The sequence below is a fragment of the Caloenas nicobarica genome, chromosome 15 (assembly GCF_036013445.1).
Source record: "Caloenas nicobarica isolate bCalNic1 chromosome 15, bCalNic1.hap1, whole genome shotgun sequence".
Classification (NCBI taxonomy): Eukaryota; Metazoa; Chordata; class Aves; order Columbiformes; family Columbidae; genus Caloenas; species Caloenas nicobarica.
The window spans coordinates 4,527,106-4,652,150 of record NC_088259.1 but is presented as its reverse complement, the minus strand read 5'-3'; the positions used below and the strand labels follow the sequence as shown (position 1 = coordinate 4,652,150).

Below are 125,045 nucleotides of genomic sequence, written 5' to 3'. Positions count from 1 at the left end.
CCAAAAGCAATGGCCTCAGTTCAAGAAGGACAGGGAACTGCTGGAGAGAGTCCAGCGCAGGGCCACAAAGATGATTAAGGGAGTGGAGCATCTCCCTTACGAGGAAATGCTGAGGGAGCTGGGTCTCTTTAGCTTGGAGAAGAGGAGACTGAGGGGTGACCTCATCAATGTTTATAAATATATAAAGGGTGGGTGTCACGAGGATGGAGCCAGGCTCTTCTCGGTGACAACCAACAGTAAGACAAGGGGTAATGGGTTCAAGCTGGAACACAAGAGGTTCCACTTAAATTTGAGAAGAAACTTCTTCTCAGTGAGGGTGACGGAACACTGGAACAGGCTGCCCAGGGAGGTTGTGGATTCTCCTTCTCTGGAGACATTCAAAACCCGCCTGGACGCCTTCCTGTGTAACCTCACCTAGGGGTTCCTGCTCTGGCAGGGGGATTGGACTAGATGATCTTTCGAGGTCCCTTCCAATCCCTAACATTCTGTGATTCTGTGATTCTGTGAAAACATCTTCATGTTAACTGGTTGTCATTTTCTGTTGTACTGGAGCTGCATCATGTTGCTTTCGTGAGAGCTGGAATTCGCCCTTTGTAGATGGGGGAAGATGGAGGAACTGCAAGCCTGGCTTTGGAAATTAAAGACCCCAAACTGAACCGATATTGGAAACATCTTCATATTTTCTATTTCTTCACTGTCCTCATCTCCCACGTCCCTTTGCTGTGCTGCACCGACAGGACCTGGAAAAGGGGGTGGCTGGGGACACCTCCATGCAGCCCAGCCCATTGGCAGCCCCATTGTAAACGTCCCCTCGTTGTTCCCAGTGAGGCTGTTGAGGGAACTCGGGTGTTGGGGACGTCCCTGGCCATGTGCCGCGGGAGAGAGGGACTCCCGAGTCCTCAGCACTCTCTGGGACGCCCTGCGGCATAATGCAAGCTGATCTTTTTCTCCCACTTTAGCTGTGTATTTACACTCACTTTGTCTCGGTTCACTGGGAGATAGGGTTGCTCTCTGCTCTCATTTCGGACGATCCAAGGCTGGGGGCTGTTCTGTGCCTCTTCAGTCGAGTACATCTGGTAAATCTCAGATTTCAGAAGAGTTTCGTGTACTTGCAGGACATTCATTTCCCAGCAATAGGGCTCAAAATGGCCATGTGACAAATCAAGAGGGTTATTTCTGCAGGAACATGTCTGTATTTGGAACAGATAAAATTTGTTTATCTATAAATAAATCCAAACCAAACCAGGTCCTTCCTAGAATACTTTCTTGTTTAAATATACAAAGGAACTGTCAATCCTAACTAGCTCTTCCCTTACAATAAGTGTGATAAAATGAAACAATCCTAACACGTTTGCCAGTAAGGTACCATCAACACAACGGTGTAAGCAGAAAAACATTTTATTGTCATCACAAGGCACTTATTTGTGTACTTGCTGCGGCAATATAATTACTTCAGCATTTTCACAGCACATTTATGATGCAACTGTGAGGCTCCAACAAAAGCAGAACAACAGCTGAATACCAGCACCTGCATCTTTATTTGGACTTAATTTTTCACTAATGCAGCTTTGGGAGCAGAATGAGTAAATCTGTGTATGATACTTGGATCCTGCAATGACAAAACTGGGAAATTGTGAATTATTTCATTGACTCCAGTGTGCTGCCCATGGATACTCATTTTTTTCTGTCTGCTCTACCATCAGGGATTAGCTTGGACATGCTCTCATGTCAGGGAATGAGAGAGGGAAGGGGCTGATCTCTAACCAGCAGTGGGAACGTCCCTGGCATGAGATCAGAATGGCTGTGGTTTTACTTCACCAAACCTTGAAGACCTACAAGAAAGATGGAGAGGGACTTTTTACAAGGGCATGTAGTGACAGGACAAGGGTTGACGGCTTTAAACTGAAAGACGGGAGATTTAGATTAGGTGTTAGGAAGAAATTCTTCCCCATGGGGGTGGTGAGGCCCTGGCACAGGCTGCCCAGGAAAGCTGGGGATGCCCCATCCCTGGGAGTGTTCAAGGTCAGGCTGGATGGGGTTTTGAACTACCTGATCTGGTGGAAGATGTCCCTGCCCATGACAGGGGGTTGGAACTGGATGATCTTTAAGGTCCCTTCCAACCCAAACCATTCTATGACCTCCCAGGATGGAGACCTCCCCATTCCTCGGTGACCTGTCCCAGGGCTGTCAGATGTGTTGCTGGACTGTCTGGGAGGAACAGCAGATCCTTTCCTCACTTGGCCACTGACTTGCCGATGGCTTTGGGCAAATGACTTTATCCTTTGCCTCGGTTTCCCATCTGCCCTGAGAGCTGCTGTTATCCAGCAGCAAAGGCAGCACCGAGTGTGGAACTGCACCAAGTGCCAAGTCTTCACCCTGGAGCCTGTGCAGCAGGGTCCCTGACCCACCCAACCTGCAGGGAGGCTGCAGGTGGATTAAGACTGTATATCTATACATACATACACATATATCAACCTAGAGCACAAGAAGGGTGCCTGGCTCACACACACATGCTGTGCTCACCATGTGCTTCCCTTGTCCTCACCCACGCCTGTGCCCTGGGCAGCCCAGGACAGCCCCAGGCAGGGACATCCCGTGGTGGCGGTGAGACACATCGAGAGGAGGGTGCAAAGGCAGCCCCCACCCTGGGACATGCCTGCCCGAGGTGAAAATGTTACTCCAGCCAGCACTTGGCAATGCCTGGTGATCCACTCGGTCACCCTCCACAGACAGATCATCACCGGCCAAGCCAAGAGATGACCGGCTCTTTACCCTATTACCAGCTCCAGGAGTTGTCTGGGTCACTGCAAGCGTCTTAGCTCTGCTTTGAGACATCTATCTCTGAAATGAAACTCTGTGATTATAGCTCTAATGCACCCACCTTGTCTCTTTCACAGATTCTGGAGTCCTACTCTTTCCTCTCTGCCATCCCTTTGATCGGCAATTGTGGATTCACACCTTAATTAGTACAGATCCAGGCTGTCAATTTGGAAGTGGAGTGGTAGATCCAGTCTTGTCTCGCTGGAAAGCTGCCCTGTGCTGGGATCCAGTTGGACCCTGCCATGGGGCAAGGGCTGTTCACCCACATCCCGGTCAAGGGATGGAAGCGGGGAACAAAGTCTAAGAGTTTTAGTGACAACGCGGAAGGACAGAGTTCACTCAGACAGAAGCATTTCCCTTCTCAGTCCTCGGTCCTGGCAGAGTCCTGATTCCCCTTACCTCTCTATTTGCTCTGAGAGGCTGAGGAAGTGCATAAAAAGCTTGAATTTCTAAGCAAAACACTGCAAAAAGTGGTCCGTTTCATTGCAAGTAAGCTGGAAAAAGGTACTGCCCTGTCCTCGGGAGCTCCCAGGACGAATGCACTCTGCTCTGACTGGGAAAACTTTTTATAGAGAGCTCTGGCTTGCCTGTTCTTTCTCTTTTCCAAATTCAGTCTGGAGAATGAGATCTTTTCAAAGGAATCCAGTAGCCTGGGAAGGATTTAAACATACAAATAGCCCATAATCTCTGCTACAGCCTAAGAGAGACGCAATGCGGCTCAGAGAAGGTTAAACAATAAAAAAATATGGCAGACATGGTAAGTATTTGGCATGTTCCATGCAACAAAAGATGAACAACAGCAACTGGGACATTATCTTTATTTGCTAAAAATAGAGTCCCCCAAAGTTTAAAGAAAAGTACTTTATACTTGTAAACCTCTGCTCTGGCTGTTAAAGAGCCTTTGGAGATGGGCTTTGTGGCTTCGGGATGTCGCGTCCCCTTTCAAAGGCTGCACAGGGCTCAGACAATTGAAACTCAATACAACATCAGCCACAACGGGGCGGAATAAATACTTCTGTCATGTGCCTGCTCCTCTCACTCCTGAGGGACGGAGGTGTGAATGGGAGCGTTGTGGCAGGTCTGTCCCCACGCAGCCACGTCCCACACCGGGGATGTCCCCGGCACAGCCCAGGTACCCCGGCCACACTAGGCAGAGGCGGCCGGGCTCCGAGGGCACCGGCAGAGCCACCATGAAACAAGCAGATCATCAGCCCACGATGCTGCCGAGTTGTGCAGGGGCATTTGATACACTGCAGCTGACGGGCCGGTTGCAGAGCTGGGCTGCCCGTCTGCACCTCAAAGCATCGCTCATCTATTGGATTCGGGTGCACGGGGCAAAAATCATCCCCCAAATCTCCCTTGCTTCAAAACCAACATAGCCAAATCTGAGGTTTTGGCCAACGCTGTTGTATCTCACCATATTTCTGCATTAATGCAGAAACTTGGTTTTGCAATAGCACGGTACCAAAGCCATTAACTTGACTGCACAAACAGAGGGGATGATGTGATGTTTGGCACCAGCCAAATGCAGAGAGAACAATGGGGTTATTTTTGTGGAAGGGAGTTCAGAGGGCTCCCCAGGGAGCCAAAAGTCCCACTGGCCCATCATGCACAAGAAAAACAAGACGGAGCTCTTGCACCCTGGTTTCTCTGTCGTATAAATACCAGCTTCAGCCAGGGCATGAAAGAAATCTATTGTCTCTAAGGCTGCATTTTGATGCGAAATGCTCTGGTAAGGCCAGCGATCTTAAACCCCCCACACGTGTGCCTATTGTTTGAAGTGCAGAACAATTGAAGGGTGCTCTCATGGGCTAAAGATAGAAAGGCAGCTGGTGCTGTCCTTTTCCCTGTAACTGAGAATAAAACAATGCCCAAGTATTGTCTGCATTGCTGGGGCGATGACATTGGACTCTCTGCCAAGAGAGCATCTACAAGATCAATGAAACCCAGGTTATTTATAAACGGGTAGTGTCATTTCTTCCCCAAAGTAAATTCACTTCCTTCGCTTTTCCACCAGGCCTTTCTGTGCCGTGAAGTGGCCGTGGAGTGAGGTATAAATAGCAGCGAGCCAGGCTGCGGGACCAGCTGCTGGAAAACGAAGCTGCCGTGCTGAACCTGCCTTTGGCTGCACCTTCGCTGCCCCGAGCTGTGCCCGAGCTCCTGTAGCACCGGGCTGGGACCAGCCATGGATGCTGATGCTCTTCTGCCCGGCAGCCACCACGCTGGCTGGTCATGGACCCAGCGGCTGCTCCCCTGGGCCCAGATTCCCTCCAGCACCAGGACTTGCTTCCTGGAGGAGCTTTTAAGGAAGTTTATTCCCTCATATGTGTGTGTGTGTCCAGCTCAGCTGCGGCACTGGGGTGCTCAAGGTAACCCTTGGGACCAAACGCCACAGGGCAGAATCTTGCCTGGGGACAGGGGGCATCTTGTAAGGGAAAGTTACTGTTTGCAAGGTTTACAGGTCGTATCCGGACTAGAGACTGGAAACCTGGAATCAGATATTCGCTGCAGTTTGGAGAAAGAAAAGCCTATCTTGTCTCATGGCCCACAGTGAGGTGAGAAGGTGTCCTGTTGTTATGTGAGGACATGCAGGAATAGTGCTCCCTCCTAGGTGACAGCCAGTCTTGAGAAAGGTCCAAGCCTACCAGATTCCATGAAGAATTCCCACATCTGCTGACACTCCATCCTGAACAATTGTCACTTGTCATGAGATAGACTGAGCTCGATCTACTGCAAGGCTTGATGACCAAGTGCAGTGGGGAGGACAAGCCGAGCAGTGTCTGAGCCTGCCGTGAGCAGAGTGCTGGGTCGATGGGCCAGGGCAGCAGAGCCATGGCCTTCATCAGGCCAAGGAAACAACTGCTAAAGCCAAGCAGCCCTGTGTGGCCACTTCCATCAGCTTATGTCCTCAACACCACCCTGGTCTGGTTTCCCATGGAGGGAAGGAGAAGGTGCAGGAGGAATGGAGAGAGCAGAGGGCTGTGATGGGATCATCCCAGGAACCGATGCTCTGCGAGGGGCTGGTTGTGCGGGCTTGATGTACGTGCAGGACTCTACCTAACTTTGTGCTCCAGATCTCAAAGCAGATCAAAACTGATGCAAAACCAGAGCAGCTGAGGCACCGCAGGGACAGATCCTGCACACGGACCGGCAGAACTGCGACCCAGCTCTAGTTCTGACCAGGCTCTGTGCCTCCCTCGCAGCCTCCAAGCAGCTCCTGGTCGTGATTTCCAAATGTCGCTGTGTGCCAGAGTCTATCCCAGCAGGCCGGCTGCAATTAAGGTGCTGTTAAGTATTCAAATGAACAGGGCAAGATTCTCTTTTCCCTCGTTGTTTTGAAGTGCATTGCCCAAACCTCAAATATCTTTACAGAAGGGTCACGCATTCCTGTAAGTTTTTGCAGTGTTCAGTACAACCTTCATTCCTAAACAGAAGCTTTATGGTGGCAATCCCCAGAAGAAAATCTCTTGAAACTGAAAGCTGGTAAATTCAAAGTGAACAAACAAAACCTCTCCAATTTTCCCAGTCTCCAGGCAATCTCACTGTCTCCATGCCATGTGTGAACTTCCTAGCACCTTGCTTGCTAACTCCAGACACCAATTTCTCACGTCACGTCTTTTCCAGATGCCTTCTCAATCCTGATACTCAGTTTGGCGCCTCTCTGCATGCAGTGTAAGCGCAATGCCTGAAAGCTCAGCCACCTGTGTGCCCACACTGCCCAAGCCTCGAGCCATGGTGAGGTGTGGACCACTGCACTGAGGAGCTCATGGCAGCAGCAGCTTCATGCATGTTCTTGAAGAGTTATTGAGGCAACACTTCATCCCCCACCAAAAGACAGCCAGCTCAGGACAGGGGGACCAGCACTGTACCTAGGGTGGGTTCATAGAATCACAGAATCATTTTGGTTGGAAGAAACCCTCAAGATCATCAAGTCCAACTGTTAACCCAACCCTGGCACTAACACATGTCTCTAAGAACTTGATCTATACGTCTGCCCAACCCCTCCAGGGATGGTGACTCCGCCACTGCCCTGGGCAGCCTGTTCCAATGCCTGACAAACAGTTCAGGCAGCAGGGCACTCATGCTGGGAAGTGCCCAGGGAGCTGTGAGATGGGGGATCCAGTGCCAACCCCATCCCAAGCCCCATGGGAGCATCTGCCCTTTGGGGTTGCTGCCGCACCCATCACATGCTGATGCTGGGTGCATGGGAAGCTGTGCTGTGGTAGTGGCCGCTGTCTCTCTCGCTCTGCTGGGACAGGGCTATGGAGATTTAGGGGTTTGCTTTGGAGGGAGCCTTGCATGGCCAGGCTGAGCCAGAGGGACACTGTTGGGCTGGCGGCGCTGGCCTGTCACCTCCGCCTCTCTCACTGTGAGTAGACATTCTCACTGGATGGAAATATGCCTGAAATAGCCCCTCTGCAGATTGTCTTTATCTAATCAGCCGCCTTCGCACTCCCCTCCAGTGCATTTCAGGGAGCTGATAGCGGTGATATGTTAAGTGTGGAAACCTCTAGCGAACTGCCTGACACGTAGAGTAATTCTCCTTCCTGCTGCTTATCAGAGCCTGCTAATGGGAAACATTCCTCCTGGGGGTCAGGGAGCAGCTGGGGGATTTGTCTGGAGAGGCACTGGCACCCTCCTGGCTCTCCAGGGCTGGGTAGGAGATGCTCTGACCACAAAATGCTCTTGGAAGGGGCAGCTCCAGAGGCCGGTGCCGGTGGTGTCCTGTCCCATGGGGAGAGGCTTGTGCAGCCCTTGGGGACATGGCTGAGGAGCTCCATCCTCTGCCATCATCTCATGGGAGGCCAACATCAAGCACAGAGCTATGGGGGAATAATGGGGGTGCCCCAATGTCAAGGGGGATGCTCCCACCGCTGAGGATGGTCATGCAGGGCTGGTGGGACACTCAGGCAGGCTATTTGGGCAACAGCAACCTAAGGCAAACTGCTCTCTGCTCCAGCTAAAGCCGTGGGCTCCTTGTTGTGCATGGGGATTTTTAGGGAAGGTCCACAGGAGCCCTCTGCAGCCACTGCCCCACTGAAGATGCCCTGTCACACCTGCCCGAGCAGGGCACAGCTCAGGCCTTGACAGCAATATGAGGATGAGCTTCCTACCACCCTGAAAACCACATCACAAATGCCAGAGATGAAAACGTCCAAACCCAGCGGAACTGCAGTTCAGCAGCTGCTGGAGCGACCATTCCACATTTCCCCTTCTACAGATCTGCTTGGCCTTTGATGGATCCTGCTGGAACCTCTTCAAAGAGGGAGAGAAACTAGGGCGAACAGAAGGAACTGCAGGAGGAATCTCCGAAAATAAAATCGCTTTAAAGATAAGGCAGGGGAGGGGGTGAGCAGAGCGTGGGGAGGGCACGTGCCCTGAGAAGAATGTGTGAGGCTGGGCCAGCTGGTAGGTCTGGGCCAAGAGCTCATCCCACTGCTGGGGTGCTCATGGCAAAGGTACTTGGCACCAGACCCACCAAAGGCCCTGGGTCCCTCCAGGGTGTGGGTGGAAACCTGACTCCAAGCTCAAGACAGAGAGGCAGAAGACCACCAGGGTAACCTCAGAGGGACCTGTGGTCCACCAGCACCCATGGCTCTTCAGGACACTGAAACTCTGCCATCTCAGCAAGGTTGAGCACCTCTGTCACACTGTGGTCAGGAGGGGTCTCAGCACTGGTGTCTCCCTGAGGGTCTTCCCAGGGGAGCTGCAGTAGACACATCTGCAGAGTCCAGCGCCGCACCAGCTGCTGCCAAATCCTGATGAGAACCTGAGCTTCTTACCAGCAGCCTGGTGAGAGAGTACCCATGTGGGACATGGAGGTGGGGGCTTGCACTGTTTTATCCTGATGTGCTCAAATTCTCCCTGTTCATGCTACAGACTCCCCTCCATGGGAGCATTTTAATTCACAGGGGAGACTGGCACCATGCAAAGCCTTTACATTGCACCGTGCAGTCAATGATGGCAACATCAACCTATCCCTGAGCTGAGCCATCCTCTCTGGGGACAGATCTGGAGTCCTCCTCTATGCCATGAGTCTTCCAGAGTTCACTCCAGAGCAGGGTGGGAAGGCAGAGGGACCCCCTGTCAGGGGGATGTGGGGGAGATGGCACTGGGAACCCAGATTCATGAGTGCAGTAGCAAACTGTGCCTGTGTGCTGGATGGAAGGACTGACTACCACTAGAAAGCAGAAACCCCCTCCAGCACCTGGCTTAGGTTCAGGGCAAGTCCTGTGGCTGCAAAAATCTCTCTGCAACCTGGGCTGTGTGCCCAGGCTGAAGCCACATTCCCAAAGCAGCTCCCAGTGATGCTATTCTGGCTGTGGTGGAGGCCATGCCACATACAGACTGGGCACAACACTGTGCAGCTAATCCTTAATCACCCCATGCCTCAGTTTTCCCTTCTCTCGGGAGGATACAACAACCCCAAGTCTCTTTGGAGCGTGAAGGATGCTGAATGGGGAATGGCAAAACCCTGCAGCCATGGGCCTTGGTTCTCCAGCATCACCTCGGTGGGGTTATTTCTAATTTCTGTGTCCCTAGGACATGACCACACAACTGGGGAGCCAAGAGGCACCAAGAGACCTCCGTTGGCTGACGACGAGGAATACAGCTATTCACACTGCTGAGGGGGACCAGAAGCTACCTGTGCCTGTACATGCATGTGGGTCTCAAGTCAGCCAGCCCTAGTTAGGCTGATTTCCAGCTCTGGAGGTGGCTGCAACTCATTTCACAAGTGTCCCTGCTCCCATGGGTGCATGGAGTGGCTTTGTGTCGGTGAAGGAGCAGAGCAGTGCTGCAGAGAGAACTGTCCATGTTCCCTAGGGGACTGAATGGCTGTAGCCCACCCCATCAGGGCATGAATGTCCTGGCTGCGATCCTGGGCTGCTCTGCAGGGCCCTTTGCCCAAGGGATGGTACGTGATGGTCCTGCCCTGGCCTGGTGCGGGCAGGAGGTGATGAGGTGCAAAAAAACCATCCAGCCCTGCTTTGCTTTTTCAATGCACCAAAGCAAAGGCAAAGAAAGGAGATGGGCAGGTATGAGGGTTCTTTCATGGAGGCAGCAACATGGCCAGCACAGGGGCAGAAACCTCACTTCACTTCAGATGTCAGCAACTAAAATGGCTTTTCCTTGAGCCGGGCACAGAAATCCCCATGGCACAGGTATGGGTCTGGCTGTGTCCCCCAGGTCCTGTTCCCATGTCACGCAGCCCGTGGTCGTGCCGTCAGGACAGTGGGGTGCTCTGGGCTGCGATCACATTGTACATGGTGCCTTTGAGTGCTGCCCTGGTGAAATGGTGTGGAGGAAACCCAGAAGCTTCTCTGCAGCGAGATCTCTCATCTCTTCTAGCCATGAACCAAGCTCCCAAGCCAAGGCAAGCGAGCTCTGGGAGCAGGACCTGGGGTTTTACTGCTGGGCAGAGCTCGCCAAGGACAGAGTCCACCCACATCAGCCAGGCAGAGCAGGGGGCTCGAGCCCACCTGCTGCTACGGCTCTGGGGAGCATCAGACCCCTCTGACAAAACCATTGAGTTTCACTTGCTTATAACCAGAAAATAAAATTCTGGTGTTTGTGAGGTCTGGTGTTAAATAGGCAGCAGCTGGTGTGCCTCGGGAAACGAGCCGAGCCCTTTGAGAAGAAAGGAGAGAGCAGCAGAGGCCAAGCCCCAGGCTCCTTCCCTGGTCCCCGCTCTCGGGCAGTGTGGCCGGGGAGAGGCTGAACCGGAGCAGAGCGAGGGGCTGGGATGCTCCAGCTGGGAAAGCCGGTGGCTGCACACACCCCGGCAGGCAGCGGCTCTCCTGGCGGGGTGCAGGGAAGGAGCAGGAGGACAGATTGCTCAGGTGCAGGAGGAAATGGCGAAGTTCTTGTTCCTCTGCTCCTGGCCGGTGCAGGCAGCACGGGCAGGCTGGGAGAGCTGCACTGCCTGCCCTGCCTCTCACTCTGCCTTTGTACTCGCCTGACAATACAGGAATAAAAATAACCAGGCTGCATTTGCAGAGAGATAAAAGCGAAGTTTGCCTTTTGTGTCTCTCCAGGCAGTGGGACAGCAGCACCAATGGAGCTGTGTGGACATGACACATGGGAATTTCTGACATATCTTTTCCCACTCTGACCTTGACAGACACAATAAAAAGGGGCTTTGCTGCACGCACACAGCCACTCAGTCCTATCGCCAAGGTTAGTAAGAAAGAGCATGTCTGCGTGCACGCTTGTCCTCTGCTACTAACCCGCTTCAGCTCGGCAGGGTGGATGTTCCTGGAGGACAGGGACTGACTGGTGGCACAGGGGAGGGTGGGACAGACCTGGATTGAGAGCATTTTTGCTACGGTCTGCGCTTTGCCAAGCTGCTGGTTACCAGCCGTGGCTACATTCGCGATAGCTGCGGCGTTTCGGAGCTCTGCTGTGGGATACCGCTTTAGATGGATATTAGAAAGCACTTTCATAAAAGTGCTTTTCCAAGCAGCTGTCACAGCGGTCTCCTAGAAGGGGTCTTCCCAGGGATAAAACCTCCAGTCTTGCTTTTTATCTTCCTGCAATATTGCTCTGCAACATAAACCCAGGTTTTTGTGGAGGTTTTGTGCAGGGACCAGGGCTCCAACAGGTCTGTAGGGCTGGGATAGTTTTTAGCTGAGTTTATCAAGAGAGGGGGTGTCATCGATGATCTGCGATGATGCCTAAAATCCGAATGTGGATTTTGACACCAAAGTGATGCTGGGTCATCCAGCTGACACTTGCAGTGCGGAGCTGATAGCAGCAGAAGGGCAAATGTTTAGTAATTGTCATGTTATTACGGTTATTATTAGCTGGTATTGTTGTCATTGTCTTCTGTCACTCTCTAAAAGTAAAAGCCTGTTTGGTGGCCCTGTTTATCTTGGTTAGCAGCCCAGCAGCGAGTGCTTTCCCCATGCACTGACTCCTTGTCCCTTCCTTCCTTCCAGCGTTCAGGTGTCTTTCACTTTTCCTTTGCTGTTGCCAAGTCTTTGTCTAGCCGGGCAAGATGTCTATGCTGGACATGAGCCAGTTTGGGGAGGCTGCTGAGTACCTCCGGAAAAGCTACACGGAGCAGCTGAAGCTTCAGACAATCCCGTTTGATGGTAAGAACCCAGGGCAGCTCTCGGCACAGCCCCAGGGCAGCTTTAGCCATGGCTCTCTTTGCAGAGCGTCCCCATCCCTTTCCCAGTGCTGGTACCCGTGGTACTGCAGGTGCTACAGAATTGTCCCCATCACCCTGGAGGACAGGAAGATCTCAGAAGGTGGAAAAGTAGTTTTTTGACTGTCTCTTTGTCTGCTGAGATGTGGGTGGAAGTGGCTGCTCCTCTCTTCCGTCCCCCAGGGGCAGAAGGGCTGGGGGACTGGTGGCAAAGCCTTCTCCAGTTCTGTTTCATTTTGGAGGTGTCTGCTCTGTGCCAGCCACCCTGCTGTACCATGGCTCACCATGCCAGGGGCTCCAGGGCCCAACTTGCTCCTCTCGGCTTGGCAAAAAAGGACAGTTTTTCTTTCTCTCACCATTCCCTTTTCACAATGATCTGAGTGCAAGCACACATGAAACAGCAGACTTCTATCAGATTAAAGTTGACCTTGGCAAATTAAACAGCTGACAAACATGAAAAAGGCAAAGAAATCCCTGCTCCTATGACTGGAGTATAGGAAGGAATAATCATTGTCATTCCACGTTATTGGACTGCATTTATATGGCCTTCAGTTGAAAATTTCAAATGGTTTCCTACATTTCCTCTCCTTTCCTTTCCTTTCCTTTCCTTTCCTTTCCTTTCCTTTCCTTTCCTTTCCTTTCCTTTCCTTTCCTTTCCTTTCCTTTCCTTTCCTTTCCTTTCCTTTCCTTTCCTTTCCTTTCCTTTCCTTTCTTTTCCTCCTTCAGGAAAGAAGCGAGCTTGGATCCCAGATGAGAAAGAAGCTTATATCGAAGTGGAAATCAAAGAAAGCTCTGGTGGCAAAGTCACTGTGGAAACCAAAAATAAGGAGGTAAGCAAAATACCTTTCATTTTCCAAGGGCTAGCAAGTGTGTGCGGGTGGGGGATATGCGTGATAAGATCACGTCTGAAACTATCCAAGCTCTTGCTGATAACCCTTCCATGCTGAGTGACCAGCCGTGCCCTGAGGGGACACACACGGCAGGGTGTCAGGACACGTAGGCCAATTACTTGTCAAGAGCGGCAACGGTTCAGTGTCCCCTGCATCGAGGGTTTGCTTTCAAGCACAATTTGCTGTGGGAGACAGACGGAAGGGGACAGGGGGACAGTCGGGCTGGAAGATCTGCCCAAAGGCAGCACCGGCTCCAGCACAGCCCTGTGCAATGCTGAACCGCTGCCCAGCTCATCTCGAAGGTCAAAACAAGAGGTAAGGGGCCAGTCGGCCAATTCTTGCTCCTTTTAGCTGAGATGTGCAGCAGAATAAGTGCTGGGCAAAGGGGTAGGAGCAGCTATGTCTGGTGGTGAGGCTCCAGCTCTCCAGCAGCAGGAGGGAGGCAAAGCAACCATCAGCTGATATTTGTGCAGATAATATCCAGTAGAAATAGCCACAAATTAGCTTAATTAACATTCATTTCTCAGGTATGGGCATTGCGTGGCCCCACAACATCATTACACTAGTATAAAACTGGGAAAAAGAACAAGGACCTGACCAGGCAGTAGGTGGTAGACTTTGTAATTGCTGTTTCTCAGATAGTCGTCACGACACTGAGAAGTGCTCATGTCTGCTGAATTTAAAAGAAATATACATAATCGTCTTTGAAAAGTGTGAAAGTTTTGAAAATATTTTTGTCTGAAATTGGAAAAAAAAAGAAAAAAAAAATTTTTGCTACACCAAAAGAAAGTGTGTTGGGGAGGGGATGTCCATTTGAAAAGTTTATTCTGGTGTTTAAAATGCTGTGGTTGAAGATTTTCAGCTTCTGCAGACAAGGCATTTTCCAAACCTTTTTTGCTGTTTCCTCTTGAAACTGTTTTTTGTAGCAATTTGGCATGGATTTACAAAATTTTAGACTATATCTCTTTTCCCTGGATCAGTATTTCCAGCAGGAACAGTTTCAAGAGGCATAACCCCACCCTTATCCTTCTATCTACCCTCCTGCTTTCAACACCTCACACTTTCTAGCACCACGCGCTTCACATTCGCCTGTAAAAAAAAAAACCTCTCAGAAAGGTCTCATTTAATCTTTACTAATGAGACCCTTTGCTAAACCAAACTTCTTCCATTCAGGCCAGATATGTAATGCAATAGTTCCCCAGTGCTTGGTTTCTTGGGATTAAGTAAATCCAGTTCTAAGTGCTGGGGTACAGGCTTCAGCTGTTTACCTGAATAACCAGGGATGTCTCCGAGCTGAAATCCGTGCTGCTGCGGGGTTTTAGGCTGTGAAGAAGAGCACAGGACAGGGGTGTTAAGCATGTTGTGGGGTGACATGTTGGTGTCCCTCAGCTTGGACCCCCTCTGCTGGGCTCAGCCACTGCCCATGTCCCTGGGGAGGGGACGGGCTTGGGCTTGCTTTTCCCAGGTGGGTTTTGTGGCTGGGGTGCTGGTGGGGCTCCCCTGGCCCCATCACCCCAAAATGGAAGGCAGCCCTGTCAGGAGGACAGCAGGCACTGTCCCCAGCATGGGGCTGCCAGTATGTTCACCCATCCAGTGGGTTTTGGGGGAGAGGGTGTTCAGCGGGGGCTGGGGTCCATCTGATGTGTCCCCCATCCTCTGGCAGACACGGGTGGTGAAGGAAGATGAGTTGCAGCAAATGAACCCGCCCAAGTTTGACATGATTGAGGACATGGCCATGCTGACACACCTCAACGAGGCTTCCGTGCTTTACAACCTGAAGCGCCGCTACTCCCACTGGATGATCTACGTAAGCCAGTGGCACCAGGGGTCACTCCCTGGGGTGGGGTGTTGAAGGGACATCAGGGCTCCTCCATCCCTCACCCACCCCCTTTCCCCCCTCTAGACCTACTCAGGGCTCTTCTGCGTCACCATCAACCCCTATAAGTGGCTGCCCGTCTACACCGCGCCCGTGGTGGCCGCCTACAAGGGCAAGCGGCGCTCAGAGGCACCCCCGCACATCTACTCCATCGCCGACAACGCTTACAACGACATGCTGCGCAGTAAGGCCTCACCCCGGGGACCCCCATCTTGGGGGGTCCGGGCTCCCGGGACAGGGGTGAGGTGGGTGCCGCCAGCCTAACGCCTGCTCTTTCTCTTCCAGACCGCGAAAACCAGTCCATGCTCATCACGTAAGTGCCCTCCATGCCGTTGCCCTGCCCAGCAGTCGATGTCCCCTCACACTGCCCTCCTGGGCAGCCCTGGGCCAGCACCCCGTGCCCCAGGAGCCCCCCCGGCCATGTCCCCCCTGCCCCAGCAGCTGTCACCCCCGTCCCTTCCCGCCCAGCCTGCCGCCGCACCAGGTGACAAAGCCCCCGGTGGGCTCCCCCACACCCCGACAGCTGCAGGAGCTGCCGTGGGGCGCCCCGGCCACCGGTGTCCGAGGAGGAGCGAGGGGGAAGGAGAGATGGAGGCCAAGGCCAGAGGCAGATGGCCGTGGTGGCCGGAGGGGCGGCGCAGGGGAGGGGGGTGACGTGGGAGGGTGTAGGCCAGGTTGATTTCAAGTGACATATAGATAAGGGCTATATAAAGGACTCTAAAGGACCCTGCGCCGCTGCCAGGAGCCACGGACATTTTTAGCCTCGGCCATATCCTAATTAGGAAAGGCAGGGGCTGCTGAGAGATGCTTGGCGCGTGTCCGAGCCCCGCTCCCCGGCCCCCCCCGGCTCTTTGTGATCTGGGATTACAATGGCAGATCAGCTAACTCCAGGGATGAGCTCAGTGGGGGCCACCGGCCACCCACGCCCCGCGCCGGGCACGCTGGCTCCCGTGCCTGCTCGGGCAGGACTCGCCCCGGCGCGGTGCCGCTGCCAGCTCCAAGCACCCCAACAACGCGGGCTGAGCTGGAACTGCCTGGGCGGCAGCAGGAGAGGCCGGTTCCCGGCTGAGCCTGAACAGCTGAAGCCCTGGGGCAGGGCTGTACGGCCTTGGTGCGCGCCGGCACCTCCCGCCATATCTGCGTTGGGCAGCTGAGCCCCCGCGGCACCTGCAAGGAGGCAGAGCCTGGGCTTGTGATGATGGAGCTGGGTTTTGCTCCAAAGAGAAGCCCCAAAGACGAGCACGTACACCCCCAGGCTGGAGTGGATTGAGAGTGCCAGCATCCCCGTCCCTCCGATACTTTGCTTCTCCCTGCAGCACGATGAGCGGGGTGGCAGGTCGGCAGGGTCTCTGGTTGAAGTTGTGCCTGTTCTTTGCCTCATGTCCTTGATCTGTGTATTTCTGTTACTCTAAGCGGAGAATCTGGTGCTGGTAAGACTGTAAACACCAAGCGGGTCATTCAGTACTTTGCCATTGTCGCAGCCTTGGGCGACACACCGGGCAAGAAATTAGTAAGACCCTCTTTTGAAACAAGTTCTTGCTGTTTTCTTCCTTTCTTTTTTTTTTTCCTCTTTTTTCCCTCCTCCCCCTTTCTTCTTGTTACTCTTTTTTTTTCTTCCCTCAACTTTTTGCATTTGGAAGCGTGTTTTGGTCTCACCCACCCAGGGCTTGGCTTTTCCCTGACTTTTGAACAAGCAAGGCTTGAAATTATTCTGCTCAAGGGGAAATGAAATTTTTTTAATGTGGCTGCTCAATCTGCGCAGCCTGCAAGAGGTGCTTTAGATGCCCTCTATCTTCTCTCCCTCCTTCAACACCCCACAGATCTTCTTAAGAAGCATTAAAAGAATGGAATAAACCTGCCATTTCCCACCTTGCCTCTTTTAAGCCTTGCTTTTCGTCCTTTTCTCCTTTTTTTCTCCTCTTGTTCATTTTGACCCTTTTCTACCTTGTGCTTTTCTTGCTCTTGTTTTGATTCTTGCATTTCTTCGGTGCTGGTTATTTTTGAGCTGCCCTTGCAATTGCTTATTTCTTCTTGACATGTTGAGGCTCCAGCCTGCTTTTCCCTTGTAGAAGCAAACTGGCTGCTTTAGGTACCAGACAAGCAATACTTCAGCATTATTTTCTTTACTCTTCTTTGGGTTTGGATTTAACTGTTCTTGCTTTTTGACGCATTTCTTTATTTTCTTGAGCTAATCTATTTAACAACTTTTTGGCATCTCTTATAAAGTTTAATCCTCCCATTTTTTTCTTGGACGTTTTTTGGCACTAAATGGTCATGCCCTGCTTTTCTGACCATGATTCTTGTGGTTCTTGCCTGGCTTTTCTGAATTTCTAAAGACAATTTTCTTTCCTTTCTCTAGGCAGCTCTTGCCACTAAAACTGGGGTAAGTGTTGTAGATTCCTGATCTTTAACACTGAGGCCAGGGTTCTGCTGCAGCACACAGTTGCGGCGGGGTGATGGGGAATGTGGTGTGGGGCATCTGCCTTGGGTCTGGGAGCTGCATTTAGTTCCCCACTTAGCTTTGTATCTCCCGCCTTCCCATAGTTTGAAGATTCAGTATTTCACTTCTTAGTGACTTTTTACCTTTCCGACTCCAGCCTCTCCTTCAAGGAATCATTACTTTTCAGATGCTCACAGAATGGTTGGGGTTGGAAGGGACCTCTGGAGATCATCTAGTCCAACCCAACCATCTAGTCCAACCCGGGTCCAACCCAGTCCAACCCATTTCAAACCAGTGCAGTGTTTGCCTGGGGGTGGCGTGGGGTCCTCCAAAGGGACGGCGAAGCTCCCACTCTCTGAGCTGGTAAAGTCCCCCAAGGCTTGATGCCCAGGTGAGGGTGGTGGTGCTGGGGGGCAGGGGAAGAGCCTCTTTGCCCCGGGCAGTGCTTTGCTCTGGCTGCAGACCAGGGCCCTGATCATGCCTGGACATGCCACCTTCTGCAAAGACCTGAGCTGGCTCGACCCACCACATTGCAGGCAGCTGATGTCCTTCTCTGGGGCACATTTCGGAGGTGCTCACTAAGCTCCAAGGAAACAACTGAGTGCTTTCTAAATCCAGCAAAGGTTCAGTCCCTGGCACTTCCAGCACCCCAAGGGCTCAGCCTTTTCAGCAGCTCAGTCGTGTGTCCTTGGCCCTCGGTTTCTCTGTCTGAGCACTGAGGGACAGCCTTAGCTGATGCACACTCTTGGGTGGGGGGTAATCATTAACGTGAGTCTCGGACCTCTTGGGCAAACTTACTAAAATTGAGATAGCTGGGGGGCTGACTCTGTGGGTCCCAGGGCAGCCCATGAGACAGCCCCTGTTGAATCTCACAGGCCAGGCAATTTTAGTTCAGGCTGAATTTGAAGTTAACAGATCGAAGGATATCCAAGTGACAAAACACAGGCTGTTAGTAAAGCTGTGATTCACAGCTGCTCCCTGTGTCTTTTGCTCTTCACATGCCTGGAGCTGCAGAGGTGGGGAGCAGTCGTGGGCCCGACGTTCAAAAGACAGCGTGGCTTTTGTTGGGCAGAGCCCAGAGCTGGTGTTTCCCACCTAAGGAAAGCCCTACAGGCTGTGATGTGTCAGAGCACAGGCAAAAGCTCTCATGAAAAATCCTGCAGGTGTCCGTGCCACCAAACTCTGCTGCTGTTGTCAAACCCCACTGTCCTCCGTGTAGCTTGGCACAAGTCTCTTGCTTCTCTCCTTGAATTCTCAATGTGCTTTGCGTGCATTAGCTGGAGGCTGCCTCTTTCTCTTTGAACTGCGCGTATGAGACACGAATGGAAAAACAAGGTCGGGGGAAGATTAATTTTGGGCCTTGCTGAGGAGAGCTCTAGTGAGTTCAGCAGATAATGCCAGCTGGGACCTGTGATGTGTTCCCATCACATTGTGACCCTGCTGTACATGTTAGTGTAAGAGTCATAGATAAGCCTGTTCTCTGGACCTCTTCTTCTGCGATGTGCTGTGATTTGAACTGTCCAAGGCTTTGGTTTGGTGAAAGAGGAAGCTCCTGGCAGAGTCAAAGAGTTTGAAAAGTTTCGGACTGTTGTGGTAACAGTACGTGCTTGGTCTTGGTTTGCATATTGTAGCAGCCTAAGAAAGGAGCTAAAGACTGCTGTGTGCAGAGGGGACAGTAGCCCGCATCTTCAGAGGGGCCAGTTTAGGCAAGGAGAAGCCCAGAGAGCATTGGTGCAAAATCCAGCTCTGCTGACCCCTAAGCCAAGCTGCATCCCCTCATGAGACAAGATGTCTCAGGAGCAGCAGGCTCTTAAAGACAGCCAAGGTGTGTAGCAGGCAGATGGTGCAAGGAGCCCCAGTCTCTGTTTCTATGTGTTGCTGGTAACAGATCCCCTCTGGCTGGGTGGGAGCTGACACATCTTCTGGTTTTGTTTTCCAGGGCACCCTCGAAGATCAAATCATCGAGGCTAACCCAGCTATGGAAGCTTTTGGCAATGCCAAAACCATAAGAAATGACAACTCCTCACGTTTTGTAAGTGCCTTAGCAAGACAGAGAGATGATGGGCCACGTTTATGTAAGATGAACACGTTGCTTGTGGTATTGTGGTTTTGTACGGTGTGAGCCAAAGGCACGTAGCAGGAGCTAGCTCTGCATCGTGGCGGGATCAGACTGCTGAGGCCGAGCTTCTCCTTGTTACATCAGTGCAGTAAATGGTGTGCTGGCCAGAACAAATGGCTCTGCTGTCACAGCCTGTGGCTGGAGAGAAGTCCCTTACAGGACCAAAGTGGAGAGGGCCAGTAATCACAGCCTGGAGTGCTGGAGCTGGGACAGATAAGTGTGCCCCTTCCAGGAAGCAGCATCTTTTTTTGCTAAGCCCAGCTCTGCTATGGGAGGCAGAGCTGATCAGCCACAGGTGGCTTTAATGCCTGTTCTTGTGCCTTGGAAGGAAAGGAGATGCTCCTGGGTGAGACTGCTCAGCACACAGCAGAGCAGGAGGCTGTGGCAGGCTGCCCTGCAGAAGTGCTGAGCTTTAAGAACAGGCCTAAGGACAGGGATTTATCTGCTGTGAGTGAAATTTCCACCTACCTAGTGTGTAAAGCCTTATGCCGTCTGACCCCTCTGCACATTACAAACCAGAGAACTTCACTCACCTACCTCTCACAGACCCCAGTAACTTGCCTGGCATCAGCAGAAGCCTAAGAAGTGGGAAATTACCAGTGTCTTATAGTTACATGAGGTTTCTAGGAGCTGTTCGGAAGTGTACCTATGTTGCCAAGCCCAGCACTTACCTCCTGTGCATGTTTTCAGGGCAAGTTCATCCGGATCCATTTTGGCCCCTCAGGGAAGCTGGCTTCTGCAGACATCGACATCTGTGAGTAAACATGTGCCAGCTGCAGCGGGGAGGGATTTCATCTCACTATTTGTGCCGATGCTGGGTCAGCTCCAGGAAAGAAGAAGCCGTTCTCTAACTCCTCTGCCCTGTTTGCTTCTAGATCTTCTGGAAAAATCAAGAGTGATTTTCCAGCAACCCAAAGAGCGAAGCTATCACATCTACTACCAGATCCTCTCTGGGAAGAAACCAGAGCTGCAAGGTAAGGCAGCCAAAGCTGCAGCTTAGCCTTTATAACATGGTGATCTCAAAATAGCCACAAAGAGCTCTATTGTCAGCCATGGGGTCCCCAGGCAATGAGCAAAACCAGCTCACCATGTAGGTACTGCCCTTGAATGCTCTGCTAGCTGTGCAAGATCATAGGATTGGTGGATAATTCGGGGTGGAAGGGATTTCAAGAGGTCATCTAGTCTAGCCTCCTTTATCCTCACTGATGAGAAGCCAGACTAAAGCCCTTTCTGCAACTGTCTACGAGCAGAGAAATGGTCGCTCAGGGTCTGCGTGCAGGGTAGGAGCACACTTTGCAAAGCCTCCTTATATAGTGTGCTCATTGTGTGGTGAGAACAGCACTGACCTCAATGTGTGCAGGCTGGATATTTACTCATTTTGGGGTAAGGGGAAGAGTTTTGCAGCCCACTCTGAGCTCCTTCAGCCATTCTAATGACATGACTTGTTTCAGATGAGCTTGAAAACAGCTGCCCAGATCACTTGCAGCAGCAGCCCTGGTGTAGGCATATCCTAGATGTGTTCCCCAGGACAGTCCCACCTGACTCGAATTTGGCCCAGGGCAGTCCTGTGCTCTGAGCAGCACTTCCTCTCAGGTGCCAGGGCACATGGAGTGCACAGGAAAAGTTTCCACGCTGCAGAAGGATGGCTGGCACCATCCCCTGGGGTGGTCCGCCTCTCAGCTGCAGGCTCTCGAGCTTGTTGCTGGCTTGGGAACAATACCTTATTAGGCAGGTCTGGAGAGCTGTGCAGAGCAGTAATCTTATCTGGTGGTCACAAGGACATGGATGGCCACTTCTAAATCAGTCTGCAGCCAAGCTGTATCCCAAGATAGCAAGCAGGAGGCACATCACAGAAGTTATGGACCCATGTGTGGACCTGCCTGGGTGTGAAGAGACTGTTCCTCCCACCAGTTGGTGCCCTCTAGTTGAGGCTGGTGAAGCCTTACCTCTTCGTCTGTGTCCAGGGTTGTCCCTCTGCCCCAGCCTTGTCTCTGTCAGACTGGCCTCACCCTCTGCATGTCTTCCCCCAACAGATATGCTGCTGCTCTCTCTCAACCCCTACGACTACCACTTCTGCTCCCAGGGTGTGACAACTGTGGACAACCTGGATGATGGCGAGGAACTCATGGCGACAGATGTACATGTCCTTCCTTCACACTGCACAGCCTGAGGCAGGGGCCTGGGGGAGGGCACAACCTCCTTCTGGGCAGACATGGGGACGTATCCTGGCTTTTCTGTGTCCACCTCTAAGCTAGCTGTAAGATGCTTTATTGGCAGTCGCTCTATATATGCTGTGAGCCTGCAAGAAAGAGCAGAGTGACTCTGATCTCCATCAACAGCCTCCTTCAGGCAGAGAGAAGGGAGAGTAATTCCCTGCATTAGGAAGGGCCTGTGGCATGTGAGCACTTCTCATGGCTCACATGAGAAGATGAGACCTCAGCCTGGAAAAGCTCCTGCTTGTGGATGCTAAGCTAGTCCTTTTGCTTTCAGATAGATCTTGTGGGAGCTGGACTCGCATTCAAAATCCCACGGACAGGATTCTTTGTCTAGATGTCCACCCAGAGCCCCAGGGAAGAGAGAGCACCTTAGGAGATGGTGGGAAAACCAGCCCTCGCCTCAGAGTGGTGACTTTGTTCTATCTATACTGCTTTGTCTCTCCTCAGCACGCCATGGACATCTTGGGCTTCAGCAATGATGAGAAATACGGCTCCTATAAAATAGTGGGCGCTATCATGCACTTCGGCAACATGAAGTTCAAGCAAAAGCAGCGGGAAGAGCAGGCAGAGGCTGACGGCACTGAAAGTGAGTTTGGCTCTGTGCTGCCAGAGCTGCCCAGCCTGGCCTGGGCAGGCACATTCCTCCAAAGGCAGGTTGTGATAACTTCCCTGGGGGGATCAGGACCGCAAGGACCTGCTCAAGTCACACCGTCCTGAAGAGCAGTTAGGGTAGGATCCAGTCACTGTCTAATACTTTCCCTTGTTCGTTGCTTAGGAAAATCCAATGCAAATCATACATCTAAGAGAACAGTCAGGCTGCAGAACAGTCAGGCCTGAAAATTCAGAAATGCCAGAGCTCAAATATTTTCTGTTGCTTTTGCACTGCTGCATTGTGCCTGGCTCCCAGGGATCATGGAGCAAACTTCAACGAGAGGGTGACTTTCCAGCTTGTAGAAAGAGGAGAAGGGGGAGCCCTATCGCTTAAATGGAAGGCTTAAGCAGTAATTATACATCCACTGAGGCAGGGATCCAGCAGAAATTACTACCTGGATCAGACCTTGTCATGTTAACATTCATGAAGGAAGAGTTCCCCTTGCGTGAGGAATCTCAGCACAGGGTTCAGCTGATACCTGGTAATGAAAGAAGATTTTAATGTAGCAGATCTCTCCCTACAAAGGTGACTTTCTGGCTACAATCTGCTATTAGAAGTCTATGAAAGATAAGCAAGAAAGTCGCCTCTCTTCTGGTCAGTTCAAATTCACTCCATGGGAATCCAGATTTCCACTGCTTCCATGCTTAGAGATCCCCACATCAAGAATACTCAAAAACTTGATAGGTGTTTTCTCCAAATAGTGACTTCTCAGGCAGGAGGTCCAGACCTAAAAAGCATAAAATATCCAAGATGGGAAATCACACTAGACTCTGGAGGAGACTCTGGAGCAGGTGGAAAAACTAGTATAGTTAGCATTGGTCAGTGGAAGAGCTAATAATTTGTTTTATTTTCTATTTTTCCTTCCTGAGTCCTCATGCCTCTGCACTGTTTTACAGGTGCTGACAAAGCTGCCTACCTCATGGGAATCAGCTCAGCTGATCTCATCAAGGGGTTGCTCCATCCTCGTGTGAAAGTGGGCAATGAGTACGTGACCAAAGGTCAGAACGTGGAACAGGTGAGTGGGACATGGACTCCCTGCTCACACGGTATGTGACTCCTCTGCACGCAGGTCTGCTGCGCGATGTTCTCTGCACAGGGCAACTGGTACTTCAGTTAACTCTCTTGGGTTTAGGAGGAGATCCCAGAGCAGCATGAGAAGACGTATCTGCAGTTACTTGCTCTTAGCAGCTGGGAAAGTTGGTGGCAGAGCTGACAGATAACTTTGGATATTAACCAAGGCTGGATGTTCAATTCCATATCTTTGAAATGTGGGTTAGGTAGCAGCCAGAAGTGGTCCAGTTTCTATGGATCTGTTTCAGAGACAGTCACACTCCCATGAAGAGCTCAGCTCTGGAAAGTAGAAAACTCATCTAAGTACTCATCTAAAAGTCATCTAAACTGATCTTGTGAGAGACTCAAATGCACCAAAAATTTGTCTTGTCAGATTCTAGCCACATCACAGTTAGGAACTCAAAGCTGGTCTGAACAGTGCAAGCCAGTGCTCAAGCAAAATTCAACAGGACCTCAGGAGCTGATGTCTTACCTAAAGTGAACTGTAGGTTCCTGCCATGCACAAGGCCTCTGAAAATATCACTTTAGACCGAATCTGTATCCTAAAACCTTAGAGGCTGAAACCAGACCAGGGATATAAAAACACACTTGAGAGCATGTGAAGACTAATCCTGCAGCATGTACTGTAACCACGAACTCCCTGAATCTGTCTGTCCTTTGTGGGCCAAGAGGATCTCTGTTCTTCAGCCTCCAGCAGGGAGAAGTGTAAGTGCTCATGACCCACTCTCTGCTTTGCTTTGGCAGGTTGTCTATGCTGTAGGAGCCCTGGCTAAAGCCACCTACGATCGCATGTTCAAGTGGCTGGTGACTCGGATCAACAAGACCCTAGACACCAAGCTGGCCAGACAGTTCTTCATCGGAGTACTGGACATTGCAGGCTTCGAGATCTTTGACGTGAGTTCTATGTGCCCCTTGCAATGGGTTTGGGGTAATGTTGTAGCTAAACAGCTCAGTCCCCTAGTGTCTTCTCTATCTTCTCCAAAAAACTGCTGGCCTTGATTGAAAAAGAGCTCTTGTATGAATTAATTTATCTGGAGCAAACAGGCAGCTCACAAGGGCTGTTCTAACATTGCTGTGGACACACCTCCAATGATTCCTGGCTACCTGTTCTGGTAGCAATCCAGCTGAGCCTGGCAAAGATCACTCTTCACACCCAGACAAAGCAGAAGGGTGAGTCCCTTCATGTCTGGAGCTCCTCCTTCTGATGCGGGTTTGTTTTGTTCTTGCAGTTCAACAGCTTTGAGCAGCTGTGCATCAACTTCACCAACGAGAAGCTGCAACAGTTCTTCAACCACCACATGTTTGTCCTGGAGCAAGAAGAATACAAGAAGGAAGGCATCGAATGGGTCTTCATTGACTTTGGCCTGGACCTGCAGGCTTGCATCGACCTGATTGAGAAGGTAAAGCATAAGTCAGGGCACAGGAATGGTACTTTTGCAAAGACTGGAACAGTGAGGGTGCTCTGCTACCAGAAATGAAATTGTTCCCTCCCCAGTCAGTGGCAAGTGCCCAACTTTGTTTTCCCCACACTTCCAGCTCAGACCCTCCAGCCCACTGAGTCCTTTTTGACACAAATTTTGGCTTTATGAAACCACAAATATTCTGTTCCTACCTACCAGTGAGCCACAAAACCCATTGCAGCCTTTTCCTGCAGAGAATGGTGATCTCTGCCCCTTTTTTTCCTATCCATTTGCTTGTCCCTTAGTGCCTCTTACTTGAGTACTCGCCGATTCAGAGCAGCTTATATAAAAGATTTCCACCATGGCATGGAGGAAACTTACTTTTTTTTTTTTTTTTTTTTTTTTTTGGAAAGGAGCAAATTTGTTAGAATACTGGAGAGGATCCCCCCCTTCCCAACAATCTGTTGGACCTGGGCAAGCCCCCATGTCTTGCAGGCCTGGCTGGTCCCACTCGGACTGGCTGGAGCTCAGATGCAGCCTGGAACACACCAGTGATAGCTTGTGCCATGGCCAGTGTCTGGCACCATTTGTCTGAATGAAGACAAGATCTCCCAAGTCAAGCCTGGCCTCACCTTGCTCAGTGACGCAGGGAATCCCGCTCTTCTGGGGTGGGACATGGCAACACATGGCTCAAACCTCTTTATACCACTTTCTCCCTGCAGCCACTGGGAATCCTGTCCATCCTCGAAGAGGAGTGCATGTTCCCAAAAGCCTCCGACATGTCATTCAAAGCCAAGCTCTATGACAACCACATTGGGAAGTCGCCCAACTTCCAGAAGCCCCGTCCGGATAAAAAGCGGAAATACGAGGCCCATTTTGAGCTGGTGCACTATGCGGGTGTGGTACGTCCCTTGTCAGCTCTTCCACAGCATTCGCACCTTCCCTCTTGTAGAACTGTCCTTACCTTCACCTCTCTCCTTTGGTGACAGGTGCCCTACAACATCATTGGGTGGCTGGACAAGAACAAGGACCCCTTAAATGAGACAGTGGTGGCTGTCTTCCAAAAATCCCAAAACAAGCTCCTGGCCTCCCTCTATGAGAACTATGTGAGTTCTACTTCAGGTGAGGAACAAGCTCACCCCTTTTTTGACCTCGATCTCTCCCTCCCTTTGCAGCAAAGCCTCTTCACCCCCATGCCCAACTATTGGTGCAGCATTCCTGCACCTAGCAGCCCAGGCAAAAAGAAGACCCACTCTGACCCCTAAAAACCTCTCTGACCTGGGTAGGTGGGTGCTTTGGACATGCAGTGCTGGCCTGGGGGATTTAGGTGGGTGCTTAGGACCAGATTGAGCTTGTGCAGTGCTGTAGAGCTGTCCTGGTGGCCCTGCGACTTGGGATATGTGAAGGGGTCTCCTGTTACCAAGAGCTGAGGAGCAACACCCAGAGCTGGGTGCCACGGGAGATGTTTTTGGTGGTCTGTGGCTTTGCTCTGCAGCAGGGCACTGCCACCTCTGCTTTACACAGAGCAGGGGCTGTGGGCATTTCAGAGGTGTTTGGGGGTGCTCCTGAGTCCTTCAAGCCAAGCAGATGCTTCACTGACGTAATTAATCAATATTTCAACCCAACAGAAGAGCCTCACAAGCCAGGGACCAAGGAGAAACGTAAAAAGGCAGCTTCTTTCCAAACAGTGTCACAGCTGCACAAGGTAAGAGCCAGCCCCTCACCCAAGGCCATGGGGGAAGCATGCTCAGAGTGTGCCAGTGCCAGTCCCGCTTGCCTGCCAAGACTCTGGGGTATCTGTCAGTGTCCCAGCCCTGTCCCCATGCTGCTAGGGAAGGACAGGAGGCTCCAGGCTGGGAGAGCAATGGGTCCCTTTGAGCTGGGGCTTGTGCTGCTTCTGCCCACGTGACGCTTGTGCTGCTCGGCAGCTCCTTCACCTTTGAGAGAGCGGCAGTTAAGACTTGTAGTGATGTTTAGATAATGTATTACATGAACATCACTTTAAGTCTGTGCTACTTCTCTCCTCATTCTTGTCGACGGGAAGGACAGCCTTTGGGCAGAAGAAAATGGAGGATAATCTTGTGGGTCTCTGAGCCGGCAGCTCTTTGCTGGCCTGTCCAGGGAGGTGACCTGAGCTATTTAACAGCTCAGCATAACACACTCCCCCATTCCCATGCTCACCACAGGAGTTATTTGTCCACCCCAGAGCTTAATAAGCAACTGGAAAACAGCAGAGAGGGGTGTGTGAGCCCAAAGCTGTGTCCTGCCATGGCAGCCTTGTGGTGACAGGGTGCTCAAAGAGGGCAGCGCTTGTGTTGGAAACCCCGTTCAGGGCAATGCGTGACTTTATTACTCCTGGACAAGTCACAGGCCTTGAGGAAAGGTGTCTACAGTGAGAAGCTGCCCCATGACGACATGGAGCTGGTTCGGGACAGGCTGAGCCTGTATGAGCAGGGCACGGCAGACTGGAAAGATAGAGGGCGCAGATGCCTTTCCCATAAGAAAGAGCACGGCCATGTCTTGGCTTGGGCCATGTCTTAGCTTGAGCCCTGCCTTGGAGGGAAAAGGAGGCCAAGGCTGGATCAGCAGGGCCCTCTGTCATGGCTGAAGGGCATGGGCAGCACTGTGGAGGTGCAGGGAAAACCTGATGAGATGAGAACTGCAGCCGATGTGGATGCCAGCACTGGATTTGCAGGGTGCTGAGCACAGAGCACGGCATCAGCAGAGCTGGATACCAGGAATACACTCAGTCCTGTGTTCCTGGTTCTCCCCTGCAGCAAAACTTTGCCTACAAATACTTGGGAAGCAACTGGCTCCTCTCCGGCATAGCAAAACCTGCAGGTGCCAATTTGGCATGTCTGCCAGCTCAGTCCCCTCTGCCACCGCTCCCACCCTGGCAGAAGGCACTTGGTCCTGCGACAGGGCTGGGGATGTCCCATTGGCAGGACAGCACAGAGAGCAGCCACGCGGGAGGAGATTACCCCTCCCTTATGAAGAGTGGTAAGGGGCTCTCAGTGTCTGCTCTCTTTGTGCTTGTGGGGAAAAGGGGCTGGAGAGATTTGTTGTAGGGGAGCAGAGCTGTCACTTCATGCCTCATCCCCTACGTCTGCCCCACAGGAGAATCTCAACAAGCTGATGACCAACCTGCGCTCCACTCAGCCCCACTTTGTCCGCTGCATCATCCCCAATGAGACAAAGACCCCAGGTATGCATGGACTGAGACAGCACCATGGAAGTCCCCTTGGGTGACATCCATACGTGGAAGATGGCAGGGACTCTTGCACCCACCTTCTGCCCAACCCTTTTCTTTCAGCATTTCTGTGGTCACCGAGACCATCTCGGTGTGGAAATGCCTGTGACCCATGCCAGTCTCCTCTACTGGGGAGAATGAGTTTTGCCAGGCTCCCAGTCTGGCTGTGCATTGATGGTTGGGCTGCCTTGAGCTTGTGTGTAGCAGCAGGCAGGGATGAGTCTTTCAGGCTGACTCCCACCGTCCGAAGCCCAGGCTGCAGCATTGCTGCTCAGCATAGGCCTGCAGGACAGGTTAACACCTGTGTTCAAAATCGCGGGCTGTTTCCAGAGTTCAGGCCCATGCTACAGCTCCATTTCTCCTGTCCTCTTGGGCTGAATGCATGTTCCACCCTTGTTTTCACCTGCAGGAGCCATGGATTCTTTCCTGGTGCTGCACCAGCTGCGGTGTAACGGTGTCCTTGAAGGTATCCGCATCTGCCGTAAGGGATTCCCCAACAGGATCCTCTATGCAGACTTCAAGCAGCGGTAACTCCCTCTTCTTCCTCGCCCAGCAACCCGCGTATGTTCCGAGGGGAGGCAGACTTGCCCTGGCTCTGACCCACTCCCCAGCTTGTGCAGGACTGGACTAAACCACTACAACATACCCAGTGCACGTGCAGTTTGGGAAAGCTCTGCTGCTGGCTCTGTGGTGATAGACATGGATAGTTTGGTGCCAGACAGGATGAGACAGCAGGGCTGGTGATGTCTGAGGTGCTGAATGCAGAGCTGGTGCAGGCGGGTGGTGGCAAGGCTCAGGTCCTCTAATCCTGGATCAGATTTCTCTATGCCCTTGGGATCATTCACATTCTCCAGCCTGGCCCCATCCACCCTGCTCAGCCTGGGCCTGACCAGGTGTGGTGAGGCCAGTGGCCTCCACCTGCACAGTCTTCCTTCTGTTCAGGGACTAAGATCTGGTGGGGTTGCCTGGTGTCTGCCCTGCAGGAGAGCCCATGCTGCACCAGCCTGTGCTGCAGCAACATGTGTCCAGGGGAAGCTGGCATGACTGGGGTACAGGGATGATGATGGAGCCATCAACTCTGTGCTGGGGTTCTCTTGCATGTCCCCTCTCTGCTTTGTCCCTGCAGCTACCGTATCCTGAATCCAGCAGCCATTCCTGATGACAAGTTTGTGGACAGCAGAAAGGCCACAGAGAAGCTGCTGAGCTCCCTGGAGCTGGACCACTCACAGTACAAGTTTGGTCATACCAAGGTGAGACCAGGCAGCTGGTCCTTGGGAGGGAGACGTTGCCCCTCCTGTCTCTCTGCAATCCCAGTTTGCTCCCCCTGCCCAACTTGCTCTCTGCCTGACCACAGCCCTGCTCAAGCCCTGCACAGGAGTGAGAAGGGCAGAGGAAGAAGCAGGTTCAGAAGAAACAGGTCTGAGCAGAAGGTCACTGCTGCTTGACCTCCTACCACCCAACACAGCACCTAGTCCCTGCTGGTGGATATGAAGGGATGTGCACAGGGCAAGGAGACTTGGTGCCCAGCTGTGCCTGTGCCTTGTGTGGGTTCACCTCCAAGCAGAGCAGAGTGTGGGTGCGTGCCTGTGCAGGGCACCTAAACTTCTATCACAAAGCCCTTGCTGCTCTGTCCATCCCTGCTCTGGGCCATGTGTAGCCCAGGTCCATGACAGGTTGTGTTACCCCTTAGCTCTCTGTCCTTTCTGCAGTTGACTCCGTTCTCACTGCCTTGCCCACAGGTGTTTTTCAAGGCTGGTTTGCTGGGTTTGCTGGAAGAGATGCGAGATGAGCGTCTAGCCAAGATCTTGACCATGCTGCAGGCCAGAATCCGCGGGCACCTCATGCGCATTGAGTACCAGAAGATCATCAGCAGGAGGTAGGGTTGTGGGGGGAAGCAGAACTTTGTGAGCATATCTCCTTGTTCCTTCTGCACATTTTGGGCGGTTTGACCTGTGGGGTTTGGCTATGGCTGGCAGTGTTTGGGTAACGCCCTGTTCTGGGTGAAGGCAGACCTGTAAGAAGTCTAAGATGTGCCTGGCAGGGAGGGTCAGTGTATCTAGGTGGGGGGATCCTTTGGTTTCCACTGAAAGATTCATAGGGCTGCAGAGTGAGGAAGCCTGATGGCCAGGCCACACCGCTCATCCCACCAGGGCCACTACAGTGAGCAGATGAAGTGCCATTTGTTCAACATACTGCCACTTGTCCAACTGGTGGAGAACAGAGCCATGTCCAGGCCTGCAAAAGCCGGGTCTGTGCTGCAGTGAGGATGTGACATGAGGAATCTACACCTATGATGATGCTGTGCTTGTATCCCTCCAGGGAAGCCCTCTATACCATCCAGTGGAACATCCGGGCCTTCAATGCTGTCAAGAACTGGTCCTGGATGAAGCTGTTCTTCAAGATCAAGCCTTTACTCAAGTCTGCTCAGACTGAGAAGGAAATGGCCAACCTGAAGGAGGAGTTCCAGAAGCTGAAGGAGGCTCTGGAGAAGTCTGAGGCTAAGAGGAAGGAGCTGGAAGAGAAACAGGTCTCCATGATCCAGGAGAAGAATGACCTGGCTCTCCAGCTGCAGGCAGTGAGTGCCTCACACTCTCTCTGCAAGTGTAAACATAGTGCAGGGTCCATGGGTAGAAGAAGGAGCAGAGCACGCTAGATCCCTCCTTCAGCCTCTTGCTGTTCTGAGACCCCCTCATTGCCACGATCTGTTTGAAATGTGATGTTAGACTTGGTGCAAACCTGAAGCAGCACCACAGACTTGCCATCTCAGGACTGCTGCGAATATTCATGGTCTCCTGGCTCTGGAAAGGGTGATCTCCTCACAAGGAGGTGGGTGGGATGGCAATGTTTGCTCACCAAACCATGGCTAATCTGCGCCAGGAAGTGTCAGTCCGGTGTTTCTTTCTTCTGGAAAGACTTAATTGCTGTTAGGTCTTTGGTCCTGGTTAGTGTTAGTGGTTGTCCCATGGACCTTCAAAATGGGCAGTGACTGGATCTGTCTTTTTTTTTTGTACACCTGAGCATCTTGGGCTTGCTCTATTCCTTCCACAAGGAGAACTTCAGCTCTGGGCCAGGTTAGCGTGGTGAGAGCCTGCCAGTGTGTTCTTGGGGCAGTAGATGAGCACTGTCTCTCCTGTGCCTGTCCCAGGAACAAGATAACCTGGCAGATGCAGAGGAACGCTGTGACCTGCTGATCAAGTCCAAGATCCAGCTGGAGGCCAAGGTGAAGGAGCTGACAGAGCGTCTGGAGGATGAGGAGGAGATGAACTCAGACCTCACCGCCAAGAAGCGCAAGCTGGAGGATGAGTGTGCAGAGTTGAAGAAGGACATTGATGATCTAGAGATCACACTGGCCAAGGTGGAGAAGGAGAAGCATGCCACAGAGAACAAGGTAACACACCCTCCCTGCAGAGTACAGCATCATTGCCCAGAGGCCTTGGTGCTTTTGGGGGCACCAAAGAGAAATGTCAGGGACAAGGCTGCTGGTGTGTGGGAGCTGGGGCAGGGCAGTGCAAAAAGGTGTGAGAGAGGTCAAAACCTTCCAGGCTCCTGCCTCATTGCACAGGAGTGCTATGGGCAACCAATTCTGTGCAATGGCAAGTGATTTGGGACAATGGCAAACCACCTGGTGGAACCAGCCTGGCCAAGACGAGAGGGGCTGGCTGCTGCTGTGGTGCCAAGCTGCTGTTGCCCATGGACTCCCACCTTTCATGAGTCAGGCTGATGTGTTAGCTTTGCTTCCCCTGTTTCTGAGAAGATGCACTTAATTTTTGACCCCACTGATCTAGGTTAAAAACCTGATTGAAGAGATGGCTGCTTTGGATGAGATCATTGCCAAGCTGACAAAAGAGAAGAAAGCACTGCAAGAAGCCCACCAGCAGGCCCTGGATGATCTGCAGGCTGAGGAAGATAAGGTCAACACACTGACCAAAGCCAAGGTCAAACTGGAGCAGCAAGTGGATGATGTGAGTCATGGGCCGGCAACAGCGAAGTGAGAGAGGTTTGAGTCACACCTCCAGGAGAGTGCAAAGGCTGTCCCTTAGTGGGATCGGGAGGGTGGAATTGTTATCTGGTCCCCATTTAATACGGCCAGTTGACTAATAAGCCCATTGACAAACTGCCCTGACCCAAGGGGTGGTGCAGAGAACCCCATGGAGAGCGGTCCTGGCCTGAGGGAATGGTACTGGATCTTGGGGCTGGCTGAAACTCCCACAGCAATGGACATGGGGAAGGTTGGGGCTGCAGAAGGTTCTTTCCCTCCCTAACCTGTCTCACTTCATTCACCAGCTGGAAAGTTCTCTTGAACAAGAAAAGAAAATCCGCATGGACCTGGAAAGAGCAAAGAGGAAGCTCGAAGGAGACCTGAAGCTGACACAAGAGTCTGTGATGGATCTGGAGAATGACAAACAACAGCTGGAGGAAAAACTCAAAAAGTGAGTGTGTGATATGTGCTTGGGCTGTGTGCTCGCTCTGCCAGGACAGTGCCCACCTCTACATCAAGGTGACATGTGGCCTCTGCAGGGGCTGTTGGGATGTGGCTTTGAGCCCTGCTGGTGTGATCATTTCAGACAAAAGGAGGGCTTCGTTTCCCTGGGCACTGTGTAGAGATGCTGAGGAGTTTGTCAACTGCACAGACTAATAGATCAGGGCATGATAGACCTTCTTCTGTACATGGGGTTGGAGAGGAGAGACTTGCCTGACAGGATCCTAATGCAGATCTGGGACCTCAGCTGTAAGTAGAGACTTCAGCACTCGTGTCCCATTCTTGTTGGGGAACTGGAGAACAACACCTGGGGACCTCATGGAAAGCCTCAGAGACAGGTTCTCTGCCAGTGTGGCCACTCCAGCCCTCCCTCAGAGCAGTCCATGTGCTGCTTCTTATCCCTACAGCCCCTGTCCTCTGTGGATGGGTTTTTTAGTCCTCTAGACCTGGATGTTACAGTGCAGGGAACAATCTTCCTCTACCTTTAGGTGCCAGGGGGACTTGGCAGGACAATGTTTGTCTGACCATGGGCTCTGCGTTCTTTCTGTACAGGAAAGATTTTGAAATGAGTCAACTCAATTCAAGGATTGAAGATGGGCAAGTGACTGAGGCCCAGCTGCAGAAGAAGATCAAGGAGCTCCAGGTATGGCAGGAAGGAGGAGTCCTAAATTTCCATGAGATGTAATGTGCTGAGGGGTCTGCATAGGCCAGTCCATCTCTAAGCACAGAGGCATCTCTTTGGCAGAAGTGTGATGAAAAAACCTGGCATTGTTAGCAGGAGCAAAGCCCTCTGCCAAAATATGGTAGACTGAAAATTAAAGAATGAGTTATTGAGGTGAACGCTAGTACCAGAACGCGGAACAGCTTCTAGGATGTAGTTCTCTGGCCAGACTAAAACCTTAAATCCAGTGTCCAAACTCTGAGGATCCAAATCTAGTATGTTGGGCTGCTTCCTATCAGAGACACGAAGATTCAGGCTTGTTTGCATGGAGGTTCCCAGTGAAAAGAAGCTGATAATAATCAGCCTGGATCCTGACGGCAGGGCACAGAGCAGAGCAGGAGCTCTGCAAAACAGGCTACCAAGGAGCACCAGCCAGGCCTGTCCCAGAGAATCCCAAAACAGCCCAAGCATTTCCTCCAGAGCAGTGGCTTAATGCTCTCCAGTATCAGAGGAGACACTTTGCTCCATTGTGGGGAGAAAAGCTGCTGGAGCTTCACCAGGCTACCGCCTCATTCTGTCTCTGCCAGGCCCGCATCGAGGAGCTGGAGGAGGAGCTGGAGGCTGAGCGTGCCGCCAGAGCCAAGGTGGAGAAGCAGCGGGCAGAGGTGTCGCGGGAGCTGGAGGAGCTGAGCGAGCGGCTGGAGGAGGCTGGTGGGGCGACGGCCACGCAGCTGGAGATGAACAAGAAGCGGGAAGCAGAGTTCCTGAAGCTGCGGCGGGACCTGGAGGAGGCAACTCTGCAGCACGAGTCCACGGCGGCCGCCCTGCGCAAGAAGCACGCGGACAGCGTGGCGGAGCTCAGCGAGCAGATCGACAACTTGCAGCGCGTCAAGCAGAAGCTAGAGAAGGAGAAAAGCGAGATGAAGATGGAGGTGGACGACCTGTCGTCCAACATTGAATACCTCACCAAGAACAAGGTGCACACTGGCTCTGTATGGGGCAGGTTCATCTCTTTGGTGAACATGGGTAGAACTGGTCACAGTGTGTTCAGTGCAGCCACGTACATGACATGGGATGTTATCTTGGGTAGCTCTTTGCCATGGCCAAGTCCCTCTTTTTCACCAGGTATAGCTTGTCCCTGTGTTACTACGGCAACGCTTACAGGGTGCTTTGCTTGTCCTAGTCAAGTCTGGAGGATCTGGGAGGACAGGATGAGAGGAAATGCCCTCAAGCTGCATCAAGGGAGGTTTAGATCGGATATTAGGAAAAAATTATTCATGGAAAGGGTTGTCAGGCATTGGAACAGGCTGCTCAGGGCAGCGGTGGAGTCACCATCCCTGGAAGGGTTTAAAAGACATGTAGACGAGGTTCTTAGGGACATGATTTAGTGCTAGAGTTAGGTTATGGTTGGCCTCAATGATCTTAAGGGTCTCTTCCAACCAAAATGATTCTACGACATTTCCTGGGAAACTGGCTGCCGAGAGCTTCTGTGAGCTCAGCAGAGACACGAGAGCTCTGGCAGGCTCCTGCTCTCCACCTTGAGCACACGTGGGATGAGCCCAGCAGGGCAGCGAGGTCCCAGAGTGGTGCAGCAGCTGAGCCCCTCCCGGGAGAGCGGTGCTCTTGGGGAAGAGCTGGGTCTGATGTGGGCTTTGCCTGGTGTGTGCAGGCCACTGCCGAGAAGCTGTGCCGCACCTATGAGGACCAGCTGAGCGAGGCCAAGTCCAAAGTGGACGAGCTGCAGCGACAACTGACTGACGTGAGCACGCAGCGGGGCCGGCTGCAGACCGAGAACGGTAGGTGGGGGCAGCAACCAGGGGACGTGTGGCTTTTCTGGGGTTGGTCTTGCACTGGGCCATCTGAGCTGGAGAGCCCTGGTTCATCTGGACAGACTGTTCTGCTCCTCCCATGGACAAAAAAATAGCAGGAGCTGCATCTGGAGTGGAGCAGAGCGGGATGTCTGTGTTGGACCTCCACTCAGGACTTGCAGACATGCCATATAGCTTGGCAAGGCAGAGGAACTCTGTGGTGACACTGGTGGTGCTTGGGGACATGCTGTGATTTTGGGTATCAAGAGGGTTTTCCTGGCTGGTGTACTTTGCCTTTAGCTGCCTGTACCTCTGCTCATGGGCCCCAGCCTGCCTGGGTGGGGATACAGCTGGGACTGCTGGAGGTCTTCATGCAGCTCTGGGGGAGGGCAGGCTAACACGAATTGCAGCCCTTCGGCCCCAAAATAGCTGGTTTGCCTTTTTGAACCCAGGGGAGCTGAGTCGGCTGCTGGAGGAAAAAGAGTCCTTCATCAACCAGCTGAGCCGTGGCAAGACCTCATTTACACAAAACATCGAGGAACTCAAGAGGCAGCTGGAGGAAGAGACCAAGGTGAGACCAAGCAGTGGAACAGGCTGCCCAGGGCAGTGGTGGAGTTGCCATCCCTGGAGCGGTTTAAAAGACATGGGGACGAGGTTCTTAGGGACATGGGTTAGTGCCAGTGTTGCGTTAGGTTTAGATTCGCTGATCTTAAGGGTCTCTTCCAACCAAGATGATTCTATGAGGCTGCTGGGGTATGGCTGATCTGAGGGGCTCAGAGGGACACAGATCTCAGGGGATGGGACACGTGTCCCACTGTGACAGTGACCTGGCTTCTTGGACTGGGGAGGTGGGATGTAGCTGCACACGGGAGCCCCAGGGGCAGGTCTTAGCCTGGAAAAAACAAAAGTTCCCTCCTGCTGCCCCCAGTCCATGTGCCATGGCCGGTGTCCCAGAGCCTGGGATCAGCAGCTCTTCTCATGAACTCTTGGTTCCTCAGAGCAAGAACGCCCTGGCCCATGCCCTGCAAGCCTCCCGCCATGACTGCGACCTGCTGCGCGAGCAGTACGAGGAGGAGGTGGAGGCCAAGAGCGAGCTCCAGAGGAACTTGTCCAAGGCCAATGCAGAAGTAGCCCAGTGGAGAACCAAGTATGAGACGGATGCCATCCAGAGGACGGAGGAGCTGGAGGAAGCCAAGTGAGTCTCAAGCAGGAGTCAGTTCCTCACAGGTGGCAGGTTTCTGCTCAGGAATGGGGCTTTCTCAGACCCCAGGGTGACACTGCACCCTACTGCCTGAACTTGAGGCTGTTTTGGGCAGGCTGTGGCCTCCTCTCCTTAGAGCAGCGGGGTGGGATGACACGTGGGATGAGAGCACTCACCTCTTGCTGTCCTCGGCAGGAAGAAACTGGCCATCCGGCTGCAGGAGGCAGAGGAGGCAGTGGAGGCTGCCCACGCCAAGTGCTCCTCGCTGGAAAAGACCAAGCACCGGCTGCAGACAGAGATTGAGGACCTTTCAGTGGACCTGGAACGTGCCAACTCAGCCTGCGCTGCCTTGGACAAGAAGCAGCGCAACTTTGACAGGATCCTGGCGGAGTGGAAGCAGAAGTATGAAGAGACTCAGGCAGAGCTGGAAGCATCGCAGAAGGAGTCACGTAGCTTGAGCACGGAGCTCTTCAAACTCAAGAACGCCTACGAAGAGTCCCTGGACAACCTGGAGACCCTCAAGAGGGAGAACAAGAACCTGCAGGGTAGGTCTGGGCTCAGGCTCTCCTCACAGACTCTGTTGGCTCCCCAGGGCAGCCCATGACTCCCCTATTCTCAGCTATGAGGTGGCACAGGGGAGGCAGGCCTGTAGGCAGGGAGCAGACAAGACCTTTCTGCTCATCCAAGCCTGGCCCAGTTTCTCCTGGGAGGGATGCAACAGCCCAGCCGGGAAGCCAGCATGTGTCCTGCCCTCTTGATGCGGGCAGATGGGCAGTGTTACCTGGCTCTTGTTTCCACGTGGTACATGTTTTGCTGCCGTGAGTGCCATGGTCGGGGCATGTTGCTGGCTTGGGGGTGTTGCTCTTGGACAAGCAGGTCTCCACGGGTCCTTACACCTCTCCCATACCGCCTCCTTCATCCAGGGCACAGGGGAACCCACCAGGCCCCAAGCAATGAGGGTGGTGCCTGTTACGCAAGCACAACCTCGGCTGCTTTCCAAGGGGCTGTGGGGACATGGGCCAAGCTTGGGTAAAGGGATGAGGAAGTCATCTGCACGGAGCTGGCTAGGCAAAGGCTGTCCTGACCAAATGCCCTTCTGTCCCTGCCAGAGGAAATTGCTGATCTGACCGACCAGATCAGTATGAGTGGAAAAACTATCCATGAGCTGGAGAAGCTGAAGAAAGCCCTGGAGAGTGAGAAGAGTGATATCCAGGCAGCTCTGGAGGAGGCTGAGGTGAGTCTGTGTTTCCCCACTGGTGCTCGCACATGCCTGCTGCCCTCAAGAGCCCCTATCCCACCAGCAGCACTGGTCAGGAGCAGTGACGCTCCCTGTGCTGGCAGGGTGACAGTCCTGAGCCAGGCTGCAACCCCTGGGCCATGCTTGGGGCGGGTGTGAAGCCCCAGCCGGGCTCTGGGGTGGCTCCACCTGCCCCTAGCGCCAGGCTAGGGGCAAGGCCAGGCTGGGGTGGGTGTCTGGGGAGATTTCCCCCCTCCCAGGTCCACCTTCCCATGGCTGCTGCTTTCTCTAGGGAGCGCTGGAGCACGAGGAGAGCAAGACGCTGCGCATCCAGCTGGAGCTGAACCAGATCAAGGCTGACGTGGACAGGAAGCTGGCGGAGAAGGACGAGGAGTTTGAGAACCTGAGGTGTGTGCTGGGAAGGGACAGGCTTGGCCACCGCTGTGGGGACAGAGCTGGCACCTTGGGTCTGACAACACTGCTCTGGACTGGCTGTCCCTGGGTGGATGGCGCTGATGCATCGTCCCTCCCACAGGCGCAACCACCAGCGCGCCATGGACTCCATGCAAGCAACGCTGGATGCAGAGGCCCGGGCCAAGAATGAGGCCGTCCGGCTGAGGAAGAAGATGGAGGGAGACCTGAATGAGATGGAGATCCAGCTCAGCCACGCCAACCGCCAGGCCGCTGAGTTCCAGAAACTAGGCCGCCAGCTCCAGGCTCAGATCAAGGTTGGGCAGCCACGGGGTGGGACTGTCCCTGCTGCCAGCCCCAGCTCCCTCCTGTCCCTGCTGACCCCGTGCTGCCCGGCAGGACCTGCAAATAGAGTTGGACGACACGCAACGCCACAATGATGACCTGAAGGAGCAGGCAGCCGCCCTGGAGCGCCGCAACAACCTGCTGATGGCGGAGGTGGAGGAGCTGCGGGCAGCGCTGGAGCAGGCGGAGAGGAGCAGGAAGCTGGCGGAGCAGGAGCTGCTGGAGGCCACCGAGAGGGTCAACCTGCTCCACTCCCAGGTGAGGGACCAGCAGATCCCAGGTCTCTGCTGGCACTGCAGTGCCAGGAGCCTGTCTGGCCACAGTGAACGGCCAGTCCCTTTGACACTGCCCTGTGTCTGCAGAACACGGGCCTGATCAACCAAAAGAAGAAACTGGAGACCGACATCTCACAGCTAAGCAGTGAGGTGGAGGACGCAGTGCAGGAGTGCCGCAATGCTGAGGAGAAGGCGAAGAAGGCTATCACGGATGTAAGAGCGTGGTGGGGATGGTGCTGTATGGTTTGGCAAGGGGCTGGTGGATGGGAGAAGAGGGTAGGGTCTTGGATCTTCTGGCAGGGCTGCCTGGCCTTGCGGTGATGCCTCTCTGCTCTTGGCCTTGCAGGCTGCCATGATGGCCGAGGAGCTGAAGAAGGAGCAGGACACGAGTGCACACCTGGAACGGATGAAGAAGAACATGGAGCAGACCATCAAGGACCTGCAGATGCGCCTGGATGAAGCCGAACAGATTGCGCTCAAGGGGGGCAAGAAGCAGATCCAGAAGCTGGAGGCCAGGGTGAGAAGGCAGGGGCAGACCCCTGGTTGTGCCCCCCAGCAGTGGGCTTCTGGCACTGCCCCAGCCCTCTGGAGCCAGGCTGGGCCACAGTGGGACCCTGGGCAGTGAGGGACAGTCCCCAAGGACTTGCACACCTGGGCCAGCTCCCAGCCTTTGCTTGGGGTGGTTTAGCCCTGGCTGTGGCTGCTCTGAGCCTGCTGCTCTGAGCCGCTCTGCCTCCACAGGTACGGGAGCTGGAGGGAGAGCTGGATATGGAGCAGAAGAAGACGGCGGAAGCCCAGAAGGGCATTCGCAAGTATGAGCGGAGGATCAAGGAGCTGAGCTACCAGGTACAGTGGTGCTGGGCACAGGTCCAACCCTGCAGGACTTGACCCAAATCTCTGTATGCTCAGATCCTTGTGTTACCCAACACCCCACTCAAGCCCCCTGGCTTCTTCTGGGCTCTATGCTGGGACTGATAGGAGCAGGACAAGCTTCTTTCTGTCCCAACATCCCCCACCACTCTGTCTGTGTCCTGCCCCCTTGCTGGCACCTCCTCAGCAAGGGACTGAGGGACCAGGGGACATGTGGCTGGGTCAGCACTCTCTGCATGAAGGGCCCTGGCACCCGTGGGACTCTGGGATAAAGGGATTGGTGCAGCTGGAGTTGGGAAGGGTTTGCTGGGGTCCTGCTAACAGGGCCGGGGCATTTGCAGGCTGAGGAGGACAGGAAGAACCTGACACGGATGCAGGACCTGATTGACAAGCTGCAGAGCAAGGTCAAGAGCTACAAGCGGCAGTTCGAGGAGGCGGTAAGTGCCCGTCCCCACTGTGCTCTCCTGGGGCAGGGGACTCCGGGGCTGCCACGGGTGGCTGCGAGGTGGATGTGAGGACGTCCTAGCTGTCCCCTCACCCTGTCCATGGCTCCCCAGGAGCAGCAGGCCAACTCCAACCTGGTGAAGTACCGCAAGGTGCAGCACGAGCTGGACGACGCCGAGGAACGTGCCGACATCGCTGAGACGCAGGTCAACAAGCTGCGCGCCCGCTCCAGGGAGGTCATCGTCTCCAAGGTAAGGCCACCGCCGCAGGGAGGAGACAGCAGTCAGGAGCTCCTGTCACCCCTGGAGCCCCTGGCTGCATCCTGCCCAGTGCTGTTGTTCCCTCCTGCCACTGCTGCTGGGAAGTGAGGGGTGGCAGAGCTCTTGGCCTCCAGGACCATGATCTCACTGAAGCCACTTTGGTTTTTTTGCCAGCATGAGTAGCAGGAGCCCGGCTGCCAGCCCTGCCCTGTCCCCAGCCGTAGTGTGGTGGCACATGGCTGCAACAGTCACTGCCAGCTCTGCACTGTGTGAATAAATGTAGATCTGCCAGGACTTGCTCTGTTGTGTCTGTCAAGGGGTACCCAGGGCCTGGGGGCGGCGGGGGGGGCAAGCTGGGGGCCTTGGGGACATCACTCACAGCCTCCCCTCTCCCTGCTCCAGTGCCCCAGCTTGCTCCAGGCTTTAGGCAGGATTTGGGCAAAGGGCTCTTTCCTCATGCCTTCCCCCAAAATGCTTCATTCTCCTCTGAGCTGAGGCAGGGCAGGGATGGATCAGAGCTCCCCAAGGCTGCTGCTCCTGCGGAAAACATCACAAACCACAACTGTGGTACCGGAGGGCAGAGGGAGAGTTGCTACAGCTTTGGAAAAGGGACTGCAAAGAAAGACATCTCCACTAATTTCTTTAAAATAGACTTCTTTAATAGTTTCCATTTAATATGTTTATTTGCAGTTAGTAAATTGGCATTAACCTGGGCAGCACAAACCTCAGCAATCCATGGGGACAGCGCAGACTTCCAGAAGTATCTGTTAGTGACAGGGGTCCCACCTCCCCTCCCCTGTCCCAGCACCCAGCCCCCTGCACCTTCCCCTGAAGCCCGCACTACGCAGGACACGTCCTCCCCATGCTCTCCAGAAATAAGACAAAACAAGGATGAAGGACAGAGCTGTCTGGTCCCTCTCAAGATTCTTGAGGCATCTGCTATGTGACCCCCTGCCCGCTGCAGCCAAAGCCTTTCCCCAGGAGCCCAGCGTGCTCCCTCCTTGGAGGAGCTGCCGTGGGTTTCATCCCTGTGCCACCCACCTCAGCGAGGACTCAAAAGTCACTGCGCTGCCCCGCAGGGAAGGTGGGAGCCAGGAGGCAGAAGGCAGGTTGGTGTGAGAGCAGCTGGGCCCACGGCCGAGGAGGGAGGTTTGGCCCCTAACTGTACATTACATAAATACAGAGATGGAAATGAGACTCTGCAGGTTTATAGCAGCAATCATTGGATGCACCAATTAACTAGACTATGGAAAAGGCATCCCTTAACTTAAAAGCCTTTTAATTTGAAGCATTTATTTTAAGTGTACATCTATTACAGTTGAGAAGAAGCAAAGATACACCAAAACCACAAATACCCAAGAACAAAAAAGTACAGATGAGAAAGAAATCAGCTCAGGGGAGGGAAGGGGCAGGGGGGTGACCTGATGAAGAACACAGAGTTGCAGCTGCTGTGGTGAGGAGCTCCCTGACACAAGGAGTGTGACCTGGGTGATATTCCTGGAGCAGGGCAGAGTCTGCCCAGGGGATTCAGCCCCCCAAGGAGGGAACAAGCATCCCCAGGAGCTCCTGCAAGGCTCCAGGTTTCTGCACAAGCTCAGCAGCTCCGACCACCTCACAAGCACAAGCGAGTACAGACTGCAAGTCCAGAGCAGGACACCCGAGTGTGAGAGAAGCGAGAGGAGAAGGGTGACATTCCGAGAGCACGACCTGCACCCGTAGCTGGAAGCCTCATCCAGGCCCTGGCACAGGGATCCTCAGACGGGTTTTGTTCTGCTGGCAAAGATGAGAGACAAAACTCTACAGCTCTGGGACATCCTCGTCACCAAGCCCTCTCCAGAGTCTGGACAGAGCTGAAGTCAAGTCATCTCATGAAATAAGTTAAGAAATTTTTAAAAAAATTCAGATGCATGTCTCAAAGAGAACTGTGTTCTTTTAGCTGGAGCTACAAGATGTGTGTTTTTTCACTCAAATGCAGTGGCTCAGGCCTTCAGACTATTTCATTCCTGGGAATCTGACTGTCTTAGAGCAACAGAATTAACAGAGCAGACAGGACATGTGCAGGTTTTGGCAATCAGGACTGCTAAAACCTGATTCTCCTTTCCCAACACATCCTGCAAAGTTACTTTTAACCAGGAGTGTTTATTCCCAGCATTTAACACATTCTGATTAAAACAGGCCAAGGAAAAACCTGACATCTCCAGTAAATATTGCACTTCAAGATTAACGTGTGTGTTGATATTAAGGACTGAAAGCAGAGACTGACATAAGACTTCCAGGCAAAGCAGGTTAGCAGCAAGAGCAATGGTCCTGAAAAGGATTTTAAAACCAAACTAGTTACCCAAGAAGGGACAAGCCGCAGGTTTAAAAAATTAGTACATTTTAATGCTAGTGCTCCGTGAAAAAGCCAACCCCTGTTGCAATTCCACCACTGCTGAAATGTCTCTGTTCTCCGCAGCGTTGTAAAACGCCTTCAGGTGGGAAGGACCTGCAGGAGAGACAGGAGGAGCAGAGGTTCTCTCCTAACGCACGAAGATTTAGTACCAAACGATCCAAAAGTAGATGGTAAAGAGGTGACTGGAGCTGGGGCTCTCAGGAATTAAAAGCACACACACGCACACACACACTCACACTCTAACCAACCCGAACCCCCCGATTCCAAACCCCGATGGAAGAGTGAAGGGAGTCCCCAGGGTGGCTCTGCCCACAGCTGGTGTGTCGGGGTCCCAGGCAGGCTGGCTCCCTGGACCTCACATTTGGAGGGCAATTTCTGTGCTTTTTGACTTGCTAATTCTGGTAGCCATGAGACAGCCACAACTAAATTGGCACATACAGAGTGTCCTCATCTGTCAACAAAAAAAAAAAAAAAAATCTCTGACCAGCCACATTGGACTGGGACAGAGGAAAAAATAATAATGAAGAGGCTGGTTTTTGCAGGTGAATATTTTTATCCCAGAAGAACTGGAAGATACATCCCTGAATGTGTTGCCCAGAGAGCTTTCAAAGTCTCATCCATCAGAGATCGGAGATGAGGACCGGGTGGGGGCTGGGGTTTTGACAATGCTCCACGGTTCCAAGCCGCACACGCACACACACACTACACAGCGTATCCCTGAAAATCCACGGGCTGCGAGGTACCCTCCAAGCGCTGTCCATCAGAAGCCAGAGTGAAGAATTACTCCTCAGAAAAGTCTCTGTCAATGTCCATATACGCCTCGTCAATGTAGCTAACTATGGCACAGGGGGACGTCCGGTCGGGACTGAGCAGTATAGATACAGTCTCTTTCCAGTAGGTAAAACTAATACATGAGCTCTGTGGGAAGAGATGAAGAGGCTGGTTAACGTGGTCCACAGGCACCAACATGCAGCAGAAGACACATCCCGAAGCATTGAGCAGAGAGAACGGAAAATCACCTCCTATTCAGCTCACTTCCCCAGCCACAGTTCAGCACCCGATTCACCATGCAGCCCACCCTCCCTGGGCGAGGAGCGGACGAGGTGGACTCTGAACCAAGGACACCTTCTACAACCAGACACAGGCAGGGCCTCCCAGCACCCGTCACAACCCCAGCCCTGCTAGAGCAGCACAAAGTGACAGCGCCCAGCAAGCCTGTGTGGGCAGGCAGAGCCGCACTGAGCCGTACACACACACGAGCGCAAACTTTTCCTTTGCTGTCACAGAAACAACACACTCTCCCTGCTCCCATCCCTCCTGCATCATCCCCTTAAGGCCAAGAGGCCCCTCCGGCAGCCCTACACCACGTGTATTACAGAATCACAGACTGGCTGGGGTTGATCCCCCAGTCCAACCCCTGTAGATCCCCCAGTCCAACCCCTACTCACGCAGGGTCACCAGAGCAGATCACACAGGTCGGTCCAGGCGGGTTTGAATGTCTCCAGAGAAGGAGACTCCACACCTGCTCTGGGCAGCCTGGTCCAGGCTCTGGCACCTCACAGCAAAGAAGTTTCTCCTCATGTTCAGATGGAACCTCCTGTGTTCCAGTCTGTGCCCATTGCCCCTCACCCTGTCACTGGGCACCACTGAACAGAGTCTGGTCCATCCTCTTGACACCCACTCTGGAGATATTTATAAACATAAGTAAGGTCCCCTCTCAGCTTCTCTTCTCCAGGCTGAACAGCCCCAGCTCTCTCAGTCTTTCCTCATAAGAAAGATGATCTAGATCCCTCATGATCTTTGTAGTTCTCTGCTGAACTCCCTCCAGTAATTCCTTGTCCTTCTAAAGTGGGGAGCCCAGAACTGGACACAGTACTCCAGTACTACCAGTATTACCCAAAGCCTTTACACACTGGACAACTATTTCCACCCCACCAGCGGCCCAAGACACAACAAGTACAGCAGCATGTGTGCACAGGGAAAGGCCGGTTAAGATGCTACAGCTCATCTGGGAGCTGGATTCTGTCCTCCCTCAGCATCCCCGTGCTGCCCATCTCCCCAGCCCTGCCGCTCAGACCCACTCAGCATTGCCACGTCTCACTTCTTGTGAGTCCTGTCTGCACGGAAACCCAGCACCCAGCCTGTGGTAGCCTGACTGCTCGGGGAAGGGACCTGACTGCATAAGATGGTGTGAGAAACACCACAGAAAGTTACACTGGGGGAAGAACTTGCTCCCTTCTTCCCTTCACAACGTCTCGCTCCCCACTTTCACTACATGACTAGTAAACAGATATACTGCTGCGAGTGATTCTTGCCATGGGAAGAGGTTCACGTACATTTTCTAAGCAGGTGCTGTCTTTATCCTTGTTGAGGTAATGCTGTTGCCAGAATCGCAGGAGACTGTGGAAGTTGTTCAGGATGAAGCCTGGGTATTTTTCTGTATATTCCATCTGTTGCAAAGTGCGCAGATAAAAAGGTAGCTTTTCTTTCCTTCGAGCCAGCATTAGGATAACTAAACTTGTGTTCAAACAACTGACATTTTCCTAAAAGTAAAAGTGACACAGTAGGTCAAACGAAGGAAAATAAAAGCTGAGACACCAATTGTGCACATGCCCTTACAAAACATGCTCACGATAAGTACGCAGAGGTGCTCTTAAATATATTACGAAAGAAGGGACATGGGTCTCCTCAAGAGAAGCCGGGTTCCTCCCTGCTCCCAGCCCATCGCTATGCAGCACCAGCAAGTTATCTGCAAAGTTACTGTCAGCTCTTTACCTGTGTAAGTGTCTGTACGTGAATAATATTAATGAGACGGAAAAGAAAGGACATCCTCATAGACATCTGGGACATATACGATAACAGGCGGCACTCTGACAGGACTTCCGCGACTGCAGCAAAAGGAAAAAGACAATCATCAGGTGCTTAAAGTTCAGACACATTGGTCCAAGTAATCTGGCAGCAAGGTGGCATTTTCAAAATTTTCAAGGCTCAGACTTAAAATAAGCATTATTATTACCAAACACACACACCCACCATTTCTTGTTCTTTACCTTTAGCATCAGACTGATTCTCAAATCGGTCCAGGGACAGCGTAATGCAGCGAACAAGCATGTTTGAGTCAACCAATGAACTGTTGATCTGATTTAAAAATATCTGAAACTAAAGAGAAATACTTCTTAGCGTTGCATTCAAAAACAAGCGAAAAAGTTCATCCTGCATGAACACTCATACATGAGGTCTGGCAGAACAGCACTTCACACCCTTTTCAGAATCTGCATGGCCAAGAGATGTACTAAACCAATGACTCTGTTGGCACAAGGGGAACAGGTCAGCGAGCCCAAGCAGGAATTGCTACGCGCAGCGTTTGGCAAGTAGGGCAACAGTGAGTGTTCTCCAGATTTTCAACGCTGAAAGAGTTCACTTCCTGAAGGTTATTGGAGGAATTGCCTTGAATTCTGAGCACAAGCACCTAAACCATGCGCTTCAGCAACATAAAGAACCATAGACACGGACAATTTCCCCTTCCCTTCAGAATACTGCCAAAATACTCAGGATCTTTACCTTTTTGTTACCTCTAATGAGAATAAGAGGTGATCCACACTCCTGGGTCTGCTGCAGCCAGTCCATGCCAACACTGACACTACAGGCTGACCAAAGGTCCCTATAGCAAGTACTTTAAAAACCAAAGCGGTGCCAAGGTCCTGGCACCACTAAAATCTATTTTGAAGCTGTGCCCCTTCAATAAGACCAAGATTTCATACACTGTCTGTTTTGAAAGAGGGAGATGAGACAATGTGGCCGCTGGCCTCTGTAGTCCCTCCAGCTACACTTACTTTGAACAGCAGACAGTGCTCAGGAGGAATACAGCAAGGGATTCATACAGAATGAGAATTTTAAAAAGTTATAGATCAATAAATAGGAAGCACACAAAGTATAAAGACAGATCCTCTAGAATGCGAGTTTATTTTCCAGAAAACAACCTGAAATTAAATATATCTGTCTTATAAATAGATCTCTGCTTCTGTTCTCCAAGGTCTGGCAGACCTAACAGCAACCAGGGAAAAATTACAGTAACATAAGCAAGAATGTAACGGCATTCAAAACCTACCCAACAGCTGATGTTATATGCACAAAGTGCACAAGAGCATGAAACCACTTCACATAGAGAGCTGCCCGTTCTCAATCTACATATGCAACTAAGTTTTATAGGTAACTACATCAGCCATGACTTCTTAAAATGTCTGTAAGTTCAAATAACATCAAAGATAGGTCTTTTTGCTGTATCAAATATTAATGAATAATTTAAGTCATCTCTGTGAAGAACTGCCCCCTCCTGAGCTCCAGTAAAAGATTTTTTGGAGCCTGGCTCAATGTCCACAACTATCAGCTTAACCCAAAACCCAGCGACTTCACAGGAAATGTTCTGCCATTCTGAGCCATGACCTCAGACCTGCCTCATCATGTCACAGGGCAATGTTTTCTGCACAGCTCAGCATTTGCTGACGCAAACAGCTGGGAACACATCTGGAAACACAAGCGTATGCAGAAGCACATGCGCTCGGGAAGAGACTTCGGCAGCTCACTCCTGCACCAAGCTCAACGGTCACACCAAAATCAGCAAGTGAACCTGAGTTTCTTAGTGCTACCTTTGGTTCTAAGAGCATGTAATTTGACCCACTGGGGACAGCTTTTACAAATATTTACCTTCTCATCTGTGTTGATGTACTTGTTGAACCTCTTGAATGCATCAATATTGAATTTCATCAGTTCTCCCAGAAGGTCAAAGTAACTCTGAAGCACATCTCGTGATTTGCACTCACTGTCAACAATGCAGTAGAGAATATGCTGGCACGGAAAGAAAGCATGTTATTGCCACAGTTTAGCCCCAGGCAGGGCAGCAGTACAGTATAGACTGAGTATAGTATAGGGCTGAGCTCTTCTCTTTAGTGACCAACAACAGAACCCAGGGGATGGCAGGAAGATGTGCCAGGGGAGGGTCAGTTGGACATGAGGAAAAGGTTCTTCACCCAGAGGTGCTGGACACTGGAACAGGCTCCCCAGGGAGATGTCACGGCCCCAACCTGACAGCGTTCAAGAAGAGACTGGACAACGTCCTCAGACACACGGTGTGACCTGTGGGATTGTCCTGTGCAGGGACAGGAGCTGGACTCCATGATCCTGGTGGGTCCCTTCCAACTCAGGACATTCTATGATTCTGCCAAATGAGCCTCCCAGGGATGCAGGCTACACAACTGGCCATCCCACACCTGGGTGCCACAAGCAGAATTCACAGATACTTTTCAAAAATTGCTCTATTCCCAGTGAATACTTAACCCTACATTTTTATCCTCGTTTGAACGACAGATAAATCCTTCTTGATTGCTATGGAGATATGTTACAGAGGAAGCATGACATATACTTCATTACCTCCAGGAGTCCTCTCTTTAGCAGGAACATCTGGTCTGCATAGGAGGTGGTGCCTCGCAGAAAACTTTCAACTGCCCTTGCTTGCCAAAACCTGGGAAATAGAAGAAATGAAGTTTTAATTTTGGAGCAAGTGGAGTATTTTACCACAACTACAACAGAAATCAAATTTCCTAAACAGTTTCACTCCAGTCTGAAGCTGGATTCAGACCTGTTAATCCTGCAGAAAATCACAGACCATGGTGGGTACAAGGTCCAGCGCCAGCTTTGGCATCATCCCTCACCTGGGCCAAGTGCAAACAAAATCAGATCTTTTCATAGCTTATGATTTCACAGCTTCTGATTTTCAAGCATTTTCAACTGTTGTGGGCTGTATGAAAACAAACTGGCTTCCCAGTCAACTCAAACCAGCATGTTAAAGCACAAAGTGAACCCACCTGAAGGAGGATTCAGCTGGTTCTTTCTTCATGACCTGAAGCAGTCTGGTCAGCAAACCTCTTTTCCCATCACAGACAAGACTCCTAGAGCATGTGAAGAAATTACAGCATGAGTGGAAGGGCTGGCAAGCACAGACCTTGTAGAACACTGAATCCAGTCTCTTCTCCAGAGCTTTTAATAATCACAACCCCAGTATTAGATACACAGTACAAATATTCATTAACTTTCATTACTAGTTCTACCAGTGGAAGAGTTCTCCTCACTGTCTTGGGTAAAAGCCTACAATACCTGCAACACGACTTCCAAATAAATCCTAAAGAAAAATTAATCATTTTCTCCCAAAATGTTAATGATTTCAGAATACCAATTCACAGCTTGTAGGAATTAAGACATTAGAAAAAAAGAAAGTAAAACACCTTCTTTGCTCAACAAATGTAAAGGAAGCTCTAAGTTCTGTTTAGGAAGCAGAGTATGAAAACCTAGATGTTACATAGCATAGTCTTCTTCTGTATGCATAAGTATAGAGGCTGTAGTACTGCAATACTATTTGTATTAAATAGCATCTTCAGTAGAGCATCTACCTACAGTAAGCTCGTGCAGAAGCAATGCCTTGATCTCACGTACCAAGAAAAGCAACATGGAAACAAAATTCTAAGGGTGAAAAAACCCACGAAGTTTAGACCAGACGCTGAGCACTGCTGCCTGTCTGGCTGTACAAACCATTCTGCAGAGGTAGAACATGATGCTTCGAGTGGCTCACTTCTACTCAAAAATCGCCCCAACGCAGCGGATGGACCCAGGTTAATGGTTCCGTGCTGTATCAGCACCTTTGCTGGGCAGTCGGCTGACAAAACCCACGTGGGAAATGGTTTTCTTGCAGGATTATTGTTGGACTCGATGATCCTGAGGGTCTCTTCCAACTGAAAAGGTTCTATGATAGTCTGTTCTTACTAACACTCAAGAGAGATGAGAAATTTTGCAGGTTGGAAAAAGCTGTTTACATGCTTGATCTGCTTCCTTTCAGCATACTAACGGTGAATTTTTTCCCCTAAATACCTACTTCTTTTCAAACAGAAGCAGAAAGGTACCCATGCTTAGAAAGAAAGGATCCCAGTAATACAGACACCATTTCTTCCCAGTTAAGCACAGTATTATGATGATAATTATAATCTAGAAATCCTCTTAGAGAACTCCCTTTTGAAGTGAGGTAAATCTGCTCTGTGCAGACCAGGTTCCTGGTGATACTCTGGGAGTATTCTGACAAACAATTCTACAATGTTTTACCTTGTGAGGTTTGTACATCAGAATCGTGTATTGAAGAGCTTATTAAATCCAAATAGGCAGTCTAACAGATATTCAAACATAACACTAGTGATTCTGTAAGTGGTTTAACATGTTAATCTGATTTAGCTTATTCTAGTTATTAGCTGCTCTTGAAATAAAGACTGAGAAGACACACTTAGATCTGTTTATACAGACTGGAAACGGACATTATGTTTGCACAGACTATTTCTGAATCTCAAAACTGAGATTTATTAGTAGCAGCAGCTCACACATTAGAGGGATCCCAGTTTACTTTCCAGGTCTGTAGTGAGAACAGCCAGACTAACAGCCAGACCCAGCAGATCATAAGGAAGCCTGGGCCATGAACATAAACCTCCCATTTTAGGTGACTTTCGTTCTTAAGGCCTCTTACTCTGAGCACAAGCACTTTAAGATTTGCTAATGACAACGAATATCATACAAACCTAGACGCTCCCTGCTGAAACACATCACTGAAATTAAAGCAAGTGCGGTGGACAGAAGGACTTCAAACAGAACAGGTGACGACAAACCTCCAGTGTAAGTGCTTGTGAAACGCCAGGAGCTGCCGAGCTAAATCCCCACCCCTACTCACCTGTCTGTGTTGACAACTGCATCAACTTCAGGGATGTTGGCTTTATGGGAGATCGCGCTCAGCTCGTTAAGCTCTTGGCTGTTTAAAAGGAGATACTTGTTCCTAAAGCAAGACAGTTGGGGAGTAGGGGAGAAAAATACGATGAAATCAAGAGGCAGACAAACGTGAAGAGCAAAGCCGCTCGCCCACGAGTGCTGTTCACACTCCACTCCAAGCAGGGTCAGGTACCTGCTCTGTCATAAACCTCCTCCAAAATTTCACCAAATGAAAGTTTCAACACCAACTGGCTTTGAGATGCTGGTTCTTTGCTGATCTGCTCAGGACGTTATGGTTTGTTTTGCAAATGTTTGCTTCCAGATAGCACTTTTTTTTTTTTTTTAAATCTCAGCAACATTTTGCTGCATTTCAGCAGACAAATAGCAAACTTTTTTACAGCTTCCCACAGTTTTTCTCTGCCTTACAGTGACCATGCTCTTTATCAGGAATAAATCTCAGTTAGAAAGCAGGAATTACAAAAAAAAAAAAGTACTCAATCATCCTGGTATTTTATTACCCTGAGCAAACTGTTTACTCTGGAAATTTTTAAAAACTTCATGAAATGTAGAAAACAAAACAGGAATGGATATAAACCCAAGGAATTTGCACGAAATGCTTTATCAAATACTGAACTTTTCCTAACAAAAATGAATTATCTGTAAAGTAAATTAAATGTAGAACAAGTCTGATGAAGTAGAAATGTAACCCAGAGGCTCCCTTTGGCAGATCCCCTGTCACTGCCAGTGAGCGCCCTCAGAGTGCCTGCCTCAAAGTGCTCAGAATCAGACAGTAAAGCTGTATTTATCTACAACTATCTGAAAGGAGAGTGGAGCATGGAGGGTGTTGGTCTCTTCTGTCAAGTAACAGGTGATAGGACGAGAGGAAACGAGGAAACGGCCTCAAGTTGTGCCAGGGGAGGTTGAGGTTGGATCTGGGGAACAATTTCTTCTCCAAAGGGCTGTCGGGCATTGGAACAGGCTGCCCAGGGCAGTGCTGGAGTCACCATCCCTGGAGGGGTTGGACAGATGGAGATGAGGTTCTCAGGGACATGGGGCAGTGCCAGGGGTGGGTTATGGTTGGACTTGATGATCTTGAGGGTCTTTTTCAACCAAAATGATTCTATTATTCTATTTTAAGGAAACCTAAGAGAGCACAGGATGCAGTGGTGAGTGTTGGGGTGTACAAAGAGAAGCTATTCATCAAAAAATATTGACTACACAGAAGTTAAATTATTATCAATGCAATGGGGATGCCTTATTGCTTCAACCACTGTCTGCCGGATCAGTGCCCAGTGAGGCTGTCACGTGAAGCTGCTTTTGACCTGGATCAACAGCAGGTTTCTCTAATGAACACGCAGCCTCTCTCTCCATGCAAAAAACAGTTCTACAAGTTTGATTTACACAGTTTTACTGAAGTTTACATTAGTACACAAGTAGTTGTCCTCATCTTGTCCTCAGTTAACTCGGCTTATCTGTGATTTCATAGAAAGTTAATGTAATTATTTGTTTAAAAGCCCAAAGGAGATTACACACATTCCACTTGCTCAAATGCTCCAGCAGAAATCTGTTTTCTGTTTAAACAAGCCTGAGATCTTTGTAGTAGCCACTTAAGTAGGAACATTGTCTAAAGAGATTTTATTGGAAAATGTGGAGTGATTCCTGGGCAAACAATGTCTTGCATGGAGGATTTACAACAGGTCAGCCTTCCCCTTATGTTTACAGTATGTCCAGCAGCTCCCTGCTCTTATTAAAGCCAATACTCCCCAATCCAAAAGGCTGATACTTCAGTGTGTGTCTCTCTCAGTACTAGATAAAATCTACACAAAAATATCACCCTGGCAATACGTGCAATATGCCTCAGATGCAGACGTTCGTAAGGTGGTGTGCCATTCCTTACAGGACTGAACCAGAGCAACAGGACTCTGATAGAATGCACGACAAGACTCTGCAAGTCAGAACAGAGCAACAAGCACCTCTGTCCCAGCAGTAAGGAATTAAAAAATCCCCCAAACAAATAACAACAAAACAAACCCCAAACAAAAAAACCCAACAAAACACAAAAAAACCCCCAAACAAAAAATCAAACAAACCACCACCAAAAAGCAAACTGCATCATCCTTCAACTACTCCAGCAGACTCGACCTTCATAAGAATGACTTTTGAAGGCAAATTAAGCTTTCTTCCTAATTCCAGCCTAGCTCCCTGATGGCTAGCTGACAGATTATTGTTCCTCTAACATTTTCCCCTCCAGTTTAATCAGGTCTTCTCCGTTGCTGGTATTTAGAACGCAATCATATCTTCCCAGCCTTTTTGCGAAGGCAAAAGAGTATTGATTAACTTTCAGAGGCAGGCTGTCTTCCACTCTGATCTTCCACCAGCCTTTGTTTCATGCTTGTTACTCTCCAAATTAAACTTGAACATGTCCTCACACGCTCTTGTGAGCGCACGCTGCCAACTCTCACAGAAAAGACAGATAAACAGCATCATGAACGCTGCCTTTTTATTTCTTCAGCCAGAGAGTGTTAACTCATCACATAAATGTTGCTGTTTGTTTCAACATGAAGCAAAATGGGCTAATTTTAATAACCAAGATACTAAGCCATGCCCATCCTCAGCCTTTTCCCAGCAGGAGCTGGAAGGCATGCGAACACCTGAATCGAGTTTAAGGACCGTACGAGGTTGTGTTCACATGGAGTCTGCATTGTGCTTAGGGCAGACGCTCTAAGCGCAACCAGGCAAACAAAACCACCAAGCCACAAGACAAGCTACCACAGCTTTTCATACTCACTCGTGGTGATCACTAAAGCTCTGAAGAAGCCTCAAGAACTGTATCTTTAAAGTAATGTCCTAAAAAGAGAGAAGAAAGGTCAAAAAAATTTGCTTTAGTATTTTTGGGTATCTTTTGTTACCAGGTTGACGTGACACAGCGGAATTGAAAACCTCTCCAAATCAAACCCATTTGGACAGCACAGCAAGTGACTTGCAGGAATGGAGAAGGCTGGACTTTGCAGACTTCCCAAACTAGAAGTGGAGGCTGCCTCCAAGCCTACGCATTAGCAGTTAATAATTTCTTCTCATTGCAAAGGCAAAAAAGCTCATCACTGTATTGAATTTAGAACATCTAGGTTCGAAAAAACAAAACAAAACCAACCAAAAAAACCACACAAAAACCAAAACCACCACAAACCCCGCCAAGAACCGCAACCCCTCAAAAAAACTGACTGCAATCCATTTTTGGTTCTGTGCCTCTCCTTGTTATTAGACCCACTAGCTATAATTTCCTGAAGTTTTGGTCATCTTCTGCCTCTGGCCTTCAGGGACCACAGAATGTACTCCTGTCCCAGTTTCTGAACTAGGAGAGAGGCTAAAATTGCCATCTGCTAAATTGCTAGCATGAGCCAAACACAAAAACAATAATTTGCAAAAAAATGAATGCTACGACACCTGAATTCATTTATTATACAAGCACCCAGTTACTCAATACAGCTCCTCAGAATTATACAATAAGATAAAAATTCAATACAGAATTGAAAAGGTTACTCACTGGGCTGCAATCACAATTTTGATTGTGTCCATGCAGAACAAGGGCTGACGCCGAATGTTTTCTCCAGATCAGTTTGTCAAACAAGTTATTGAGGCCAGGGATCAGTTTGAACTCCGCTATCATTTTATGAACCTGGAAAAAAAAAAATACATACTCATCCACTGCAGCCTTAAATACAGATATAATGTAGCCTGGTAAAAGATGGGCACAATTGTGTCAATCTCTGACAACAGGGAGTGAATTCTTTTATCAAACAGCACGTGTTTGTGTTAACATGCACAGTAACCATGGTGTATCATTAGAGTACTTTCCATTTGGTAGACATGGATAGAAAAGAGACATTTTGGGAGAAAGCTGCTAGACAGTGCTTCAATTAACCACTGTGCCCCTGGAAGCAGCTTTGGACATCAGGAGAGCACTTACAGCACATCGAAAATCCATCTATAGCAAATTTCTACATATTACAAAACTAAGCCGAGAACATTCTGCTGCCAGTCACTCACTGAGCACCCTTTGCCTTTCTGAAGCTGAGCTAGTCCTCTGAAAACACAAACTAACAATATTGCTTTTGTTCAAGTGACGTGGGCAGGAGTTTTGAGCAAAGCAGAGCCCAGCAGTAACACAACCATGCTGCAGTTCAAGGGCTGCTCCTTCAGGTTCAGAAGAAGTTGAACTTCTTTAGAGAATGCTCAGAAGAGAGGAAAACACCAAATTACCCAGGTTTATTTATCAATCTGCCTGCCAAGCTAGGACATGGTACATCACGATATGTTTGAAACGGGCTATAGAGTTACTCATGTAAAAAAGCTGATAATTTTGGTATCAACAGCTGTTAAATACCTTCAGCTCAAGTTTTGACACTTCTGATGTAAGCAATTTGGAAGATGAAGAACAGGAGAAATACAAAGTGGGACTCACATCAGCTCTAGGCATATGACAAGCACTGTCCCTGGAGACAAAGTGCAAATTAAACCCATGCATGACTGGGAAGTCCAACATGCTGTAAAAATTAAGTGCCCAAACCAGTAATGGACACGTTCCTTAAAATCAAGTCACCTAAACGATAACCTAGGTCACCCCCAAGATACAGAATCGTAACTAGCAGTATTTCAAACAGATCACTCCATTTTGTTCTATTTCCTCAAATACCTGAATGAATCAAAAAGATTTGAAGCCAAGGCTATTTTAGAGGTTTTAATTCTTATTCATGTTCGCGGTGTAGCTGATGGCCTTGTGCTTTGCTCTTGGCTGTAGCCACCAACCTTCCCCTACTACCCAGACAGACTGTAAAGCTTGGACTCCTCCGGTGCTCCCTTACTTTAAAATGCTCTCACAACTTTGATCTAGTCACAAGCCTCCAACTAAAACAGCTCTGAGGAAGCCGTCCGAACAAAGCACTGCCTGTAGTCCCCATCCCTCAGTGGCCAGCACGGCACAAACACAACAGGATGAACCCAAGTGTGTGAGCTGCCTGCAAGAGCCTCAGCCCCTCGCTAAAGGAGGAGTAAATCTACGCTCAGCATTTTAACTCGTGAATCTGCTCCTTTCCACACCAAGCATAATGTGTTTATTCCAAATGATTCATCCCTGATTTCAAGTGTCTTCAGTTTACTTTTAGTTTGCTTAACTCTAAGTTCTCACCTGACAGCTGCATGACAAAGCCACTGAGTCACAGTCACTGTATGCAATGCACGCGCTCCCTCCCAGACCCCAAACTCATTACAACTACTCAGCTTGTGGCTGCCAAGACCATCCCTGCTCTATGTTCATCCTTCAAACTCCTTTTATTTTTTCCTGTTGCTGCCCAGCTTCACATAAATTGCTCTACTGCTTTCTCAGTACTAAAACTGTTATGATTTTTTATCGCATGCAGTTTGACTCCCTACAGCAGGAGCAAGTAAGTCAGCTGATTGCCTTTCACCACGATACGGATGTGCAAGACAGCCTAGAAAAATCTATAAGGAGCGTAATTTAGGGTGTGACCATAATGAGAAGGTAGCAGATACAGGTCTGCAGTGAAACACCGTTTATCCCCAACGTGGCAGCAGGTAAGAGCCAAGTTCTCAATTTATGCAAGTTAGTCAGCAGTCAAGTTTAAACCAAGGATTTACAGTAAACACTCAGCAACAGGTTGAATTTGTTAGGAAGCTGCATCATGCTTCAAATGCCAGACCATTATGTTGATGATCGCAGTGGACTGAAGGAGGTTTGTGATGCCCTTTAGAAATTCTATGTAAAATTACTCCAATATAAAACCAGTAAGACCTTTGGCTGCTCAGACTGGAAGACCAATATCACAGATCCTGTGCTTTTATTCCTCCCCAGAAAAAGAGATGCCATCAAGCAGCTGAAAGGCTTGTCAGTGAGAGCGCTATTGCAGACACTGCTGTTCCCTGCATGTTGGAGTTTCCAGGTAGAACAGCTCAGCTCCAGTTCTTAATCTGATGGCTTCTCAGAAGGGGAATGGATTCACATATGTCACACAAGTCTTCGAAAGGTTTATGTAGATTAAGGAATGAAGGATTTATCACGTGTTTCAAAGGCAGTGGATTTTACAAAAAGGGTGGCATATAGACAAAGTAGGAATGAAATAAATCTTTCAAGAATTCAATTCCAGTCCTGAATCAGCCCTGGAGAACAAGTGAACTGCCTGCCAGCTTTATCCTTAGACAGTTTCCCCATTTGTGTGGACGAAGCAGTGGCAGAGGCAGAATAAAAAGCTGTTTTCCCAGGAAATTTTTTAAAAAGTCTGCTTTAAAGCTAGCTGATTCAGCAACGTACTTTCTACCTTGTCACATTTGGCAGCGTGGCACTAGAACTGACCCAGGGACGTAAGGAAACCAGCACCCTCAGCTCCCCAAACAGGCAGCAGCAAAATGAGCGCAAGCTGCAAGGAGTGTCTGTGGTATCTATAAAACTGCATTCCTGTGGTGAAATCAGGCAGGGATGAATTATCCGACTTGATACAATGGAAAATGAAGTCCTGCTAACAGATCCATATTCTGGTAGTTCCAGTTATGTCTTGAGCTTCTTTTTTTTTTTTATTTATGCTCAAAAGAAACAGTACTTCTAAAAGGAATGACAACAGGATTATGAGTTTCTTATGGTAGTAATTGTGGTTTCTGCAAGAACTGCTAGTTTCCTCTGGCAATACACAATCTATTTCTTTTTAATGCTAAGGATCCATTTGTAGGTTCAGAGAACAGGTTAGTTATGTTCAAGACCATACTACAAAGACACTTCTATTTTAAACTCAGATTAAGAGACTTAAGAGCCTGCCTGTAGTATTTGTGACTCCTATGCAGTGTGAGGTTACTAGCAAAGAACAAAATACTCAAGAGAAATGTGCTCAAGCAACAGCCCCCCACCACAGTTACTCTTGCCTAATACAAAAGCCCTTCAACAACTCAAAACAATTTGATCCTCCCAGTCTCTAGGGCATCCAAATGCCCCTGCTATTCCAAGCCGCTCTGCTGAACTGAGCGGAATGCTAGTGTTGGAAACCTCTCAAAACTACACCAACGGATTGCCTTTCTTTTCCTAATAAGCTGTTCAAATCAAACTACAGCCAAACTGCAGTGACTGGTTCTTCATAAGCTTATGTGAGGCAGGGAAAATATTATTTTTCATTTTGAAAGCAAGAAATGCAAAAAGGAACAGAGAAGTGGCATTTCTAGGCAGTGCCTAGTGCAGACAGCACCAAAGTGTATCCTTCCAGCTGAGAGTTTAACACCTTGCTCAGCTGAGAAAGGGAACCTACCGCAAAAAAATCACCCACTCACAAATCACAGCAGAGAATTTCAAAAGTGAAAGCAGCTGAAGAAGGGGAAGGCATGAAGTGGCTCCATCCCAGTGCCCCAGGAGAGGGAAGAATTCCTGGTTGCAGCTCCTGCTGCATCCAGGTACATCCACACGCTTCCTCACCAGAGAGACAGGACCCATCACCCAGGACGCATCCTCCTGCACCAGAGCAGCAGCTCTGCAGGGACCAACCAGCCCCGGTCAGCACAACTTGTACCAAACCCTGAGCAGTGGCTCACTCCGGTTTTCCATGATGAAACGCTGCCTGCTTGTTTGGGCATCGCTGCAAGGATGGGATTTTCCCGCCTTTGTGCCTCGAGCTTTGCCCTTCATGGTTTTGTGTGCAAGACCTAATCGATGAGCATTTAAGTCTAAAGACGCATCCACTTGTGCATGTGTGAGCGTTGCCAAGTGCTCACCTGATTCCTTTGTCTCCCCATGAGCAGCACGCAGAGAACATACAACACCTCCAGCTTATACATAATCTCGTGCATGATCTTCATGGACTGTGGAAGCTGTGTTCGCGTTGAGGTGTTCGCCAATCCACTTTCATCCGAAGACTCTGAACAAGATGGCAAAGATGTGAGTGAGACCGAGGCAGCTTCAACAGGAAAGGATTTGTTACAGTTATTTATTTTTTACACCAAAACACTGCAGATATAAGACCAGCACGTCTGCTTGAATCTTCTTCTCAACTAAAACCACTGACATGCAACAAATAACCAATTTAAATTAAACGCTAAGGAAGAAGAAAAAAATATAGCTGGAACTTTTAAAAAATTAATTTTATCTTCTAAATTATTTATTTTCATAATAGGGTAAATGGTGTCATCTACCTAAAACAAGTAGGATCAGCTATATAAATTAACAGACTAAGGCACCAGAAAGGACATGGCAGAAAAGGTAATAAAAGTAGAGGTGAGATTATCAGAAGCATTTACTATTAAACTACTTTAATTTCATACCTCAGTACCAATATACATAGGTTATGGTTAAATAATTTTCATAGCCCTATCTAGAATGACATTGTTAAGGCCAAAAATAGGATAGAACATGCCTTGAATGCAAGTGGAAAAAACATGACAGAAATCACGAGTGACACAGAGAAAGTAAGCAAGGACACAGCAAAACTTGCAGGTTGCAGTTCCAAAGGAGCTGGGTCTCTGCACAATACATAACTAAGCAACTAACTGCCCAGCCACAGCTTAATGTGAATGCTTTTTGAACGCCTGTGAAGAAACAGGAACCAGGCAAACACACAAAAGAAGGAAACCATCAAAGGCTGAAAAGCATCGACACCACCTCTGAGTCAGAAGTCCCTAAGCCGAAAGCCTCTGGAGACCGAGGCCATATTCTAGGAAATACATTTGGGTTTGCTTGGTAACTGGTGGTGTGGGTCAAGAGCTGGGGCTGGGCACGTTTCACCTCAGCAAAATTGCCTTTTGAGTTTTGTTCCACAATACCAAGCACTCTCCAGTTTCCACCAAGTTCTTGTGCATAAAGGTATGGGAGAGATGCTGTTGAAGCATTAATATATTTCTTTTTTTCTGTATTTTCAGAAGTTTTAATGGTTAATAGCTACAAAACTAATGAAGCTGGATAGGGAAGAAAGTTTTCCAAAGAAGCATAGAAGCAAAGATTTAGATACCAAAATTCTGGGATAATTCTACTTCAATACCAAGTACACTTTGAATTCTACGACATACACTGCATTTTTGTAACATCGAAAGGTGAAGAAATAAACCAGGTGCTTGCTTCAAAGCACTTTCATAAGGCTATATTAACACTTCTATATGCTCATCAGGAAAATTTTTTTTTCCCCACGAACTTATTTAAATTTGCTGGATCTACCATTCCTGTTCAAAGAAGGGAATGTTTGCTTGGTGTGAACTATTTGGACCTAAAGCCATCAGCTTCAGTTTTAGAGCAAGATGCCAGTAAAGTCACTTAAGTCAGTTGTGTGTATTTTTGTCACTCCAGGGGAGATTAGTGCTAAGGATGTACAGTGCAACCATCGTTACCTAGGTGAGCAAAGGGCACAGTTTGCCTTGAGACATTTACTTTTGCTAATACGAGAACTTTTGCTACATGAGAACAAAACGGGAGTCAGACCTGAATGCTGACATGTTGGTCTTTTGTGCAAGAAATGGGGAATCAACACCAGTTAAAAGGAAAAACAACAAGGTTAAGATGTGCATCAGCTAACGGTGGCTAGAGGAATGCAAACCAGACACCTGTACTGCTCTGTTCTGCCTCTTCGTTCGCCACTCTCATCAGCGCATCCAGGACCAGCGCGTTGTCCAGCCAAGTGTACCATTCCTCCAGCTCCTGGAGGAAGCTGGAAGTACCTGTTGTTTCAGACACCTTCCGTGTGGCCAGTTTGCACAATCGCTCAATGAAGCCTGGAATATTCAAAAGTGTAGCTAAAAAAGAAAAATGATTTTATTACAATTTAAGATCACCACAGTCATCGAATCCTCTATACCACAAGGTAACAAAGCATCTACGTTAGTAATGGAGTACAACGAAACAAATTCCATCTAGTTAAAAAGATCCAAGGATGGACGAAGTTGGTACACTCTCCTACTAAGGACTGGAAGAGAGTGCACATATCCTAGGCATAATTCAATCAGTGTTCAGTGGGTTTGTGTTGGACTTACACTGGAAAAATATTAGTTCTATCCTACCCTATTTATTTCTGGACAATTCAATTTTCCTGGCACCGCTGTTTTCTAGTTCACAGGAAGTCAATATCAAGGAACCGATCTGGCTGAAAATTAAGCTGGCAGAAATAAGGCAGCTACGCTTGGAAGGGGGCAGCTCCACCTCCCCCTTCCTCTCTGCAATGCCACCTCCTTCATTTTACCTCCTCCGGTGTTTGTGTCAGAGCAAACTGAACGAGCTCACTTCAGTAGCCAGGCGGAAAGCTGTTGGCTTTTTAAGTACTAGTTACCTGAATTAGTTCACTATGGAGCAAAACTGATGGGGAACACGTGACAGCAGCCCCAAGTTAGAGGGTTTTAATTGTTCAAGGACAGAAGTTGCTGGTCTGCAAAATGCTTGGGGAGGTGCTAGGAGCTGCATTTTATCATAAAAGTTTCACAGAATAACTTAATTATAGGATCTATTCATTATAGATAAATGGCTAAGTCTCCGTTACGCACTTGCAGATAAAGTAGAAACGGAAAAAGAATTTGGCTGTGAACAGTATGTGACAAAGTTGTGAGATTCTGCTCTCTGGTACCACCTCTGAAATAAGCTCCATGATGAAGTTTTTGCAATGGAATATGTTTTCCAGTCTTAGACACAGTCTCTAATTCTGCAAACAAAACATGATTACTTAAACATTTGCTTGGCTAAGATCAGTTCTGTGGGATCCAAGCTTATTAAGTTCAACTAATTCAAATTAAACTTTGTACTCACACCTACAAATATTTGTCCATTGCTCTTTACAAGCAAGCTCTGGCGATCATAGGGCAGAAGACAATACTGCTCCCTTTAAAGTTTCCAAGCTTCTGCCTGCTGGATTATGCTATCCATCTCTCACCGGATGCTGTAGAGGTGGTTACAAATGGAGCTAATTGTTCATGGCTAAGATAAAATGTTAGAAGACGGGAGATCCAGCTCCAAGCCCCTTTTTTGCACTTCCCAACATTGTTTGGCATGGGCTTAAGCAAACATCTACTTCAAAAGCCCAAAAGCTTTTCACCATACTAAGAGCTGAAGACAGCAGATCTTACATTTGAGGGTACTCTAAATCTCTCAAATTCACGCTCACCCTTCTAGGCAAGACTTCTGCATTTGAGAAGTACTCAGCAAAATAAGGGAACCTGCACTGTGCTCAAAGTTAAAATTGAGATTGGACCCACAGATTTCCAAGGCTGGTGTGGTTAAGTGTGGGTGACCTGATTAATATTAAACACACTTTCATGTTGATAAAGACAGACAATGTCAGATAAAATCAGAGAAGGAACTGCTCCAACAGCAACCACGTTGACTGCAGTTTTAGTTCAGGAATCCATATTTTAAAGAGGTCACAGAATTACTGAGACTTGCTAAAGGGAAGGTCATAGAAATGACTGAAGGATAAGAAAACAAACCAAATTATTTTAAGCCACTCAGTTCATCAGAGAGGGCTGAAAGGACAGAAATTAGCTCACCTAATTACCAACACCAAATGAAAGCTACAAAGTTTCATTAACAGAAAAGATTGTTTCCAGTAAACTGCTGGAGGGAAGTGAATACAGAAAAATGCTTTATAAGAGACAGAATGCTTACAGTATCCTCCAGAAACACGTGCTAGGGATGTGACATTGAGAAGAGGGAAACTGTACACACTGCTGAGATTCTTCCGCATTTGCTCACATTGTAACAATTACCTTGATTAATTTCAGCTCGAGAAGGACCCAAGTTTTTTTTCTGCTGGGCATTTTTGGCAAGAAGCGTGTGCTTGTCATCGCTTCCCAGGTCGACTTCAGAAATTGTAACAGCCAGGATCCTGCAGAAGGTCGCAAGCTGCTGCTGATCAAAACTGGACACAAGGCTTGCAAGATTGGGAATATCATCCAGCTGGATCATTTCCTGGAGGAGGCAACATCGAGTAAATCACACATGATGTTCAATAAGGGACCACAGACACAGCCTGAAGGCTTTGGCTACAGCTCTTCCCTGGTGAGATCTGAGTGTTATTTCAATATTAGAAGAAGAGAATCAAACAGGCAGTGAAAAGCAAAGAGCCTGAACAAAATCTGTGATTTATAAGTGGTGTCACTTATATTTATCAACTGCAGAAGTGTAGATATCCATCCTTTAAAGATTAAGTATTTAAGTCAAATTTTGGGCACTTTAAAAAACCACAACACAACAACAAAAACTTATTTGACAGACAAATTGCATTTAGGTATTACAAAGCTTAAGTTCAGTTTTCCATTTCTCTCTGTATTCTCACAGACAAGAAATGAAGAAAAAAACCCACATGTCAGTCTTTTTCATCAGAAGATACTAAAAATGTTGAAAACAGTTTCTAGAAAAAGAAAAAAACCCCACAACAACAAACCACAACAAAAAACACACAAACACAAAACCAAAACCATTTCTGTTCAGACAAATTAAGCTGGTTTTCTATCTCAGGAAGTACATCATCCTCAACTTTACCCCAAAAAAACAACCCACCAATAACAGAATTCTGACCCTCGCCACAAAATGTACATAGACACATTTTATTTAGGGTTTTCCCAAGGTTACACATCTAATATTTTATTTGCATCACAGCAGGGCACTAAGCTGTAATGATGCTGGCAAGCAAGTTAAAAAAAAAAGAATTTGTGCAGAAGACACAAGTGCACTGTTCCCCCAGCCCACAACTTCTCAGAGGTGACAAACCCCAAGGTAAGAGACAACCACAGGAAGCCTTCTAAAATATTTGAAGTGTAATCAGAAGAATTTATGAAGTTCATTTTCTTTATCTGAAACACTGGTTGTACTTTAATGACAGGTAGGTAGTCACCCCATCATCCTCTGCAATCCATGCAAAAGCATTACGAGTACGATAACATGCGTAATTTGGCTTCTGTATGAAATGTGACTGAAGTTAATGAGCACTGTAAACAGTCAGGTTTCAAATAAGTTACAAGAAGTGAGCATGCTAGCTTAGGTGATTATCTTCAGGAACTCTTCAAAGAAACAGCTGCCTTCCCTCTTACTGGCCTTCAAAACTGTACAAATGAAATTAAGAAATGAGTAACTAACCTTTTTGACTCCCAGGATATCTTCAATGAGCGTTGCAGTTTGTAGGAATGTCTTTTTGTTTGTCATCAGGGTAAACAGGAACAACACAAAGTCATTTCTTTCTGCCAGTCGCCTTGTGACTCCTTCCGTCTAGAAAGCAGACCCAGAGTCAACCTTGACAACTCACACAGCACATGCAGGACAGTCTTAGAAACAATATGTTATCGAATTAACTATTCCTGAAACCAGGAAACACTGTGTTTATGGTGACCAAAACTAGTTCCAGTACTTGTTTGAAGTTAACATGATGCGTGCAAAAACTACAGGCTCCAGGATGAGACGCTTCATCTCAAGGCAGTTGTTTACTTGCCTCGATCAAAACTGAACACCGCACGTCTGGAAATACCTCAGAGAGGCTTGTCTCTGCTTTCCCATGCAAACTGGAACCAGCTCCGGTCCATGCTGTGTAGAGTAGTCCCTGGTTTCCTCCTAAGCTCTAGCATTGCTCACAGCTGGGCAGAGTCTGAGCAACCAGAACTGAGCATTGGCCTTAATGAACTCTGTGATGAACGCAAACATCATGCTAAAGCACAAACTCGTGTTCATCAAGGCCAGCTTTCATGCTCTGATCTCTGCTGAGAGCACGGCCAGCCTGTTCGGGAATTAAATGTAACTTAAAACTACATCCTTACCACTTCATAGAATCATAGAATCATTTCAGCTGGAAGAGACCCTCAGGATCATCGAGTCCAACCATAACCCAACCTAACTCTAGCACTATGTCCCTAAGAACCTCGTCTAAACACCTTTTAAACCCCTCCAGGGATGGTGACTCCACCACTGCCCTGGGCAGCCTGTTCCAATGCCCAACAGCCCTTTCCGGGAAGAATTTTTTCCCAATATCCAATCTAAACCTCCCCAGTGCAACGTGAGGCCATTTCCTCTTGTCCTAAAGCTGTCTATTTGATATGACTGACACATTACCAGTGCTCACACAACTAGACTAGCTCAGACACTGCCTGAATATTTACACATAAGAACGCTTAATATGGCACACACATTTCTGTGATCCTGAACACTTCTCATTTAAGACAGTCCCATCATACTGAAGTGCATTAAAACAGCAGCTAGTCTATAAATTGCAAACTTGTTTCTTATCATGTCACACTATTTACAATTAGCAAAAGTTGCACTACCTGTAGCTAAAAAAGAAACAATCACGTAAGGAAAAAGTGTTCTCTTCCCCCTCTCATGTGTACAGATACTTAGTAGTGAGAACATGATCTATTAAGACTTACACTCTCAAGATCAGGTTGATGTCTTTGGAGGAGCACCAAGCCAGTAAGTGCCTTTATAAAAAATTGTGCTAAACAATGCTCCTAGATTATGACATGATAAAATATATGATTAAGTAAACAATCCTCTGGATGTTCCCTGCATGTATAATACGAGGCACACACTTTTAGCTTCAGAATTTTAACAGCCAGGTATTTCAATAGGTCTTTAAGCCAGTGTCTTCCTTAGACCTGATCTGCCAGCAACTGAACTGATATTTCAGGCCCTGAAGAAGCTGCAGGATTAAACTTAAAATATTTTGCCAGCACTGCTACTGAACAAAACTAGTTTGAATACAACAAAGGCTGACATGGCTTTTCTATGGAAACACAGGTACAGAAAGATCCAAACAAGAGGATTTAAACTTGACTATGTGGTTAAAAAACATAAATTGAGTAACACATCAAAATATAGGGCAATCCTATATTTAACTGAAGGAATTTTAATTGAAAGTTTCAGGGTAAGTTTCAATTATGCTTAAAAAAGTCTGTTTGTTGTCTTAAGTAAAACATGACCAGCAGAAGAACACTGTTCCACAGCAGTTGTACTTACACATATACACGTGTTGTACAGTATGCTTAAACAGTCCTTGATGAGGTCATCGCTTACTGCAAAACAGAAAACATATTCACTAGCTATACACCGGTGAGAATTTCAAGCTAACTGCTAGCTCAGAGCCTATGTGCAAATGCCTTGGATGTCAGAAACCAGAGGAACACTCTGTACCTGACCTGTTCACAGGCTTTCTTCCAAAATTACTGTCAGCGCTGCCTAGGACCACAGAAAGAGATGCACTTGTGGTCTAGTGCACTTCTTAGTCACACACAGAAGACGACGACAGGGGTGTAGACAGTAGTATTGGAAAAATATCAAAAATCAACTCAAAATTTGTCAATATAAGAAACTGCGGAAAGACACATTTGCTCCAATTATTAAGCATGGGGGGAAAAACAAAAAGGACAGTTCACACAGTTTTCTCCAAGCAGCATCAGAAATTCATAGAAAAGCTTTCAATCTGATTTACTCCAGCATTTGAATATTTAAACTAAGTTTTCAGTACAAACATCCATCAGCTGCCTCTAGCCCAAGTTCATGTTTGAAGTTCCCTGGCTGACAGGCATGGAGCACACCAGGACATTTCCTTTCTTCAGAGGCTTCGGGGAACCAGCAGAGTCAGAGAGAAGAAAAGTGAAAACATTAAACTAAAGCTGCTCCAGCAGGAAAGTTGCACTGAAGCTGCTGCACCCCATTGGCAAGTCCTCCTTGGAGCAATTTGGAAATTTGAAGCCACTGTGCCTACATGAGGCAAACGGCATGCTTTTCACTACCTCGCAATCACTTTAACTCCTGTTCCATAAAAAATATTTTGTGGCTTATTATCAATAATCGTTAAGTGTAGCTATAGCCACAGTAACAACAAAAGTTTCCAGTGATTGCGGATTTACTGCATTGAGAGAAATAATGTTATGCTGAGTGCACGAATCCTCCCAAGCTGTGCTTCCCAACAGGTGACTATCCTAAATCCCATCGCAATTCAGTGCTGCAGAGAACAAAGAAACCAATGATTCATTTAGGAACAGGAAATTGCTGGTATGGAAAGGGAGTGACAGAAAAATAGAATAATTTCTGTCGGATAGAGACACAAGGCAAGAATGAAAAGAAGATAAAACATTCATTAACTTACTTTTCTGTTTCTTTTTCTGTGTAATAAGAGTTGGTCTCATGAGAATTTCGACTAAAAGCTGTAACAACAAGGTAAAGAATTAAAGGAATAATCACTGGGATACAAGTAACCAATCAATTTATCAGTGACAAAACCAAACTTAGTCCTGTCTCTGCTGAAGTCACAGGCAAATAATGGAAGCTCTACAATCAAAATCCCAACAGCATCAAAATTACATTGACAAAAAATACTTGTATTTACCCTGAAAAAATAATAACAGTTGTATAAAACAATCTCCCACTGGCAAGTTTTAAAGAATTTGAGTCTGCAAAGAATGTAGTTTCACATGAACCCAACACACATACTTATTTTAATATGAAATGTAAATACGGTTTCTGTGCATTCTTATGTTAAAAGCACTTCTATGGGAAGTATAGCTATTACCCTTTAAAAACAAGGAAAATTTAGAACATTTTCATACAATGATCTAAACTGCTTGGATAGCTGAAGACTTTTGTCCTCAGTTGGCAGGATACTAGCAACTAAACTGGTGCTAATTTCAAATCAACATAACCTAAATACAAGTTTTATTTCAGTAAAATGTAACAAGAGAGAAGTAGCAAAGACACTGTTTAGTCAGACCAAATTAAAAAAAAAAAAAAACCCACACAGGAAGAAAGTGTCAATCAGTTCACTGGAAAAATACAAATCACACATTTCTAACGAAAGCTACAATCCCAGAGTCTATCGCCATCAGATTGAGCAAACTTGGGTATTTGCGTAATGTAGAATTAAAACAAATAAACAAAAAGACAAATTGCCAGGAAGCCTACAGAAACCTTGCAATTCTGTTTAAAAACCTTTCCACGGGTGAAGTAGTCAGCACCCCATGCCAGCAATAAACACAGACACCCTGGCTGAGAGTGGCCCAGTGCGCTTAAAAAACCACCACACAACCTTCAGTGGTTACTGGAATTGTCAGTACTGCAGTATTTCATCTCACAACTAGAAAACATTTGCAACAGTTTTCATTGAGAATCTAGAGGACCCACCTTTTTAAAGTTAAAAACAGACTATCTGAAGAAACAGTCAGGTCTTCCATATCATATAAGAAGAAGCACCTCACTTTTGATGACATAATACCTTGGAATGCTTATGTATATCAATACCTTCTAATGCTTAACATAAATGGGTAGAGTAATTCCGTAGCTTGCATTCAGAAGCTTCAAAGTCTCAAAGACCTCACAGATTTCTCAGTGGTATGACTATCATGCAGAAATCTTTTGTATTGTTGAAAAAACGCACTTACATCGACTCCTCCAAATAAGTCAAATGTGTATGTATTTGGGAAAGTTGACTCTTGAGCAGCTTTTCTATCTTCTGTAACAAATGCCATGGCTTCCATTGAAAGAAGTGGAGATATTTCCTGCGTGCAGTAAAAACCAAAAAAAAACCAGAGTTCAAAGAGAAAACCGCTCATCAGTATAAACACAACCAGCTATCTGGGTGATCTAACAAATTACATTCATTCCTAGCTCTTATCTACCAGTCAATTCACAGATATTATCACGCCAACAGTTTCAAAAATTAGTTAGAATATGATCACAGTAGACTTTACAGAAAGCAACAACAAAATAACCCATAGCTTTCGGGAAGAACAGTGCAGACAGTACCTTTAAGATGCTTTGGCACTGGGAGAAGTCGCTGTTTGGGTGGCTGTGTTCATACAGCTTTTGCAGCAGTAAGGGAATCCCATTCCATTTTGCTTGTTTATCTCTTTCTTTTAACAAGGCCTCTGTGATCTGCAACAAAGAATATAATTCCCATGTATCCAATGCTTCACAACCAGGAAAACACCCTTATCACCTCTCCAAAATGTAAGTATCAGAATATCACAGAAAAATAGTTTATTGTAGAGAGTACCATTATGAAATCCAGTACCTCCTTCCACGGGGCAATTTATCCAGGACGGGTAGCTGCAGAATTTTACAGATGGTCGAAGTGTCTTAAGCTTACAAGGCTTAAAGCAGCTGTTATCATTTAGAGTACTTAACCTCATTGCATATTTTTATATTCATCAAATATTTTAAAATGGGAACACGTTAGTCTCTAAATAATTCCATTGGTAGAACTCTATTGACAGGTCACTGAAGGAGGAAATGGGTGCTCGACACTACCAAAATCTACACTAGACTAAGGTAGACACAACACTAAAGATGGAAAGGCTTAATTACTCATCACATTCAGCCAGTAATGAGTCAGTCAAGTCCCTGAAGTCATTAGTTATCATAGCAATGACCCAAACCACTAAGATTTACAAGCAGATTCCAGATGAACTTATCAAAGATCCAGTGAAAATTTCCTCCGTAGTCTTGGTCGGCTTATAAACAGAGAACAACATCAGTAGAACGACAGTGGCATTATCCCCTGGGAAGCAGGTTGCAACCACAAAACACACCTTAGCATTTGCTACTACATTTGTGCAAAGCTTTCTCCAATTTTCCTCCTCCTCCCCAAAACATAAAAAAGAATTTCTCAATATTCACCGCTATATTTTACACCTGAAAAAATATGAAGTAGCAACACGAGGGTAATAAATGTTCTGCTTAGAATCCACAGAAGATGTTTTGAAGCCTGAACGCTTCCAGGTTACTGCCAGCAGATGCAGTAAAGGAGGAGTTTTTCATTAAAGTTCATCTTCCAGTCAATGCTGACCAAAATTTAACCCCCTTCCTTAAGAACCAACCCTGAAATCACAGAATGTCAGGGATTGGAAGGGACCTCAAAAGATCATCTAGTCCAATCCCCCTGCCACAGCAGGAACACCTAGATGAAGTTACACAGAAATAGGGACTTATTCTTGTACAGAAAGGCAAGGCAGACAACAATAATTACAGTCAGAAGGATTTCTGGCTGGTTTTACAAAATATTTACATGCCCTCCAAATAAAAAAACAAATTCGGGAAAAAAACCTCAATCCTCAGGCCAGCAAAACTGCATCTCAATACGACCTTCGTGGATTTTCTCTTACTGCCAGGTCTAAACCTCTAAGCCGTTCTCATTCTGTATGTATCACTCCCCAGACTTTTCTGGGGTTAACTTGCTTTGTTTCCTTCCAGCCTTCATTGTTAATAGTTAACAGCCAGGAAATTTTGTGTCTTATTGTTTCAGCCAAGACATCCTTCTCAAATACACCTCAGTGTACAATTCCAAAGAGCCATTCGATTCCTGATTACACAATTACACGCAAATATACCCTAATTTCTGACTGAGAATTTAACCCTTTTCTCTGCCTGTTAGACGGCATACAGGAAGACCAGAAAACTCATACAAGCACATGAAAACTCAGACTGGCAAAATCAGCTGCTATGGGTCATTCTTCTTTGAAGCTTCTCAGATACTTAAGAGTTCCTCCCATGATACAATACCCAAATTTGTACATAACTAAGAATTTCAAGGCTCTTGAAGTATCGGGTTTTTCTTGCTTCAAGGAGTGACCGAAGCAGCATGAGCAAATATGGCATATAAAACTCTCAAGTTTTTAACTTTTCTCTGTTTTCTGACTTCCAAATAAGAGTCAGCAACCATCACTGCTGGAAAATGACACCGAGTTCCTTCCGCTGAGCCTATTCTCATAACAAATAGCAGGTCGAAACTAGAAAGTCAAACTGGCTTCTCATCATCTGCACTGTAATGGGTCAGCTCCTCTGAAGTCACAAATTTCCATTTCTCCTTGTAACAGCCAGCACAGAGAGAGTAAGAAGAGCCACTGCCCCATTTCAGGTGTGGGAGGAACACACAGCCCCACGAGAGGTGGGAGGAACCGAGTTAATTGCTGAGTAAAGTGCAAAGAACACAGAGCAAAACACCAGGGAAAGAATCCAAGTCTCTGGCTCTAGCTGATGTGGAAGATACCACGGGCAACGATGACACGTATGGGCTGCAATCTCAGGTTCCAGTAGCACAGCACAGAATTCAGCATTCAAGTGTGCTCAGAAAAGGCCAAAAGCCCCTAATCGATGTTAAAACCTTGTCCTGGGCTCCATCCCACAGTTGTTAACCACACGTACGCTTCTTGGTTTGGGGCAGGATCCATCTCCATTCTCAGTTCTGCACTAGTAGGTTTTCCTCTCCCTCTCCCAGCCTCTGAGAGATGGTCACTTGTGCTGATCTGCAGAAAACTTTCAGAACTGAAATTCTGAAAGAATGAGGCAAATGTTTCCTTGCTCTCATCTTCTTTTAACTGCTTCCCAAAAAAAAAAAAAAAAGTTTATTTCTCTTGATTTAATGCATGTCTTTGGTTTCATTGTAAGCTCTAGCTTGTGGTCCCTCTTCTGTAGTTAGGAGGCTACTCTGGCTCTGAGTATTTCCATTGTGGTGGGGCAGTATTTGCCAGTGCAAAGATTTTTTGATTCTGTAGAGAGATTAAAATTCAATTAAATTGTATGGAGCTGTCTTTCTTTACAACCATTTTGGTGAAAAATGGCATCCCATGATTTCTGTAATAGCAGTTGGTCAATGGTTTTCATTTATAAGAAAAGTTGCTTTCCTTTATGCTCTTTTTGGGCAGACGTTATTGAATAGTCATCAAAATTAGCACTGGGTCTTTGGGGGCCCCCTTCCGTCTCCAGCATTTTTTCTGTCTCATCCAAGCAGGATAAGCTCAATCCAACACTGACTTCTCAGAAATGTTCTTCATTCACTGAATCGCTCTGGACAAAGTCTTTTAAATCTTACATACAAAGCTTGAGAAGTTAAACACTATCTAGCAAAAAGTGGAGGTTGCAGAAGTCCAGCTGGAAATGGTATAAATTAAAAGAAAGGGCCTACCTGGTGGTTGCAGGAGTTATGAACCATCACACCTTACTGGCATTAGAAGACAGAGTAAGTACCAATTAGTGGGAAAACAAAAGAACCCATGGCAAGACTTCCCTACCACCCAGGTTCAGTAAACCAAACTGGTACAAACGCCACGACACCACAGAGTCATTTCTCAGAAGTTTGCTGTAACACATCCAAGTTTTGAATCACAAACCAGGAGAGCCGGGGCTGGCATGTTGTGGCTCTCCAGAAGCGGTACGGACCTGCTCCGGTGCAGGCACAGAGCTCCCAAAACACATCACAGCCCAAATCCAGCTGTACGACAGCAGTTTTACACCGGAAGTTTACCAAATGCTGTTCACCAGCCCTGCGATCAGATACTGGCCCAGTACCAGCCATCTACCACTCCTCTAGCTGGGCCGTTGAAGGGCAATCAAAGACTTTCAAGAGGATTTAAATACAGAGTTAAAAATGCGTCATCAAGTCCATCCGAGACTGCAGAGCAGACTGAGTGGTTTTCTCTTTAAAGTCTCCCAAAGGCCAGGATTTCCCAGGAGATTATTTACGAGACTGATAACCACCACAGGAATACTTTCCTACTACAGAGTTTAAACAACTTCTGTGCATAATTTTTCTTGAAAGTATACAAAGGGCTGAACAAAGACAGTACACTCAAATCTAAATATTTCTTTTAAATTTCTTTCTACTCCTCTTGAGTTATAAATCTCTTTAAAATGCTCCAGCATCCATTAACATAATGGTCAATAAACAATTATGAATAATATCTAAATCTTCACCAAGTCACATTGTTATGTGTTAATATTTACCTAAATCCACCCCTTGATGAGCGCTGTTCCCCTTTTCTTTCTCCCCCTCCACTTTGCTGTAGGATTTGCTACCATTGCTCCTACCCACGACTACTTTCCCCCAGGCACAGCCTCTCCAACGGAAGCAGCTTATCCTCCCTCTGCCTGAGGAAGGAATTGTTGCCCCTGAGGGTGGTGAGAGCCTGGCCCAGGTTGCCCAGAGAGGTGGTAGATGAACTATCACTGGAGATATCCCAGGCCAGGCTGGACAGGGCTCTGAGCAACCTGAGCTGGTGCAGATGTCCCTGCTCATGGCAGGGGGGGCACTGGGGGAGCTGGGAAGGGCCCTTCAACCCAAATTGTTCTGTGGTTCTATTCTCTGTGCCCTTGCCCCTGCACACAGTCAGAAACGCGTCACAAACCTTGCCCAAATACTTGTTACTGGCCTCAGATCTCTTGTAGTTACAATTTCTTCAAAATGCCTTTCAGTGAGGATTTTCCTTTCCATTTGTGTTCCTGCATTGAGACAATTTTCACTGCCCTACAAAATAAACCTCTGATTTTCCTAACCTTGTCTCCACCACTTTTAGAAGCTGTGGTCGGTGACACATCTCCACGTCTTCCCATAGTTGCTGATGAACTGAAGGCACAAGAACACAAAAGTAGTAAAATATCACAAGCTACCCCTCCCCTTTGCTCTCCAGAGTATGAGTTACACTTTCCTAATAAGATAAGGCCTTTATTTCACATTTTACCCTTCAAACATTTTGCTGTTTTGCTCAACACTCACCACAGGAGGGTGTTTTAAAAGCGTTTTCTGTGATCTTTCAAAAAGCAAAAACAGTGACTCAGGTGCCCAAGCATCCCTCATAGCACTAAAGAATTCATGCTGTGATGGATTTTACAGCTATGACGCATCAGCTGTAATTCTTCTTGATTCAATTTTTTGTTGCAATCATGCATTAAGCCAAGATTGGAAGTCCTTTGAAAAAAAGCAGAATTTCCATTCCCAGCATTTTCCATTACCGCTTTTGAAGTATATATTCAAATGTTCTGAGAGTTTAAGAGGAAAAAGAGGCACAAGATTATGGAACTAAAGGAGCAGATGCAAGCACATGGTCTCTACATATTTTTAACAAAAATCAAAGCCTTTCCATATCCTTTCCTTCAAACCTTTCATGCCATACCTTTAAAAACCAGGAAACTAATATTTGCGCGGTTAAATATTTATTTTTCCTCTGAACAGTAATAACCTAGGAAGTCATCTCTGATAGACTGCCAAGAGAGCGATTATTCAGTATTTTGGGGAGTGCCCTGTCATCCCAGCTCTTCACCATATTTTCCTTTCCAGTTGCTAACAAACGCCCAGCAGTCTGGCTAAGCTGCCTCTTTCCTCACCCAACTTTTCACAATAAAGCCCACAATCAAGGTGAACAACGCCCACTGCCCCCAGGTTTGCACTTGAGCACAAGGGCATGCTACAGAAACACAACTTCTGGCTTGCACGGTGATTGTGGAAAGTGTTTCAAGGAAGATGCTGTGAACTTGTCCAGTCCCCAGCTGGGTCTTTCACGTGTAGCTCTGATCAAGAACACGTCAGAGCCCCTTAAAAAGAAACTCTGCTGGTGATATTAGCCTGGGAGAAGCCTGCGTAAGAGCATCCATTTCCAGCCTCTCTCCACACTTCAATTCTTCAAAGTGCCGATCAAGTTTCTCATAACTAGTGTTTCTCCGTAACTGTTCTCCATAACTAGTCCCTTCTCCTGCAGACTCAAAAGCACGAACCCAGGGACAGGGGTCCTAGGACAAAAACTTCTAGCCAGGTCAACCATCCCCACAAGTCCCAGCCTACTGCTCTACCCACCGCCACTGGAAGAAGAGCAAGCCTACCAAGACAAAGGACAGGTCTCACAAATCTCAAAACCCCACAGCGTTTCCAAGAGCAGAACAATCCCAACACAGATCTTGAACACCAGCAGCTCTTTAAAGCCACTACAGAATCTACCAGATAGTAATAATAGTTATTAATGATCTTACCCCCAGAAAAAAATAAATCAACTAATGTAAATTTATATTAACTCCTCAGCGATTACTTTTTCATTGGAACTGCCTAGGTTTTTTCTTTAATTCATTTTGAAAAAAAGCAAAATCTGTAGGGATATCTAGGAAAAAGCAGACGGGCAAGGAATATCAGATCTACAGCAGTTTTCTTTCTACTCCAGTCACACAAAATAAGACTTAAGTCTAACACCGTCACTTTTGAGCATTTCTAGCATATAACAGAGCTCTGGCCCCTGCTACATAAAAAGCATGTCCAGGCTTTCCAGTATTCGCTCACTGTCCTCTGCTGAAGAGGTATAAGCCTGCTAAGACCCATACAATTAGAGCTACTAAAGTGGATTATATTCATGTGATTTTTTTTTGTGGTGGTGGTGTTGTAAGGAGGAAACAAAACTGATTAGAAACAAAATATTTTCTCAGAGTTAGAAAACTACTATGGACTCTTCATAATCTGTAATGGTAGGAGCTAGAAATGTGGATGTCTGAAGCAGAAAATGTTAAGGGAAGCACCTATTCCTAGGGAGAGCAGATCAGGAAATACAGCTGGAAAAATGGACTATCTTTTTGCCATTCTGATTGTTTCAGCTAAGCCTTGGCAACCCTGTGAGAGCATCAGCAGCGCTGACGATCTGCTCCTGGGACGGCACCAGAAGCACACTCGTTTGCCAACAAATCACTGGTTAGTCCATTATTAGACTGTTCTGTCTACAAGGATTCACATAGCTGCACCTAAATATCTTTGGTTTCTTGTTATGTACATGCTTTTCACAGTTGGTTGGCAGCAGATGAAGTGTGTGCCCTCTTGCTAAGGGGATTTGAGCTTGATCAGCTGAGCCAAAATGTTCCTTTGCCTTCAAGGAACTGCGGCACAAACCTTGTCAGCTCTTATTTCCAGTGCCTGTGTGCAGTCAGTTTGCAAGCAATATTCTTCCTCATTAGAAAAATGTGTGTCACTTCTGGAAAGTTGGTCTGCTTCTAGTTCACCAATATCTGAAAAGCCCCTTTCGCTCGCTCCGTACTCAGTATTAGGGCAAACCCTGATGAAGGTTACACAATCTGATGCCAATGGTTGATGCATTCAGGGCAGCAGCTGGTGCAACCAATATGGCTAAAATGGATATATCAACAGATAATGGCAACATCTACTGAAATGTTTGATCCATCACCACTCTTATTATTGATAATAAACCAAAGAGACCATCTAGCAAGAAAGCTATGGCTCCTGGTAGGCAAGAACAGCAAGAACACACAAGAATCCAGATTCCAGAGCCGTAGCTGGCCTAAAAACTGCCAGATATTCAGGTGGCTGTTACTGTCAAAAATACTTTCATGTTCTTTTAAGATCAGACTGATGAACTTTCAGATGCAGGCCTGTCAACAATGATCCTTACTGATTCAAAGATAAGCCCCTGCTTTCCTCATGCAAAAATGGACCTTGAGATCACCTAAAAATAGCATGCAAAGTTTTGTTTAAGAATAAATGCCACTGCTGCCCACTGCCTGCCAGAGATCAGATGCTGAAATACAGCGACAACATTGTGGGAGAACACTACTGAGATGGCAGACACCACAGCAAGGAACGGCGTTTCCCAATCTCTCTGAATTAAGATCTTGAAAAGGATTTTTTTTCCTCACGGGATACCAGCAGTGCAGTCCGTGCAGCATATGACCCAAAAATTCCTTGAAAAGAATGGGAAGAAACAACTCAAAGGACGTTTTCCCAACTTGTTCTTCTAGACCTCAACACAGCAGCTTGGAAATCTGACCTGTTCTCAGGAGTTGAGAAACTAAAGCAAGAGCTACCACATTGCTACTGAGGAATCAACTGCATGAAAACTGCAAACGTTAAAAAACAGAACTTAAAAAAGCACCCAAAAATGCCTCGTACTCCTTTAAAAGCTACATCAAAGTGGTTTATATTTAGATTGCCTACAAATAAAAACTGCTTCAAGGTAAAGTAGAGAGACATGTAATTTACAAAATTCAGAATCATTCAGGGAGTTGATTTTTTTCCCCCTCCTTAGTCTAAAGGATTTTAAAATGTATTCCTACAGCATTTACGAAACACTGGAAGCCCGAGGCATCCAAGCTTTAAGTCTTTCAGGGCAGCACAGTGATACTGAAATTTATAAAGTTAAACAAAACAAACAAAACTCCAGCAACAACAAACACCTCAAACTTGGGCATTATGAGAAGGAGAACATAACTAGCAGAAGTTTCCTCAATTACTGTAAAAGCCTGGTCATCTGCTTCAACAGTTATTTCCAACAATTCACAAAAGCCCCAAATTAAAACGCAGCACCACTGCATTTTGCAAGCAAACCATAGCTCAAACCACTTTGGTGCACAATGTTATTACAGGTTCATCTGACTTAAATCACCATCATTGTTGAGGAGCGAGCAAACAAGGGTGTACAGCTAAGTCAGTGAGACAACATGCTGCTGTGTCTACATGCCGTATGAAACACACTCCTAAAACAATCCCCAGAAACAACTTCCTTCAAAAGTGACAATTTCACGCTTAAATTCATATAAGTTATTTGCTTTTTCTTAAGTATTAACCAAACTAGTATCTGAGCAAACAGTACCATAAGGACAAAAGTGTTAAAAAAAACACCTCCTGCTCTTTTTCCTATCTCAGCTACCAAACGGGGCATGGACACCCATGATGAACAACTCTTCTCTTAGTAATTGCTCAGAATCCTTGTTAATGAGGGAAAATACTGCCATCTGCACTAATAAAAACCACCTAGAGAAATCCCATTTTTTATTTCATTTCAACCCTTTTAAGACACTTTAGCTCAATAAATCACCACTTGATTCCAAGTTCTTTATTCCACCCACCAGTTTCCAAGTCTTTACACCATTTCACACTTTATCTGTAAAATAAATTCCAATTATTCTTCTTCACAAAAATAAATTAATAGTCCATTATAAATGATCAGCTTCTTTAAAAAGCCAACATAAGCACAGGATAGACACAAGCCGAGGTTAACGAGTTAATTTCATTTCTCAGCATCATCGACTAGGAAAGATGACAAATTTGAAAGAGACCTGGAACAGTTTCATGGAAAAGCACCAGCATAAAACCTACTCAATTTCAGAGCTAAGAGGTCCCCTGAGCTACCACGAAGTTGCATTTGTCCATCAAATACGCTTAAATTTCGACGCTGCATTATTACGGTTCCAGGTAGTTTCCTTTCTTTGCAGGAGAAAGCCACAACACCTATTACCAACCAAAGCAAGAGGAGGGCGGCTCTTTTATAGCACTGCAAATGCCTGTCCTGCTCCACAGCCTCCCCACGGGGGGGGGATGGGAAAGAGAAAAAAGGCACACGAAGGTACACACACGTCCTTCCACCCCACCGTCCAGGCCGCGGGGCCATCTCTCCAAGACCAACGCCGGGCTGGCAGAGGACGGGGAGCCCCTGAGTCCCCAGATCCGGAGCAAGGCCGCTCTGCCAGCCCCGGCCTCCGAGCAGAACTGGCAGCAGGTCCTGCCGGGCTCCCTCCCGCCCGGAGCTCCAGGAGCGGCCGGACACCCCGAGCTGGTGCTCGGCCGCGCGGGGGGGGGGCGCTAAACCCCCGCTCCCAACCCCGGCCGGAGCGGGGCCAGGCGGGCCGGGCGTGCAGGCCCTGCCCGAGCCCGGGGGCAGGAGGGGCGGCGGGTCGGGCCCACCGCCGCCTCCCCAGCTCGGCCCGGCCCCACAGGAACCCCCAACAACGCGACCCCCATGCCCAGCGAGCCCCCGCCGCGCTCCGGCCACCTCCCGCGGCCCAGGTACCGCCAGAGCGGCCTCCCCCCGCCACAGGGCCGCGCCGCCGGGGCCCGTACCTGCGCCCCCCGCGTCAGCCCGCAGCCGCTGAGCTGCCCGTGCCGGAGCTGCGCCAGGATGTTGGTGGCCACCGCGCGGGCTCCTCGCCGGCCGCCCCCGCCGGGCCCGGCTCCCCCCGCCGCCGCCATGGCCGCCGCTGCGCTCGGCGGAGACAAACAGGAAGCGCCCCCTCCCCCCGCCGCTTTGTACGGAGCGGCGCGAGGGCCGCCCCGCAGCGCCCCCGCCCGGGCTCCGCGCGCACTGCGCTGTTACCGGCCCCGCGGGGGCCGCTGGGAAATGTAGTCCGGCCAGGTGCGCCGCGCATGCGCAGAGCCGCCGCGAGGGTGTGCCGGCTTTATCAGCATCGCTGCTGATGGTTTTTTGCTGGGTAAACACTTGGGAGGTTCCTTCTATGCAACCGAGCACGGAGGGTTAGTAGATGGGAAGTAGCTGGAGATACGTTCCTCCTGGAAAGCTTTCCTTTCCAGAGAGGAAAGGTAATAGAATCCCAGAATGTCAGGGGTTGGAAGGGACCTCGAAAGCTCATCCAGTGCAATCCCCCCGCCGGAGCAGGAACACCCAGATGAGGTTACACAGGAAGGTGTCCAGGCGGGTTGGAATGTCTGCAGAGAAGGAGACTCCACAGCCTCCCTGGGCAGCCTGGGCCAGGCTCTGGCACCCTCACCATGAAGAAGTTTCTTCTCAAATTTAAGTGGAACCTCCTGTGTTCCAGTTTGCACCCATTGCCCCTTGTCCTGTCATTGGTTGTCACCCAGAAGAGCCTGGCTCCATCCTCCTGACACTCCCCCTTTCCATATTGATCCCCATGAATGAGGTCACCCCTCAGTCTCCTCCAGCTCAAGAGCCCCAGCTCCCTCAGCCTTTCCTCGTAATAGAGCAGGAAACAAGGATCCAAGTTTCTACATTTTTATCCTGCCTTTGTTATTATACTGCTTTGTTACCTAGAACAAGTTCCCTGTGGCTGCTGAGGCAGGATCACAAGGGAACATCACAGTGGCAGAAGTGGGGGTAGAAGCCAAATGTTTGCTCCCCCTCAGCAAAACCTGCTGCCCACTCTTGCTCTGATTTCGGTGCCTCCAGGTCTCTGGTGCTACACCCCAGCACAGGGGCTGGGTCTTGATGGAGTGGCCTTGCCTCCACCCCCAAGGTTTTTGCCATTAAAATACCCACATGGGCTTCAGTTTTCCTTTTTTTAGTGTTACCATGAATTTACTAGCTGAAGTGAGCAATTCGGACACGCAAAGAGAACTGAAATCCGGAGCGCAGCAGCCATGGAGCTTCTTGAATTAAATAAAATCAAAATTAAAGACACAGGAATTAAATAAAAGTGCAGATGCTTGACTACATGAAGAGCCCAGAGCGCAACAGACCCTGACAACGAAACTGCTCAGCCCTGGGAGATGGGGGAAAGCTGGACTCGCACATGCTGCCCATACCCATCCCGTCCTCCAAAGCAAAATAGCATAAATGCCTCCAAGGGTTAAAAAAACAAAACAAAACCAAAACACAGCATACAATACAGGTGCTAAAAATCATGACTGCTTTAAATTCCAGCCTTAGTTTATATTCCATTTTATGGAATTCCATTTAACTTGCCTTTGTTACACAAGAAACAATAGAAAGCATTAAAGACACGAGGGATTAACCAAACCAGTGCCGATGCCATCCAGGTGATGTATTTTAAAGTTTCACAGCATCGCATCCTATGTCACTGCTTCCCACTGTGAATAATGCATGGCCTGATGATGATCACGCTTCTATTTGTAAAAAGCAAATTCTGCCCAGGGATGACTTGCTGCTCAATTGAGTCGCTGTTCCCAGAAAGCCACGAAGCACTGCATGTGAAGAAATGCAAACATAGCAATTTTTCACTTACACGCTCACGCTGCCTCAGATACACAAGGCTGCTCTGGTCCCCTTTCCTAGTGCTTCCCGTGCCTCCTCACCTCGCTTTTCTGTACGGTTTATTTGCCAGCAATTCACACAAAGGTCAGACTCATTTTCCTCTATCATCTCCTTTGTTAGCTCCATTAAAATAGTCTTTCACAAGGTGTTTGTCTGACCTTTCATCAACCCGCAGCCTCTTCATATCCAAACAATTCATTTTCAAATACCTCAGAAAATCTGGCCTTGCTTTGAGCTTTGCAAGCTGCTTACGGTGGGGAAAAAAACCCAAAACAAGGACGACATCAACAGCAAAAGGTAAATTTGGTTTCTGTGTTATCTTTCACAACTCAACCAAAATCCAGAGTTTCCTTTCAGCCTTTGACAGACGCCACAAGTTTGTGCCGTAGGTGGGACCTTCCAAGTGCTGACCTGCCTCATGTGGAAGCCATCCAAACCTGCCACTGTCCAAAATTGCCACTATCCGCCTGTGTTTCACGCACATCTGTTTGGATTCCTGACAAAACTCCTCTATGTTTTGTTAAATATGAACAAGCACTCATCATATTGCTTGCCGGGAGCTCTCTCTCCAGCTGGAACATGCCAAAACAGACCTGCCCTTCCCTGTGAGGACAGGCAGCAGGAGACCACAAGTTTGAGCTTTCCTGTTTTCCCAGCTGACTTGTGATAGCAATTTTGAAACCATCACGCTCTCAGTAACACCAGAACCTCTTACATTGTAAATACAGGGAAGAGAATCTGATCTCTAGTGGGACAGCCAGCCACCAACGATTTCATCTCGCCATCCTTAGAGAGAGGTTCCCCAACGTCTGTCCTTCATCACGCTGCCTATGAAATAGCACAACAGATGTCACCAAGGTTCAAGCTCGCTCTCTCCCCTCCAGCAGCAAGGCCAAATCAGACAGTTTTCCATTCAGAGAAGAGGCTTACTAAGGATCCTAAGAAATCATTTCACAGTTCTTTTTGTTGAAAGAAACTCTTAGTAACATGGTAGTCGCTCTCAAATGCTGGAAAAAACCCAAAGTTTAGGCTGCCCTGTGTTACCCTGACTCATCCATCCCATAGCACTAATCAAGATCCATCTAATTACTCACAGTACAACAGTAGTTGTGGACAGATGAATTCTTGCAGCTCCGACTGTGCTGAGGAAAGATTTTACCTCCTGCTATCCCTTGGTTCTGCTACTGGAGCCTCTTAGGTGAGGGTACCAAAACACTGCGGCTAGTAGAGATGTGTCAGTAACCTGCAGCCTGTCCTACAAGTCCTTCATTTTCCTCTGCTTTACAGGTGGGACCGAGCACCAGGCAGGCCAGCATTTTGTCACTCTGCAGCTTAGGCAATGACTAGCATGTCAGATCTGAACAGCTGGGAAAAAAAAAAAAGAAGATAACTTTATGGTTACAAGGTGCCACAAACAAGAGCTTCATCTTTGTTTACCAATGCCTCGGTTTTCGGGTGCTCCATTCTCAGTACCTCCATTACAACAGTTGCATCAACGCAACCCACATGATAAAAGGAAAGAAATACAGAACGAAAAGGGCCTGTACAGGTTAACAATCCTTCCAATACATCTGTCTGTCCAAAGTTGCAAGTGTCTCTCACTGTAGTTTCGTCACAACCGCAACAGGATTTCCATCCTAAAGGGTGAGAGTGCAGACTTGATGTAACTTTCTAGCACTAATAGAGAGACAAAAATAATATTTTCTCAAAGCGACCCAATACCAGCAAAGACTGGGCATTGACCCAGTTGTATTTTTCACTGGCCGCATGGATTTATTTACCCAGTATTTCTAACCCACTCAAATGACTACAGCTTCTTTGTGCTTGCTCCAGATTCCTCTCTTTCCAACAGGCTTGAAGAAAGCCCATGACATTTCTGCTCCTCCATTTTTTTCTTCTTTAGAAAGAAAAACTCTTTCTAACACTACTGATTTCTCTATTCCAGTCACAGTTTGGTTTCCATAACAGGGAGGGTCACAAGGAGCCACCACACTTCCCACTGCAGAAGCAGCTTGCGAACATCTGTTCAGCTGTCCCCTGTGCCAAGGGAGAGCGGATTTCAGTCTGAACCACGTCTCCTTCCATCCTACCCTTACCCACGCTACAAACACAGCTCAGCTGCTCTGCCCTGAGGCCACTGTCACCCACTGAGGTGGCTGATTCAGAGTAACCCAAGTGAGGCCCCAAAGGGAAGTTTAAAAGAGGAAGGAAATGGGTAAGTTTCATAGGAAAAGCTTTGTTAGGTTCTGTAACAAAAAAGCAAGCTCCACTGCAGAGTAAATCAAACCACATTCCACCCGGACGCCTACTACACCAGTTTCAGGCAGGTGGTACCGACCCACAGATCCTACGTATGGAGGAACCGAGCAATTTTCTATGTTGCAACCCTTCTCCTCACCTCATGCCATCCTTCATGCTTGACAGACATGCTACATCTATAAATGTGAGGCTCCACCTCATCATCAAAAGGTTTTCTCAACTGACCATCGATCTGTCAGGCTAACCACACATGTGTAAAGAGACCAAAGATAAAAGGTGGAACACATCACAGAGCAGACTTGTAGCCTCCGAAGTGAAGCTACAGCCAGTGATCTGTGCTTTTCCCCCTGTGACAGGGAACCGCTTGGGCTCATTTTTGTAGAGCAAAGTAGGCTGTGGACTCTGCTTAAGCCTGTAAAACTTCAAAACAAAGTCACAATGAAATAAGCATGGTACCTCTAACCAGTACAACTTTTCTTTCTCTTTCTAGACACCTGTTTGCTATTCAGAGAACCAACTGGTTTTAGATTCACAACTTTACAGCATTAACAGCTGATACCTGAATCACATTTTATGAACCAGCAGCAGCAGAATTTAATAGGAAGCTGTTTCACTTCGTAATACAATTCACATTGTGAGGTACAACCTTTTCCATTATGAAACTATAAAAAAATATTCCCAGAGTCTGAATCAATAATTTAAACTGATAATGAAAATAGAATCAGGTGTTATCTAGGAAGACCTGTCCCAGTACTGCAAGTTTAGAGTTAAAAGATTGACTGGGGCAACTCAGGAGGGAGTGTGAGCTTTTCTTAGAGTTTCTCTTCTCTCCACCTTTCTCTGAAGAAGCATCTTGAGGGTCTTTTGCACTTTCCTCTTCACCATGGTCGGAAGCTCTTTTTAAAGTGAATTTCTTGTTTTTCTTCAGCGAGTAGAATTCCCGCATCAAATCTTCCACCTCCCACTGCTCTTCCTTCCGCTTCCTACAGCAATGCAGCGCAGCAGGGTCTATAGGATGAGCTTCGGTGTTAAAGACGTATCCTCCAGCATTCAAGACACATTCCCCATATGGTGTAATCACCACATCAAAGACTGATCCATCATTGTGAATGAAGTTGTCTGGGTCAAACAGCAGATACAAGTATTTTACTGTTTCAGCCAAAAAGAAGGATTCCATGCGATTATCCAGCCTGTGATCTCTCAAGTCTTTGATCTACAAGAGAAGAAATACAGTGGGTCACAGATATATCAAATTCAGTAAGTTAGGAACTCAGGGGAAAAAGTAAAACCAGCTTGCAGTCCATTTAAGTTAACCAGTAGAAAAGCAGAATCACACAAGCAGCAGAGAACCAGCACGTGAGCCTTCCTGCTGAGCTGGAACAGCCAGTAGCTACCAAGATAGAGAAGGCAGGAGAAGCTTCTGATGCTTTCCCATGTTTTGGGCTCTGGTACAACAGCCAATGCTGGAATTTGTCTCGCTGTTTAGGCTGTGAGGGAAGTTACGACCAGAAATGTGACCAGCAGTTACGAGATCAGCCTCATAGAGAAACAGCAGAGGCTTGTTTGAAAAAGAAAAAAAAAAAAAGTCATGTTTCAACCACAGTGATCACTTGACTCAATGGCAAAAGATCATTCAAGAGAACACTTTCTAAAACCTAATTTTTAGCAGCCATTCAGCCAACTTAACCATTGATTTAGCACTTACAGTTGCAAATCCACAGTCCACCTTGCTGATTTTCTCTATTGACTCCACTGCGTCTCTGCCCAGTTCTAAGAGCGTGGGATCTCTTGTAGCACGGTACAGATACATTGCACTCTCGATGAGCTCTGCAGAAAAAACCCAAACATTTGCGTGCATAAAAACTTACCAAACACAGGGAACAGAAGATATTCCATGAACTAATTTAAAAATATGACTTTAAGATGATCAGGTAAACAGTCCAGCCTGCTTTGTATTTCCTCTGGCTCAAAGCACAGACGCTTGCTTTTACTAAGGATGTGCTACAAAGAAATTCACTCTAGCTCAGATACAATGAGTCAGAGAGTGGGATGGGAGCAGGAGAGAAAAGCATTAAAACTCGGTTGTCAAAGGAAGAAAAGCAAGATGCCTCTAGAAAGAACGACAAACAAGAAATTAAACCCCCAAAATATAGTTTTTAAACAATACTGTAAGCCATCACAAAAACAGGCACTATGGAAATACTCTATTTAGGCAACATAAGCACAGTGCTGTGTTTTCTTACTAAAGAAACGGGTCTTTTGGATGCTGTAATACATTTGGAAGTTAATGCTGATGAGTATTTTTGGTAGAAATGCCCAATGTAGATGTCACCTGAACACTCAGACCAAAAGGAAATATATTATTCTCATATACAAAGTTTTACTGACCTAATAATCAGGTGTGGGGTTTTTTTTGGTCAGAGTTGTAAAACAACAGAAGAAAAAAATCATTTCATTGCAGTATCACAGACAACATATAATCCCTCTTATATGTTGAGTTCTAGTGCAACCTGAATTAGTTTATCCCAGGGACTCAGCAGAACTAGTGATCTATTCATACTCACTTTCACTTCCTAAACTTCAAGGACACAAGCAGTCACATTAACGTTTCATATGACTTTAAAACATCCCATGTCAGACAATCTAACACTTAAACATGTCAAACGCTACATTGCAAACCCAATTCATTAACAGCCTCCCTTTAAATATTATAGTAACACTACAGTTTGCTTCCTTCAGAAGGTAGCCATGCCTTTGTGAATGGCAGAAAGCAAAATGTGTAGCTTTGACTACAGAAATCACCGGTAAAATGCATGCGGGAACTAAGTCAGAGCAAAACTGGGGAGGAACTTTTGGAGGGCAAGTGTTGCCAACATCTGATCTTCCCACCAGGGCAAAAGCACCAGTCTGTGTTTCTTTCTATTTCATTTCTGCTCACCTGGCCTGAGCGGATATCCTTCTCTCTTGTCCACCGTATAGCCCTGAGGAATGTTGTAGAACTCAGGCAGCCCACCAAACTGCTTCCAGACAGTGTAATAGTTGAGGAAGGTTCGCATGGCATTATCTACATCCCCAATTAGGCTCTGAGAGAGAGGAAACAATTAGCAAAGCAACATCTGGGTGAAGAAGAAACGACACAGAACTAATGCAGTAACACTCCTATAGTCAAAGCAAGACAGAAATGGGTTGTTCAGCAGGTCTGAATGGTGTAAGTAATAGTTAGGCACAATGCCTTAAAAACAGGTAGGACTAAGGAGAGAGGTGCTGCTTTTCTGTTGGATCACATTCCGGACACCTAAATAATATGAAGTCTCTTTGATTTTTAGTTAACAGAAGTTTGGGTTTCTTCAGTCAACATTTCTTTTAGTCAATCACAGCATCTAGTTTCTTTCAGTGCTGGTAACAAAGTCTCAGACCAAATATACGGCAAACCTCCCAATGGGAAAGGATTCACACAAACAAAGCGTTTATAAGGTGGTGGAAAAAGAGGTGTGATTTTCTTTTACCTTATGCTCCCATCCGGATTATGAGACCACTGTCAGTGGAGTTTGCTACAATAAACTGCCGTCCCATCATGCTTACTAGGAGACTTTTTTTTTTTTAATAGACCATAGGAAAAGTCAAGAATTGCTCTTCTACAGGCTCAGACTACTGTAGATTTCACCAGAGATCAAAACAACCTTTTCAACCAGCAGAGGTGAGGGTTATACCCAAGACAGATGAACAAAACCACCGTATGCTACTAGTGTGCCAGCTCTTACCTGTAGGCCTGGCCAGTAAGCCTCCAGGGACTGAAAAACAGGCATGGACACCGTTCCTTTGTACATCTGAACCCAGAGGTACCAGTCATCAAACTTCGTGTAATTTTTGATAGCTTTGTCATATTCTATAAAGAAACATAGATGGGCAGGTAATTCAACAAAAAAATTTTTTTTTTCTCTTAATTTTTTAAGACTGAAAGAAGCCCCCCTTTTCACTTGAGCCATGCAAAATAAATGACTTCTCAGGATGCTCACTTTGGTAACTTTGTCATCACAGACTGTTCGAAAGTCTTACAACAAAGGCTTCAGGAACAGTCTTGAAGTTACCCTATTAGATTCTTCATCTTCTTCCATGGTCCCACGTGCAAAGTTTTCACAGGTGCAGCTAAGGAGGAATTCCTGGGACCCTTCACACAGAAAACAAACTGCTCACCCAGGAACATGGCCATCAGCTCCCCGTCCTGCAGGAGAATGGCTCCCTTCACAAGGTACTCGAAGTAGGAGTCCACCCCGGCCCCAATGCCAGCGTCTTGGGCCACCCACTTGGCAGTGACCACATCGATGTGGTTACCAACCTGGTAGAGGTGAGGGAGGAGGAAAGAGGGAGTTAAAGTGGAAATCAAGCTTATCTTCTAAAGAATAATTTAAAAAATCCCCACAAAACCACCAAACACAAAAGCCTTGACCTTTTTCAGACTGTCCGTTTCACAGATTCACATTGTCCATTCCAACGAGCATTTTCACCATTACAAGACACATTAATCAGCATTAGAGAAGTACAAACTGTAGAAAATATAACTTTGGAAATTTATACTTCCAATATAAAGGTTGCACTGGCCAAAAAAAAAAAAAATACCATTATGCTACTGAAAAAAAACCCCAGTTTCAACATGATGTGTCTGGTCCTAATTTCCATCTTGCAAAGGAGAAGAGAAGGGTGAAGAGGTGCAGATACAGAGATGGAGGCCAGGGATGTCAACTGCACGAGAGCTGCTGTGCTAATATTTAAACACATCCTTCAAATCTGGGACTCTTTAGCCTAGAAACAGACCCAGCTGATGAAGAATAAGATACACAACTGTGACTTGCTTGGAAAAGATGAAAAAAATAGAACTATTAAATTTATTTCTTGAACAAGTATTAGGGATATAAACCAAAAATAAACAGATCCTAAAGCAAACAACTGGTAACATTTCTTTGTACAGCATATGAATAAATCTGTTCTACTTCACATATGCAACACTAGGAGTTCACACAGGTTCGAAAAGCAGCTGTGGAAATTAACTGAAGAAAGACTGACCAGGAGATAGTGAACACAGACATAACACTTCTAGCTCTGGATATTCCTAAACCAAAGCTGTCAGGGCTAGTAATATCTTGTTGCACTTGACATGCTCGTATTGCACTCTTCCATGCTCTTATTCTGTTCCGTAAGCACACAAGGCATTAGACAGACCTGTTATTTAATCTGTTGCAGCTGCTGTTACAAAAACTGCAATGGCCAGTGGAAGGCATTTGTCTCCCAACCACATCCGTTATGGAACAGAACAACGGCATGATGGTGGGCAGCACCACTAACACAGAGATCTGGATGCTGCAGGTGTTCAGGAACAATGTCCAGCATGCGACTTCATCCCAGTTATTAGCACTGTGCTTATTTCTCCAGTTCTATCTCCTCTCTGTCTGTGCTTTTTTATGCTTAGAATTGCATCCACGAAACTATACAAAAAGCAGGCCAGCAAATTCAAAGGCCAGTCCTCACTCACCAGCCCAATATCTGAGCGATTTTTCCACAGTGCCTTTAAAGCCTTCCTGGCAACATCCTCGAACACTGGGTCACCAGTAAGGTGGCTTAAAGTGGCAAATTCCACTATAAATGTACCAATTCCAGCAGTACAAGTAACTGGGGTCTCCCCTGGGTTTACTCCGTGCAGCAGGTTCACTGTTCCATATGGCATCCCAGTTGGGGTCTGAAAAGCTGAAACAAATGGTTTTGGTTCACATGAAAGTGTTCACTGTCACATTTGACAGAGTGTTAAGCAGACATGTCACATTCCTCTGCACAATGGCAAGAAACGAGACTAAAGCGATTGCAGTAACTGCAAAGAACAAAATGGGGAGCAGCGTGTGATCCTGGGAGGGGCAGAGAGGGCACTCCAAGCTACTGCAGGTCTCTCCCACCTTGCCCAGAGCAGCAGACTGCGTCCTTACTTTTTTTCCAGCACAAGCAGGGTCGTCAAAATCAAACTTGCACACACTTATCAGCAAAGCACCAACACCAACTTTGCGATCGATTGCTCGGTGGCAGCCCAGGGCGCACCCCGCACACAGGGACAGTGCCACGCTGTCAGGGGACACAGCCCAGCAGCAGCCCACACTGCGGTAGATAAGGCTGCAAATTCTTGTCTTTACAAGCTGCTGCTTCACAGCCTTTATTTATTATTTATATTAAATGCATTTCCCCTCAACAAGCAAACAACAAAGTGATGTGTTAAATGCATACAACACTTGGCACGCATACATCCAACTGGTATCATGCACTGCACAATGTTTTCCCTACAAGCTAAACTTGCTTTGAGCTCAGGGAACTTGAGACTGTTTGAGAGTTTACACACCCAGCAGTGCCACCTCCATCAAATGCACCAGTGACCTCCAGAACTACCGCCCAGCCACACAAAGCAGACGACCTCTCACCGGGCAGGAGTTTGCGAGCCGCTTCCTCCGCCATCCTGAGGAGAGGCCCGGAGCACGGCCAGCCCGCTTCCACTTCCACACCAGCCTTCTTGGAGAGCAGGTGAGCGGAGAGGAGACCTCCCACCACTGCAGGGCAGACAGAAAGAATCCCATCAAAGAACATGAGGGAGGAACAAAATCTGATACCAGTGGTATTTATCATGATGCAGAGACAGTTTTTATGGGGAAGAAAAGTGAGATGGCTCATCCTTAACAGCTGAATTCAATATGCTACAAAAGAAGGGTGATTTGTTTCTTCCTGTCTGTTTGCAATGGGCAGCAGATATATTTCTTTCATTATTTTAGAAGCATCAGATCCTACTTGCCCTACTATACCAGCACTGCCTTGCAGAGAATCAGAGAGCTACCAGTATAACAAACAGGAATCTCTACAAGAGGAATCACAGAAAACTGGCTTGGAAGGGACCACAAGGATCATCTGTTCCAAACTTCTTGGCATAAGCCCAGCCCAGACAAGCTGACCCAGCACCCTGTCCAGCTGAATCTTAAAAGTGTCCAATGTCGGGGAGTCCACCACTTCCCTGGCGAGATTTTTCCAGTGGCTGATTGTTCTCATCAGGAAAAATTTCCCTCTTGTGTCTCATTGGAATCTCCCCAGGAGTAACTTGTACCCACTGCCCCTTGTATTTTCCATGGGACTCCTTGTAAAAAGGGAGTCTCCATCTTCTCTGTAGCCACCCTTTAAATACTAGAATTGTTTCACCTCTTCCAGACAGCTTAATACTATGTTTGCGTAAAGTAATACAGTGTACATTCTTAAATTCCTTGGAGAAAAATGTCTAGGCCAGAGTGAAGCCCTTCAGTGTGACTGACAGAGGCAGGGAGTTCTCAGCCCTTTTCACAGGCTTGGCCACTGTCACATAACAAGGACAAACACACAGAAATTACACTTCTGCAAAAATTGCATCAGCAATATTTGATAGGAGAAACAAAAAAAGCATAACTAACAGTTTTGTCCCCTGCCAGTGCCTTTTAGTTGGATGGCACTAAAGCAGGTAGGTGTTCACCCGGGTACGAGACTCCAAAGGCCTTTGTGATTTTCAATAAAAAAGACAAGTTTCACATTACAACGCTAAAGGAAGAACTTAATAATCTCTATTCCAAAACAGTTTGTAAAAAAAGGTTGAATACAATTCATAATGTTTCAGCAGAAAGATGTTTATCCCGAAGCTTAAAACCTGGCACCAAAATGTTGAAACTTGCACGTCGATGTCCATTTGCGTTGAGGCAGGAAGCAGAAAAGTGATGTGCAAAGACAAAAAGGAAGTGGGAAGTGACATTTGTGATTTTTCTGTGTGTTTATGTGTCCTGTTACAGTGGATTACAAATTCACTCTGACCACTACCTCGTGTCATGTCTATGTACAGTTCAGAGATTGGTAAAAGAAGGAAAAATCCAGCACAAACACCAGGGAAAAAACCCACCTCACCTCGAATATTAGTTTCAAAGACAGATGCATTGACATCAATATCAAAATCCACCCCTTCCTGCAGCACATTGACAACTCGCTGGAACTCGGAAACATTTCCCAAGATCTGCAGAGGGAGCAGGACAACAGAGAACAAGGCTTAGACTTCACAGGAAAACAAAGGTGTTGTTCAATGTTCAGGGCTAATTCTAGCTTCGTTTTACCATTTTGTGAAACCATTAATTACAAACAATACTAAAAGAGTGACTGACAGTTCCATCTGTTTTCAAAACATTTTCTTCCACACGCTTTAGGTTTTTATTTCAGAGTTAGGTGGTGCCGGGGCGGAGGGCTCTGGCCACCTGCCGCCCCGGGCGGGAGCGAAGCGAAACGCGAAAACTCCTTGGTCAATCAATAACAGACTTTCTGTCACTACTGAGTAAAAAGCAGGTGTGAAGGAGGCTGACAGCGGTCTTGAGCGGGCTGAAGGCCACGCTGCAGCCACGGGCACTCCCAGGGCCAGGGGGCAGCTCGTACTCACCAGCAGCGTGTCCAAGGCGTCGATCAGGGTGAGGGAGAAGCTGTGCGGGGAGAGGAGCACGATGAGACCCAGTGGAGGTGGGGGGGCTCCCTGGGCCGGGCCCCGCGGGGTGAGGGGGCAATTGCTCATCTCGGGGATGGCCCCTACCTGCCCCAGGTGTCCTGCCCGTCACACGTCAGTGGCCGCAGCTCGTCGTAGGGGAAGGCGCTCTCCAGGTAGTGCTCGTAGGCGTGGTAGAACATGGCGCGCACCCGCTCCCTGAGTCATGGAATCGTTTTGGTAGGAAGCGACTCTCAAGATTATCAAGTCCAACCATTAACCCAACGCTGGCACTAACCCATGTCCCTGAGAACCTCATCGATATGTCTTTTAAACCCCTCCAGGGATGGTGACTCCAGCACTGCCCTGGGCAGCCTGTTCCAATGCCCCACAGCCCTTTGGGGAAGAAATTGTTCCCCAGATCCAACCTCAACCTCCCCTGGCGCAACTTGAGGCCGTTTCCTCTGGTCCTGGCGCTTGTTCCTGGGGAGCAGAGCCCGACCCCCCTGGCTCCAAGCTCCTTTCAGGCAGTTCAGAGATCAGAAGGTCTCCCCTCAGCTCTTGTTCTCCAGCTGAACCCCCAGCTCCCTCAGCCGCTCCCATCACACTTGTGCTCCAGCCCCTCACCAGCTCCGTTCCCTTCTCTCAACTCGCTCCAGCACCTCAAGGCCTTTCTTGGCGTGAGGGGCCCAAAACTGACTCCAGGATTCGAGGTGCGGCCTCAGCAGTGACCAGTACAAAGGGAGACACAAGCACACCCACCCAGCCCCGCTCTCACCGGTAGGAAGCGACGTCCAGCCCCCGTGCAGCCGCGCCGGTGCCCGCCGGCGGGGCCGGGAGCCGCAGCGCCCACAGGCAGAGCAGCAGCCCGAGCGAGCGCCAGGCGGCCATGGCCGCGCCCGCCCCACCCCCGGCCGCCAGCCAATGGGAACGGTCGCGGCGCGCAGCGCATGCGCAGACTGCCAGAGCCGCCCATCCGCTTCCGGGGTGCCGGGGCAGGAGTGGCCCCCCTGGGTGGGAGGGAAGGTGCTCGGGAGGCTGGCGGCACTGGAGGTGACCTGAGAATAAATGTGACAAGCACGGTGGCGTCTTTATAGTCATGACGTGCTCCCAACAATGGTGCTGGCCGACTGGGGAGGCACATATGGGACGGGGAGCTGGTTCCTGGTCTGTTCCTGTGCAATTCTACAACTACCCAAAAGGAGGTTGGAGCATGAAGGGCATTGGGCCCTGCTCCCCAGGAACAAGCGCCAGGACCAGAGGAAACGGCCTCAAGTTGCGCCAGGGGAGGTTGAGGTTGGATCTGGGGAACAATTTCTTCCGCAAAGGGCTGTGGGGCATTGGAACAGGCTGCCCAGGGCAGTGCTGGAGTCACCATCCCTGGAGGGGTTGGACAGACGGAGATGAGGTTCTCAGGGACATGGGGCAGTGACAGGGGTGGGTTATGGTTGGACTTGATGGATCTTGAGGGTTGATCTTGAGGGTCTCCTCCAACCAAAATGATTCGATGAAATCCTTCCATTTCTCCCCCATCCATGCACATAGGTGAGGAGGAGCGAGGTGGGACCCTGGCAGGAGGGGCAGGAGCAAGAAGCGACGAGCCAGATGTTTGCCTGGCAAAGGTGCAGCCTGTAGAAATCAAAACTCAGCCGCTCTGCTCACAGGAGACGAAAGGGCACAAATAACCCAACACTTCATCATCTCGTGCTGGCATTTAGCATCAGGCAGGGCTGAGTGTTGTTGATGTTCTTTAATAAAATAAACCCACTTTACCCCAAGGCTCCCCCCGGGGCTGTCCCACTAGGTGTCAGTGCACACTCGCACACCGGCACGGCTGCCCACGGCTCTGCTTGGTGGCAGCAACAAAAGGCCACTGAGTAATTTCAACATATTGTTCATTTGCTGCAGCTGCAATTTGGGTTTCTGGGGCCATTTATCATAAAGCTGTCTGCTTTCTTATTCCATGGCTCAAGGCTGCTGGAGTATATCTCGCTGCGTTCCTGGGAGAATCAAAGTATTGGAGTTGATTTCACTAAAAGCTGTCACAGTACGTTACTGGAGCGCATTTTATTAAAGTTCATTTTCCAGACTTAAATTTAACAGTGTTTCAGACCACTGCCATTTACCATATACTGGAACAGTAATTTCTCTATCAAAGTCAGTTATTGAATTCTGAAAGTTGACTGAAGTATTTTTGAAACAGATGTCGTATGTGAAATGAAAGAAAACCAGGAGAAGACCGAGGCAGAGCCGTACGGTGTCTCGCCACCGGCATTGGAGGGAGAGCTGGGAGAGGTGGGAGGAGGCTGACTCCACAAAGGCAACACCACAGGCACTAATTGCACTAATTGAAGCGTGGTAGTTAGATGCTGCGCACCACTAAGCATTTGTAAAATATTTTCATAGAAAAAATGTAGCTAAATATAACAGAGCTGAGGTGACCATTGCAAAAGAGTTTCTGTCTCTCGAGCTGTGAGGGCTGGCGAGTAGCAAAGACCCAAACAAGGGATGAACAGAGGATGGTGTAAATGGGACGGAATTGCTGCTCCAGGGAGTGCTGGGCAAGAGAGCAGCGGCTGGGAGAGCCAGCTGGATGAAAACTGAGCTGGTTGTGAAAAATCCACTTTTTGTGCAGTGCCTACCATTCCTGAGAGCACCTCAGGCAGCCAAGCACCCTGCGGCGGATTTGGGAGCCAGACGGGGCTGTCTGCTCCCAGGTGTTTGCTGCTTCACCTCCTGACGTAGCTGCAGGTTCCTTGCAAGCCCTGCTGGAGGAACATGACTTTGTTGTTCCCAACACAAGCCCCAGCACAGTGGGGCTGAGAAAACCAGCCGTGGAGAGCGGTGGGAGCAGCTCCCGCTGCCGCAGGGGAGCGTGCGGAGCCGTGGGTTCAGACAGCCCACAGCCCCAGCACGTAGGATAAAGATCAACTTCTCAGCGGCGGTGTGGCCATTACCTGCTTGTTTGTTAACAAACACAAATACAGCTGGTGGGGTGGGAATTATTTGGGGGAAAGGCTGGCTTTCAGTGTGGCTGTGGCACATACTAGAGGAATATTTGGTGTGGTGCGCACATAGTATCATAAGAATTATGCCGGCTTTGACGCAATAAGTCAAAGAAGATGCGGGGGGTGGTGCTGCCAAATGGACAGAGCACGTTACTAAAATATTTAGGCTGCATGAGAGTTAAGTGCTTCTTCAGATGCCTCACTCCAGCTCATCAGTCTTTATGAAAAGGCCACTGGCAAAATAATATGAAGTTTCATTTGGCTGTGGGGGAGACTGTAATTATAGGGGCGTTAAACACTTTGGTTTATGACATCTTCAGGCTGAGCACTTGTTTACTACTTGCTATTACTGTAAGTGGTGCTGTTGCCCTGCTTTCAATTTTGATGCCCATTAAGATGGGAACTGTATGTAAATCAGCATCACCCATTAATATTTATAATTCATGGTAGAATGTAGGAGTTTGTCTGTTATGAGAAGAAATGTAAACAAGAGTTTTATGAACACTGAAAACTGTTGCTAAGGTGGTTCTCTTGAAATAATTTTCCTTTGCAGCTGAACATCAATTCATAAGTTTAGTAGCATGCATAGCAGAATGGAAACGATGATTGATTTTTCTCCAAGTGCTGTGGGCTGCTACAGTCAAGATTTCACTGTAAAAGACTAGACAGTTCCAATTGTTTTTTATAAGTTCAGAATTGATTTTATTTGTTTAGCACCTGACTAACATAATAAAAGTGAAAAGAAATACAGCCAAATATGAGACATGGAAAATACACAGGCTACCTGAGAGAGCTGATGCAGCACCACTCCACCATGCAGCTTCTCTGGCTTCGAATTATTCTCGTTAAACCTCTTCTTGATTTTTCTTTCACTAAGTAACGTGACTAACTAATGTACTTGTTGCAGAAACTAGAGAATGAATGCAGCGAGGGTCAGGGTCACGCAGAAGCCCTTCACAAAGAATCGTGGCTCTATATAGAATTTGAATATTTTATGCAAGTCTGGCTTACTGTTGGGATTTTGACAAGTGAGAAAGCAAAAATAAAACTGAGTTAGTATCAGTGTGTCTTGGTTTTTAGTATGGGGATTTATGGCACCCATGTTACACGACATTGATAAAAGTCCAAAGCTGCTGAACTTGTGTGAATGAGGTTTCATTTTCTTTATCCGAGCCAGGATTTTCCCCATAGGGATTGTGGCTTTGATATTCTTTTTTGCCAGGAAGATTTAGAGGTGTTTGGATGTTGATTCCTGTAGAATACAGACAGACAAACACAGGACAGGCATTTCCCTTTTATATATATTCCTTATGTCCCAAATGGACAAGGAACAGGTAGACAGCCTTTGGGAGAGATGTGGGTCTGTCTGCTGTCTGTCCCTTGCACCATAAGAGTCAGGGATGTCTGCACACGGACCACCTTCTGCATCTTTTATTTTTCTTGGTGGGCTCGCAAAAATAAGAAAAAAAAAAAAGAGACCAGAAGGGTTATTCAGCCTTGTGCATGGTGGGAAAGGGGGCGGGAAATCCAGTTTGGTTTTCAGCTCCAGTGCAGCCAGGATTTTGACTTACAAGCTCAAAAAACTTGTATGTCTGGGAGACTCTCCACCTTTCACATTAGCATGGCAAACGTGGTAATAAGGGCTGAGTTTACAGACAGAGAGAAGCAATGAGAAAACCCTCCTGTGGCTCTCTGGAAACACGGAGAGGTGGCAGAGGCATTTTATTCCCTATTTTATGACCGTGTAAAATAAATTCACTGAAACTTGTCACTGAACAAGGATCTCCAGCTGTTCGGTAAAGGTCAGAACAGAGGTTTGTTTCTTGAAGCAGGAGACAAGGGCTGCATGCAGGAGCGTGGAACCAGCGCTGGAACCGCTGCCAAAGCGGGTGCGGGACCAAGGGGAGGCGGGTTTGGAGCCGCTGTGGGCATTTCCCTTGTTTTTTAGGAAAAGGGGATTTTGTCCAGAGGTTTTGGGGGAGAATACGGAAGGGAGTGGGACACCACCAGCAGCCAAACTGAGATGGTCTGGGCTTGGGACGGGGCTTGCACAGGAGCTCAAGAAGCAGAAGCTGCAGCCTGCTCTTGGCTGACACCTCAGATATAGAACATATATTAAGGCCAGTCATGTATGTCATACATATTGTATATATTAAGGCCAGTCAGGTGACAAGCCTGATGGCTGCCTTCTGTCCCTAGACTTTTTTTTGACCAGCATAAATAGAAAGCTCCTCCCTGGTAGTGTTTCAGTCTGCTTGGGGTAATAATCTGGCAAACCCTCAAAGACCTGTAAAAACTCCTTTGATATTTAACAATTGCCAATTTTGTGACATAGAATTTACTGTGAAAACAGCACAATCGGTCTCCATAAATGATCGCCAACAGAAGTGACCGCCCTGTGGTGCTTGGGAAGGGGATGGTTTGCAGTGGGAAGCCCCGTCCTTGCTGGGATCCATCGCATTTGGTCACTGGTTCCAGTAGAGCTCTGTTTCCTCACGGCGATGCCTGCTCAGCAGGGCTGGCCCACCTGAAGAGCACTGGTGCCCGGTTCTGGCATGATTTGTGTAAGACCCACGTGCCAGTCTCGCTTCACTCCTCCCTGCAAGAGAAGTGATGATCTGGGCAACTAAATCCAGCCCAAATGCAGCTCAGGCTTTTGTTACCTCTCCGTCTTTCAATTGACTGGGACAGAAATCCTAGTTGGGCTTTTTGGAATAAATACCTTCTTTTTTTCTCCATGCCATTGGCACTCTGCCTTCAAAGCTTGTGCTCCCTTTTCTGCACTCTCACACAGAATAGGGCAACCTCCCCTCCTGGCCTCCTTTCCTGGGGATCCACCATAATGGCATTTTCCTCGTCTCATCCATGTTTGATGAGAAGGGTTTGAGCAGCAAGCCGATTTCGTTAAAAGCTCTCTCCTTCCTGCTGGGTAGAGGCCTCTGAAGAAGAGGTGAGTTCATTAGCAAAGCTGGAAGGAAATCTTTGCATGTTGACGGGCTCGGCTGAACCCTCCTGGGGAGGAGGAACCCCTCTATGGGGGAGGAACCCCCTCTAGCACAGCATCCCCCATGCCAGCACCCTGCAGCATCTGGGTGCTGCTTCCACATCCATGGGCTGTCACCTGAAGGGCCCCGGCTATGCAGCTCCCAGCAGGACCATAGGGACATTTTGATGTCCCCTTATGCCACCTGGTGCAGCCATGGTCAAGAACAGCTTTCCATGGGGAGAACCAGCCCAGAACTGGCCGCTTCTGCAGCAGCCTGGACAGAGAGACCAGCCAGAAAGCGACGTGCTGGTGGAGATATTTGTATTGAAATCTCTCAGGCAAACATTTGGTGGTTTGTAGAGAACTGAAAGAAAGAAAACTTTGTTTTAAAACCAAAACTTTCAGTTTTCAGTTGTTAGTTTGGGATTATTGATAAAAATCGGGCATGTTTTCACTGGCAGTGACTTTTCAGAACGGGGTTTGGTGGCTAACCACCTGCTCCCTCCGCGGTCAACCAGAACTGTTTTGAAGGTGGTTTTGCACCCCTGAGTCCCTGGTCTGTGTCCCTAGAGAGTTCCTGCCCCTCTGGACGATGCTGTGAGATACAGCCCTGCCACCACAACAGCATCCCAGCCATCCATCCCTGCCTGGCACAGGAAGGGATGCTGTGCCTTTGTCTGCTGCTGCTCTGGACCTCTGCAGTGATGGGGTTGTCCATCCCGCACCCCTCCGGGTTCCCAAAGCTTCACATCTTCTTTCATTCCTCAGCTTCTCATCTGTTCTGCTGCTCTTTTCGGTCAAGAAAAGGCATGGAGCTTCTCACTGGGGTCCCTATGACAGCGCTCAGGTAAACACCTTGCTGTCCAAACTGGGGTTGGACAACTGCTCCAGTGCTCCCTGTGCCCCTTGGCTCTCCCAGGGGAGCTCCGGGGCCCGTGGCGGGGCTAATGCTTTTGCCAGACCCTTGTGATGCTCTGGTCTCCTCCCAGAGAAAAGCCTGTTCTGCTGCTGGCTGTAGGCAGACAAATGACCACAGAGGAGTCAAGCAGCTGATAAAGCGGCCAACATATAAATGATTCTTAAAGAAATCTGTGTGCCTTTTTTGTTAACAGTTACTATGAGGGGTTAAATAGCGTTTGTGTGACAAGAGGGCTGTTTCATAGCAGTTCTGTGCTGCTTTCTGAATCCTCAAATGTTGAGGGCTGGAGGGCTCCCACTTCTCTTCTTTGAAGATGGTATTTATTTCTCCTCAGATAATGTTTTCTGGAGCCTGCTAGAGAGCCTTGAAGACAAATGCTGGCTCTGCTTTTATGTCAGACAAAATGCATGTATGGAGGCATTCTTCACCGCTCCAGCTGTGAAGCTCCTTGGATGCAGTGAGGTGACACAGTGACAATGGCATCTAAAAGGACAGGCTTCCAGATGGGAAGATGACAGACTGGTGGCGCAAAACTCCCTGCAGTGACCTTCCAGCTCCATCAAAACAGAAGCAGGTTCCCGTCCATGTCAGCACAGCAGGAGATCTGAGTTCCTGAGAAGTGGATGTCCAGCCTGGGACTGATCGAGCAGAGGACAAACCCACCACCTGCCTCTGAGCTTCTTGTCCTTGGTGAACCCAACCGTTTTGTTTACTGGTGTAGAAAGAAGAAACCAGCAGTGATACAAAGGGACACCCCAGCCACTCATCCATCACGGCAGGGTTATCTGCAGCTCAGAGAGGGAAGAAGATTCCATGGCTGGGAGGTGCACAGGACCTTCCCATGGACCCTTCCTACGGCGTTTTGAGGGTGCAGTGCATTTATAACTGATCGGTTGTTGCCTTCATGAGTCCCCATTTCAGTCTATGTCACATCTGCTTTTCAGCACCTAACGTGTTAGTGCTGTGGCTTGTGCATCTCAAGTTTTCAGTTGTGATTTCTCAAAAATTGGGTGAGTACCAACGAGCAAATAACATCAACAAGGTACCACCCTACCACAAAAGTACACGCAGTTTTGGCACCAGGTTTGATAGGATTCTGCCAACGGATCTGACTTGAATTTTGCTCATTGGGAGACCTAGTTGCTGGGGCTTGTTTCCTGTCTTCCCCCCCGCTCTTTTTTTTTTTTTTTTGTGGTGTAGCAAAACTTTGTGAAGCTTAGCATTAGAAGTGAATTAGGACTTTACTGGACCATGCTTGAATATTTTAAAGGCATTTTGGAGAACATCTTGTACTGCTCACTCAAAAAATGTAGTGAACCAAGTAAAATGTAGCTAAAATTCAGATGACTAAGCTTATCTAGATTTTAATCTAACAAGTCTTTGTGGGTAATAACTTATACCAACACATACTTTCTGAATTTGTATACATGTATACAAGTGAAAGAGCTGTTTTCATAGCTGGAAGGGGAAAATATGACCTTTCTGAAATTCTGAAACTTCCTCCTGCTCTCTGAAAATAGAAAAAAATCCAATGAAAAACACGATGAGAGATTTCTTTTGCAGACTAGGGAGGGGTCTTTTAATCTACAGTCAAGTGAAGCTCAAAGTGTCTTCTGCAAGAGTCCTCAGTAGTCCCTTCGGCAGATGATAAACGATCCCTGTATTGGGTCTGAGGACTCTGCAGGACTCTGCAATTAGGATATGGGCTGCAAAATTATGAGGTTTTAAAACTCGTGAGCTCCGCCTGTTTGCCTCCTTGTTTCAGAGACTTAAAGGGTCAAAGACCTTTTCAAACTTCCTCTTGCTGCTCTCGGTGTTAGAAACATAACATTTTTCTTACTGATTGCTGAGATTTTTAACTGAACTGCCTGGCTTCAGGTTGAGATTTTAGGAAACAAAGCAAATCTCCTGGGAGCCGCTGACATTTGGCCAAAGCAGTGAAAATTCAGGGTCCGTCACTTCCTTCTCCAGGCAGTGCCTCGTGCGGTGCTTGGCTCTTCTCGAGCTTTTGGGTGAGTTGGGTTGTGACCAGGCTGATACCTGAGCATCATTGTCATGAGTGCTCATCCTGCTTGCACTGCCTGCACACCTCTTGGGGCTCACTGGGGAGGATATATTATAGAATCATAGAATCATTTTGGTTGGAAGAGACTCTTAGATCATAGACTCCAACCATAACCTAAATCTAGCACTAAACCATGTCCCTAAAAGCCTCATCTATACATCTTTTAAACCCCTCCAGGTTGGTGACTCCACCACTGCCCTGGGCAGCCTGTTCCAGTGCTTCACAACCCTTTCCAGGAAGAAATGTTTCCTCATATCCAATCCGAACCTTCCCTGGTGCAATTTGATGTGATTTATGGAGCAGCGTATGGAGCAGCCTTGCAGGGAGCACCAGCCGAGCGGTGCAGCAGCCCAGCCTGGGGTCCTGCCATGTCCCCCTCATGGGGGCTGGAGTTGTGACTTTCTGGGGGCTGCTGGTGTCACCCAAACCTCCCAGCCTGCCCAGGAGCTGGGGTGCCGTGGAGGTGAACGGGCCAGCTCATCTCATAACTGCTGCGCGGCGTTGGGAAGCGAAGCGTCGCAGCGATAGAGATCAGAGGCGCTTGTGCTCCATGCCGTGTGCTGCGGGAGGTGGGTGAGGAGCGGTTACTCCGCTCTGCAGTGCTGGTTGTGATTACAAACCTGTTCCCGCTATGGCCTGCGATGGAAACGTGGCTTTCTGATGTTTCTCATGAGAAGTGAGACTTGCTCCTTCCAGCCCTCAGCACAACAGGTAGCCAGACCGGCTCTCGCCTTCGCACCCATTCTGCCTCCTGCCTCCTTCCAGACCCACCTGGGAGCAGATGCTCCCCGTGTGGTCCTTCCCCACATCCCCTGGGAGACCTGCTCACATCCAGCCCTCACTGTGGTGAAGGTCTCCCAGTCTCCCCACTCACCGCTCTCCATTTGAATAACTACAGGAGGGTAAATGCTCATTTACTGGAGCAGCCAGTTCAAACCTGGTCATCAGTCTCCTTACTGAGGGCCCTTAGTACTGGTAATTTTGTTTCATCTCTGATTTTTAAGAGGTGTTCTTCGTAGACCAGAGAAACGGTTTTCAACCCAAATTTCAGAAAACTCAGCACATTGCAGAGAGTAATTCCAGTTCCGACAAACCCACACTTTCCAAAGTAGAGCAATGTTGCCAAATACTCCAAAACAGAGTAGTGTGGAAATTCCCATCTGTCTCCACCTGGCCTGGACTTATTAAAATAGAAAGTCCTGATGTTGCACGTTTCCCCCATTCAGAGCACGGCTGCTGTGGGGCTCTGCCAGCCTTGGTTTGCTGCTGTGGGTGGCTGTGCCACCAACCATGTTTGGATGATGGTGTTTCAGGAGCCGATGCCATGACCCGCTGCAGAGCTGAGCTTAGTTTTTGACTGTACAATCAACCACACTTGTTTTCCTGTCTAAACAGGAGTTATGTATAGGTGGAATTAGCTAGCAAGGTACCTCCAGTTGGTGGAGGTGCCATAAAACATTACCATCAAAAGAGGAGACAAGGAGCGAGGGAAGAAGAAAGGGCTGTTTTATTTGCAGTGAAGCACCTCTTCATCCATATGGACTTGTGCTGAAACGAGTCCGTAAGCTCTTCATGGCTGCAGAGACCTGCCCTTGCTGCTGGTTTCCAAGCCTTGCTGTGGACCATGAGAGCTCTACTCCTGCTAGGACAGAGGTATTTTGGGGCCATTGACCCCTGTAGCACCTGGAGGCACACCTGGAAGGGCCATCAGGAGCCCCTCACCGTTTTTACGAGCAGAAGGTGAGCTGGGTTGCTTGGACATGCCCAAGCGCCTGCCCTGTTCTGTGGCCGTGCAGAAACAGGGGATGTGGCAGGATGTTCTATGCCCGTGCTAGGCAGAGGGCAGGGCGAGGGTTCCCTTGGCCATGGACACTGCCAGCCCATGAACAAGCCTTGTGCGTTCCCTGTGCCCTTCAGGAGCCACACGGTGTGGTGGGATGGCTGCTGAGAAGCGGAGATGTTCCTTCTGCCACATCAGTACCAAAGAGTGGGATTTCTCATGGGTTTCTTTGAGTTCCCACTGGTAGCCACTAGCAGGTCACTCCACTGTCACAGAGAGAGGTGTTGGATATGCAGAAGAAATGTTTTTGGGCACTTTCCTCTGCCTTGCAATGCCAGGGAGAGCTCACTGGTACCTACCTGTGGTTTTTAGCAGCCTCCCCTTCCTCACCTCAGGGGCAAGGAGAGATGTGCAACCAGCGTAGGACATGGGGACACTGTACCTGCATGTCTCCTGGCCAAGGCTGGCTGGGATGCTGGTGCAGACCCTTTGGGAAGAGCCTTTCTCCGTAAGGACCATGCAGTGCCTCTGCCTAAGTGATTTGGGGAACACTGGCCAACCCGGCCAGTGCCCAGGTGGGAACCCTCATTGCTTACCAAGGAGAAGTGGCAGAAGGTGGCTTTTTCTCAAAAGCCCCGTGAATACTTTTCCTCTTCCAGTCTTTGCCTTGAGTCTTGCTGGATGTGTGTTGAGCAACCGGTGCAGCAAGAACTTTTACTGTACTGCCATGGCCTGACACTGGGAAATGCAGTCATACATCAAAGCCAGCGAATATGAAATAAATAATGGGTTTTAAAAAAGGCTACTGAGGATACAAAGCTTCCAGGTCTTGCAAAACCCCTCTTGTCTGGGCTGGCAGCAGCAAATGAGCTTTGGATCCTTTGACTATCATTTTTAAGGCATAGAGGAAAATTATGCATTTCAAAATCATAATGAAAGTGGACCTTTCCTTAGGAAGGCTTAGCGAGGCTCTGGAGCTTGGGAAGAGATGGCCATTTTTCTATGGAGATGTTTTGCTTTTCCCATGCATACGTGCCCCAATTTGTCTGTATTACAAACCTTTGGAGAAATGTCATTTAGTGTATGCTCAGCAAGGGAATCAGTGATAGTTTTGCATCTCACATCCACACTGGCCGTGGCTGGGAGGTGGCTTCTCCTGGCAGCTCCATGGCCCTTTCCCAAGTACCGAGCAGGTGAACTGGGCTGCAGCAGGGAATTAGGCATGGGAAAGGGTCTACGACAAAGATCCCAGAGCTTATGAGGACCTGGGGCTGGAGCTGGGCAGCTGGGAAATTGCTGGATGAAGGGAGCTGTGGTTGGGGTGGGAGCAGTGCTGGTGTGGTTTGGTGAGCCCCACAGCTTCCTTGGTCTGTGAAGTTTCCAGCCTTGCTAATAAATCACATGGGCCTGATTGCAATGGCAAAGGAAAGAATTACTTCATTGAATTTTCTTCTTAAGAAACTCATCCCCTCGCACCCCGGTGCCCGTGAGCAGAGCAGTGAGGAGTTTGCAAGTCCCGAGTGTGGGAGTGAGTTCAGCCCCGGAGCACAGGGCGTCTGCGAGTGCAAGAGCTACAGGAGCCAGAGCTCAGGTCCTGCAGTTCAACGAGGTCATTCCGGAGTTAATGTAGGTCAAAAACCTGTGAGCCACATCCTGCCAGGTGCGCAGGCAGCTCTATGGGGCTAATCCCAAATCACCCTCAGCTCAGCTGCTGCCTGTGAAGACCTGCAGAGCACCCAAAGGCAGCAGGTTTTGGCCATGAAGACCAGCACTAAACCCTTACTTGAACAGCAATTTCAGAGAGCTGATGTAAGCCTGGCCACTGTATAAGCAATAGCTTTATTTAGTACATTGCTATCTCAGCCTGCCGTTAGAAGTTAAAATCGTTCCTTACTGATGGGAAAAAAAAAAACCCGACACAGCTTTGAAAAAAAAAAATATCCTGGTGATGGGCTTTGTTTTGCATTTCTTTGTGACAAAAGTGATTAAACTGCTAAATCACAGCTGCTTTTCTCATAAAAAAGACAAAGCATCTTTAGATCCCTACATCATTTCAAGAGTTGCAGAAAGCTCTAGGTAAATGGGAGTGATTTGATCTATCTTGGTTTTATCGCTGTATCTCCTACACCCACAGGCTCCTGAGCAAGGTGTATTTGCTGTCTCATGGCCTAATAGCTTCCTGTCTTACTCATAACTTAAACATCGAGAGAGAGATAAGGGATTGGGTTTGGTTTGTTTCCTTTAAGAAGAAATGAACATTAATAAATATCTCATTACCAGAAAGTGTCATAGTGAAAGTACAGAGCTTTCACCTGTTCCATAGTTGGTTCTTTAATTTTCTCCGCGGTTAAAGGGCAACATGAAAACCCTGAAAAACGATCCCAGTCACACTCAGCTGAGTTTTCAATAACTGCTGGATCAGATAGGGCTGAGCACCTATCGCAGGAGATGATCAGATAGAGCCAGCAACCTTCTGCTGCCTTTGCTCGGCACAAATTGTTCCCTGCTAATGTCCACTAAAATAGTGAAAATTTGCTGTTGCAGCAGGTGTCATCTGCAGTATTTCAGAAAGCTCCTGAGCTCTGAGGCCCTGAGGTTGGTCACCAGAGTCCTGGTGACCTTCTGTGAGCCACTTCCCATGGCAACTTCTGTCACAACTGTGGCTGCAGCTCCTCTTGCTCCAGAGAGAGCCACTGACAAGGGTCTTCACCACCAACCTTGTTTCAAGGAGAGATGGATGTCGATGCCCCAAAAGCATGGGCTGGCCATGGATGTGGCCAAAGGATCTGCTGCACTGGAAGGCACTTGTGGTGACTGTCAGTCCGGTCTCTAATCTCCTGGCCACCAGGCTTCGTTCATGGTTGTCTCCCAGGTGGGAGTGAAGATGCCTCTGCTGTGAAAAGGGCACCAAGAGGGTCTGTCCAGAATGAAGCTGGGGGAGGCAGAAAGAGCAGGGACCACCAAGCTTGGGGTGACAGGGAGCAGTGCAGAGGGTGGGAGGGAAACAGCGAGTCAGGACCGTCCTCAGGCAGGGGATGTAGAAGACCCCCAGAAAGGCAACTATCCTCTGTCCTTGCTTCAGCCACGCCTGGGTTGTGGATCCCTCTACATCTGTTCCCTGGAGTGGAGAATGGGAGTCCTTGCCAAAATCACCCCACAGAGCCTCAAAAGATGATGTAAACCAAAGAGGCAACACGAGCAGTCCTGGATAAACCCCAACAAATCCACTGATGATTGGAAAACACCAGCGACAGAGGAATGCCAGAGCATGGGCATCCGTGCTTGGTTTCCCGTCGGGGAAGGGTGATATCAAATCCAACACGCAGCTCCACGCTAAGCACTGGTGTTGGGAGTGATTGGATGCCTGGGTTTGGATGGCAAATGCTTTGGGGCAAACCGTGTTCTCCAGCACCATGTGAACAGGAGAAGTGAATAAGCAGCGTGTTGCCCGTATTTGAAAGGTCCAGGTGCGGGAGGTGAGAGATCTCAGAGTAACACCGGCTTCCTTTTAAAAATATGCGTAACACACAGCTAGGAGTGGGAGTGGAGAGGAAACCTTGAAAAATGGGCAAGCAAACAAGAAAGGGTCAGAAAGCAGAGAAAGGTCCACCTCCTAAAATTGCTAGAAAGAAAAGACATCATGACTTTTAGGCCAATCTCCTGACACAGGTTTTAGAACATGGGGAGTTGTTAATACTGTGGATTATTTGTTACAAATGATTTGCAAGGCCCTTCAGAGGGAAATAAATTTCACAGGACAGTCCCTCCAGGGAAAATAATATGTATTTGGATGGGTGATTCATCATTCTGCATTAAGCCCATAAGCTCAGCTGACATCGAAGTATACCTGATAATCTCTTATCTAAATAATTTCCCCTTGAAATCCTCCATCTGTGCAGCTTTGTGCTGTTGATGTGAGGATAAACTGTTGGGCCAGAACTTCTGCTGAGGCAACTGTTCTTGTAATGGCATGGATGAGATGGAGAGCTGCTGAGTCCTCCGCAGTAGACCCAACACTGTCTTAGGTTATGTGGAAAGCACAAATGGTGCCAGATAGCCCCAGAGAGGTGGTGGAGGATGGAGGTAGAGGCCTTCTCTGCATTTTTTGGAAGTCTGGGTTCCTTTAAAGCTTCTGGGGATGACCCACCTGGTCAGCTCTTGGCTCATGATCAGTGCCAGAGGAAGGCTAAAGAGCTTTCTGCAGAGCCTTCATCAGACTTGACCAACAGGGAGGTTTCCCCACACTTTGAGACATAGTAATTGTCTTAATCCCCAGACATTTCACCAGATTTCTCCAAAGCTTTTGTTTGCCACTGTCAGTCTGGTTCATCTTTGTTAGCTGTCCTGGGATGGGGTCACCCCCAAATTCTCGTCTACCAAATCACCTACCACTAGTGATGCTGAAAACATCAAACAAACCCCATTCCCAGTAGTCTCTGCCAAAGTCCTTTTTTTTTGCCTTCTTGCCAGTATCCTACTTATTTTTTTTTCTGCTGTTGTAGACATGGGTTTCTCCATCATGGGGCTCCAGGGGCTGTTTTTTTGTGGGGTACACTGGCCATGTGTAGGTCATCATTGTAGCATGCTGTGTGTTGAGGCAGGACAGCTCAAGCTATGATGGGAGTAGAGCGTGGAGAGACTGTCATGAGTCTGGACATTGGCCCTTTGGGGGTCCTACAGCTTTACAGCTATGCTGGAAACCAGAGAGCCTCACGGGAGGTTGTTACAGATGCATTTTTTCCTCCGACCAACTTGCTGCTGTGGTCTGTACACGGCCGACTGGAACCTGGTTTGGCAGGGTGATGTGGTGCTTGTGCTACTGAATTCAAGAAATTAGTCACTAATTATAGCAGCTGCCCACAGTGTCCCCAATAATGTAGTATCTGAGAAGGTCATGAACCCCGTGCATCACCTATGAATCCACATGTAACTCTGGCAAAACAACAGGAAATACATGCATAACGAGACATCACTCCATTGCTGATAAAGGCGATAGTATGTACTGTGCTTGTTCCTTTGCCATGGAAACGGGTTTGTATGGGACCCAGAAGGGTAAATGCTCTGCAGCTACCTCTTGAATTCAGGCTGCAGGTTTGCCTCCTCACAGGGTCAGCTGGAGCCCTGCACCATCAGTCCTACAGCTCACAGCCTGATGGACCTCCACTAGCCCTGAGCGGTGCAGAGGACATCTGCAGAAACCTTCCATCCAGCCCCAATTATACCCCCATGGTCATGGTCAGCCTGGTGGGGTAGAGACATGTCCGAGCACTGTGTCCTGGCGAATGCACAGAGCCCCATCCCTCCAGCACAACTTGTGGGGTGGGCAGGGACCCATCAACCTGGACAAGCTCCAGGATGGAGCTGTTGCGATAGGAGAAGGGGTAACTGTTTTAAACTAAAGGAGGGGAGATTCAGGCCAGACATTAGGAAGAAATTGTTGGCCCTGAGGGTGGTGAGAGCCTGGCCCAGGTTGGCCAAGAGGTGGTGGCTGAACCATCCCTGGAGACATCCCAGGCCAGGCTGGACGGGGCTCTGAGCAACCTGAGCTGGTGCAGATGTCCCTGCTCATGGCAGGGGGGGCACTGGGGGAGCTGGGAAGGGCCCTTCCAACCCAAACCATTCTGTGATTCTATGGAGAGGTGGGGAGCAGCTCCCCACGGTGCTGGTGACCAGGTCCCCATCCCAGCACACTCGCTGCTGCTGACACGGTTTCTGTGCCGACGCGGTGTGTGGCAGCGCGACATGGCTACCGGTAAGCAGCGTATCTAGAGCCTCTCAGATGTGGTTATTTTATTTTTCTCCTGTCTTCCCTACAGGGGAAAGCTGCGAGCAGAGCTTGATGCTGTTAGTTTTGATGCATCAGGAGAAGGGGGCTCACGGCCCGGTGTGCAAATCAGTATCTGTGCAGGATGGCTGGCACAGGGACGGGTCTTTTTCCTCCTCCCCGCATCTGTCCCGCAGGCGATGGGCACACAAGCTGTGTCTGGCGCTGTTTCAGGCAGGCTCCTCTGCCCACCAGCATCTGCTCAGCTCCCTCTGTGTTACCTTGTGAGCCCCACCGCCTGCGCCCGTGAAGCTGCTCGGCTCCCCAGGTCCTGTCCATCCCTGCCAGGAGCCCCTCGCCCTCTCCCCGCTTCTCCCCACCTCCTCCTCACCATCCTCCTGGCATCCCACAAGCTACTGTCCCCCTCACTTTTCCCTCTCCGACTCCTCAAACCCCGGCTTGATCCCCTCCATCCTCCCTGCCCCTCGCTCAGCCTGCATGGCTGCACGAACATCTCTCTGTTAGCATAAAATTCAGCAAACCCAGGGCGCTTTGGAAGGGCTGAAGGGATCTGTGAATTTGCTTTGAATATAGCAGCCTGTTTTGGCTAAAGGGAACAGGAGAACATTTTGGAAATGTCAAAATATTTTGTTTAGGCATTTTTTAAACAAAATGTTTCACTTGGTAGTTGACAGAAAAAGAAGAAAGAAAATTGATTCAAAATCTCCAAAGCAAAACCTTCCCACTTTTGTTTTGAGATGGCACCTGCATGTAAGAATTCAAACTACAAAGGCACAAAAGCTGTTTTCAATAGTAAATAATGTCCAGGCACCCATGGGAGTTTCTTTGATGGAAGTCAAAATGTTTCAAAGGGAGTCAAAACATTTTCTGATTTTTATTTTTTGCCCTGTTTCACTTGCAGGAAAAAAAAAGACTCTGTCCTTGCTGAGCCTGAATCAAGGACTTCTGTTCATTTTTATGTTGGCTGTGAAGTAGAAATATTTATGACAACACATGTGGCTTGCTAGCGAGCTCGAATCTACTTCTTGCATTAGAGAGGGAATTAATGGCAGGGTCAGGTCCTCCGCAGCAACCCTCTCTCTCTCAATAACTCTACTTTGGCTTCTCAGCCCATAGGACGAAGGGACCAGAGAAAATCTCTCTTCTCCATGTCCAAGTTTTCTCCACCCCATGCTCTGCCCTGGAGATCCTGTAGCTTTTTCTCAAGTGAGAATGCAATTTCTTCATGTTTTTCAGAGTCTTTCTTATTTCCTAATGTATCTGGCAGCCTGACCCTTGTCCTCCTGTCCTCTCATCTCCACCGACTCTCCTCGAACACCACTGGTGGGACAGAAGCCCAGGGTCATGATCCATCGCCCCGAAGAGCGCTTGCTGCATTGAGCCCCTTCTGAAATGCCTGCAAACGACACACATCCCATTTTTTTGCCAGGTTTTCTAAGTCAACAATGTGCTGCGGTCGTGCCAGCTGCCTATTTGTCTTTCTGCCATCTGTCTGTCAGTCCCCCACAGAGATTTTATTGCTGATGACTAATTTCAAGCAAACTTGCCTGAAGACTTGGAGGTGGGAAGTTCCCACCAGTACAGTGACAACTGGGAGAGGGCGATATCATGACTTTTTGCCTCCTGGTGGCACCTCCAAGGCTTGGGTGGCTCTTCTGGTCCTGCTCACTGTGAGCATCAGATGAAACAGAACTATTCAAAGACAAACATTTCTGGTTAAAAAAACTTGTCCAGGTTCAGTAGGAAGGAACTGCGGAGAGGAGCCCTAGGTGAGCAAACCAGGCTAATGGTTTTGTGCTGCCTCCACACTAGAAGGGTCAGGGCTGTGTTTCTGTCCATAATAATGTTTTGCTGTAATGTTTCACTGCTGGTGGAAGGGTGAATTCTTGAACTGTCAGGGTTGCCCTGCAAGTCTTCACAATATCCAGTGCTTTTCTTACAGCTGCAGCTCCTGAAACTGCACTTATACCAAAAATTCGTATACAGTTGGAAAAAAAAAGAGTCTAGTAGAGCTTAGTGATTTTTTTTTTCACAAAACTCTCAGGAGGCTAAATTTTCAGTTCATCAGAAGTGTAGTTGGTTTATGAAACAGAACAGTTGGCTAAAGCATCGGAGCTGACGTGCACCACATAGATTAAATTTTTATTCTGCATCACTTTTGTGTCCTGGTGTTTGCAAAGAAAAGCACAAAGTGCTGTGGATGTAGTTTAAAGGCTTGGAAACCAGAGGAAGCCCAAAGCATCCATAAATGTCAGAAATGTTAATGTAAGCAACAACCATCATCTTTAATTAATAAGGATAATTAATCAGCACAGTGATATCCAAACAAACTGATGTGCTGTGGGTTTGAAAGAAAATTTCTGTTTTCTTAGGTTTGACATGTATCACCTCATCCTTAGTTTGGAGGGTTTGGAGGGACACCAGTGATGAGCTGAGTGGCACCAAGACCTTCCCTGTTACAGCAGAAGCTTTTGGAGTGAGGGAATGATGTCTATGATGGCTGGATCAGAGGGACTCACTGGGACAGGGCTTGTCTGCCTGCTCCATGTCAGCCACATTTATTCCTCCTGGTCATGTCCAGCACCTTGAACCATCCCTGCAGGTTGGTCTTGACCCCTGTGAGCTTCCCTCAAGAAGAGCTGAGCCAACTCTACAAGCTCAGCCCCAACGCTGGTCTCGTCATCCCAAAGAAGGCCGTTCACACTCCTAACCCCGCACCTGGGAGGTGCCAGGATTGGGGGTTTTTCACTCCGTGCCACTTTTCACATTGGCCCAAAGCAGAGGACAGAGCAAAGCCCTCAGAAAACACCATCTCAGCGCAGTGAGGAGGATGAGGTGGCCGGGACACTTGTCAGCGTGTGCACAATAACAGGAAGAAAAGTGCAAGCACAGCCCTTGCAGTGGGGTGGAGGACCAGATGCAGCGACGAGAGATGAGCAACCCTCGCTTTTGAAGTTGCCTGAAGAGTGCTACTCTCCTCATGCCAAAGGTAAAGGGAGAAAATGTACAGAGGAAATTTGGCCCAGAGGTGCCTTCAATCCATGTTCCAGCTCACACAGTCCATGGTTGCAGGAAATAAGCGGTTGTGCCCGAAGCCTCCAACTTGGATGTCATGCAAAGCTGAAGCTGAGGGTCAGGTGGGTTTTCCCATGGGAGAACAGCCTAAAAAATAACCAACAGGGCCTCAGCATCTCTGCAGGAATTGAGCAAAACCGGCTTAATGACAACAACAACAACAAAGTATGGAAGAGGTTTTGGGATGTAGGGTCAGTTCTGGCTTTAGTACTCAGTGTCAGACCAAGGAGGGTGGGCTCAGAGACCTTAGCATGACCCTGTCTCTCTGTGGCTTTGAACAGTAAAATACAGCTCAGCAACGGGAGTTCAAGTGTCTTTGCCTATTTAGTGCCATGGCAAAAATATTAGGAGATTCTCACCAATGTCTGGAGAATAGCGGATCATATATCTGTGCATATATATAAATACATGAACAAGCAGACATGTATGTGTGTGTATATATACATATCTAGACATCACCTATATCATTTATACCGTTCCTGTAACACAGCTTTGGAGTCAATATCATAAAGGATTTGTCTGAGCACCACTAGAGGCCAGTGTGCACCTTGAATAAAGAGGCCAACGCGCTAATTAATAACGGCCTGTTGGGAGGACAATATTTCTTGTGGGATGAGGTCTTGTTGCACAGGGGATGCTGGCCAGGTCCGGGGTGAACCCTTCCAGCTACGGCCCTGCCTAATCCTTGCAACTTCTTGCAAAATCCTGCTTGAGCATGGTCCTGCCTGCGACCCGCTGTGTGTTTGGAGTGTAACGCAGCCGTCGTGTCCTCGCTGCTCTTCGGGGACCACTGGGACACGGAGCAGGTCCCACAGCTCCCCGTCCCCATGTCACTGCCACCCGGACCCCAGGCTGGTGCAGCCACAGAGCTCCAGCTTGGAGATGGGCAAACAACTGCCTGCCTGCTTCTCTGGCTGACCTGCAGTTTTGGATGGCCCTGAAAAGTAAAATCAATTTCTGAGAAAAAACGGAAGACCATTGCAACGCTTCATTTAACCAGCGATGGGGTGTTTCGTGTTGTTTCACAGAAGTTTTCACCTCGATGTCGGCAGTAGCAGCAGCAAATTGAGACGCCTCTCTCCATATGAGATCATTTCGACACGATAACAGCAGAAACTTTGGTGAACATCAAAATGAAACTTACAGCCTTTTAGAATCTGTTCTGAACTGGGTGCATTTTAGCTCGAATTATTTGCCAGGCCTATGGGGTTACCCTAGTTGCGATGGAGAGATGAGGGAGGAGATGGGACCGAACTGGGGAGGGTGACACTGGGGTGGGAAGGGCAGCAAGGAGGGAACGCTTTGCTGCTTGAGCTCCTCGATAATGCAGCTGTGTTTTGGGAACTCTTCATTCACAGTTGATGTTGTTTAAAACCTTGTTTATTGCTTGGTTACTTTTATCTTTGGGAGATGGAGAATGAGACCAAAGCATTGCTCCTGTGCGTAACAGCTTCTCTCCTTTGGCCATCCTGGAGCAAACAGTGAGGTTCAGAGTTGACTTCATGTCCTTTTGGAAACTCAAAACCCAAAACTCAGCCCTAAGTCCATTTTTTTTTCCTGTGGAGCAGAAATAAAGATAAGAAACAAAAGTAAGGTATTTTTTTTCCCAGAATACTTCTAAAATCTTCTCTTTCTGCCTCTTAGGTATGTACTTGCACTCCCATTCACAACCTGGAAGAGCTGAGATTTACCTCAACATGACCTGAAATGGGTTAAGGTCCCAGGAATGACCCTCAGGTTGAGACCAAGAGTCCAACCCAGTGATTACAGGCAGACACAAGCTCTGGAGCTTGGGGCCAACACAGGACCCCAATAGAGCTGTGACCTCATATTGCTTTTTACAGAAAACCCACATGAGCAAAAGCCTGCCAGGGTAGGACTCAGGGTCACTGTGTCAGGGCCAGAATAAGCAGGGAAGAGAAGAAACGACATTATTAGACATTATTAAACACACATCACTTTCCATCCCCTGAATCCCAGAGCTTATTGCTGAGAATGGTCTGATGGATGGTGCCGGGGGCTGCTTCCCGGAGCCACGCGTGTCCTGGCGATGTGTCACAGGCAGAGCTGCTCCGGTCACCTCCCCGCGCCCAGGGCTGTGCCAGGCAGGAGCAGGGCCCAGCCGTGTGTCTGGAGAGGCCACAGTCACACAGGGGTTAACGGGGATCCTCTCCCCTGCCATGCTGCTGAACTCCACTAACAGAATTAGCACTGGAATTTTGCGCACTCTACTGTTAAAAAAAAAAAAAAAAAAGGCATGAAATATATTTAATCTCTCATTTCAGAATTGCATTTGACATCTAAGTTAAATAAAATGTTCCTGAGGTCATTAAAAATCAGAAATAGTACAAGATTTGGGTTTACCATAGTTTCAGAATGAATCAGGTTTCTGAACTTATTTTAATCTCTGTATAATTGCTTTTCTGTATACGGTAACCTTTAGAAAATGAGTTTAATAATTAGTCATCTCAGAGTAGTTAAAGACAACATCCTGCCCTCAGTTCAGTTTTATTTTCAACAAAAAGCCAATGCCAAAGTAAATTCTTCAGTATTAGCTGGAAACATAGATTCAGGCTACATGTTCGGCAGGTGAAACAGCTCGTGTTAAGCCCCCTAAGAACTTGAAAGTTTAGCAATGCTTATCTTTATGGCTTTTCATTCTCCCTCTGCGAGAAGAACTGGAAATCATCAAGAAGCACTGCCAGCCGTGGCCGGTCCCTTGGCTCTGCCTCTCCTGCAGTGCAAGGAGACGGTTCAACTGGATGGCGAGCCAAGGGACCTCGTGCCTGAACCCCCTCTTTTCCCAGAACAGCAGGTCTGGGCAGAATCCAGGCACAGTTTCCAACTCCTTTGGGTCCATGCCCGGTGCCTGCGTTGCCAGGCTGTAGGTCACCACGGCTGGGACATGCTCATGGTCCTGGTCACGCCATCATCTCCTCCCCTCCCTCACCACCTCGCTCATCAATATGAAAATCTCCTCTGCTTTCTCTCACTCCATCACATTTCATGCCATCACACCAGTCTGGATGTCTCCTGTGTTAGTCTCCCTGTACCCTACATTATCATAGAGTCACAGAATGTCCTGAGTTGGAAGGGACCCACAAGGATCGAGTCCAACTCGTGTCCCTGCATAGGACAACCCCACAGTTCACACCGTTACCCTCCCTGGTGGGTCCCTATCCTCTAGGTCAGCAGCTCGGCAATGTTGGTGACCCTTTGGCCACTTGTCACTCCCGCAGAATGGGGTCCCTGCAGAGTTTGGTACCTGCTCCCTGGCTCCTCACGGGTTGTGGGACACCATCCCACACCTCCAGGACTGCGGTGAAGAAGAGGCAAAGCCCAGCCTGTGCTGATGTGTGTGCTGTGCACGGGCGCTGCAGGGACAGGGTACCCTGTGTCCCCAGTTGCTGTGTCCCACAGGGCTGCCCTTGCCCTCAGGAGACAGAGTTGCATCCCAACACTGCCACCAGCTATCCAGCTCCTCTTCCCTCTCGACTTCTTGACAGCCTGGTGCAAATCCGAACCACAGGTTACCTTCACTGTTGCAGGAGGCAGTGGAGGAGGAATGTCCTCCTCCAGGCTGCATTTCTTCATCACACTGGAAAAGGCACAGCAAATACATTCCTCTGTATTGTCCTGTGCTTTATTTAGCTTAAATTTCTAAAGGGTTAGACCTGCCACCATTTCCTTGGAGGGATTATTCCAATATCTGATAGATCTCACTCTGGGAAATGCTTCCTGCTACTCACCTTACATTTTCCATTTCTTAATTTCATCTGTTTATTCTCAGCTCTAACCCCTTGGCTGATAGCCATCCCTTTCCTCCCTGCTGATGGAGCCTCTGGTTGTATTTGCAGGAGCTCTTGCCATTTACTGAACAAGTCATTCCCACCAAAGCCAACATTTTCTGTGGTACACAGGCTGATGGCAAGTGCTCCTGTCTTGGGGAGACCTTCTTGGTCATCCTGTTCCCCTTGGAGGGGCTGCGTTACCGTCCTGTTTGCCTGGCATCTCCAGAAATGGGTTAACTCCACCCTGTCCTGGGGGGTCCAGGTTACTGATGAGGTTCCCAGCCCTGGAGCGCCCATTGCAGCCAGTGGAAAAGCTCACACCTCTGGAGTGAAGAAGCTGTAATCCCACAAACGTGCTAATCTTTGGATTGGGAGCACTCAGTGCTAAGAGCGTGTTTTGCTAAAGCAATCTGCAATTACATTTAGTATCTTCAATTTAGCTTGACATGATGCCTCTAGAAAGAAGAGTTGTCTTGTATTAAGGGCTCTGCAGCACAGACAGGGTCTCTGACCCTCTCCTGTCTCTTGCAGCTCCCCCAAACCCTCTCGTCAGCTGCCTGACCAGGTGAGCAGAGCTAATGGCAGCGGCAGCCCTGGCAGCCCTGGCAGGCAATGCACAGCTATTTCTGTCACAGCAAGGAGCAAGGAAATGGAACCAGAGCCTGTGTGAAGGCCAACAAAGCCAGGAGAAAATGCCAGTAGGAACCAGCTAGTTCTCTACAGGAACAGGAGGATGCAGCTGACCCGAGCATGGTGATGGATAAAGGCCAGCAGCTGCATGCTGCAGCTCTGCACCAGTCAGCACGTTGGGGGCTGCAGGACAAGAGGGTTTTCCCCAAGATGAGAGCCCACCTAGCAGTAATGGAGGTGGATTTTCTTTTCAATGTTTTCATGGAGAAAAGATGCAATTAACATCTCCTCTGTGTTGTCCATGTGCCATGCAAACGTGAAGGTCTCCTCCCTTTATGTCTTAGGGAACAGCAACAGACTGGAGACAAGGTGATGAACTAGATCCGTCTTTGGCTGCTTTCTCCACAAAGTTATTTTTGGTTCAGATAACTCCAAGTCAAGTCCCCTGCCCAGTCCCACACACTCATGGTGGACTTTTTCCCACCGTTTCCCCCTCTCCTTTTCTTGATACAATTCTCTAACTTTTACAAAAGATGAGGCCGTGAAGCTCCTCATTAGGCCACTGTTAAACTGGACTTTGGGAATAGCCATGCCATAAGTAAAGATTTCCTTGGGCTCATGGAGAGGAGCAGACTGCCCGGTGGGTAAACCAATAGTCTCCAAACATGATCTCATTGTATCAGTCTGGCTTACTTTCAGGAGTATTTCTGTTGCCAAGATTTTCTATGATATTCTTTGAAACCACTCATTGTTTAGGTCAGTGTTTGACACACTCCTACCCCATGGTCCTCTTAGACAGACTCTGCCACATGTGGGCTGCAGGTGTGAGCAGATCCTGTACCAGCCATTAAAATGTCCCCACTGAAAACCAAAGAGAAAATGAGTGCGTGAGTAAAGTGCTTTAAGACATAAATCTAATGTGCCTGGGGATCTCCAGAAAGGTGTGGGTCTCCCATGGAGCCCATTGCATCCATGGGGAAGTCTCAACTATCCCATGTAATTTCTGTGACACTATACATGTGTTTAGACACTCAGGGTCTCTCTAGGTTTCTGGAGCCCCAGAACTCACCAGGGACTCTAGGGTTGCGTGTTTGTATAGACCTCAAAAATCAAGCAGCCCTGAGTTTTTATAGAAGATTTAAGCAATGAGAATGCTGATATCTGGAAAGGCTGACGGTTGGCAGCAGGAGTTTTCTGCACTACTTGGCGTGAAACATGTTTTCAAGTCCACATGAATGTCGAACATGAGGAAGAAGAAAGCACCCACGGGGAAGAGGTAAACAAAGCACTTGGCGAGCATCTCCACCGTGGGCACTGGGGCATGGCCGGCTCTGAATCTCACAACCCTGTGCTCCTGGAGAACATTGTGCAGGGGGAGACAAGTGGAGTGACAGCTGTCCAACAGCAGGCATGGGCTAGGGTTTCCCACATCTTCAGGATGAGAGTGCTCGCCTGTCGGTGCCCATGGGAGCTGAGCTCACACATGCTCAGGTTCTTACTACTGCAAAATCCCTGAGGCTGCAGTGTGTCTTAAAGGCTGTGCATTTTGGACATGCAGCTCTTCTTAGGACCCAGTGGCACGTGAAAGCACCATGTTTTGCTGAGGTTGTCAGCAATCCTGCTGGCAAAGCACCCTTCCATCTCATCCCCAGCCTTTTATATGGCTCTGCTTGGCAAGGCTCAAGGGCACTTAGATGTGGAGGGTCCCTGTGTCCCACCGGGCTGTGGCCACGAGCTGCAGCAAAGCAGCTTGGTGGGAAAATCAATGTGGGTTTGGATGGCTTGTGTGACTGGTAGGAAAGGATGTGTGGGAGGTGCGAGGGAAGAGGAGGAATGCCACTGTCCTTGGACTGCCATCACTCTGTCACAATGGGCTCATATGCTTAAATATATACCAATGGTCTCCAAAGCAGTGTCTGAGGTACATCCAGAGGAATTTGCCAAAGTCAGCATCTAAGTAAGGAGATATTGGACTTGAAAAGATGGTTCGCAGTGTGTGTGTGGAAGCAACGTCAGCAAAAGAAGGTCCCTTCCCCCTCCCTTCGTTGCATTAGCGCTTGCTTTCATTTTACTACTGAACAAATGAAGACAACAGCTGTGTTATTTAACAGTGTGCATTTTACTAGCAACAAAGAATGGTCCTTTAAAACATATAAAATGCTGTGTGCCCTTCCTGTGAAAAGTGGAATTGCAGGTTTGGACAGAATGACCTAAACAATAAAAGTGCAGCTGGAGCATTAAAAATATAGTTGGTGGCAAGGGTGGTCGGATTTGGCTTTACTGATCTGGATGATGATCAAAAAGACAATTATGCTGCTTTAGGAGCAGAGCCATTTGCCACATACTACTGTCATGGCAAATCTTAAGGATTGGTGGATATTCAAAGAAGTGATCCAAAGTAAAACTCCATACCCCTATTGCTACTATTTTTCTAAGGTCATTCAGATACTGTAACAGTTGCTTTGCAAAGAAAACCTTAGATACAATAGATGAGCACAGTTTATCATGTCTGTGCTGAGCCAAGGAGGTGAAAGCAGCTCTTGGGGCCAAATCTGAGCTGGCCTGAAAACAGCCACGGTAGGTACCAGAACTGGTGAAAACACGGCAGCAAACAGCAACGCATGTGCTCAGTCAAAATATTTCTCCTGCTTTCAGCTTACTGCTTGCGTTTACCTCTTTGAGCCGCCTTGACCCCAAAGTTGTGGCGTGGGCTAGCATTGAGTCTGGGGAAGAATAAGCTTGAATATTCATGCTGTGGTTGCAAGGCAGGTTGTGCAGAGAGTAAGTTTCTGACATGAGTGACACAACACATCCAACATCTTGTCGGAAGCACTCGGAAATGAAGCTTGAGCATGCAAGGCATTTTGAAACCTAAATGGGAATGTTTGTGTAAGCTCAGGTGGCAGTCAAAGGAGATATGATGCATCTTTGGGGTTAGTTTGATGCAAATGGGCACTTGAAAAGAATTGTGATGGTTGGTTAGCCAAAGGCGAGCGGTAATGTGTGCTAAAAAAGCTATTGTATTGATTGAAATGCATCTAGAAAACATCAGTCTGATGTAAAACATGAGTAATCAGCAGAAGCTAAAGGCTGTTTCATAGGGCTCACAAACATGTTTTTGAACACCCTTCATTAATAAATCAATGAAATGCTCATGTTGGCAGAGGGTTCAAAGCAGCCTGGAGGAGGTGGCTGTATCTGAGGCTGCTGGAGGAGGTGGCTGTGACTCCGGACGGGTGATGGGTGCCCAGCTGCTCCAGGACATGAAGGTCTCCACTGGGAAGTGACCAGCAGCCACGGAGGATGGTGGTCCTGGGATCCGTCAGGGACAAGGTGCCACAGAGCACTAATTTCAGAGGGATCTTTGGGGCTCACTCAGGACCAGCAGCCAGGGATTTCCCCAGACTGGGAAATCTCTGCACCCCATCAGTGTGAAGGAAGCTTTATTTCAAAGAGTAAATCCATCACTCGCATCCTGTATCCATTGCAAATGACATCTCCAGCGGCTCTTACAGAGGTCTCTGATCCTGGCAGCTCACAGACAGTTGTAGAGATGCTGTGAGTTGTGTGAGGCAGAAATTTAGAAGATACTTACAGAGCTTGCATACCAGAGAGACCTGTGATGTGGCCTTTGAAAAGATAAGTTTTCTGATAAATGATTGAACTTTCATTGGCTCCTGTTGGTGTTTCCATCCAACGCCCCCTCAACACTTCTGCTGCTGGTTACCTGAGAGACTGAGACTGTTTCTGTCTATGGGACCTTCTGTACATCCTGGGGACCAAGTGGGCTCCCTGAGTCCTGAGGGACAGGCAGGACCCCTCCTCTATCGCATGCTGAGACTACACAAAGCCCAGAGGAGGTTTCACTACAGAACTGACACTATGGGTCTGCCCCAAGTCACGTGTGGGGTGCAGACCCCTGCCCCGGTGCAGACCTCATGTGATTTTTGCATAGGGAGCTCTCTTCCTGCAGCTACTCTGCATCTTTTGTGGCTCTCGACTTGACTTTTCCTGTCTCCAAGCTGAGGTGCCCTCAGCACTGGCCTGGAGGTCTGGTTTCCCCCCACGGTCTCTTTCTTACTAAGTGATTTGTATAAAATCCAACATCTCTCTTTAGAGCTGGTTTTGGAGGGAGAGGCGACAAGTTAGTGATGGGACCAACTTCTTCTCCACAGCATGGGGCACCAATTCACGGATCTTTGCCTGTGTAGGATGGAAGTAGAACCCACCAAGGTCAGAAATAAATCTGTTTTCTGGCTGCCCTCCCCTCCACAGCACCCAGTGCTTGCAGAGCAAGACACCTTTCGAGCACTTCTCCATGCTGCTGAAGAGCTGCTGTCCTGGCAGCATATTTAGCTACTGCATCTCTCCACTCCTGGGATTTACAGCCTGTAAATGTGAGTTAAAATATGCACTGGTGTGGACTGCAGCTCCCTGTTTCTGCCCCTGCATCTCCTGGGTGCTGCGCTCCGAGGGGGAGAAGGCTGGGGCAGGCTGTGCTGGCAGCTGGAGGGAGGTTGAGCTGCAAGAATGAGGTGAACAGCTTTGGGATTTCGGGAAATATTGCTTCCTCCATGCTGTTGGGTCAGGTAGCATGAGCTGCCCTCAAGCTTTCCCCCTTGTGATGGTAATGCAGGCTGATGGCCCTGTCACGGCAAGAGGCTGTGACACCGGCTGGCTCTGACGTGGCCGTGGGGTGTAACCATGCAGTGGGTGTGCGTGGTGGCACGGGTGTCACGGCATCGTGACAGTGATGCCGTAGGACGCGGTGTCATCACAGCAAGACGGCGATGGGCTGTGATGGCTCCTCTGCAAGGACTGGCAGCGGTGACTGGAGAGCTCTGCAACATGACACTGATGCGGGAGGAGCGTGATGGCTTTGCAGTGCCAAGCGGTGTCCATCATCTGTGGTGGGTGAAGAAATGGATGTAACAAGTGTATTGGGTTGTGAGGACCAATCTCCTCCATCCGTGCGACCAGTGGTCAGCATATGTTGGGGCCATAGGAACACATCCATGCTGAGCTTTCTTGAAGGAGCTTGAGCCATCCACCAACCCCAGCTCTCCAGCACATGCTGTAGGATGCACATCCTGCAGAGCTCTTACAGCTGGGATCTCCATGAGCTTGTAGTCTAAAGCTTGACTTTCCTAAGGGTCCTAGAAATTAATGTATGAATTAAAGTTCACTTTATTTCTCATGGCTTCATGCCTCTATAGTGAGCAAACCACATGCTGAGGACTCACATGTATGAGCAGCACATCTGGACATGCCCCTTTCTCCATAGTCTCATCCAGGCACAAGAAACACGGTCCAACAGAAAAGCCATCTGCAAGCTCGGTTGGTCTTGGTGCATCACCACAGCCCACCTTGGTTTCCTTGAGAGGGGGCTTCCTTTGAGGAGAAATGTCCGTGTCCCCATTCATAGCCAAGACCCAACACCACCACCCCAGAGCACATGGTGTAAAGGTAAAGCTGAAAACAAGGTTTTTCTGAGCATCCCTGGCTTCTGGTCAGCTCTTGTCTCATTTTTTCACTTCTGGCCCAGAAGAGAACTGGGAGCCAATGGGAGTGAGGTCCTGCCCATGTGCAAACTCTGTTTTTCTGATCTTTCAGCCACAGAAAAGTTTGGGAGGGCAGTTTTTTGGAAAGAGTTGCAGTTCAGCTGCATATGTAATGCACCTTGCAGAGACCACCAAAAGCAACATATTATAAAATGAAGCAACCTGACTATTCTTGCCCTTCTCCCTCCTTCTACCACCAATTTTTACAGTAAAATAGAGGTTTTACTTCAAGAACTATGCATTTTTAATAGATTTTATTTACATAATTTTTCTGTCTAATAAGATGGGGTTTAAATGCATTAACTGCAGCGTAGTTCTCTCAGACCTTTGGAGAAAAGAAACTACAATAAAGATTCTTGTCTCTTAATGTTCTGGGTTTCAGGCAAAAATTATACTATAAGATAGCAATGCTTAAAAAAACCATAGTTCCACTGAACAAGAAAATCCAGTTAGAAAAAACTGTACTGGCAAACATCTATTTGCCCACAAAATAATGTAAAAATAATGAGTCCATATTCCTCTTTGATGTGTGTGGCACATGCTCCTTTAAGGAGAAATTCTGTATTTCAGAGATAGTGTGCATATCGTGGAATGAAACCGTTGTTATGGCAACAACTCTCAAAAGCAAGTACTTAACTGAGAAATGTGTTCCACATAGCCATAGAAAAATGAAAACATGAAAACAGAGACAGGAAGAATGGACAAACAGCAGCAGTATGAGACGGCAAAGCCATTTCTGATTTTCAAGCATACAGAGAAGCAGCACCAAACTAGCTTTCAGGATTTTTTTTTCTTTTAATTTAAAGCCAAAGTTTAAAGCTGCATCTGCTCCTGGAAGTTTTAATATGTCTTTTATTTGAAGTTGGAGATCTAATAATTAAAAAGTGCCATCTCATATTAGTCCGCCCTTATTGCTGTGGACCAAAGGACGGGATGCAGATGGGCTGGATGCAAACAGCACACGCAGCTCAGGGCATGGGGAGCTGGTACCCAGAGCAGCTGCATCTCCAGCATCCCTGCGGTGGCCCAGGACAAGCAAGTGAGGCAGAAGATGTTGTGGCCAGACCCTGTTTTGTTTTGGTATTCATTTTAGCATTTCCAGTGTGGAAATCTGGACTTCCTCAGCACTGGCGATACCTTCTAACTTCATAATATCCCCCATTTCATAAGCGCACACCTAACCCTTGCATGAAGACCCCGAGGCTGGTCCCTGAGCAGCACTGTTCAGCACTGCTCTCCAGGCTGATAATTTCATTCTGTACAGCCTTCCCTTTCACTGAATCCACATCCACTTTGTAACTCCTGTAGCTCCTTCTGGGAAGAATCTCTAGTGACAGACTAATTTCCCATCAGGGTCTGTATGCAATATTTTGTTTAAACCTAGATAGATTACCTCCTCTGCTCCACTCTGTTTTCCTATTAAAAATGATATTAAATTAGTCTAATGTGATCTACTTTTGATAAAACCTTTCTGATTTTTTTCCTCTCATTTTATATTTGCCTCCATGTCCTCAGACGTCCATGTCTTAGTAAAATTTTCTAGGATGAATGGAAGGGCCTGAAACCAGACAGTGAAGCAGCGCAGAAAAAAAAGATTAAAAAAATCTTTAATAGTTGAGGTAACCCAAACTGATCTTCCTGATTTCTTTAAGTACCCTGTTACATACTGCTTGTCAGAGCACCTATAGAAATGACGGAGCCATAGGAACTGCTTCAGTTGCAAAGGGAAATGTGTTGGTGTGTTAGGCTGAAGGTTTTCACCCTGCAGTCGAGATGGGCTGAGTACCTGAGCAGTAACCAGGTGTGCTGCTGCAGCTCAGCTGTTTTCCCTGCGTGTCCATACCCATCCTTACTTCACCTGCACGACTGCCTCTTCCTGGCAAAATACAAACTGTGCTGGAAGCCTGAATTTTTTGGGGAAAACCAGAGTTTGTGTTCTGGACGAATTTACTCAGTTTGTTCTGGTTCTGCGGGTCCTCAGCTGGGTTTGGGTAGGGTCTAGGATGAGATCTTCCTTGAGCAGTGTTGGCTGTGGCCGATCGCTGCTGCACGCCTTGCTGTGACTCACCATGCTGAGGCACCAGAGAGGACAAAAAGCCATCGCTGGTGGCTGGCATCTTCTATTTAGGGATGCCAGGTGTATCCGTGGCTGGTGGGACTCCACTAAACTCATCTCTGGCAGGAAGAGCAGCAAAAAGACTGGGACAAGTGGGGATGGCATCACCTGGCTTCACCACTTCTACCGCTGACCTCCTCAGGCCAAATTTCTGAAGGCGTGAGTGATCCTCAGGTTCATATCTAGGACAGAGTGGATCTCACTCAAGCACTCTCACTGTAAGCCTTTCCTCTGAGATATGTCCCTCTCCCTCTGCGATTAGTGGGGAGAGGAGACATCTCCACAGCACAGGCATCCTAAGATGGTGTCTAAACCACGGGGCTGACACTCCTCCAAAGGATCCATTCCTCTCCATTGACTTTTCTGGAGCTCGTGAGGGAGGTGAAACACTGGCCCGGGTTGGCCAGAGAGGTGGTGGCTGAACCATCCCTGGAGACATCCCAGGCCAGGCTGGACGGGGCTCTGAGCAACCTGAGCTGGTGCAGATGTCCCTGCTCATGGCAGGGGTTTGACCTTTGAAGGTCCCTTCCAACCCAAACTATTCTATGATTCTATGTTTACTAACCCCAAACTTCATTTGGGAGACAGATATAGACTGGCTGGATGAGGATTTATCCTGTGCTGAGCGTGACGAGTGAAGGGAAGGATTTCTCAATCTAACCCAGGTCTGCTGAATCCTCCTTTGCAAATAAGTCACTTACGTGTCCCAAAGGCAAAGCAAGAATTTGTAAATGAAAACTTTTTCAAATAAATCTTTTGTAGGATTTACAAACCTTCTGATCGGATTTGTAACTCCAGACACAGATTTGTATACTTGCTGCGAGATTTGAAGGATTTAAAAATCCATCTCTTGACTTGTGAAACAATCTAACGTTTTAGAAACCAGGTAGCTAAACCTAAGACTAAAAGCACACAGCACTTGGACCTGAAGGTTTAGTGACAGGATTTATACATTAGAACAGGAAGATAATGTAACTCAGGTGTATTAAATCCTGATTTATTAACAAACTCAGAAGTAATAGCTTTACAAATAACTCCCAAGACATTTAAAAGAGCTTAACCCTTAGAGTACTAGCATTTGTCAGGCTGCCGTCCCTGTGAATGTCAAGCAATATGTTTAAATAGATTGGGGAAAATTCAACTGCACTGCAGACAAGCCCTGCAGCTCCTCTCCCTGTTGTTTCCGTCTCCCATGGGAGCAACTCCGGAGGGTCTGGGAAGGGGCTTCCCAGGTGCTGCAGACACTCCCGGGATGTTTCTGGGGTGCTTTTTGGTCCTGTTGTGCTCAGACACTCGTCGTGGCTGCATGTCTGCCTGCTCCATCGGATGGAGCCCTGTCTCAGCCCTCTCCTGACATGTCCCAGTGCCGCCGCGTTCCCTCAGCCTTTAGGGGGTTGATGGTTGGGCTCAGAAACCTCTGCTGGGGAGGGCTGAGATGTGTGGGGAAGGGCTGCGAGCGTGTGGGGACCAGAACAAGCTGTCTCCATTATCAAGGGCTCTGTGAAAAAAAGGCTGTTTCTGGGATTGCTCTCCCTACATCATCTCTTTCTCCTCTCCAGCAATCTCATTTTTTCTCCCAGTTACCTGCTATCTAGGCTACATGGCTTTGAGCTTCTCAGAGGGTGGGGATGGGGGACCTCCACTCTGGGAGGATGAGGCAGGATTTCATGCGGCTGCTCAAGCAGTCTGCGTGCTCTAGTATCTTTAAATCTCTTGGGTTCGGCAATAAGCAGAAGCTGATTTCTTCTGGTTGCAATAAATTCTGCAGTAATTTTACCTTTGACAAACCTGTTCAAAGAAAAAGGTTTTCACTGCAGAATGAACTCTTTTCCGTTCACGTTTATGCCAAATGCACCAACATCATAAAATGGCATTTCCTGAGCCATTGCAATTTTTAGATAGAAAAACCATAATTACCTGAACGAGTCTGACGGGGCTGCTAATTCCCCTTTCCTCTTTCCTCTGGTGCCCTATTATCTTTTGTTAACATAACTGAGTTCTCATGGCAGTGGCATGCCCCAGCAAGCAGCAGGTTTTGGGATTGCCTTGGGCATTTGACAAGCTCCACGGGTATCCAAACCCTCATAGAGGGAGAGGATCCCAGTGTGTTTTCAGCTGGTGAGAGAACTCGATGCCGTTTGTGTCCAAAACTTGCTTGGAAACAAAATGACCATTCACAACAGCTTGCTCTATTCGTGGTATAAAGTGCACTAGAAAATGATTGTGAAAATAATAGCTACTTCTTAATGAGAGAGCCAAGAGCAGCAAGCAAAGGCCAGGGCATCGCGTGCAGGGGGAACTGGAATGGAAAAGGCACTTGACATCGTTTGTGAGTTCAGCTCGCATGAGCAATTAAATGTTTTAAAAACTTAACTCTTATTCCTTTTGGTGAGCTTTTCTCTCTTCTTTCTATTTGGATCTTCCACAAATGGCTGCTCACTATTTTAGGAATGATTTTCTGTCCTACTTTGATCAGGACTGATTATACGTAGCGTCGGAGCACGCAGAAACCAGCCACTGAGTAAATGTGGATGAAGTTTTCCATCCTATTGAGGGGTATGTGCAGTTTCCACAGCATCTCCGAGAATCTCTTCTGGACCTCTCCATGGTTTTACAGATGTATTTAAGATTTGAAGTATATTAGGGATGAAGTATCTGCTGTACTTCCCTTTATGTGTTTAGCTTTTGCATTTTTCACTTTAGACACTGAAAGGTATCAGGAAAGGTTTTCAGTTTCTCTCCCAAGTTGTCCCAGGTTTGTGGTGGACCCAAGCTCTGATTCAATAAAGCATTCAGTCACCTGCTGAACTTTAACCACATCCTTAAGCTCCGCTTTATTCAGAAAGGCTCTTAAGGATGAAATAAAATCCCAAGAGTTTTCAATTATTTGGTAAATCTGGAGAGAGGGGGTTGGCTGATTCTTTGCCCTCCCAAAAGGCTAAGGGAGATTTCATCGAAGGCAGGACTTGTGGTGGTGTCTCTCTGTGAGCATGTTTTTTGTGGTG

The 125,045-nt window shown here is 48.1% G+C and overlaps 3 protein-coding genes across 3 annotated transcripts; 1 reads left to right on the top strand and 2 right to left on the bottom strand.

Moving 5' to 3' along the window:
• Positions 1-10,974: 10,974 nt before the first annotated feature.
• MYH7B (myosin heavy chain 7B) lies at positions 10,975-40,171 on the top strand. The gene is made up of 43 exons (XM_065645692.1): positions 10,975-10,998; positions 11,760-11,915; positions 12,698-12,801; positions 14,525-14,668; positions 14,765-14,921; positions 15,023-15,050; positions 16,151-16,247; positions 17,097-17,120; positions 19,117-19,209; positions 19,987-20,050; positions 20,172-20,270; positions 21,330-21,433; positions 21,960-22,098; positions 23,061-23,179; positions 23,980-24,129; positions 24,465-24,635; positions 25,358-25,537; positions 25,625-25,757; positions 26,264-26,340; positions 27,753-27,840; positions 28,295-28,412; positions 29,012-29,135; positions 29,625-29,761; positions 30,205-30,460; positions 31,031-31,273; positions 31,671-31,847; positions 32,170-32,315; positions 32,918-33,008; positions 33,614-34,003; positions 34,696-34,822; positions 35,287-35,405; positions 35,833-36,029; positions 36,231-36,580; positions 37,145-37,269; positions 37,565-37,680; positions 37,808-38,000; positions 38,083-38,286; positions 38,391-38,516; positions 38,650-38,820; positions 39,045-39,149; positions 39,515-39,610; positions 39,731-39,868; positions 40,052-40,171. Exons 2-43 carry the CDS (start codon positions 11,819-11,821, stop codon positions 40,058-40,060), a joined length of 5,826 nt encoding a protein of 1,941 aa, XP_065501764.1. The 5' UTR covers positions 10,975-10,998; positions 11,760-11,818; the 3' UTR covers positions 40,061-40,171.
• A 982-nt stretch (positions 40,172-41,153) lies between these two features.
• Positions 41,154-77,785, bottom strand: TRPC4AP (transient receptor potential cation channel subfamily C member 4 associated protein). Its single transcript, XM_065645984.1, has 19 exons — positions 77,657-77,785; positions 67,807-67,935; positions 67,443-67,559; positions 66,155-66,212; positions 65,023-65,078; positions 63,157-63,285; positions 61,788-61,989; positions 59,643-59,831; positions 57,828-57,970; positions 53,608-53,739; positions 52,852-52,910; positions 50,029-50,130; positions 48,131-48,214; positions 47,697-47,787; positions 46,974-47,114; positions 45,320-45,428; positions 45,045-45,157; positions 44,606-44,812; positions 41,154-43,187 (listed from the first exon to the last, which is right to left on the bottom strand). Exons 1-19 carry the CDS (start codon positions 77,783-77,785, stop codon positions 43,050-43,052), a joined length of 2,328 nt encoding a protein of 775 aa, XP_065502056.1. The 3' UTR covers positions 41,154-43,049.
• A 1,393-nt stretch (positions 77,786-79,178) lies between these two features.
• On the bottom strand, positions 79,179-91,218 carry EDEM2 (ER degradation enhancing alpha-mannosidase like protein 2). Its single transcript, XM_065645896.1, has 11 exons — positions 91,103-91,218; positions 90,433-90,543; positions 90,286-90,325; positions 89,766-89,871; positions 88,277-88,402; positions 87,349-87,560; positions 86,016-86,157; positions 85,583-85,707; positions 84,760-84,904; positions 83,527-83,648; positions 79,179-83,034 (listed from the first exon to the last, which is right to left on the bottom strand). The coding sequence occupies exons 1-11, from the start codon at positions 91,213-91,215 to the stop codon at positions 82,543-82,545; spliced, it is 1,734 nt and encodes a 577-aa protein (XP_065501968.1). The 5' UTR covers positions 91,216-91,218; the 3' UTR covers positions 79,179-82,542.
• Between the last annotated feature and the right edge of the window lie 33,827 nt (positions 91,219-125,045).

Excerpts from the sequence above, each read along its gene's own strand:
- MYH7B (XM_065645692.1), top strand. The coding sequence starts at position 11,819 with ATGTCTATGCTGGACATGAGCCAGTTTGGGGAGGCTGCTGAGTACCTC. Across the intron at positions 20,051-20,171 it reads TTCTGCAGACATCGACATCT|ATCTTCTGGAAAAATCAAGA; the intron begins GTGAGTAAACAT and ends GTTTGCTTCTAG. Across the intron at positions 29,762-30,204 it reads CAGAAGATCATCAGCAGGAG|GGAAGCCCTCTATACCATCC; the intron begins GTAGGGTTGTGG and ends GTATCCCTCCAG.
- TRPC4AP (XM_065645984.1), bottom strand. The coding sequence starts at position 77,785 with ATGGCGGCGGCGGGGGGAGCCGGGCCCGGCGGGGGCGGCCGGCGAGGA. Across the intron at positions 67,560-67,806 it reads AGTGCCAAAGCATCTTAAAG|GAAATATCTCCACTTCTTTC; the intron begins GTACTGTCTGCA and ends TACTGCACGCAG. Across the intron at positions 66,213-67,442 it reads ACTTATTTGGAGGAGTCGAT|CTTTTAGTCGAAATTCTCAT; the intron begins GTAAGTGCGTTT and ends TTGTTGTTACAG.
- EDEM2 (XM_065645896.1), bottom strand. The coding sequence starts at position 91,215 with ATGGCCGCCTGGCGCTCGCTCGGGCTGCTGCTCTGCCTGTGGGCGCTG. Across the intron at positions 88,403-89,765 it reads CTTTGAAACTAATATTCGAG|TGGTGGGAGGTCTCCTCTCC; the intron begins GTGAGGTGGGTT and ends TCTGCCCTGCAG. Across the intron at positions 86,158-87,348 it reads ATCGCTCAGATATTGGGCTG|GTTGGTAACCACATCGATGT; the intron begins GTGAGTGAGGAC and ends CACCTCTACCAG.